This window comes from Typopeltis vanoorti, chromosome 1, assembly GCF_054136105.1.
Source record: "Typopeltis vanoorti isolate ZY-2024b chromosome 1, IOZ_Tvanoo_1.0, whole genome shotgun sequence".
In the NCBI taxonomy this organism is placed as follows: Eukaryota; Metazoa; Arthropoda; class Arachnida; order Uropygi; family Thelyphonidae; genus Typopeltis; species Typopeltis vanoorti.
Window position 1 is genome coordinate 27,266,524 of NC_143549.1, and position 144,179 is coordinate 27,410,702.

The window sequence follows — 144,179 nt, forward strand, 5'->3', positions numbered from 1 at the left end:
CAAAACAGCTTTAAAAAGATCAAAAACAAGCTAATGATATCAGTTTAAAACATAAACGAATGTTAAATATTATCTAAATTTAAATAAAACTACATCAAAGAAAGACCTTTGCAAGTTTGATTCTAGTTGCTGACTGGAGGAACTTTTCCTAAACTTTAATTCGAAAGGACTGAGTTATGCAGTTTCTTGTATGGCAAGAAGATATTTGCTTCCAAATCGGTCTTTAATCCAGCAACATAAAAACTAAATGTGGAACTCACACTGACAGATAATAATAATAGTGCTAGGATTTAGAACGCTGAGTTTATGGCAGTTGTGTGCCATGTCCTTTCTCTCTAAAACATTTTTGCCTATTGATAGTTTGTTTTCGCTAACAGTAAATGTTTGTAGGATAAGACTCACTGGAGTCAGTGGTTAGTCAGGGATAATGAAGCTCCCCTTTTATTATTATTATTATTACGAAATACCTCCAGGGAGTCCAAGGACTCACCAAGGGAGGGTATCTGCTCTACAGCTCTCTCTCTCCACCACTCCACCTACCACAACTACCTTCATCATCTAGACCAATGCCATCTATCGCCGACCACCACCCATAGTATTTTCACAGGCAATCACAACATTCATGTCCACGGTGGGATTCGAACCTGCAGTCTTTTGGCTTTAGAGCAGATATGCTAACCACTCGGCCAACCAGGCCGGCTTAAAGGACGTTAGCAGCTTGAACAATTAACATATTTTAGCCTGATAATTTTATAAGCAGTAATATGTAAATAGCTTTATAACCTGTTATGAAGTGATAAGTATAGGTAAGAAGAACGTTGGTTCTAGAGCCCCCCCCCATGTGCGAATGAATGGTTTCACGCATTTTAGCGCTTCTGTTGCTAATTCTGACAAATACAGAGTTAAAAGAAACAAAATATGTTTGTGGCATTTCCAATTACGAAAGGTTGTAAGCATATTATACTGCTGTGAATGGGATATACAGTACATTTGATCACTGTTCCTAATTGCGCGCGCGCACACGCACGCACGCACGCACGCACGCACACGCACGCACGCACGCACGCACACGCACGCACGCACGCACGCACGCACACACACACACACACAGTGCTTGAGAAAATCGTTTCGAAAATTATAGTTTTTAGTTCGCCTCTGTCTCCAAACTTTAGATAGGGCTGAACGGCCTCGCGTACTCCCTGTAGGAGAATAAAAGGCGTTTGCGGGTTTTATTTATTTTTTATTGAATTCGCAAAATAAAATAAAATCATTCTTGGCAAATTCAATGATTCTCTTCCCTATCAGTCTATTACTCTAGTTTTTGAAGGCACTGGATCTGCCAATATAATTTACCACCCTTAAACAATTTATGAATATGAAACTCCAAGACCATCAAATGCATTACATAGCTAACCTTAACCCTTCTGTGGTTCATTACACTCTATAATTGTGGAATTACTACAACAACAACAACATATATTAATCATGTGTGTGTGTCTTTCCTTCGCCACCTTGTGTGGATTGATGAAACTATTTGACGTTTAAATGAAATACAATACGTATTTTATTCTTAGATTAAAATGTTTAATAAAATAATTTTTCCAAATATATTTTTATTAAGAGATGCTAAATAATAATCTATTATTTTAATTTGCTATAATCTGTTATTTCACCGGTTTTATAATACAACCGGCTGCAGCAGCTAGCGGCTGCCATATTCTAATGCTCATAGGAGTTTCTATAGTAGTAACGTGCTACTAGAATATTCTTTGTTCCTATTATAGTGTCAGTTCTTTTACCGTGTGTATTGTGATCTTTTACCTGTAATGGCGGGCTTACCACGGCGAATAATTAAGGTGAGAGATAAAATAAACTGTGTTACAGTTGCGGAATGAATCTGAGATATAAACATGAACGCCATCCGCTTATCGAATGCGCTATGATTATGGCTTTTGCAATGATTAGTTTTGGAGATTTTATTTCCAAATGAAGTGGGTGCACTGTCCTGGTGTAGGTTAACATTAAGAAATATATATATATATTTTTTCCTTTTGGTTTAATTCCAGTAAATGTCAACGTTTTCGTTATCGGCATTTACCCGTACTTCAATATTTTATTTTATGAAACCTGCGAGAGATTAATCGCATGTAGTAACTTTTTTAAATTGCGATGGATATAATGTCGTTTGAGGGATGTAAAGATTTGAAACAAGTAGTTGTAAAATCAACTTATCGATGTACTATCTGTATCCATTAGGAAAGTTAGCCGGGTGATACCCAATTAACAAAATGGGTGTTGGGACATTATGCAGAGCGAACGAACAAAGTGGCTGCATTTGTGTATTAATATTACAAATTGATGATCAGCAGAGCAAGTGTGGAACAAAGCCATGTAATAAACAATGGAAACCATCAATAAATTTTAAACAAATGAAGGGTCACAAAATTGAAAATTTTGATTAATGCAAAAGTATCTAAATAAAAATGCCATGGGAAGAATATACAACTGCCACCAAAACATTTGCCTTCGTCTTTGATATTCATTCTCAAGTTAGGGATTCTGCCAGAATAATATAGAAGGAATTATAAAAAGGGATGGATGTTGAGAATTGAGAGGCCATCCTTATTGGAAGTTGTATAAAGATGTGAAGAAGGGTATGAGGAGTAGATTTTTTATGCAGAGTGTTGTTAGTGAGTGGAATGCATTGTGAATGCAGGAGGGTAATAACTTCAAAATTCATTATGATAGAAGTGTTGCTGGTTGAGTCATATCATAGGGGTCAATTGTACTTCAAAAGAAGGATGTAGAGATTATAAAAATGACATAAAGGTATTCTGAATGTTTGGAGTGATCACTTTGAAGTTAAGTGGTAATAGATAATTACCACTAATTAATTTATTATATGCTTTTGAAGAAATGTACTACAAAGTAGGCAAAGCCTGTTGAGAATTTTCATCTAATGAAATGTAAGCAAAGAAAAGTTGAGGAAGAGAAACTTTGAAGATATAAGCTAGGTTTACGTCAAATCAGTGGTGTAGCTAGAGCTTTTGCTGCCCGGGGCAGTCCCTGAGTTTGCCGCCCCTCTCAATACACACTAAAAATACTATAAAAAGTCAAAAACGTATACGGAATTAAATTAAAACTGTTTATTTTTGAAGTAAAACTTTAATTTCAACATCTGAAATGTTATTTTTCTTGCTTTTCTGTTAGCAAAATCGTCGATGACATTGGTGAAGTCTATTTCATATAATGTAGGTAATTCTTGATTAATTTTATTTAGAAAAACTCCTCTCACAACTAGCAACACTTCAGCAGTTGTGAGGAAAATTCACAGTAGTATTACAATGTTTGGAAATGAGTTCTCAAGACTGCATTTTAGAATTAACTGCAAAAGTTCTAAAACGTTCAAAGTGCCGCCTGGGGTGGACCACACCCTCCACTCCCCGCTAGCTATTCCTCTGGGTCAAATAGGGATTGTCATGGAGATTTTTTTAGGATGAATAATTGAATAATCATCTGAATATTAGAGATCAAGGAAAGTGGGTTCAAAAATTTCCATGTTTTGTTCTCTAGATTAGGGTTTCCAGACTGTAAAAATAAATGAAAAATACAATGTGTGTATGTATGTGTATAATTAATGATGATAATAAAAAACAGCCTATAACTGCTGCCCATGAAAGGGTGGTAGCCACATAAAAGGGAAAGCATTTAAAGTACCAAGGGAAAAACAGTTCAAAATACTATTATTAAATGGTATAAATGGGACATTATGTAGAGCAATATATAGCTTATGCTTAGTTATAAATTAGCAGATAGAATTGACCAGCTGTCTATTTATTATCAAATTCCTGATATGTACCCTCATGGGAAGGTGTGTGGTGTGTGCGCAAGCTTGCATAGGATATTATGATAGTACTACATGAAAAGTTGCACCATTACTAACTTCTAATTGACAGTTTTCCTCCAAATTAATCTGTTAAGACTCCAAAATTATCATATCTTATATTTCTGTCTTCTAAGGCACTTTTCACTGTAACAATTCACCTAAATCTTGGTTTTCCCTCTGGATTTTTTTTCTTGTCAGTCTGGCTAAGAACTCGTTTTCCTAATCTTTCCTCTCCTGTTCTGTTTAAGTGACTATACCATCCGAGATAAATCTGCTAACACATTCCAGAATGCTAACAACGTCAAGTTGTTTCTTAATATTCTGATTTTTAATATGATATTGCTATTGGTGCCATCTGGTCATTCCTTAATCTTTCTCAGAACTCATCCCAAATCTTGTTTTTATTATGATGATTTATTACAACCATATTTATTACTATTAAGCAGGTTTTTTAAATCTGCTGCTGATCCTAAAAAGAGTTTCTTGCTGTGATGAAATATGATAGTTTTATTCTGTTTAATCCTGTGCAAGATATACAAGGCATGGTCAGCTTGAAATGACTGTCCATAGTTGTGTCAGTGAATATATTGTTTATCTAGGTGCATGTTAGCAGATCTCCCAGTTTGACCATAATATGATAAGTTTCAAGAACAAGGAACCTTGTAAACACCTGGGACAGAGAGAGGAAAAAGTGGAGGACATGTATTACCTCCTAATGTTGCCAACAATCAGACTTGGTGTAATACATAGTATCACTACCATTGCCTCCTAAAAGAAATCACTCTCCATTAGCCAGCTCTGTGTTATATAAACTCTGCAAAGACAAGAACATAATCACTGCTAGAAGTGACCAAAGTAACATTACTTTTGTCCTCAGTTCCAGTGATATATTTCAGGAGGAGATAGGGGGCACTATGTGATGCGTAATATAAGGGATTGCAGGAGGAGGAACAAGGCTTTCTTTTTTACCCGGATTTCGTGGTCGTATGAGGAGTGGTTTCTTTGCATGGAGGGTGATAGAACCGTGGAATGCATTGCCTGATAGAGTGGTGAGAGCAAGAATGGTCAATGAGTTTAAGAAGTTGGTATGATAGACTTTGTGTTTCCTAGGAAGGACCTCCCCGATGAGCCTTTTGACTCCATGGAGGCCTGAATAATAATAATAATAATAATAATCAAAAAGTAAATATGCTACTCAGAGACTGTACTATTTATTAACTGCTAGACTACAATCTCACCAAGTCTCAGAAAATAAAACATTAAAAAGGCTTCCAATAAATGTTATATCTTCACCTCTTGAAGTTTTTTTTTTTTTAGTCTCCTTTCCCTGGATTCATAAACCTAATCATCCTCTCCATGTCATAATAGATACCACTGACTACTCTTCCTTTAAAATAGCCAAACAGTTTGCTAAATCTTTAATCTTAAATAAATACATATAAAAAATTCCATGCATTTCAAATCTTTAATCCAAAATTTAGTTTTCAACCATAATGATATCATAGTGAGCACTTTAATGTCACATTATTTACAGATACCCTTCCTTTCTGATACCTTAGATTTACTGAACCCCCCCCCCCTCCAACATTACTTCTCTGTTTAATTTTGCCGTCCATACTGGATACCTCTCTTGGAAGGACACCTTATTTAAACAGAAGGCAATTCCATGGGCTTCCCTCTTCTCTGGGCAGTTTTATATAAAGTATTAGGAAAAACATGGTTTTGATACTACTATTCTCAGATCTATTTGGGCAAGATATATTGATGTGTTCCCTATTTGGCCACATTGCTCAGACACATTCAACTCATTTCTCCTCTACCTCAACAGCCCAACATGCCAGAATCCAGTTCATTATAGGAAAAAGAAAATAACAGTAGCCTGCCTGTTTTAAATACTCTACACATTTGCTCAGTGGTACTCTTTCTTTTTCAGTTTACAGAAAAAAAAAATACTCGCACAGGTAGCTATATACATAAACTCTCCTTTTCAACAATATGATGTCATCAAAACCTTGCTCAACAGAGCCTCCAATCTTTGTTTTACCCAGGCTTTCCTTACAGCTGAATTTGCCTTTATTTGCCAAACCTTTCTGTTCATTGGTTACAATGCCAAAAAGATCTACAAATTACTTATTTCTCCCATCTCTCTCAACATACAAACTACAGTAATGCCATTGTTATTCCCTATATCCCAGGTACTCCAGAAAAAATATCCATAATTTTAAAGAAATATAATCTCTGCACTGCTTTCAAGCCTCATTTGAAGCTTGCTTCCCTTCTCTGCTGTTCTTAGAATCCTCTCCCCCCTTCTCTCTTCAAGATGTTTACAAGGTTCCTTGTTTTGAAACTTATCATATTATGGGCAAACTGAGAGATTTGCTAACATTCATGTAGATGAACACAATAAATATATCTTCTGCCACAATTATGGTCAGTCAGATCTAGCAGACCATATCTTGGATTTTATTCTATCTGATCCTTGCCTAGAATCAGATAGAATAAAACTATTATGCTTTATCACAGCAAATACATACTTGAAAAACCTGTTTTAGAATCAGCAGCAGATTTAAAAAATAAAAATAAATAAATTAAAAAAAAAATCCCTGTTAAACTTCCAAAGATTTGGAAAACTTGAATTCTTAGGCCTGTCCAACAGTTCAGGCTATCCAACAACTCCCATAGAGGACCCCGAGCTTTAAATGTAATTTCTTCCCTTATTGTGTTTTGTGTACTATTACAATTTTAATATTGTATTCTTGAAGATGTCTCTGTGACAGACAAAATATCTGAATGATTAAATCTGCTGTTTTGCTGTTTAATTGTTTCTCTTTGTGCTGTATTCATTCCATTAAATTTTATTATAAGACTATATATATATATATATATATATATATATATATATATATATATATATATATATATATAATATAAGCTGATTAACGCATTAAATGATGCTCTAAAAGATGAAAATAGTCTTGAAAACCAATATAAACCTATGGTTTGAGAATTGAGTTAGAAATAGATTAGAAATCAATTAAATAGAAATAGTTGATCAAAGAGATAAAAGATGCAAGAGTTCTGAGAAAATTAAGGGGAGCAGTTCACTTTCCCTATGCTTCATTGATTGCTACATTGTTAACACTTGAGAGTGTATGGGTAGAACTAGCTCTTAAATGCTAGTTCTAACCATATCACTTAAAAACAGAAATGGAGAGGAAAGGTGAGCAAAACAAGTGTTTGCTGTCATGAGAAAGCTCCAGAGAAGATCAAATATAAGCTGATTAATGCAGTTAATGATACTCTAAAAGACCAAAAGTAATATTTTACAGTATTGAAATCTAACAATTAATAGATTTTGAAAGAAAATTGTTGATAGGAAGCTAATATTAAGTATGGCATCCTGTACATCTCTTGAGATATATATCAGGAAGAAAAGAACTCGTGATTAATTCATGCATTTTTTGCTTGTCTCATCTTCCCAATCCAGCAAATGCATTTATCCAAATAGTTATTTATTTATTTTATTTTTATTTTGTAAAAACTGCTACCTATTTGAAAGTTAACTTGTTTCCATTCTACATGAACATATTTTATTACCACTATGCATAACAAAACAAATGTGCAAAATGTAATTTATATATATTTAAGTAGTAATATAATTATTACTACTTATTTGTTCACTTATGTATTAAGTGTTTTGAGGGAAGCTGTGGGTAGCACTCCAGATGTGAGAACTGTATTCATTTCATTAGTTTCAATTAGTCATTTCATTCAACAGATTTATGATTTCTATAGGAAATAATTCCAGAGCAAAAGAGAACCCAATATCTTTGAGAAGGCTTTATTATTATTATTATATTTTTTTAATGTAACTTCTGTTTGCAAAAGGTTATAAACCTGTATTACATAGACTAAGGTTTTTTTTTTTTCTTCTTTTTAACATAAACCCTGGTCTAGAGACCAATTATGAAGCTTTTTCCCTAAACACTTCAATTAGTGGGCAGTGCTTTCACACCACATAATGAAATTCATCTATCACCTAAAGACATTCACAAACATCTGTGCCTATGGTAGGATTTCAACTTGCAGCTTGTGCTGGTTGGAGAGTGAAAACATTTTGGCAAGTTCTAAACAGAGACTTGCCAAGAAAGATTGGAGATCCAAGAAGAGAAAAATCAAAAAATAAGATCAAAAGGAAAGGCTCTTTTTTGCAAGAAATAAGATGGGATTGAGTCTTATAAGTATTTAAGTTAGCATGGTTGTGAGAGTTCCACTGAAAAATGGTTTGGAGATCGAAATTTAGAATTGTAGGAGTAGATATTCTAGAAGTTGGGATTTGTAAAGTGCAAAGCTTCTCAAATGAGAAAGAGGATTATAACATAGTCATCAACAAAACTGTTGGATTTGTAGTCATCTTTTTGTTGACTTTTGTTGGATTTGTAGTCATCTGAAAGCTGTTACCATACAGCAGGAAGAGAGTGAAATAATAGTATCCAGCATTAGTTGAAAAGTTTGAAAATAAATGTCCATCCTTTCAAAAAAAACAAACAAACTGCAGTCTAGTTGCATAAGTAAGGAGAAAGAGACCTAAGATGGGAACTTACTTAATAGCCTATGTTAAATTTAGTTTAATCCAAGCGTAAGCAAACAGTTTGCTTCTGAAGTATCTTCAGGACTGAGGCAACTCGTAAAGGTGGACCAGTTCTCATCACTCCTTGTCTTAGTATCTCTCATAATGCAAAAATAAAAAAAAACTTCCAACATCTTTCTCTAAATCCAGAATAATTTAATAATAAGGTGACACACCTTTTTTGGCAACTCGTATAGACAAAGATGACTTCTCCATTGCTTCTACCTTGGTATCACCACCTCTGGGTCTGGCTCCCACTGACAAAACCTCAATAAAGGTCGAAACCAGTCTAGGTAGTGGCCTTTCCCTTAATGCATAGTATTATACATGTCCACAAGGAGATGTGTTTTGCATTATGGGAGATACTAAGACAAGGAGTGATGAGAGCATGGTCCACCTTTACCACGAGTTGCCTCAGTCCTGAAGATACTTCAGGTGCAAACTTTGTTTGCTTACACTTGGATAAAGGATTAAACTAAATTTATTATAGTTTAAAATTACTTAATAGCCATTTGTACCACACTCACTCAGAAGCCTTAGAGATACTTAAAGGGCAACCACTTGAGTTTCTTCAAACTTTTACATGACTTTTATTCAAAGATTGGTACAAGAAAGGAGATTCCTCTGTTGATTGTGAGGTTTCCAGATAGCATAAGAGTTAATTATTTATGGATTTTTTTTTTATTACTTTAATTTTAATTTGAACTATTGCTGGAATCTATTACTTGAAAGAATTCAAGCAAGAGAAATTAGACAATCGTTTGCACATCTATCCAATCTATCCTAATATGCACAGTTCCATAGACCTGATACTAATCTGGTTACTCTCTGCTGTCTCATCAACTTTCCTCCTTAACACAGGTGATCATATCTGAATACAATAGTCCAGGTGTGATCCTGTGGAATCTATATAAAGTGGGAGAACTTCCTTATTCCTGTAGGTGAGTATTTTCTTCAATATTGAGTTTTCCATGCAATGACTTATCACTTTAACAATGTGATCCTTAAATTTCATCTAACCAATGTGTCAGTGTAGGTGAAATATTTTCATAGAGATGTTCAAAGTTTCCAGGCATCTTCTAGGTTACTTGCTCTTGTAACCTTATCTTATTTTGGACACACTGGAAGATCTGCTTTTACTTGTCATGAAGAACATAAGTTATATTAATAACACATGTTCCTCATGACAACAGTCTGGACTTGCTAAGCATGTCCAGAAAAGTCTAATTGCCTAAAAGCCTTATAGAACATTATAAAGAAATGTGAAACATTACTCCAGTGTGTGAACTTAAATCCAATGATCTGCATCTGTACCCCTTCATGGGCAATAGTAATTTTTAAATTTACTGATTTTTCCTAACTTATATTTTTATTTATTATTATTATTTATTTTATTTTTTCAGTTGAAAAATTGACTGTGTTAGTTGTCTTACGTTTACTACTAAAGTGGCGCTTTTTAGAATTTTCTGTTATTGTTTGTGTACTGAGGATGTGTATGAAACTTGGTGAAACATGATTTGTCACTTCCCATGTTGAAACTACATAATCACTCACACAGAACTAAAACAGCTATCTTATTTATATAGCAAATTCTCAGATGCTATTACTAGATCCATATTTGTGCATAATTATAACTTCATCTTCTGCTGAAGATAGTTATCCTTCAGTAACTAAATTCTATTGTGCTTTTTTTCTTTTCCCTTACAATCTATAGCCTTATAATTGAATCATTCATTCATGAGGTTTATCAGTTTGAATAGTTCTTTCCTTTTCAGGTATCTCAGATCTGTAACAGATGTGATAGCTTACACCAAACTGCTTTGAACTCGTTGTCTTTTTATTACTCACACTACCATCATTATTTGTTTGAGATTTCTGTTCTGGTTGGACTTAATTCATCTGCAATCATTAGCAGTATTCCCCTTCTCTTCCTATTTGGTTTGTCCTGCCTGAATACACATTTTTTTTATAATCCTGTAAGAATATTCTCTTCTGTCAACCAGGTAGAAGTATGTAACATCAACTGTTACATTTTTAAGGGCTTCTCTAACAATTAATTTTTTTATTTTTATTATTTTTTTTATCCCATTTGGACAAGACTCTTCTAACTTATTTTTGACTAAAAGCATATGCATAATTGAAGTTTGGAATGGAAGGATGATATTTATTATCATCAGTATAAGAATGTAGCAGGGGGTAGGGATAAGCAACCAGGTGAATTATTTTATTTTTAACAGTAAATCCATTTGAGCACAAAAGAAGTAGCTTTTTCAATGGCCTCCAGAACATTTTGTCACCTTCCTGATATTTATTTTTTATATTCTTACTAAATTCTTTCTATGACTTTTTTTTTTTTAAGCTATTTTTAAACATTGCTTTCATACATTTTTCTCTGTATTCTCTCATTGCATGCCAACTTACTTGCTAGGTACATTTAATATGCTTTCTTCTTTTCCATGACTGCCTCTGTTTTATGTCTGCCACGTCTCTCTGGCTGAATCAATGTTTTCTTCAGTCTTCACTAGTATATTTGAATATATAGCTCATCTCTGAAAGTTGCTCTGCTTTGATTTCAAATTCTCTGTGCTTTTGTGTCCTCAACTAGTGTGAAAATATTGTTGTTGACAATAACAGTGAAGGCTCTTCTTATTTCTTGTCTTCTCTCTATGTGAATTTGTGTGCATCTTTATGTAGGAACATGGTGTTAGTGATGACTAATCCTTGTCCTGAACAGAAATCTAGCAGGTACTCATTCTTAGTTTTGCAATTTTTTCAGATTTTCTCAATATATATGTGATGCTGGTAATCATTTCCTTTTCTGTCCTTTAGATGTCCAACAAGAACCAGCTTTTTTGCTTCCTGTTGCAGAGGAATTTTTGCTCAAGAAGCAAAAATCCCTCTGCAACATATAATAATTGCTCTGTTTCACTAAAAATTCTTCTTTCTTTGTGGGCCCTTCTGTGAGCTCTAAGCACAAATAAGTTTCAGTGTACAATTTCCCATTTTGATGTTTGCTTACATCACACTCATTGAAATTGCTTGCCATTCAAGAAGATTTTCCTTTTGTTTAGTATTGATTACTATATCTACTTCTTTTGTCATTATTGCCTGAATATAACATCTTGTATTTGTTATTTAGAAGAATCTCACCTGCTTTTGTCTTTGTGTCTCAGTAACACCAATTATAACAAAATGATACTTCTGATTCTTCTGTTGTTTCCTCTGTTGATACTTATGTTGAAGATTGATACTTATCTTGAATTCTGGTGATATTGAGTTAGAGTTGTTTCACTAGCTGACTTTTCACTGTTTGGCATGGTTCCCTTGATGAAAACAGATGAGCTTGTTTAACTAAGTGATGCCCTAGACCAGTGTTTCTCAACCTGTGGTCCTCAAGTAGACTTCAATTAAATAAATAAATATATATTTTTTAATTATCCAAACAAAACAAATTAAATAAGTAAAAATTATTGAAATAAAATGGATACATAAAAAAATCAACAAATAGCTGCAGAATGTTTTCATTCCGGGGTGCTTAAGGGTCAAAGCTGTATAACTGAGAGGAGACCTCCACATAGCCTTTAAAGGAATGAGGAGAACCGACCAGGGCTTCTGACCTAATGTCCAATCCTCACCTTCTCGTGGTGCACCCTGTTGGGTATCTGCTTTGATACTGAACGAACGAGGATGGGCTGGCAATTTGGGATTTAGCCGACCAAATTGTATTCTTATTGGTTAAACCAAAATAAAAAATGATGGTACAACATGACAAAATTTCATGCCGGCTGGGGCGTTGCCCGGTTAAACAAGGCCCCCGTTGTTTTCGCCAGGGAACCAGGGCGAACAGCGAAAAGTCAGCTACTGGAACAAATCTGAAAACAAACCCCAACTCAACATCGCCAGAGTTAAAGATCGGTACTATCAATGTAAGAAGCCTGAATGGCAAAGAAATGGAACTAGCTGAGGAATTAGATAAGTACCAGATCGACATAATAGGGGTGACTGAAACAAAAAAGACCAAAACTGGTGAGATCTTTCTGAGCAATAAATACAAAATGTTATATTCAGGCAATGACAATCAAGGAAAAGAAGGAGTAGCCATAGTATTCAACACAAAATACGAGGTTAATCTTCTTGAATGGCAATCAGTCTCAAGTAGAGTAATGTGGGCAAATATGAGAATGGGAACTGGACAATGAGACTTATTTGTGCCTATGGTCCCACAGATGGTTCTACTAAGGTAGAAGTGGAGGAATTTTTTGAGGCTTTAGAAAAAGCAACTGACACAATGAAAAAGGAAAAGTTGGTCCTTGTTGGGGATCTAAATAGTAGAGTAGGAAATGATTGTGAGAGATACAAAAATATTTTGGGAAAATTTGGAGAAAAGAGCAAAGCTAATAATAATGGCAAATATCTGTTGGATTTCTGCTCAGGACATGGACTGGTTATTACTAACACCATGTTCCAACATAAAAATGTGCACAAATTCACATGGAGAGAAGAGGCCAGGAATAAGAAAAGTCTTATTGACTATGTTATTGTTGATAGTGATGTTTTCTCCTTGGTGCAGGACACCAGAGTGTACAGAGGATTTGAAATTGGAAGTGATCACTATTTAGTCTTGAGCAGGATAAAATTGAATTTCATATTGAAAAGAATAACATGTAAGAAAGTTTTAAAGCGAATAAAAGTTGAGCAGCTCTCAGATGTGAACTGTAGACTAAAATATAGAAAGATTATTGAAAAGAAAATGAAAGAGTTTGAGAACAGGAATCAAACCTTGGAGATTCAGTAGCAAACTCTGAAGGAAACATTGATTGATTCTGCCAGAGAGGCATGTGGTGAGGTTGTGTGCAAGGATAAAAAAATCAGAACTCCCTGGTGGACACAGGAAGTTAAAGAGGCAGTGAAGGAAAAGAAGAAAGCATATCAAAAGTTCCTGGCAAATAAGTCAGCTTTTACTCTTACAGAATACAGAGACAAATGTAAGAAAGCTAAACAGTGTGTAAAACTAGCTAAACAAAAGTCATGGGAGGACTTTGGCAAGAATATAGAAAATAAATATCAAGAAGGTGGCAAAATATTCTGGAGGTTGTTGAAGAAGCTTAGGAATGGAGGAAAGAGTGCCGTAAAAGGAATTAGAGATGATAAAGGTGAAATGAAAACAGGAGAAAAAGATATCCTTGAAGTATGGAGTAATTACTTTGAAAAACTGCTAAATGAAACAAGCAGTGATGACAGCACAGTGATAAAAAAACACTGACGAGGCATGCAGTCAGGAATACATATCCATACTTGAAGTAGAAAAAGCCATCAAAGGCTTGAAATGTGGAAAGGCAGCAGGAGTAGATGATATTCGACCAGAAATGCTGAAGTATGGTGGTATAAGAGTCTTACAGTGGCTGCACTGCATAGTTCAGAAAGCCTGGACAGAGGGACGAATTCCCGATGATTGGAGTAGAGCTCTCATAGTACCCATATATAAAAAGGGAAATAAAACTGAATGTGAGAATTACAGAGGTATTTCCCTACTGAGTGTTCCTGGCAAGATCTATGCAAGTATACTTGAGAAACGGTTGAGAAGAATTGTGGAAGAAAAGCTTGGTGAAGAACAAGCTGGATTCAGGCCAAATAGAGGCTGTCAGGATCAGATCTTCACTTTACGACAAATAGTCGAGAAAGCATGGGAATATAACAAAGATCTGTATTTAAGTTTTGTCGATTTGGAAAAGGCATATGACAAGGTGCCAAGAGAGAAGCTATTCAATACGCTGCAGTTATATGGTGTCAATGGGGCATTATATCAAGCAATACTTAGTCTTTATTTGAGTTGTGAGTCAGCAGTTAGAATTGAAGGAAGTACAGGAAGATGGTTTAATGTTAAATCTGGTGTGAGACAAGGATGTACATTATCCCCTCTGTTATTCATTATCTATATGGATCACATTATGAAGGAATGTGGTATTAAACCTGATATCAAAATTGGAGATGTTAATGTCAGCTCTTTGCTTTATGCGGATGATGTTATACTTCTAAATAAATCCGCTACAAGTCTGCAAGATTCTCTGACTAAATTGAATAGCTGTTGTAATACATATGGTATGAAGGTCAGCAATAAAAAGACAAAGACAATGAAAATAGGCAGAATCATTGAAAATGTCAACTGTGTTGTGAATGGAGAACCTGTGGAACAAGTAAAACATTTCAGCTATTTAGGCACAATTTTTACTGAAGATGGTAAACTAAATATAGAAATAGACAACAGAATCAGCAAAGCTGGTATCGTGGGAAGTCAATTGAATAAATTCATATGGAATAAGAAAGAAATTAGTCGGAACACTAAATTAAGCTGTATACAAGACTGTGTCAAACCAATTTTAACTTATGGATCTGAGAGCTGGGTCAGAAGTAAAACACTTGACCAAAGACTAGAGACCGCAGATATGAGAGTCCTGAGAAAGATTAGAGGCGTGAACAGATGGCATCAATGGCAATATCATATTAAAAATGAGGATATTAGGAAAGAACTTGACATTGTCAGCATCCAGGAATGCGTTAGCAGAGCTAATCTCAGATGGTATGGTCACTTAAATAGAATGGGAGAGGAAAGATTAGCAAAACAAGTGTTCTCTGCCAGGTTGGCAGGAAAATGACCCAGAGGAAGACCAAGATATAGATGGATTGATACGGTACAAAGTGCCTTAGACGATAGAAATATAAGATCTGATAATGTTGGAGTCTTGACAAGTAACAGACTGATTTGGAGGAAAATTGTAGATAGGAAGTTAGTAATGATGTAATTTTTTTCATGTAGTACTGTCATATCCTGTACACCCCTTGAGGGTACATGGCAGGAATTTGATGATGATGATGTTTTCATTCCATGAACATTCTGCTGCTATTTGGCTTAGAACTTAGTTCTAAGTGGCTTAAAATTAGGACCTTGAAAAGAAAAGCTAATGAAACAGGTGATGCTAATCCTAATTGTGATACGCATGTTGTAATGGCAAGTAAATCTGATACTATTAAAGCAGAAGAAACAAGCAGTTCAAAGAAAAAATACAGTAGGAAATATAAGTTGATATTTGGAATTCAGGTTTACTTGGTGTGGAAATGAAAGTGTACAGAAACCTCAATATGTTTTGTGTTATGAAGTGTTGTCGAACAAGTGCATGAAACCTGCGAAAGTCCAGCATTTAGAAACTAAACATTGCGGTGTGAAAAATAAGCCAATTTAATTTTTCAGCGACGCTTAGGGACATTAAATCATGGGAAAGTATATAGTTTCGACCATCAGTTCAATTTATACCAAGGTACTGGAAGCATCCTATCTCTTAAGTTTGTGCACAGAGAAAACAGGGAAACCTGTTTTTCATAATTGGATTAATTCATAATTAATCCATAACACCAAAATTGATGTTATGGATTAATTATGTAAAAGACAGACAAAAGATGTGGTAAAAACTATGTTTGGCAACAAGTTACTAAAAGATGTTTATTTGATTCCTCTTTCAAATAACACTGTCGGTCGCAAAATTAATGATATGGCAGGTGACATAGAACTCAGTTAATCGAAAGAGTTGAGAAGAGCCTTTATTATGCGTTACAAATAGACGAGACTGCTGATGTTACAAATGATGTGCAGTTAATATGCTATGCAAGATATGCGCAAGATAACAACATTTATGACAATATTCTGTTTTTTAGAACTTTGTCATCCCAAACAACTAGAGAAGAAATATTTCACACTCTCAATAATTACATAATACACAAAGGGATCTATGGGGGAAAATGTATGGTTTCTGTTCGGAAGGAGCTCGCGTCCTTACAGGCAGGCATAGTGGGGTTGTTTCTAAGGTCAAGGAAGTAGCTCCGAATATGAATTGGGCATTGTTTCATACATAGGGAAGCATTAGCCCCAAAGGAATGCCACTAGAATTTAAAAATGTGCTATACAACACTGTAAAGATAGAATTTTATTAAGTCTCGATTGTTAAATGACAGGTTATTTTCATTGCTATGCGATGAAATGGGCAGTGAATATATACAACTTTTGCTTCATTCTGAAATTCGCTGGCTTTCCAAGAGCAAAATACTAACAAGGGTTATTTCAATTAAGGCACGAAGTTTTATTATTTGTAAATGAAAGTAATTCTAATTTTGCATCACTTCTTGTTGATGAAGCATGGTTATCAACACTATCCTATCTTTCAGATATTTTTTCGAAATTAAATGAACTAAATCTCTTCCTTCAGGGAAATTCTTTAACTCTTCTTGATGCCTACGACAAAATAAAGGCATTCGAGAAAAAACTGGTGTTATGGATTAATTATGTAAAAGACAGACAATTTGCACCTTTTCCAATGTTGGAATGCTTTTTAATGTTAAATGATATTTTTGTTGATTCTGAATTTCTTAAAAGGGTTTGTGACTGCCTCAAAATTCAGAAACAGAATTTAGAAACATATTTTCTCAATAACTTTTATAAGAAATTTCTGTGAATTTGCGATCCATTTCAGGCTTACAATCACATGAACGACCTTTCGTTATCGAAAGCAGAACAGTTAATTGAGCTTCCAAGTGACAGTGAGCTTAAAATCCAATTCCATGATTTTGGTTTGGCTGACTTCTGGATCTTGCCTTCAGTGAGAAGTGAATTTCCCGTATTATCTGAAGAAGCATTGAAAATATTCATGCAGTTTTCTACAACTTATCTTTGTGAGAAAGGATTTTCATCGCTCCTTCAAATAAAAACAATACCGAAATCGTCTTAGGGTATGTGTGTGCCGGTCTTCGACTGAAGTTGAGCCATATATCCAGCAACTCTGCAAGGGCTGAGAAGCTCAATCATCTCATTTAAAGTAGCTAGTAACATAATTATGTCATTATTTATTTGTTTAATAAAAATTAAAACTTTTCAATGATGATACATTTTTAATCGTTTACTTCCAATTTATTTCTGTTTCCATGCATTCAAACATGCTTTTAGATTTATTATGTTATAAATGGAACTTTTTCCCAAATGTTGGTAATCCCCACAGGTTTTTTTAAAAAAAATTACATAACTTAGTGGTCTGTAGACTTGTTTTAGGCATTTTACTGGTCCTTGGTCTTAGAAAGATTGAGAAATGCTGCTCTAGACAGCATAGTGTTTCATTTTTTTGTGCCATCATTATCTTGTGGTTTAAGCCAGCACAGAATAAAATTCAGTCAGCCAAATCCCAAATTGCAGCCCATCCTTTTTTTGGTATCTGGGCAGATACTTGCTAATGGGTTTACTATGAGAAGGTAAGGATTGGACATTAGGTTAGAATCCCTGTTAGTTCTCTGCAGTTCTTTAAAGTATATGTGGATGTCTCCTCCCAGTTATCTTGCTCCTTAAGCAACCCCCCCCCCCCACAAAGAAAATAATAATAGTAATGAAATAGTATTAAAAGATTAACGAAATACTTTAATGCGATATTGTTATAGTGTGTATCTTTTATTTTCTATTCTAACTCAAGAAACCTTAACTAATATTTTAAAGTGATATTTAATGAATGATGAAACATTAGGAATCTATTTCAGGAAACACAAAGACTGATGGCAGAACCTGTACCTGGCATTAGTGCCATTCCAGATGAAAACAATGCTAGGTATTTTCATGTTGTTGTTGCAGGACCAGAAGGGGTAAGGACAGCATTTCTTTGTTTATTCATAATATTGAAATGTACCATAGCTACATATTGCATTGAATTTTTTGGGCTTAAAAGAAAAATCTTTCAAGTTTATTTCTTTTAAAAAAATCAGATATTTTAATTCACTTTTTAATAGTCCCAGCATCCATCCACAAGTTTAAATATTTGTTACCTCTTGTAGTTGAGGAATTTCATTAAATAAGATGCAAACTCCATTTTCAAACTGTCATCTACTTCAAAAATTCATACTACTATCAGAACATTTAACTCATGTATGTATATACTTGTATTAGCTAGAACTTCCCTTGTATTATTATTATACAGGTATCTCCATGGAGTCAGAAGACTTATCATGAGAGATCCATTATTCACACATCAGTTATCAATTACACAAACCTCTCGTACTTCTCCTTAAACTCATTCACTGATGAAGCACCCATAACTACCTCTGGCAACCCATTCCACCCTCCAAGCAAAATATCAAGTCCTAACACCTTTGCTAACTACACTTGTACACAATTTTCACTGATAACCTCTTATTCTCTTCCTTCTTGCCATATACTTTTCAGTATGTTGAAAAGTCTTCAGTGGCATTCTTATAAAAGCTCCTCTGTCATCATCAAATTCCTGATATTATACTCTCAGGTGGTGTACAGAATCTTATGATAGTACTACATGAAAAGTTGCATCATTACAAACTTCCTGTCAACAATTTTACTCCAGATTAGTCTGTTATCTCTCAATATTCTAATATTATCAGATCTTATATTTTTGTCTTCTAAGGCTCTTTTTACAATGATCCACTTAAACAGAATTATTATTATTACGTGACACTTTCATGGAGTCCAAAGATTCATCGAAGGAGAGCACCTACTCTACACTACTCTACTCTGTCTCCACCACTCAATTCCCCAACCACAATGAACCATTGACTACATCAATGCCAGAGGAAAGAGTAGCTAAACAAGTGTTCTTTGCCAGGATGGCAGGAAAAAGACCCAGAGAAAGATCGAGATGCGAGTGAGTTCATTTTTAATATGACGCCGCCATTGATGCCATCTCTTCAGTACACCTAATCTTTCTTAGGACTGTCATATCTGTGGTCTCCAGTCTTTGATCAAGAAGTTTATTTCTAACCCATTTCTCGAATCTGTAAGTTAAAATTGGTTTGAACATTGTCTTGTGTATGTACAGCTAGTTTAGTGTTTTGCCTAATCTCTCTCTTATTCCATATAAATTTATTCAGTTGACTTCCTACTATATCAGATTTGCTAATTCTGTTGTCTATTTCCAAATTTAATTATTTAATTTTCTATCTTCACTAAAAAGTGTGCCTAGATAACTGAAATGTTTCACTTGTTTTATAGGTTCTCCATTCAGGATCCATTTGATGGATCCTGACGGTTTTCATTGTCGTTATCTTTAACGCTGATTTTCATACCAAATTTATTAAGCCAGTTCAATTTGATCATGGAATCTTGCAAACTTGTCCTGAATTTATATAAAACTATAACATCATCTGCATAAAGTAAAGAGCTGAGATTAACATCTCCAATTTTGATATTAGGTTTGATACTGCTCTCCTTCATAATGTGATCCATATAGATGATGAATAACAGTAGAGATAATGTACACCCTTGTCGCACAACTGACTTCACATCAAACCTACTGTACCTCCTTCACTTCTGATGGCTGATTTACAACTCAAATAGAGACTGCGTATTGCTTGATATAATGTCCCATATAACTGGAGCATTTTAACAGCTTTCCTCTTGGCACCTTGTCATATGCCTTTTCCAGATCTACAAAACTTAAACACAGATCCTTGTTATATTCCCATGATTTTTCAATTAGTTGTATTAAAGTTTTTCCCGAAACACTTTCCCAAAGCTGATCCACAACCTCTGTTTGGCCTGAACCCAGCTTGTTCTTCTCCAGAGTTTTTCTTAGCCATTTCTTGCATACATCTTACCTAGAACAATCAGTAAGAAAATTCCTCTCTAATTATCACATTCAGCTTTATTCCCTTTTTTTTATAGATGGGTACTATGAGCACTCTACTCCAATCATCTAGAACTCGATCCTCTGACCAGGCTTTCTGAATTATGCTGCTTCTCAACTATAAAACTTTTATATCTCCATATTTTAGCATTTCTGCTCAAATATCATCTACTCCAGCTGCCTTTCCACATTTCAGGTTTGTGGTTGCTTTTTCTACTTCAAGTACAGATATATATTCTAAACGGTATTCTTGTTGAGTGTTTTCTACCACCATGTTGTCGTTGCTTGTTTCATTTAGCAATCTTTTAAAATAATCACTCCATACATGAAGAATGTCTTTATTCTCAGTTTTCATATCACCTTTATCATCTCTGATTCCTTTAACAGTACTTTTTCTTACATTTCTAAGCTTTTCAATAGCCTCTAGAATATTTTACTACCTTCCAAATATTTATTTTCTATAGTCTTACCAAAGTCTTCCCATAACTTTTTTTTTAGCTAATTTTACATAATTTTATACTTTCTTACATTTTTCTCTGTATTCCCTAAGAGCACAAGCTGGCTTATTTGCCTGGAACTTTCCATATGCTTTCTTCTTTTTCTTGACTGCCTCTTCCTGAGTTCACCATGCTGTTCTAATTTTTCTATCCTTCAGATTATATCACCACATTCCTCTCTAGCTGAATCATTCAAGGTTTTTCTTTTAGTCTTTACCAAGGTTTGGCTCTTGTTTTAAAATGCTCAGTTTTTTCTTGAATAATGTTTGTGTATTTGAGTCTGCTCAAATTGAAGCAGTTCACATCTGATAGCTGTTCATCTTTGATTCTTTCAGAATTTTCTTACACACACACCCTTTTCAATATGAAGTTCAGTTTTATCCTGTTCAACACTAAATGATCACTTTCTATTTCAAATCCTCTGCATACTCCTGTGTCCTGAACCAGTGGGAAAGCATCACTGTCCATAATAACAAGGTCAGTGAGAAAATCCCTTTATAACTTAAACGCTTCTTTTATGTGTTCTCTTTCTTTGCCTATCAGCTAATTTTTTAAGCCTACTGATTATCAATCTATTCCATGGAGATCATTCCATTAACCTGCCACAATCTTTGTTACTCACCTCTAGCTTCTCTCTACAATTCCTTTATTCCCATGGAATCTGGGAGTATGGATCTATGCAGACTAGTTCAGATGTTGCCTTATTAAATCTTTATTTAGGGGAACAATAATCTCTCTATCCCTGCTTGTTTTAGCATGTTCCTCAAAAACCATGTAATCTGATGTGCTGTTTTGGTTTGCTTTGCAATATGTCCCCTAAACATGAACTCCATGGAGTTCAGTTCCATCAATACAGTAAACAACATCTGATCTTTTCCCAAAGTGCATTGCCTGGACACATTAAACTGACAGCCCATTTACCTTTGCCCATACTGCTGGTCTGTCTTCTTGCAGGATTTCTGCATCACCCTCATTTACCTGCTCTTCTCAAATTTCATTCTGAAAAATCTTCATTTTCTTCATAGGATTGAAGACTATCATCAATGGATGCAATTTCTTCATAGTTTCTGATGCGATTCACTTCTATTGGGATGGCATTTCCATTATTGGCCATATCTGGCACATCCATGATTGAATACTTATAAGCACACTGAGCAAAATAGTTTGAATGGCCTTTTTGCTTATTCTTTGGGCATTGCTTGTAAAAGATTAACTTTTGCTCTGACTCTTTAGCAGTTTTTTTTTTGATTTCTGGTGCATTTCTATTTCTCAACTCATAAACCTGTTCTTAAAAAAAATTCAGATGTCATCTAAACTGGTAAATTCTTCATTCTAATCCTTTAAAGTATGGAGACCTAGCTCTTTTTACAAAAACTAACAGCTTTCATTGTCAGTTCCTGACATATTTGAATAGTGTAACACTGTTACATGATCCGTTGCTTTCTTTGATACAAAGAATGTAGCATGTTTATAATACAAGGAACCACCCAGTGTGGCATGATAAATATCCTCTTTCATCAACAATGTAGATGCCATTGGTGCTTATTTTTGAAGCAAGATTACATAATTTTTCAAACACTCCTACAGTAGAGGTTACTGCCTGGCTCAGTTAAACAGCATAGTGTCCTAAATAAATGAAGCAAATTCTTGTTATATTCTCTCTTTTTTTTTTTTTTTTTTTTTTTTTTTGTTCATCTAGGCTTATCTCAATAAAAAGACTCCTGATTAACCAGTGGACCATTTACCCAGAATCTACTGTAGTGATTACTTACTATTTCATAAATGAAACATGAATGTATGTGTATGTACATTATGTATCTGGGAGACCAGTCTGAAAACATCACTATCAAGAATGACATAATGGTAGGATTCTTCTGCTTTCTGTGTATATTCTCTGCGTGTAAATTTATGCATTTTTATATTGGAACGTGGTGTTAGCAGTGCTAAATCTGTCTCAAATAGAAATTTGGCAGGTACTTACCATTATTAGGTTTATCCTTTTCTTCAGTTTTTCCCAAAATAAATGATGAATTTATTTTGAATTATCTGGAATTCATTTCTCACTCTGCTATGTAGCTCTCTAACAAAAACCAGTTTTTTACCTTTGTTAGCTGCCTTTTTAATACTGGAAAGATCCTCTAATTCTTCCTTACTGAAATCTTCAGTGGGATCTATAGGCATGTCTGATTATCCAGTTTCATATTTTTAAATTTCACCACATTATTCTACTTGAAATGGACTCCCATTCAAGAAGTTTATCTCTAAGTTCTGTATTAAATATTGGAAATCATCAGTTTGAAATATCTGTTTGTCATGTCAGTAGTGCATGTTTTCCATTCACATACCCAATCTCAGAATTACAGAGGTTGTTTAAGGAGATATAAAATGAGAAATGAACCAAAGCAAACAGGAAAATAGACTTAGTCATAACTCCAGCTGACATGGTAATGGGAACATATGTATTTTAGTCAATATAAAATAATTTTTTTACCATCATTGACATTTTGGTTTAAGCCAATAAGAATACAATTTGGTCAGCTAAATTCCAAATTGACAACCCATCCTCATTCATTCGGTATCCAGGTAGATACCTAACAGGGTGCACCACGAGAAGGTGAGGGTTGGACATTAGGTCAGAAGCCCTGGTTGATTGAATTTCACATGGAAAAGAAAAACATGTAAGAAAGTTTTAAAGCAAATAAAAGTTGAGCAGCTCTCATGTGAACTGTAGACTAAAATACACAAATATTATTCAAGAAAAAATGAAAGAGTTTGAGAACAGGAACCAAACCTTGGAGATTCAGTGGCAAGCCCTGAAGAAAACACTGATTGATTCAGCCAGAGAAGCATGTGGTGAGGTAGTCTGCAAGGATAGAAAAATTAGAACTCCATGGTGGACATAGGAAGTTAAAGAGGCAGTGAAGGAAAAGAAACAAGCATATCAAAAGTTCCAAATAAGTCAACTTGTGTTCTTAGAGAATATAGAGACAAATGTAAGAAAGCAAAAAATTATGTAAAATTAGCTATAAAAAATTCATACAAGACTTCTGTAAGACCATAGAAAATAAATATTTGGAAGGTAGTAAAATATTCTAGAGGTTGTTGAAGAAGCTTAGAAATGCAGGAAAGAGTGCTGTAAAAGGAGTTCGAGATGATAAAGGTGATGTGAAAACTGGAGAAAAAGATATCCTTGAAGTATGGTTTAATTACTTCAAAAGATTGCTAAATGAAACAAGCAGTGATAGCACAATGGTAAAAAACACTGACCAGGCATGCAGTCAGGAATACATATCTATACATGAAGTAGAAAAAGCCATCAAAGGCCTGAAATGTGGAAAGGCAGCAGGAGTAGATGATATTCGACCAGAAATGCTGATGAATGGTGATATAAAAGTCTTACAGTGGCTGCACTGCACTGCATAGTTCAGAAGGCCTGGACAGAGGGGCAAATTCCACATGATTGGAGTACAGCTCTCATAGTACCCATATATAAAAAGGGAAATGAAACTGAATGTGAGAATTACAGTTTTCTGAGTGTTCCTGAAAAGATATATGCCAAGTGTACTTGAGAAGGACTGGGGAAGAAAAGCTTGGTGAAGAACAAACTGGATTCAGGCCAAATAGAGGCTGTCAGGATCAGATTTTCACTTTACAACAGATAGTTGAGGAATCATGGGAATATAACAAAGATTTGTATTTAAGTTTTGTCGATCTGGAAAAGGCAAATGACAAGGTGCCAAGAGAGAGAAGCTATTCAAAATGCTACAGTTGTATGGTGTCAATGTGGCATTATATCAAGCAATACTTAGCCTTTATTTGAGTTGTAAGTCAGCAATTAGAATTGAAGGAATTACAGAAAGGTGGTTTAATTTTAAATCTGGTGTCAGACAAGGATGTACATTATCTATATGGATCACGTTATGAAGGAAAGTGGAATTAAACCTGATATCAAAATTGGAGATGTTAATGTCAGCTTTTTGCTTTATGCGGATGATGTCATCCTTCTAAATAAATCCGGTACAAGTCTGCAAGATTCCCTGACTAAATTGAATAACTGTTGTAATAGATATGGTATGAAGGTCAGCATTAAAAAGATAAAGACAATGAAAATAGGCAGAAACATTGAAAATGTCAACTGCATTGTGAATGGAAAACCTATAGATCAAGTAGTAAAGCATTTCAGCTACTTAGGCAATTTTTAGTGAAGATGGTAAATTGAATATGGAAATAGACAACCGGATCAACAAAGCTGGTGTGGTAGGAAGTCAACTGAATAAATTTATATGGAATAATAGAGAAATTAGTCAAAACACTAAATTAGATGTATACAAAACAGTGTTGAAACCAATTTTAACTTATGGATCTGAGAGCTGGGTTAGAAATAAAACACTTGACCAAAGACTAGAGACCGCAGATATGAGGGTCCTGAGAAAGATTAGGGGCATGAACGAATGGCATCAATGGCAATATCATATTAAAAAAGGGATATTAGGAAAGAACTTGACATTGTCAGTATCCAGGAATGCATTAGCAGACCTAATCTCAAGTGGTATGGTCACTTAAACAGAAAAAGAGGAAAGATTAGCAAAATTAGTGTTCTCTGATAGGTTGGCAGGAAAACGACCCTGAGGAAGACCAAGATATAAGTGGATTGATACAGTAAAAAGTGCCTTAGAAGACAAAAATATAAGATCTGATAATATTGAAGTCTTGACAGGTAACAGACTGATTTGGAGGAAAATTGTAGATAGGAAGTTAGTAAGGATGTAAATTTTTCATGTAGTACTATCATATCCTGTATACCCCTTGAGGGTATATACCAGGAATTTCATGAAGATGAAATATAATTTGCATATCTAAGTTTCAGACTGTCAGCCAGTCCTCATTTCATTCATCATTCAAGTGAATATCCATTCAATTTCCAATTCAGACCTGTTCAGTTTTCAATCGAAACCTTCCAAAAAAACGGATAGGTTTGAAAATTGGTTTAAAGACAATTAGTCATCTGCAGGTGTTATAGACCAGCATTTCCCAAACTTTTCCTACGACGGAACCCTTCACAAATTCAGTACATCTTGAAATTTTAACAGAACGGCTTGGTTATTTTGTAGTGTATTAATTAATTATTAATAATTATTAACGCATACGATATCAATAATTAATTATGGCATAATCATAAAGAGTATTAGTACATATGGCATGGCATGTTGACAAATATAAAATTACATTTAAATCAGTTATCAATCACTGGACTAATGAAATCTTGTAGCTTATTGTAGTTTCATCAGGCCAACATCATTATATTAATTTGTGCTGATTTTCAATATGCTGCAAGATTTCGTTAGTCCACATATCCCATTCTGATCACCAAAAATTTATAATATAAGTTTTCCTCTGGTAGTTTTCCCCTCCTTTTGTACATCCTGGAGATTGCTTTGGAGGCAGGTGGTGGATGACTCGCTATCTGTTGCATCACAAATATCTTCAATAAGAGATTTCTTAATACCAAAATTAAACAAAGTGCTTTGTCCTTTATTCATATTAAAATTTAAATCTGCAGGCCTATTACTTTTAAAAAATCACAGCACTAAGGTTTCGAAACTTTAACCCTACAATACGAACTTGCGAAGAAAGTATTCAGTATTACTAGATTTGAGAACCAGATACAGATTCCTTGATCTTCAATTTTAGTGGAAAAAATTTTCTTTATACTTCCTTGCTCATTGGTCACTAACATTTGCAACACAGATGTTATTTCTTTCAGTTTTGAGAATAGGATATGCCGCCCATCGTTGTAATTGGCTTGCAGGCAATTTTTATGATCGGTCATAAACAGCGGTATTCTCTTTCCTGATTGATATTCACGAATATTATTCTCCTCAGAATATTTCCACTATAAAATATTTATTCATGGAAAATGCTTAGAAAACTAAAATGACAAATTCCAGGAGAACTTCTTGCAGAATGCTTATTCACCTTCCACGGAACACCAGTGTTCCGCAGAACACAGTTTGGGAAACCCTGTTATAGACTATCAGTATCTCTCTGGCTAAGTAGCCCTGCAAGCCTTAAGAGATTACAAGAAAGTTTAGGAAAGCTTTCTCCTTAATTTTTCATGCTCTTTTTTATTTTATTTATTTAGTAAACATTTATTTTTGTGAAATTTAAAAAAAATTTTTTTTTTGTGATATTTCTTTACTGAAGCAAGCTGAAATTCAATTAGAAACGAGCTATGCATGTTTACACACAAAGAAGCTTGTAGACTTTACTGACTCATGGATGGATAAACAAGAATTTGTAAGGCAGAGAACTGTAATAAGATAATTAACAGCTTCTTTATTTAAAACAGGTTTCATCCTAATTATATAGTATTTCTTCAGGTGTAAGAGTGAAAATGGTAAAAATTAACAAAGATGACAACCACTATGTAGTTATAAAAGAGCCTGATAATTTTAAAAATATTTCTAATTGTGCATTGTTCATTTCATTGTTCAGCATGTTGAATGTGTTTATGCATTCATATACATGTTCCTGGCTAATGATGGCTGGAATGTATTCTGACAAGTTGAAACTTGGGCTTTGGATCTAATGCCATTTCGAAGGATTTCCAAATTCTTTTCATGGTTCAGACATCATATAGCACTTGATATCTCATTGCAGAAACGTTCTGTGGATCAGCTGAAGAGAATACATGTGATGACAAAGCTAAGACCTCAAATCTTTGGTATTCAATATCTCAGATATGTTTTTCATTGTGTTGCTTGATAGAGTTTTCTGTCTATTCATTGTATGATGACCTGCATTTGCATTATAGCCAATAAATACCAGGATATTTTAGTGGTCCATGTAGAGGCTTTACAGATGAGAGAGTAGTGATCTCAGTCTGATAAAGGGAGAGAATTCTGTTTTAATTTTATGCTCTCTCTCTCTCATATACCAAAAAAAAAAAAAATGCTCTCCTTGCATTTTAGTGTCCTTCTGCTGGATTGTAAAACGATCGTTAATTTTAGATTGTGCATGCAGAATGACTTCTTTGGAAAAAACTTTCTCCCAGTCTTTATAAAATTGGTTTTAAATTTATTTCATACAAAATTCATTACTAAAGAGCTTTCATTTCTCTTCCACATTGAAGTGGGAATGCATCATTGTTGTTTTGGAACTTTTTTTTAACTCCACTTGGAAGGTGAAAAAGTTGAAAGTTAATGTTACTTAGTTAAAGTAACTATAAATATAAAACCATGTGATTTCTAGTTATTAGCATTATTTATTTATGCTTATGGCTACATGAAACTGATAAGTGAAAAGTACAATCACAATTTCCAGAAATAAATGATGAAAATCTTAACATATTAAAGTTCATTACATGAAAGGCACAATCTGCTTTAAGTCTTTCCTTTTTTAAAAAAAAATAAAGCAAAAGTAACTTGTCATAATCAAGCCAGGGACAATTATCGTCCTACTGCAACAAGTATGACAAGGCTCTTGCAACACTTTACAACATAAATGTAGCTGTATCTGAGGTTTAAGTAGAGAGCAGTTGTGTCTTGTGTGAGAAAACTTGATCCATTAAGGGAGGCCCATTTCACATTGTATCATCATCTTCTAACATGAGGAGGAGTTCTGCTGATACTATGACGAGGACTATGAGAATGACAACGAGAATAACGTCTTCGTGGTGAGATGGGACCGTGATCTTATGTTTCCTCCATAACCACCGCCACCACCATACCAACTACAGGTCAAGGTCCAGGCTGGAAAGCCAATTCAAGGCCTCATCCGTCACCTTGTGGATGTCCTGTAGGCCACCACCGTGAAATTGGTGCCTTGGGCAGTCGTACACAACATGAGTAATCGTCTGAGCCACGGGAGAACAATCACAATAAGGGTGATCTGACAGCTCCCATTTATGTAGAATGTAGCCACATCTGCCCTGACTAGTTCTGATCCTGTTTATTGATCACCAAATCTTCCTAGGAAGATCAAAACCAGGCTGCAGAGCACAGGGATCTCCTACCAGGAAGCCGTTTGTTGGGAGATTGTTGGACCAGTATTCTCTCCATATGTTAGATATTGATGGCAGCGCAGCTGAAGAGAGTTCGTCCATGGACCAGAGAGGCTTTCTGGATTTGAGGTGAAGACTAGGTGGATTTATGAGAGTTTGATGTAGGGGAAGGAGTGGATTGCTCATTGCTTTATTAAATTCCTTAATCGAGGCTTGTCTTCTCTGTATGTGTGGTGGAGCAATGTTAGATAGAACAGGCAGCCAGGAGAGAGGGGTGCTTCTCACTGTCCCAGTAATTGTGCATATGGTAGAGTTTAGCTGGGTATCTATAATTTTAGTGTGTGTGTGTACTTCTTTCTCCGACGGGCACAATATTCTGCTACAGAGAATGTCAGGGCTAGTGCAGACGACCTTAGGACATCTGCACCACAACCCCAGGTTGTTCCAGCAAGCCTTGAAATAATGTTATTTCTGGTTTTAATTTTATTCGAGAGGTTGATGATGTGCCTTTTATAGGTTAGGCTTCTGTCCAGGCTCACTCCAAGGTATTTTGGGTGAGGCTCATGTTCTACCATTTTTCCACAGATAGAAAGGTTGAGTTGTCGATTCGCCTCTGCATTGTACAGGTGAAATACCGAGGACACTGTTTTCGTTGGATTTGGCTTCAAGTACCACTGCTTGAAGTATTCTTCCAGGTGTTCAGATCTGTATTCAAGGTTGATTCTAGATTGGTAAAGGAGGTGGATTGATGTAAGATCGCTAGGTCATTGGCGTACATATACGCCAATGACCTAGTATGAGGTAGATCATACACGCAGATGTTAAAAAGTATAGGGGATAACACAGAGCCCTCAGGAAGATTGTTGTGCAGGAATCTGGGCCTGCTCTTTTTTCTGCCAATATGGACCTGGATTTTTCTGTTGGAGAGAATAGATTCAAAAACTTGTAAAGTTTTTTACAGTTTATAATATTTCCTAGTTTTAGGAGGAAGCCCCTGATCCAGATAGTGTCATAAGCAGATGTTAGGTCAATGAAAGTGGCTTCAGATTTAAGTTTCTTCTTCAAGCCTGTTTCAATTTCAGTTGTCAGGGCCAGGACCTGGTCACAGCAACTTCTCCCTGGCCTGAAGAAAGCTTGTTCAGTCGGGAGTGCTCTTTTGATGAGTGGTGAAATTCTTTAAAGGAGAATTCTTTCAAAGAGCTTAAAGGTGGTGCAAAGCAAGGAGATAGGTCGTAGGTTTTTCACATCATTTGGATCTTTCCCTGGTTTAGGCACGGCAATTATTTTGGCTTCCCGCCACAGCTTTGGTAATTTACCAGTCATGATGATTTCTGAGAAAAGGGCAGCCAGCCATGTTTGGCCATGTTAACCAAGATGTTTTAGGAACCCAGGAAGTATACCATCCACTCCTGTTGCTTTGCCATTCTTGGTAAGTTTTAAGACTATTTGTACCTCTTTCCGAGATACTGGGTGTATGAGTTCAAGAAGCTCGGGTTCCGTCTTCAGAATTTGGCTGATGGAAGCTTGTATGGCAATTTTCCTGGTAGAGCTGGGATGAATCTTGGAGGTTTTCAATAAATGGTTAGCCATTTGATCAGGAGTTATCTCTGTTGTTTTGTGTGTCGTTGGCTCTGCTCCACCTAATTTTCTCAGAAGTGACCGGCTTCTCCGACCAGATGTGATGAAATTGAGTTCATTGATGGTTGAGATCTATTTTTCCTTTCTGTTTTTATCCAGGATTGATATGAGCTTCTTAGCAATAGTTGGATCTCCAGTTTCCTCATATTTGGCTAGGAGTTTCTCACTTTCTCTACTCCAACAGGGGATATATTGTTTTCTGCAGCCTCTAGGGATAGAGGCTTTTGCTGCAGATTTGAGTAGTTTAACAAATCTAGGATAGCAATTAGGAGTGGGTGGAATTGCTCTAATGGTTTGCTTGATTTGTTTCTGAAATGCAGACCAGTTGAACCTGCGGAGATTCCATCTAACGATTGGTGTTCTGCTGATGACTGGGATTGATGTTCCTATCTCTATTAATGTAGGATGATGTTGACTATTAGGGAATCTGTTAAGGATGGTTCTGGTTGAAGGAAGAGGGTGGTCTTTGGCGTCTTTAGTGACTATGCACTGATCTGGGGTGTAGGTTCTGTTCCATCTGGCTGAGTAAAGAGTGCCATCCTGCTTGGCATCATAATTTAAATACAAGTTATATGTATCCTTCCAGTTAGCTAGATTATTACCATCCCAGTTGTTAGAGGAATAGCCTTACATGGTGTGATGGGAATTGAAGTCACCAACATAGATAACAGGGTGAGGAGGAGGTCGGTCCATCTGATCAGGCCAGGATTGTGTTGGAGGTTTGTAGACATTATAGATGGTGATATTTTGAACTTTAATACCTATGGAGTATTCTGTATCAGGAACACTTTGGGTTATATCCTTGAGGCGAGGCCAGATATAGGTTGCTAGGCCATGCTTGAGGTGGCAGACACAAGAATGAGTCCTGAGATCTTTAGTCTATTGAGTTGCTGTGTCAGGTACATGGGTTTCCTGGAGAGTCAAGATGTCAATTGCTTTATCTTTGGCTATTTTACCAATGATTTCAGCTTTGGATTTAGATATTCCTTCTATGTTTAGGGAACATATCTTGGGGTAGTGTTGATTAGGGGGACTGTAACATATTTTTCGAAGCTTGCCCTCCACTTAAACAAGCAACGCGATCCTTGTTATTCCGGGCGACGATCGAGCCGGCATGGAACTTTTTATGTTTTGTATTCATCATAATTGTAATAATAATTGTAATTTTAATAATTAGCATTATTAAAAGCATGCTATCAAAGTTGTAGCAAAATTGCTAACCTGGTTTTAGGACAACACTGTGACGAATAATAATAGTATGTAAAAAGCAAAATTATTCCTTGTGTAACTACTGTATATACCTCAAACATATAGTAGTTGTGTAACAACAAATTTTCTGTTGGCAACTAGTTCAAAATTGTCTTCATGATTGGCCGGAGAAAAGGATTAGTGCATTATTACATATGAATGCAATGGTGCAAGAACATATATATGGTACTATTATCTGTTCTCATTATGAGAGCTTTCTAAATGTAATCTAATTTCGTTATTTTGAAAGTCAGTAATGGTGTGCTCAGTTGCTGGATTATACTAACATTGTGTTATGTATACAGATATTTCTGTGGATGAATTTATATTAGTTATATTGGTCCTTTTGTTTCTATTTTTTTTTTTTTTTTCTTATAGTGGGGAATCTGAATCAGTAATGATTGACAAACGAGAGAGACTAAAGTAAACAATTCGTAGTCCTATGTATGTGGTGTTACAGCTAGATTGACAATGAAATTTTCATTGAAACATATCGGATAGTGTCTATTGGTTTTATTCCTTAAAAAATTCTGCTTGACTACTTGTAAAAGTACTTTATATTTTTAATATTTGAGAATATGTTTTATGGCCATATAAATAGTAGATATCTGCTTCTTCCATTAAGAAAGTCATTACAATATGCCTTTCCAAAAATGTCACTAAGGAATAATGCAAGTCCTAGTTTCAATGTAAATAGCACTAAATCTAATTAAAATTATCTCCGTGAGTTTTTTTACATTAATTTATTTCATCATACTAAGCAACAGTAAGGGAGAATGCTTTTATTTGTGGTTACATGATGATCAGAATTTATTATAAAAATTATGGAAACAACTACATTGTTAGTTAAACTTTAGTTTAATATAAACCAAAATCTTGATGTTTCGACCTTCACATTAAGGTCATAATCACATTATCTGAATATTGTAAATGTTTTGACCTTCACATTAAGGTCATAATCACATCATCTGAAATATATGCAAATAAATTAAAGATACCAAGAGATTATATTCTTGGTTTAATCCTTTGTCCAAGTGTAAGCAAACACAGTTTGCAATGAAGTAATTTCAGGACTGGGCAACTCATATATAGATGAGTTGCTCAGTCCTGAAATTACTTCAGGTGCAAATTTTGGTGTATATACATATATACAAAGAAAAGCTGCACTACAATCTACATGGTATGCAAAAGTTATATTGATTTGATCGACCGTTAAAACTACTGGCCTCTGACCTCTTGTAAAAAAAAAAAAAAAAAAACCCTACATCAACGATAGTCCTGTTATTATCTATTTGGTTACAAAAAATAAATTAAACTAGAGAGCAACATGTTCACTCATAATTTCTCATATCAGTTACTTGTTTCCATAATTTTTACAATGAAAATGCTTTTAAATGATAACTGACTTAGGTCAGATGAAATTATTTTAATTGTCTATAAACTGATTTTTGAGTGATATTTTGTAAAGCATCTCTTTGGAGATTTATCAAAGTTTTCATCCATATCGATTTATAATACTAATTTTATTGGTGATTTTAACATGTCTGTATATACATACAGACACGTCTGTGTGTGTGTGTGTGTGTATATATATATATATATATATATATATATATTTAAATTACCTAACTATATACATAAATGTGAACTATTTTACTTTACCTTAGTCTCCCTTTGAAGGAGGTGTCTTTAAATTAGAACTCTTTTTGCCAGAAGAATATCCAATGTCTGCTCCAAAAGTTCGTTTCATGACCAAAATATACCATCCTAACATTGATAAATTAGGAAGAATTTGTTTAGATATTTTGAAAGGTAAGATTAAATATATCATATCTTAGTTTTTAAATTCTTTTCATGGTTCTTTGTGCTATGCAAAATAGAAAAATTTTAAAAAAAATTGTAAAAGTTTCTAGATAGTATTTTAAAAATAATACTTTTTCTGTCACTATTTAGTATATAGTTCCTTCTAGAATCTACTGGATCATTCATTTGTGTGAGTTGCAATTCCTGCTTGATCAAAAAATGGCAGACTTCAAACTGGTGTAGGGGTGGGAGAAAAAACTATCAGAGAAACATGCAGAATTTAAAATTTTCTTGATTAAAGAAACAGTGAGGCTGAAACTTTTCGTTGACTTTATATGTTCGTGTGTTACAGCTAAGTGCTGGGTAAAATTCATGATAAAAGTTTAATGGAGTGAGACAGCTAGGAAACAATTAAAAGTAGTGTTTAAAGCTTCCAATATTTCATCTATTACAGAGACATTGTCAGAGAGTACAAAATGAGACTTGTAACACACACAGGCCTCGCAAAACTAAAAACACATAGACAAAGGACTAGTTCTAACTAGGTGGGATGCTACCCTTTATGGACATTGTTCATGTAATTGGGATCTCACAGTACAAGTGTTTCCCATACTTTTGAAGTTTTATGCAACCATATTTATTTAAATTAGGCTGGTTTTTAAGAGCATGAGCAGATTCTAAAAATAGTCTTTCTCTTCTGAATTTACTGTGATGGAGCATGATGGTCTTTTTCCAGTTGATTCTGTGAGCTGTATCCAAAGCATGGTTGGCAAGGCAAGATTTACCATAGTCATGACTGCAAATGTATTTTTTTATGTTCTTCCCATTTGGGTGATTAGCTGATCTTCTTATCTGTCCATAGTAGGCCAACTGGCAGGAACAAGGAACTCTATACACCTGGGACTGAGAGGTGGGGGAGTTTGTCTTTAGTGGAGTGAATAAGGATAGCTAGTTTTAAGTGGGGTTGAAAGTGCCACAAAGATTGTATTTCTTTAAAATTCTGGATATTTTTTCTGATGTACGTAGGGGATGGTGATAGCATTACTGAAATCTTTCTGAAGAGAAGGTCATGGGTTGGGGAGGGGGAATGATTCATTCCTTTTTGATAATGTGGGAACTGTAACCATTAGATAGAAAATTGTGGTGTATGTGACTGAGTTCGTTGTAAGAAAGGTCTCATTGGAACAAAGGTTATAAGTTCTATGGGTTAGTGTTTTTATTACACCATATTGTTGAGAGAGGGGAAGGAGGATGGGAAAGTTAGTGAATGTATCTACTGCTTGAGTGGGTTTCCTATATACTGAAAAGGACAGGTTACCATTAAGTCGGCAGTAGATTATGAAGGTGTCTAGAAAGGCTAGACCATTGATGGCGAACCTATGGCACGCGTGCCAGAGGTGGCACGTCTGAGAATTTTGCTGGCACTTCAATGATTTACATTGATATCCTTTCATACGCTTATAAATTATTCAATTTTTTTTAATTATTACAATACGTACAAGTTAAATTTTGTTTTACACCGGAGAGCAACTATGAAGATGTCTATTACTTATTTTTTCACGGTATTAACAACACCACAAACACTTTTATCCACAAGGATATTTTATTAACGCTAATATTTCGCTGATTTTCAAATCAGCATCATCAGAGCACAACACACATGTAAACGCGACAGTGAGTGAAACAATATAATTGCAGAAAGACAAAAGAGGACTTTAGATCTTTTGTCTTTCTGCAATTATATTGTTTCACTCACTGTCGTGTTTACATGTGTGTTGTGCTCTGATGATGCTGATTTGAAAATCAGCGAAATATTAGCGTTAATAAAACATCCTTGTGGATAAAAGTGTTTGTGGTGTTGTTAATACCGTGAAAAAATAAGTAATGAATAACCAGCAACGCCTAAGCTTATCAGTTAGATTTATGAAGATGTCCATATGATTGGTGCAGTATTAACAAAATGTTGCGTGACCAAAAGACAAAGGCAACCTACAAGAGGAGATGGCCCCAGGCAGAAATTAGAGGATTTATTTCTTATAGCAAGAAATAACCTTTAACAGTCAGGGTATGCACGTGAGTAAATTTAGGAATCGGCCAGAGATATAGAATTTGCTTTCCTTATAGAATGAACATATAAGAAGTGATACAGATATTAGAGCCAACAAAATTTTGTAAGTCTTGTAGTTATTCTAGAGAGGTAAATTCATAAGGGAAGTAAAATATTTAAGGAAGAGCGAATATTTAACAATAAATTATATGGTCTTCTAATGATTCATAAACTAGGTATTTCATTAACACAAGTAGTAGATTGTTTCAGCTGTCCCACATATAAAGTTTCTAAATACCTGTCTATTATTATCTTCATTTACTGGAAAATCTCTTTCTCACATCAATATCTAGATTTTAAAACAAATGTTTGTAATCTACATTTAGAACCTTCAGATATTTTATTTAATCTTGATATGGTATCTCTTTTCACAAACATCCTTTGACAGATACTATTAATTTACTTAAACAATATTTTCCTCATGATATCATCAAATTTTTTGATTTTATAATCCATTCTGGTTATTTCAGTGTACAAAACAAATTATACCAACAGATTGATGGAACAGCCATGGCTATTCCTGTCTCTCCTACCAAGGGTAGGAGAGATAGGAAAAATGGTGTTTTTAGGATACCACCATACTGTTAACCTGGATGGATGGTGGTATGAATGTTTGTGCAAATATCTCTCTGTATTTGTGGGTTTTCTATAAACAGAAAAAGATAGTGCGCCATTAGGAAGCTGTATGATTAGTGTATCCAGGAAGGGCAGACCATCATTACCTTTTGTTCCATTGTAATGTGGATTTTAGGCTGTTGACTGTTTAAATACCCTAAAAATGTATCCAATGTGTCTCGACCATATGGCCAAATAGCAAACACATGATCAGCATAGCGCAACCAAACCACTGGTTTGAGAGTGACTGTATATTTATAACTAGGTTTTCTAAATATTCTTTGTAGAAATTGACTAAAGGGGAAGATATGGGAAGAGCCTATTGCTGTCTCATTTAGTTTATATAACTTCCCTTTCCATGCAAAATAACCTGCATGTATGTAAATTTAAATGAGTACCCTTTCATAGGATCAAATGGAAAAAAAAATGCTGCACAGATGTCATTACAAGTCAGGGAGAGTGCTTTTTGAATCAGAAGCAGCTTTACAACATACTCCAAACCTTCGACAAGTATGGCTGTATCAGTTTACCAAAAATCTGGGAGGCAGTCATTTTAAGATCTAATTAATACTTGTTTTCTCTGTTTATTCAACAATAGATGGTTCCAAATAGGACTTTAGTTCCTTATGTTGACCGTTAAAATTTTTTAAACTAGTCCCACTGTTATACCAAATTATTTTGTGTATGCTGAAAAACTGTTCATGTGCTTTGAAGATGCTGGATATAATCATCATCATCATCAAATTCCTGACATGTATTATCCTCAAGGGGTGTACAGTAGCGCTTCCCAAACTGTTGGCCACGGCCCCCTTGGGTGCCGTAGGTTTTGATGAGGGGGGGCCGTGAAATAATGAAAACAAATTTTAAATGCTTTATGACTAAGTAGATTTTTTTTAATCTTAAAAGAAATGTGTTTAATTTTTATTATTATTTCTTTTTTGTTATTTTTTATATTTTAATGGAAAAAATCACACATTGGTTCACAAATTTTGCTTCCTGCGTATTTCGGTGCTTAATGAATATTAGTAAATATATGCTTATTTATCTACGCTTCATTTCAAAGCCGAAATCTAAGAATTGCAGTTTCAAATATTTCACCTGATATTGGTGTAGCAGTATTGAAACATCCATCACATTAAATTGTTATTAAACTCCTTCTTGTTTTATTACTAAGCATTTTACGTTTCATGTGCTTGTATTGCAAATGTACAATAATAATATTTCTATCTATATAAAAATATGAGATAATGTGACATGTCAAATGTGTATGTAAGATGCCAAAAATGTAATATTTGCATTTGATTTCTGCAATATTCCCTGTGTATGTTTTGTATTGAATATAAATACAATAAATATTATAATAATATGTCTCTATATAACGATTTTTTTTGAGGGGGGTCCGTGAAATATTTTAATTTTTCCAAAGGGGGCCTTGACATCCAGATGTTTGGGAAGCACTGGTGTACAGGATATGATAGTACTACATGAAAAACTTACATCATTACTAACTTCCTATCTACAATTTTCCTCCAAATCAATCTGTTACCTGTCAAGACTCCAACATTATCAGATCTTATATTTCTCTCTTCTAAGGCACTTTTTACTTTATCAATCCACCTATATCTTGGTCTTCCTCTGAGTCTTTTCCCTGCTAACGTGGAAGAGAACACTTGTTTTTGCTAATCTTTCCTTTCCTCACACATTCTTTTTAAATGATCATACCACTTGAGATTACTCTGCTAGCACATTACTGGATGCTAACAATGTCAAGTTCTTTCCTAATATTCTTGTTTTTAATATGATATTGCCAATGCCATCTGTTCACGCCCCTAATCTTTCTGAGGACCCTCATATCTGCAGTCTCTAGTCTTTGATCAAGTGTTTTATTTCTAACCCAGCTCTCAGATCCATAAGTTAAAATTTGTTTGAACATAAGTTTGAACACTGTTTTGTATACATCTAATTTAATGTTTTGACTAATTTCTCTCTTATTCCATATAAATTTATTCAGCTGACTGTAAAAGGAGTTAGAGATGATAAAGGTAACATGAAAATGGGAGAAAAAGATATCCTTGAAGTATGGAGTAATTACTTTGAAAAACTGCTAAATGAAACAAGCAGTGATGATAGCACAGTGGTAAAAAACACTGACCAGGCATGCAGTCAGGAATACATATCCATACTCAAAGTAGAAAAAGCCATCAAAGGCTTGAAATGTGGAAAGGTAGCAGGAGTAGATGATATTCGACCAGAAATGCTGAAATATGGTGGTATAAAAGTCTTACAGTGGCTGCACTGCATAGTTCAGAAAGCCTGGAGAGAGGGACAAATTCCCGATGATTGGAGTGGAGCTCTCATAGTACCCATATATAAAAAGGGAAATAAAACTGAATGTGAGAATTACAGAGGTATTTCCCTACTGAGTGTTCCTGGCAAGATCTATGCAAGTATACTTGAGAAACGGTTGAGAAGAATTGTGGAAGAAAAGCTTGGTGAAGAACAAGCTGGATTCAGACCAAATAGAGGCTCTCAGGATCAGATTTTCACTTTGCGACAAATAGTCGAGAAAGCATGGGAATATAACAAAGATCTGTATTTAAGTTTTGTCAATTTGGAAAAGGCATAATACAAGGTGCCAAGAGAGAAACTATTCAATACGCTACAGTTATATGGTGTCAATGGGGCATTATATCAAGCAATACTTAGTCTTTATTTGAGTTGTAAATCAGTAGTTAGAATTGAAGGAAGTACAGGAAGATGGTTTAATGTTAAATCTGGTGTGAGACAAGGATGTACATTATCCTCTCTGTTATTCATTATCTATATGGATCACATTATGAAGGAAAGTGGTATTGGAGATGTTAATGTCAGCTCTTTGCTTTATGCGGATGATGTTATACTTCTAAATAAATCTGCTACAAGTCTGCAAGATTCTCTGACTAAATGGAATAACTGTTGTAATAGATATGCTATGAAGGTCAGCATTAAAAAGACAAAGACAATGAAAATAGGCAGAATCATTGAAAATGTCAACTGTGTTGTGAATGGAGAACCTGTGCAACCAGTAAAACATTTCAGCTACTTAGGAACGATTTTTAGTGAAGATGGTAAATTAAATATAGAAATAGACAACAGAATCAGCAAAGCTGGTATGGTGGGAAGTCAGTTGAATAAATTCATATGGAATAAGAGAGAAATTAGTCAGAACACTAAATCTTGTATACACCTAAATTAGCTGTATACAAGACAGTGTTCAAACCAGTTTTAACTTATGGATCTGAGAGCTGGGTCAGAAATAAAACACTTGACTAAAGACTAGAGACCATAGATATGAGAGTCCTGAGAAAGATTATATGCGTGAACAGATGGCATCAATGGCAATATCATATTAAAAACGAGGATATTAGGAAAGAACTTGACATTGTCAGCATCCAGGAATACATTAGCAGAGCTAATCTCAGGTGATATGGTCACTTAAACAGAATGAGCGAAGAAAGATTAGCAAAACAAGTGTTCTCTGCCAGGTTGGCAGCAAAACGACCCTGAGGAAGACCAAGATATAGGTGGGCTGATACGGTACAAAGCGCCTTAGACAATAGAAATATAAGATCTGATAATGTTGGAGTCTTGACAAGTAATAGACTGATTTGGAGGAAAATTGTAGATAGGAAGCTAGTAATGATGTAGTGCTATCATATCCTGTACACTTCTTGAAGGTACATGGCAGGAATTTGATGATGATGACGACTTCCTACCACACCAACTTTGTTGATTCTGTTGTCTATTTCCATATTTAATTTTCAGAGATGTATTTTCAGTACCATTAAATAAACTAGCATGTACTGCCAACACATTAGCCTTTTCTACTTGTTTAAGTAATGGAGATTCTTTCACTAAATTTTTCATGAAAGACAAAAACTTTAAAATTGGAAAGAACTTGGAAAACATCAACTGCATTCTAAATGGAGAACCTATAGAATAAGTAAAATATTTAACCAAATAATCCCATTTTTAGGTCTCATATTTATACTAGATAAATTCTTCTTCTTTTGCTCTTTTATAGAAGTTTAAGGAAACAGTCTTGTGAAGTATCTTCACAATCTACTTGTATATAGATTGGCTTTACCTCAGTTGCCTTATTATCCCATAAATTAAATACTTCCTTTTGAACATGTATGTCACAGTGCATTATGGGAAGGGTCGCTACCCAGACTGTTTCAACTTTTTATTGAAGTCTCATCAGTGGGACGCAGACTTTAACATTAATGTTAACTCAATGCAGAAGCCATGTATTTTCCATATGCAAGTAGCAAAATGGCATATCACTCTATTATTAAAATTCTCTTGGTCAGATATAATTATAGAATGTTTTTTGTGTGGTTACTAAATATGTTATTATATTCTCATTTTAATCCTTTACCTGAGCATAAGCAGAGTTTGTGTCTGGAGTATATTCATGTTTCATGAAGTGTATTCATTCACTAAATTAGCTGTATACAAGACAGTATTCAAACCAATTTTAACTTATGGATCTGAGTGAGAAATAAAACACTTGATCAAAAACTAGAGACCCTCAGATATGAATATGAGTGTCCTGAGAAAGATTAGGGACATGAACAGATGGCATCAATAGCAATATATTAAAAACAAGGATATTAGGAAAGAACTTGACATTGTTAGCATCCAGGAATGTGTTAGCAGAGCTAATCTCAGGAGATATGGTCACTTAAACAGAATGGGAGAGGAAAGATTAGCACAACAAGTATTCTCTGTTAGGTTGGCAGGAAAAGACCCAGAGGAAGACCAAGATATAGGTGGATTGATATGGTAAAAAGTGCCTTAGAACATTAACAAATTCGCTGCCATGCTACTTCGGCATAGTCTGTTCCCGTACGGCGAGCAATTTCACTTCTTCAAGGTCAGTACGATAATCTCGTTGCCGGCAGTAAGTGTCATAGGAGTATACTCGTAGCTGGCTTGTGTGGCTGGTTTACCAACTACGATTATACTCGTAGTTGGCAGCGAACGTGTTAAGATCTGATAATGTTGGAGTCTTGACATGTTACAGATTGATTTGGAGGAAAATTGTAGATGAGAAGTTAGTAATGATGTAAATTTTTCATGTAGTACTATCATATCCTCTACACCTCTTGAAGGTGCATGTCAGGAATTTGATGTTTATTCATGTCTAGTCTGCTTAGAGATGGTTGTCCTACTATTCCATAGTAATGTGGCATATGAACAATCCAGGCATATGATGTAGCAGCAACTGAGAAAAATAGTCAAAGAACATATTGGTTATGGTTTTAGAATCAATATAAAAACTTATTCTATGAAAGAAAGTAAAAAGAATTTGTAACACTTCGTCTCCATTCTTTGTCAGCAAGTTTTAATCACAGATAATTCTATTAATTTCCCCAACTAACTTTTGATACCCAGAATGACTGCAATTTAAGTGTAGAACTTGACCTTGAAGTTCTTTTATACAGATTGAACCTTAAATTTAAATATTTGCAATGTTTAAAACAACTGAAATTATATTTCATAGTTCCTCCTCCTCCACAGATAAATGGAGTCCTGCCTTACAAATCAGAACAGTATTACTATCTATCCAAGCTCTTCTCAGTGCTCCTAATCCTGATGATCCTTTAGCTAATGATGTAGCTGAACAGTGGAAAGTAAATGAAGCAGAAGCTATCAAAACAGGTTAGTAAAATTGCGAGTAATGAATTTTGTTAATTGCCTTTAGGGTGGTCTTTCTTTCTCCAACCACCTTTAATTCCTGAATTGGCAACCTATTCAAAATTTTGTTTGAGAGATTAGATGTAACACTTGTTGGTCATTCCCACACTCACTTATGGGTGCTTTCACACAATCATGTACATTCATTCTAATTACTTAAATTTTCCTGAATTTGTGCTTCAGCATGCTTGGTGAAGAAAGCTCTCTCTACACATCTAACCCTAAAACCATTTAATTGCAGTCTGCCAACATTATAGTAATCCTTCTTGTAAACTCAGACCATAGGTCCACAGATCATACATCATTCTTTCTGCATAACTGCATAATGATGATTTGCTATCAATGCTCTTCTCAATTTGCCTCTATTATAGCATGGTAAGAGCACCTTCTCGCTCTTCATTTTTGTTTCATCCAACAACTTCTTCACATCCTTCCTCATTTAATACTTCTCAGATCATTAGTGCCAACCAAGACAATTAATTCTTCCACCTTTTTTTTTTTTTTTTTTTGCATCCTGATAGCATGACTTACATCATTAATTTTTTGTGTCAGAGAAACATAATTTTGTTATACTTTCATTAAATACTCTTCTGATCATAGTGTCTGTATATAATTTTCTCCTTACCTTGTTTTTCTCATTTGTTCACATGATCTCAATTTTTACCTTGGACCACTTGCTTCTTTCTCATCTCAGCCCTACCAATCTCCTGTTGCTTCTGCAACTTTTCAATTTCATGCTTTGTCCTGTGAAGGATAACATGCAATCTTGCTATTTCCTTATTTAGGTCTATTTCATTCCTGCGTATTTCGACCACCACTACACATTCAATAATTCCAACATTAACATTTTGCATTCTACCACTGCTTTTGATTTTTACCTTGGACCACCTGCTTCTTTCTTATCTCAACTCTACTAATCTCTTGCTGTTTCTGTAGCTTTTCGATTTTGTTCTTTAATCTGAGAAGGATAACATGCAGTCATGCTATTTCCTTATTTAGATCTATTTCATTCTCCTGTATTTCAACCAACCACATGTTCAATATTAATTCTGACACTAACATTTTCCGTGGAAACGTTTTGGTATTGAGACCATGTTATGATGTAAATAAAGAATTTAATAAAAATAAGCAATTAAAACCCAACAAGTTTCGTAAGTCATAAGACTTACATCAGGGGTACTGGTACAGAAAAGTTACACAACAGTTAATTTAGATGTTTTGATAACTTCACAACTGTTGCATATAATTGATAAACCAGAATACAAACAGTAAATTTTACTGTATGCATATTGGAACATTGCTAGTTGTTGCCATCAAGTTCTGTGGTATCATGCATATTATATCCTAGGTCTGTGGCAGTTAAATTTTTAATGAAAACAGACCATACTTGATGTAAAATTTATTGCATTATTTAGGGATCCTAGGCATTTGCCTTGCAAATGCCTAGGATCAATTTTTTATAATTTTCTTGTAAAACAGTTATGATCAATATATGACATTTTTTGTTTGTTTTGATTGTTTTGTCTACTAGTTTGTATGTTTACACTGGAAGAAGTCCTGAGCAATTAGGATGAAATGTTGTGTTGGTAATTAAATACAAATAATTAAATGTACGAGAAACCTGTTACATTGGAATAAAATGTTATCTTATCCCAATGTTCTGTTTTATAAACTCTTAGTTACATACTCACTCATGAATTGGAAAAGTTTAAATGCTTATATATACTGTATATATATATATTATAGATATATAAAAACCATTACATAGATGTTACATCACTGAGTAATTTAAGTAATACAGCATTTATATAAAACTTTCATTTTATATGAATGCTAACCATTTATAATATTAGCACTAATAAAATGAGACATGTTTGCATGTTCACACAAATATGATCTAAAAATGCAGCAAGACTGCATTTGTAAACATGCTTCATGTTAAGGAAGGAAGGAACAAGATTTATTTAATACAATGCAATACAATATTATTCTTAGTGTTTCAAATGGTTCAGCATTTATCCAAAATGAAAATTTCAACCCTGTGTTACTTAATTACTCATTACCTGTATTACTTAAATTACTAATTTTTTTTCCTCTTCTGAAATGTGGCAAGATTTTCACTTAGTATCTTTCATCTGATGGTAAAAAAACTGGCCTATATATAAAAAAGTAAACCAATCTAGATTTTTTGTTGATAGAAAATCGAGTATTGAAAGTATATATATATATTTATTTATTTATTTATCCTACATATGAGAGGTATAAGGACCTATAGCATCAGTGCTGTGTGTGAGGTGCAGATAAAGGTTGAGAAAAGAGAAACCTGTTACATTCTCCTTGGAGTGCTGTAAGTTAAAATTATTGAGAAAACACATCATGGAGAAGACTATTCCAGAAGATAAAGGTAGAGGGAATAAATGAGAAAGAGAAGTAGGTATGATGATTCATTAGTCATATTGCAAAGGGACATTGGATAGCTGTTGCTCATTTTAATGGGCCTAACATCAAGTAGAGGAATGATGTTGGGTGCCAGAGAGCACCCAACCGAGAATCGCCCAACTTTGACCTTCTTTGGAAATTTCCTTTTCCCACTCAGTCAAATTCATTTGTTGTCTGTATTGTCTCCCCCTAATGCCGCCAACCACTCTGAGCTCTTTAATTTTCTCTCCTTAAAAATTAATTTTCTCCAGTGCCACTTTCCCAACAGCGAAATCATCATCCTAGGAGATTTTAATGTCCACAACACTAACTGGCTTTCCTCCTCCAGTTGCACAGATCTTGCAGGCAGAAATGCTGAAACATTTGCCATCACCAGCGACCTTATACAACTTATTCACATGCCAACAAGAATACCATATAACTCAAACTGCTCCTCAAACACCCTGAATCCCTTCTTTACCAATAACCCTTCCAACTACACAGTGAATGTAGTGGATCTCCCTAGATAACTCTGACTACAAAAAAGAGGCTGTCCCACAGTGCCATGTGGGACAGCCTCTGCGACTTCTATGCCTCATTCCCATGGTTGGTCCCAACCCAAACATATGCACCCAAACTTATCACCAAAGTAATCCTCACCAACATGGAGACATAAATTCCCTACACTACTCTGAACTGCTGTTCCCTAACTAAACCCTGGTTCTCCAAAAGATTTACAGGGTTTAGTTAGGGAATAACTGGTTCAAAGCAAGAACTCCATCTTCCTTTAAAGCTTATACTCAAACCTAAAATAGATGCAAAAAAAAAAAAAAAAAAACTATCAATGCTTCTAAAACAGAGTTTGAAAGAACAAAAAGGAGGAAACTAGCAGCTAAGACTTTTGGTCTCTTGCAAAAGCAGTTGGTTGTAACTTCTGCCCAACACTATTCCTGTTCATGTCATACCTAGACGGCTCTATTACATCATTACCTACAGAAAACGCTAATCTTATGGTTTCACACTTTGCTTCCAATGCATGCATAACTGACAATGATAAATGTCCCCCCCCAACCATTCCAGATGCCTAACATACAATGCCCTATCCTTTTGCCCGAAAGAGATCAGAAAAATATTGTCTAAATTAGACACAAAGTCTACCGGCCCTGATGTCATTCCTCCAGTTGTCCTGAAAGTGTGTGCACAAAACTGATTCCTATCCTGTATATGCGTTCTTACTTCACTGTTATCTATCTAACAGCCTGGAAATTGGCCCATATTCAACCCATTCCCAAGAAGGGCAACAAATCACTACTATCTAACTATCATCCTATCTCACTCAACTCAGTCCTGTCTAAAGTAATGGAAAAAATCATTAATTGCCAACTCCTTGACTATCTTGAAGGCACTCACCTAATAAATGACCACCAATATGGATTCCATCGTTGCCAATCAACATGTATCATCCATCTCTGGACAAATGCCATGGAGACGTTTGGTGAATCTTAAGTAGTTCTCTTGATATCTCCAAAGCTTTTGACCAGGTTTGGCACAAAGGCTTACTAAGTAAACCACCATTGTTTGGTCTGTCTCAGGACTTCTATAGTTGGACTGCCAGCTTTCTGTCTGGATGCACTCAATATGTGATGGTGGATGGTTCCTTATCCTCTCACCATTCAACTAATGCCGGGGTTCCATGGGGTTCTGTCTTCTCACCAACTGTCTTATGCTATATATCAATGACCTATTTCAGTTGACCGCCAACCATTACACAGTTTTATAGATGACGGCATGTTGCACTCCTCCCTTTCATTTGATAAATCTTCTAAACAACCTATACAACTCAATCTGCAGAACGTTAACCACCACTGCCCTCAATTCAGATCTCTAAGCCATCCTCCAATAGGGTTCAGATAATCTTGTCAATTTCGTTGCTAATAAACCGTTCTGTCTTATTTCTCACAAAAAAAAAAAGAACCATTTTCTCCCAATATTACTTTTAACAACATTTCCATTACTTTAGACAGGATTCTTCTCAGGGGCTCACATTGGTGAGTATGGGCATGGCAAACCCGAGATACCCAAGCTAGACCTGATCTTACTTCATACAATATACACTTGGTATATCATATCTGGAGACTGGTCTTCTAATCTTCTTTCCCTCTACTTTCTCTTGCTTCTTACTCCTTTCCCCCAGTGCTATTAGAGCAATTCAAGGGCGAGGGGGTGACGCTTTCCTCTTGAACTGTAGTTTCCACTATCTACTAAAAAAAAGGCAAGCCTAGTTGTCTTAAGGTGGCAGCCCCACCACTAGGATACCTATCATCATGCTAGTCACTTGACATAGGGAAACACATATTACTTTCAAGTCTCAATGAAATCCAAACTGAACAGAAAACACGTGAAACGACCACAAACTGGAAAAGGTTAAGAAACTTTGGAAAAAAGAAAAACGTGGTGAAATATGCTACTTGGAACATTAGAAGTATAGCACATAAAGAAGAAGAATTAGATAAAATTTTAAATGATGAAAATATAGAAATTGCTGTTCTTACAGAAACAAAAAAAGAAACTTAAAGGAACAAAAGAAACAACTAACTACAATATCATATGTAGTGGAGTGGACAAACAAATACTTACAAAAGCTGGTGTAATAATTTGGATCCATAAATCAATTAAAGCAAAAATAACTCATTATATTCTACTGGAATGAAAGAATATTAGAAGTGAGATTAAAATTAAATAAAAAAAAAATTTAACAGTTGTTGGAGTGTATGCCCTGAAGAAGAAAAAGAAGAAGAAAATGATTACTTTTACAAAGCGTTACAAGGAATATGAAAAATTAAATAAAACAGACCATATAATTATAGCCGGAGATCTTAATGCCAGAATAGGAATGAAAAAAATTAACAATAATATACAAAAATTTCAAGAACCATCAGTAAACAAAAATGAAAAGCGACTCATTGATTATACAATATATAATAATTTAAAAATAATGAATACATTTTACAAACATAAATATACGTGGTGTGCAAGAGGACAAAAATCAATAATAGACTACTTTTATAGCAAATGAAAATAGCAAACCTCTTCCTAGATGTTAAAGTTAGAAGAGGGCTAGCAATTGACACAGATCACTATTTAGTACAGGCAAAATTAAGATTTCCACCAAACTGGCTACAAAAAAATAAACAAACTAGAGAAACAAAAATCTGAACAAATCTGAAAGCACATCCCAACCCAACATTACCAGATTTAAAGATTGGTACTATCAACATAAGAAGCCTAAATGGCAAAGAAATGGAGCTAACTGAGGAATTAGATAAGTACCAGATCGACATAATAGGGGTGACTGAAACAAAAGAGACAAAAACTGGTGAGATCTTTCTGAGCAATAAATACAAAATGTTATATTCAGGCAATAACAATCAAGGAAAAGAAGGAGTAGCCATAGTATTCAACACAAAATACGAGGCTAATCTTCTTGAATGGCAGGCAGTCCCAAGTAGAATGATGTGGGCAAATATCAGAATGGGTAATTGGAGAATGAGACTTATTTGTGCCTATGGCCCCACAGAAGGTTCTACTAAGGTAGAAGTGGAGGAATTTTTTCATGCTTTAGAGAAAGCGACCACCACAATGAAAAAGGAAAAGTTGGTCCTTGTTGGGGATCTAAATAGCAGAGTAGGAAATGATTACCAGACATACAAAAATATTTTGGGAAAATTTGGAGAAAAGAACAAATCTAATAATAATGGCAAATACCTGTTGGATTTCTGATCAGGACATGGACTGGTTATTACAAACACCATGTTCCAACATAAAAATGTGCGCAAATTCACATGGTGAGAAGAGGCAAGGAATAAGAAAAGTCTCATTGACTATGTTATTGTTGATAGTGATGTTTTCTCCCTTGTGCAGGACATCAGAGTGTACAGAGGATTTGAAATTGGAAGCGATCACTATTTAGTTTTGAGCAGGATAAAATTGAATTTCATATCGAAAAGAATGACATGTAAGAGTTTTAAAGCGAATAAAAGTTGAGCAGCTCTCAGATGTGAACTGTAGACTAAAATAAACAAAGATTATTGAAGAAAAAATGAAAGAGTTTGAGAACAGGAACCAAACCTTGGAGATTTGGTCGCAAGCCTTCAAGAATACCCTGATTGATTCAGCCAGAGAGGCATGTGGTGAGGTTGTCTGCAAGGATAGAAAAATCAGAACTCCAGTGGACACATGAAATTAAAGAGGCAGTGAAGAAAAAGAAGAATGCATGTCAAAAGTTCATGGCAAATAAATCAGCTTGTGCTCTTAGAGAATACAGAGACAAATGTAAGAAAGCTAAACAAAAGTCATGGGATGACTTTGGTAAGAACATAGAAAATAAATATCAAGAAGGTGGCAAAATATTCTGGAAGTTGTTGAAGAAGATTAGAAATGGAGGAAAGAGTACTGTAAAAGGAGTTAGAGATGATAAAGGTGACATGAAAATGGAGAAAAAGATATCCTTGAATTATGGAGTAATTACTTCGAAAAATTGCTAAATGAAACAAGCAGTGATAGTACAGTGGTAAATAACACTCAACAGGCATACAGTCAGGAATACATATCCATACTTGAAGGCAGCAGGAGGTGGATGATATTCGACCAGTAATGCCGATGAATGGTGATATAAAAGTCTTACAGTGGCTGCACTGCATAGTTCAGAAGGCCTGGACAGAGGGGCAAATTCCACATGATTGGAGTACAGCTCTCATAGTACCCATATATAAAAAGGGAAATAAAACTGAATGTTAGAATTACAGAGGGATTTCTACTGAGTGTTCCTAGTAATATTTATGCCAGTATACTTGAGAAACAGTTGAGAAGATTGTGGAAGAAAAGCTTGGTGAAGAACAAGCTGGATTCAGTCCAAATAGAGGCTGCCAGGATCAGATCTTCACTTTACGACAAATAGTGGAGAAATCATGGGAATATAACAAAGATCTGTATTTAAGTTTTGTCGATCTGGAAAAGGCATATGACAAGGTGCCAAAAGAGAAGCTATTCAATACGCTACAGTTATGTGGTGTCAATGGGGCATTATATCAAGCAATACTTAGTCTTTATTTGAGTTGTATATCAGTAGTTAGAATTGAAGGAAGTACAGGAAGATGGTTTAATGTTAAATCTGGTTTGAGACAAGGATGTACATTATCCCCTCTGTTATTCATTATCTATATGGATCACATTATGAAGGAAAGTGGTATTAAACATGATATCAAAATTGGAGATGTTAATCTCAGCTCTTTGCTTTATGCGGATGATGTTATACTTCTAAATAAATCCGCTACAAGTCTGCAAGATTCTCTGACTAAATTGAATAACTGTTGTAATAGATATGGTATGAAGGTCACCAATAAAAAGACAAAGACAATGAAAATAGGCAGAATCATTGAAAATGTCAACTGCTGAAATCATTGAAAATGTTGTGAATAAAGAACCTGTCGAACAAGTAAAACGTTTCAGCTACTCAGGCAAGATTTTTATTGAAGACGGTAAATTAAATATGGCAATAGACAACAGAGTCAACAAAGCTGGTATGGTAGGAAGTCAACTGAAGAAATTCATATGGATTAAGAGAGAAATTAGTCGGAACACTAAATTAGCTGTATGCAAGACAGTGTTCAAACCAATTTTAACTTATGGATCTGAGAGCTGGGTCAGAAGTAAAACACTTGACCAAAGGCTAGAGACCTGAGAAAGATTAGAGGCATGAACAGATGCCATCAATGGCAATATCACATTAAAAATGAGGATATTAGGAAAGAACTTGATATTGTGAGCATCCAGAAATGCATTAGCAGAGCTAATCTCAGGTGGTATGGTCACTTAACAGAATGGGTGAGAAACGATTAGCAAAACAAGTGTTCTCTGCCAGGTTGGCAGGAAAACGACCCAGTGGAAGACCAAGATATAGGTGGATTGAAATGGTACAATGTGCCTTAGACGATAGAAATATAAGTTCTGATAATGTTGGAGTCTTGACAAGTAACAGACTGATTTGGAGGAAAATTGTAGCTAGGAAGTTAGTAATGATGTAAAATTTTCATGTAGTACTATTATATCCTGTATACCCCCTTGAGGGATGGCTGGAATTTTTGATGATGATGATGATAATACAGTGGAACAACTATCAAGGTATAGAAATTTCCCAGAATAACAAAATAAATACACTATTATTTGCAGATGATCAGGTAATAACATCAGTTAAGGAAGGCAATTTACAAAGAGCAAAATATAATGTTGTAAGCATTATAGTAGAACAGTTTGGAATGAAAATTTCCATAGATAAACTAAAACAATTGCATTTTGTGGACAAACTCCTGTTAGAAGCAAAATAGTTATTAATAATAAAATAATAGAACAGATAAATACTTTCAATTATCTTGGATGTGAAATATATGAAGGAGAAAAAGACATAAAATTAAAAAGTTCAAAATTTTTACAGATTATAGGCCTGATAAATAGAACACTCAAACCCAAATATAGTACAAAAAGAAACGCGCTTGAAAATATACAATACTTTAGTAGTGCCCACATTATTATATTTCAGTGAAATTTGGGCAATAAACAAAGAATAAAAACAAGTGAAATGAGATTTGAGAAGAACTGCAAAATACACATTATTAGATCAAAAAAGGAACGAAGACATTTAAAAAGAATTAAAACCAAAATCAATAGAAGAAAATCTAAACAATTATAAACAAAAATGGATTGACCATGTAACTGAATGGCCAACACCTGACATCCTAAACAATTACTAAAATATAAGCCAGTTGGAAAGAGAAGGCAAGGTAGACCTCAAAAAAGGATATTGGATGGACAATGAGACCAGAACAGACCAATATGGTCTATACCCGTAATTAGTGTCATGATGATGATAGATAGGACTGAAGTGAGTGAAATAGAGTGATTGTTAGATAGCAGTGATTTGTTGCCCTTCTTGGGAGTGGATTGAATATAGGCCAATTTCCAGGCTGTTGGATAGATAACACTGACATCAAACCTCTTCTGGCATAAACGCATCACAACTATTGCATCCTCAGTTTCTAAAAAAACGAGGATTTCTCTTTCACTCAAGACGTTACTTCACCTTTGAACAGCTGTTAACCTTATACAAATCTGCCCAGCTGTTGAATATTGCCTTTGTATTTTGAGTGGGACTCTTAGGAGCTCCCTCAAAATGCTTGACCCAATACAGAGGAGAGCAATTAGACTTATTAATGACCCATCTCTTACCAACTCACTCCATCTTTCTTTCTCACCCCATCAATAATTCTCCCACTTAGTACCAAACTTGTTGGAACACATGCAGCTGCTGCTCAACATTCCTGTACACTGCTTCTTGAAATCCATAGAACAAGTTTCTTTTCCTCCTCCTTCATCCCTGCTACTGCTGTATTACAGAACAATCTTCCCCTTATGTTTCCTAAGGAATACAATATACAGTGTTTTAAATCAAATGTGAAAAAGTTCCTCCTTTTCCAGTCCACCACCTATATATGGTGCTAATGTACTATAGGTTGATCAACCAACCTCTTGTGTATGGGCTATATACACACACACACACACACACACACACACACACACACACACACACACACACACACACACACACACACACACACACACACACACACACGGTGGAATCTCGGTTGTCGAACTTAATTCGTTTTTCCTGTTTGGAAACCGAATTGTTCGAAAACTGAAACCATTTTCCCATAAGAATTAATGTAAAATGTATTAATCTGTTCCCGAACCCTAGATGATTGTTTATTTAAACCTTTACAACAGTACTTCATGCATAAGATCGTATACAAACATAATGAAAATGCACAAAATCTTACATAAAAGGAATAAACACAATAAATAGATAAAATATAAACGAAAATTTAACTTCACTTTAACTACACATATGGAGGAGAGTTGATGGCGTAAGTGGAAGGAGGTGAGCAAGGGAAGTCCCCTTCCATAAAAACATCGGCTTACTGTCCTGGGTTTTTTCTCTTTCTCTTTTCTGTCTCTTGGCACCACTCGAATTTGCGTGAGACACACTGGGCCTCTGTCTCACTAAAAACCAATGGCATTTGTTTTTGCCTGCGTTTTAAAATGTTTCTGAAGTGAGACATGACACTGTCATTGAAATGGTTAATGATGTGGTTTGCTATAGCCTTGTGAGGGTGATATCTTGAAACAAAACTTTGTACCTCACCCCATTTCACACATATTTCTTTGATCAAAGAACTAGGAACATCCTCAAGCCCTTCCTCTGTGTCTGAAGATATTTCCTCCACCTCCGTCTTTTGCTGCTCCTTCTAAAGGTGTTCCAGTTCTTCTGTGGTGAACTCATTCCTGTGATCCTCCACTAACTTCTCCACATCAGTATTGTCAACTTCCAAGCCCATGCTTTTGCCGAGAGACACAATGTTATAATATTGTGTCTCTGGGCAAATATTATTACAATATTTGCATGTTGCTCTTGTAATAATAATATTACAAAAGCAACATGCTCAGTCTCTGTCTGCTATACAGTCTGGCCACGATTTCCTCCTGGCCGAGTTCATCGTCCTATATGTCACTTGTACCCAGGCTTTGTCAAGGATACTTAAGCAGTGGAGGATGTTGAAATGATTTTTCCAGAATTCTCTGAGTGTTAATTCTGTGTCAGAGGTCACTTCAAAACACCTTTGAAACAGTGCTTTGGTGTATAGTTTCTTAAAGTTCGAAATGACCTGCTGGTCCATGGGCTGAATTAGAGAAGTTGTGTTAGGGGACAGGAACTTCACTGTGATAAAATCAGACTCCTCCATTAACTTGTCCTCCAAGCCTGGAGGGTGAGCAGGAACATTGTCCATCACAAGAAGGCATCTAATTGGCAAATTTTTTTCTTGAAGGTATTTTCTCACACTTGGGGCAAAGACTTCATGGATCCACTCAATAAACAATTGTCTCGTTACCCAAGCCCTACTATTAGCCCTCCACATAACAGGCAATTTACTTTTCATCACATTATTTTTCTTAAGCACCCTCGAATTCTCAGAGTGGTACTTGACCTTGAAGTCCCCACGTTTCCACATAGCAAAAGAGTCAGCCTGTCCTTCATTGGCTTGTGTCCTGGCAATGCTTTTTCCTTCTGAGTGATATAGGTCCTCTTTAGCAATTTTTTCCAAAATAGGCCGGTTTCATCGCAGTTGGACACTTGTTGGGTAAGAAGACCCCCAGCCTTTACATACTAAATTCTTGCACATATTTCTCAGCAGCTTCTTGGTTCAAACTCGCAGCCTCCCCATGCCTAACCACACTATGTATGCCGCTTCTCTTCTTAAATTTCTCAAACCACCCTCTACTAGCTTTGAACACATCAGTATCAGTACTCGTACTAGGGTTTTTCTTTAACTGGTCATCATGTAATCACCTTGCTTTTTCACAAATTATAGCCTCAGAAACAGTATGACCAGCTAACTGTTTCTCGTTTATCCAAATCAGCAACAATTTTTCCACTTCTTCAATCGTCTGCAATCTTTGTTTAGTAACTTTCACTCCTCTTGCAACATCAGCACTCTTGATCACCCTCTTTATTTTTGAGTATTGTACATATCGTTGATTTCGCCATACCGAACTGCATAGCAAGATTCGAGACACAAATATCATTTTCATGTTTGGATATGATTTCTTTTTTCATCTTTATCGTGGTTCTAACAACTTTTCTTTTCACTTTGCTGTTATCGCTATTCTTCTGCGACCCCATGGCGGCTTAATTAATAATAAATTATGAAAAAAAAACTACAAAACACAAAGAAAATCAAGAAAACTCGCTGCAAATTCAAGCAGATGTCTGCACTGAACGAAGGCTGTCGCGTAACTGACGCTTTCCTGCTTTACAGCTCAGCATGTGGAGCACTAGGTCGGAAACCAGGGCGTTTTTTGTTCGGGAAAATGTGTTTGGGAACCGAATTGTTCGAGAACAGAGGTTCAACTGTGTGTGTGTGTGTGTGTGTGTGTGTGTGTGTGTGTGTGTGTGTGTGTGTGTGTGTGTAAAATACCAATTCCAGAAGTATCAGGAACAAGAGGGAGAAGTTTTTGGCATTGGTTGGTGCAATCTCAGAAAAAGTTATAAGCATTAATGAGATGTGCAGATGTAGTTATAGGGATAGAATGTGAAGAGTTTAGTATTTTCAGGGAAGCTAGGATGGAGGAGGGTAATACTGCTGATGATAGATGAATGGCAGCCAAAAAGTTTAAGAGATGGGTGTGAGGATGACTGTTCATTTGAAGCAGTCTGGTGTGAAATCAAGACCAATAAGACAAAATGTATGGTTGGTTACTGCTATAGGCCAGGGGTATCCAGAGATGATCAGAAATATATGCATCAGTAATTTAATACAATGAGTGCAGGTCAAGTGATTTATATTCTGATTCACAGACTATTCATCCCGAGGAAAATTCATTGCTCGAACTATTCATCACTGGAAAAAAGTTTCGCTTTTTTGTTCCTGGATCTCCTAGTGTTCATCTCGCGGTGGTGAAGGGTGGCAGTGCCTCCATACCAGAGGATTCCGATAAAGGCAGCAGTGGAACTCGGCGGTCGTATCTCTGCGGAAGAAATAAGCCCGGCAGTCCATAGAAAGCCAGATTGAAGCACATGGACATTAAGGAGAGGCAGATTCCGGTAGACCATTGACGCGATACAGAACCAAAGGGCAGATAAGTAGACTTGATTTGTATTTCACTGAATGTGAATGAGAGATGTGTGCCACGTTGATAAAGCAGAAAAGGGAACATTAATGATATTGATTAAGACTGTGTTGCTATTGTTTAGAGAAGGTTGCCTTAAATCTTACTGTCTACCACTGTGATAAAGTTCCTTAATATGTTATAAGAAGTTACAAATATGTCTAGAGTGAGGAATTGCTAATTTCTAAAGGGATTGTAAAAGATATAAATGCTATCTTGTGTGGTTTGACAGAACTACTGAGAAATAGAAAGATTTTGATAATCATGCATGATTAAGGTATTGAAGGCAGTACATGAAGATGGTTTAATGTTAAATCTGGTGTGAGACAAGGATGTACATTATCCCCTCTGTTATTCATTATCTATGGATCACATTATGAAGGAAAGTGGTATCAAAATTGGAGATGTTAATGTCAGCTCTTTGCTTTATGCAGATGATGTTATACTCCTAAATAAATCCGCTACAAGTCTGCAAGATTCTCTGACTAAATTGAATAGCTGTTGTAATAGATATGGTATGAAGGTCAGCAATAAGATCTGATAATGTTGGAGTCTTGACAAGTAACAGACTGATTTGGAGGAAAATTGTAGATAGGAAGTTAGTAATGATGTAATTTTTTCATGTAGTACTATCATATCCTGTACACCATGTACCATGTACATGGTGTACAGGAGTACATGACAGGAATTTGATGATGATGAGAATTACAGCATAATCAGTTAAGTATATTTGTAGTATTGTAATATTTTAACTCTATCCTGACTGTCAGGAACTCCCTTAAGATGGGAATTAAGCTAATAGTATTGAATGTACATATTTTTGATATATAATAAACCTTGTTTTTGTATCTAACTAAGACTGTGATTTCTGCAATCCGATGCACCTCTTATAAAAATAATACGAACCTATGCGAGAGACTAGAAAAAAGTAAAGTTTGTCCACGTCTGCAAAGTTGCTAGGTATCACTTAAGTACTGTCTTGAGATCACCTCTTGATTGACAGTATTGTTTAATCTAATAGCACTAAGTGGCGCATCAAAATATAAATTTTCTTGGTGTTTTACTAGAGGTAGATCTCAGACACTCTGATACTCTGCGGTTGCCTCGATCTCGAGGAAATTCCATTGTCCCTCAGAAGTACCACGTAATACTCCTGTGAAACTTTAATGGGGAACTGACCCAAAAAGTAAAGAATAGTTATATGAGTAAAAATTCCACACAACATGTCCAAATTAATGTCTATAAACTTGTGAACATTTACATCAACCAGCAAACATTTCATGAAAAGTGAGCAATAGCGATACCTAGTCTTTATAGATCATAATATTCCTCGGTTTTGTGGCCGGATAATGGATATGCAGTTTTGGTAGTAAATGCACTGTATAAACATTTTTCTTACAGAGGAGTTTGAGCTCCTGAATGAGCCGAACAGTTGTCCAAAATAAGAATTTCAGTAATTTGTCCCTTCTTTATATCATACATTTGCCGAACCAATACCATACCGATCAGTTGCCACGTGAAACACCATAATTGTTTTAATCCATCTATCTTATTTTTATTGATACAGACTTGTGCTTAAGGGTCAAAGCTGTATAACTGAGAGGAGACCTCCACATAGCCTTTAAAGAAGGAATGCGGAGTTGTAAGTCAGCAGTTAGAATTGAAGGAAGTACAGGAAGATGGTTTAATGTTAAATCTAGTGTGAGACAAGGATGTACATTATCCCCTCTGTTATTCATTATCTATATGGATCACATTATGAAGGAATGTGGTATTAAACCTGATATCAAAATTGGAGATGTTAATGTCAGCTCTTTGCTTTATGCGGATGATGTTATACTTCTAAATAAATCCGCTACAAGTCTGCAAGATTCTCTGACTAAATTGAATAGCTGTTGTAATAGATATGGTATGAAGGTCAGCAATAAAAAGATAAAGACAATGAAAATAGGCAGAATCATTGAAAATGTCAACTGTGTTGTGAATGGAGAACCTGTGGAACAAGTAAAACATTTCAGCTACTTAGTCACGATTTTTAGTGAAGATGGTAAATTAAATATAGAAATAGACAACAGAATCAGCAAAGCTGGTATGGTGGGAAGTCAGTTGAATAAATTCATATGGAATAAGAAAGAAATTAGTCAGAACACTAAATTAGCTGTATACAAGACAGTGTTCAAACACTGTCTTAACTTATGGATCTGAGTGCTGGGTCAGAAGTAAAACACTTGACCAAAGACTAGAGACCGCAGATATGAGCGTCCTGAGAAAGATTAGAGGCATGAACAGATGGCATCAATGGCAATATCATATTAAAAATGAGGATATTAGGAAAGAACTTGACATTGTCAGCATCCTGGAATGCGTTAACAGAGCTAATCTCAGGCGGTATGGTCACTTAAATAGAATGGGAGAGGAAAGATTAGCAAAACAAGTGTTCTCTGCCAGGTTGGCAGGAAAACGACCCAGAGGAAGACCAAGATATAGGTGGATTGATATGGTACAAAGTGCCTTAGATGATAGAAATATAAGATCTGATAATGTTGGAGTCTTGACAAGTAACAGACTGATTTGGAGGAAAATTGTAGATAGGAAGTTAGTAATGATGTAATATTTTCATGTAGTACTGTCATATCCTGTACACCCCTTGAAGGTACATGGCAGGAATTTGATGATGATGATGATTGTGCTTACACCAGCACCACTGTGAATTAGATCTTCCTTAGAAACCATGGCTGTAGGTAATATAAATACAATGCCACTGAAGGGATCATCAACAACTACTGCAGATGTAAACAGTTAAGTAGGTATGCAGTGCATACACAATCTGTTTGTCCAGTGAAGTAGTTGATCAGTGGCTGGAATTTCAAGTGCACTCTTGTAATTTTCTCCAGGCTAAAGGAAGTGTTCGATCATCTGTTCGATGATCCACTGATGAGTAATTTACACTAAAGCAGTGATAATAACCTTTTTTATTTTTTAAAAACATAAATATAAATCTGTTATCACCTTTTATTTCCCTATGGGGGAGTAGGCGAGGCTCTTTTAGCCCTATCTAACCTTTTGGAGACTGAGGAAACAGTTCAATCTTCAATCCCCACCGATAGCCAATGAGCAAATGTAAGATTATGCACGGCATCCAGTAAAAAGAGAGAGCTAACACCTCTCTCTTTACTGGATGCCTCTATAGTAATTAAGGATTACTATGGAGGTCACTGAAGAGCACATCATGCTTTGAGTTCAAAAAAGCCAACAATGCTGCTAACACTGTCAAAAAAATAAAATAAAATGTGCAAGAAGTGCATGGTGATATTGTTTTGAATGTATGAAAGTGCCAGCAAGGGGACTTCAGTTTGAAACTCCCCTTGCTCTGGGTACACTGTTTCTCTCGATAACGATATGCCAGAAGCGACTATTGCAAGAATTCGCCATTTGCAAGAACTTGGAGTAGTGTCTGAGCTCAGCAAGTGGATTCCTCATAAACTGATGAACAACAATTGAAGGAATGGGTTCATTCAGGGGAACAGGCTAAACCTCAGCTAAACAAAGACGTTCACCCTCAGAAGGGGTATTGTTAAGTGTTTAGTGGGATATGGCTGGTATTATATACTTTGAACTCTTGCCACAAAACCACACAATCACAGCTGAAGTGAACAACTCAATCAATTGAATGAAAAACTGAAAGAAAAGAATTTTCTCTGTCATTTAGAAGGGTGTTGATTTTCACCATGATAATGCTCACCCTCATATAGCAAGAATCACTTGCACCATGATTGAGGAACTTGACTGGTAAAGCTTCCACATCATCCATTTTCTCCTGATCTTGCACCTTCAGATTACCACTTATTTTCAAAGTTTGCAACATTTCATTAATGAAAAACAATATGATACATTTACGGCATTAAAATTGAGCTATGTGACTTCTTTGCCTCCGAACCTCCGGAATTCTATAGAAATGGCATTATGAAGCTTTCACAACGTTGGAAGAGTGTTATTGATTCAGATGGGGAATATATACTTGATTAAATTAGCAAGTAATTTATCTTTTATATCCTTTTAGAACTTAATGCTTAAAATTACATTGCTTTTGGGATGATCTGATATTAAAGATGAAGGGAGGTAAAATACAGCAGTCTTTCTCATGTGAAATAATACAGGACAGTTTTGCTAGCATTGATATGTTTGTTCTCTCTCTCTTCACTGAAATATGTCAAGGTCGTTGTTTAAGGATTAGGTTACAGGGGGGGTAACATAATAGGGGTTCAGTCACCCCTATTATGTCGATCTGGTACTTGTCTAATTCCTCAGCTAGCTCCATTTCTTTGCCATTCAGGCTTCTTATGTTGATAGTACCGATCTTTAACTCTGGTGATATTGAGTTGGGGTGTGTTTTCAGATTTGTTCCAGTAACTGACTTTTCGCTGTTCGCCCTGGTTCCCTGGCGAAAACAAGGGGGGCCTTGTTTAACCAGGTGACGCCCCTGCCAGCATGAAATTTTGTCATGTTGTACAATCATTTTTTATTTTGGTTTAAGCCAGTAAGAATACAGTTTGGTCGGCTAAATTCCAAATTGCCAGCCCATCCTCATTCATTCAGTATTCAGGTAGATACCAACAGGGTGCACCATGAGAAGGTGAGGATTGGACATTAGGTCAGATGCCCTGGTCAGTTTTTCGAATTCCTTTAAAGGCTATGTGGAGGTCTCTGCCTCCTTCAAATTATCTGCTACATCACTTTCCACAAACCCAACTTTAGCAAAACATTTTTTTTCTGTTTCTGCTTTAATTTTCTTCACTGCCAGCCCGATCCAATTCACAGCATCCAGAACCGATACAGATCTTTCTAATGCAGAACAGCTATCAGCTTTTACATTCGAAATCAAAGATTGCATCAGAAATTGCCTAGTGCGATTTGAATATGTAAATAACAACTGATATCCATGGGGTGTAATACACTTGTTGCATTTTCTGGGAACCATGTGATTTTCACATTTTTTGAAAGTGTTACCTTTAGTTGGCAGGTAGCATTTGTCAAGATAAAGGATGACATTTCTATCTTCCTTCTTCATTTATGCATTAAACATTTATGTTCAACCACTCTTCCATTGTAGCTGCAGTCATCCAAGCTTTTTTATTGTTTCTCCAAATCATTGTTGAATTATTAATTTTCAGGTTCTTGAAACATCTTGGTTTTGCTGCTTTTCCATTTCTCCCACCATATTTCCACACAATAACACTGTAAGGCTTTCTTTGGACATTTTGCCCCTGGTACACTTTTCTCCCTTAACCACAAGTGATTTTGTTAGTAATGCCCCCAAAAAAAACAATCCTGTTTCTTCTGCATTGTAAATGTTTTTTGGTTCATATGGTGAAATCAATTTTAGCAGTTTTGGTTTCCATTCACTCATTACACTTTCATCCACATCTTTAGATTCCCCACAGACTTCGTTCCACACAATATTGTGCCTCTTCTTAAAACTATCCAGCCATCCTGTAGAAGCCTTAAACTGATCATTCCCAAAAGATTTGGCTACTGTGATAGCTTCGTTTTGGACAATTGGACCGGATACGTGAATGTTTTTTGATCTGGCATTCGTGAACCACTCTCATGCTACCTCGTTGATTTCCTCGTTGCCACTTTTGCCTTCCTCTTCATTCGACTGTTTCCTTGCAGCCACTTGTTCATTATTTTATCTTTTTTGTTTAAGTGAGTTGTATACTTGCGTTTTGCCACACTTAAACTGCATCATTATTTCCCATACTGAGAGTTTATCCTTTTCTTTAATTTTAATGACGTTGACTTTTTTGTTTAGCAACAACTCCATATATGATTTAGCCATGATGCAAAAAATGAACTGATCGGTTTGTCGAAATTCGGGTTACTGAAATATTTGAACTTACCGGAAACCGACCAACTTTAATTCTCAAATGAAACAGTAAAAGCAACACAAGTGCCAAAATCTAATAAATATAGGTGTATTTTTAAAACACTTTCTGCTTTATACAAGTAATTTTTAATAAATTCTTCGAATATTGCTTTCCATTTCTGCGTTGGGCAGATTTCATGTTATACAAAATAAATACACTGTAATGCCTATTCTTCTTCTGGCCAGGACTACATAATTTGTTCACATTGAGCAAGTTTCTGTCTTATTCATGTTCTACCTTGGACAAGTTTTACTGTATTAATAATAAAAGGTGCAGTTATTTATTTATTTATTTTTAGTTTCTCTGTAGCACAATTGGATGAATGACAGTACATTGTACCCTTTGGTTGGAAAAGGCCTAAATTTGATTCTCGTCATAGCGAGAGGAATCTTTATATGGGTTTTTCAATTGAAGGTGAGTTAGCTGACCTCATACAGAAGTAGCAGGGTTTTTCCTCTCAGAAACTTGGGTTTATCATCCCACTTACAGGGCAAATTGGCTTTGAGAACACATGTCACAGGCAAAAAATGATGCTGATGGTGATGAGCAATAGATGGCATTGTGTGCAGATGATGATATAGTTAGTTCTGTATAGTTGATAGATTAAATGGTGGAGACAGATTGCCTTCTCTCGTGAGGCCTTGAAGGTGTCGCGGAATAATAATGATAATAATTATGATCATTCAGCCTACTTAGGGGAGAGAGATGAATGGGCAGAAGTTACCTGCTGGCCTTGATGAAGGATAGGAGAGCTCAGCTGTCATTAAGTGGCAAGTTTTCTGCACTTGGCTGTTTTGAAGTCTAATTTGGATTTGTTGAAGTCTTTTTTAAAGCTGGTGTGCTTCATTATAGGCTGAGTCAGCATAAAGCAGGAGTTTTGGTTTTAGGCTACTGATATGCCAGATTTTTTCCTTAGGTTTGCATGTTGGAAAACAAAGGTTTAGGTTGTGGATGGGTGGAGTGAGAAATTAAAGCCTTTATTCCAGTAAGAATTATTTTGGTCATTCCATCTAAATATGTTTAGATCAGAAGAGTGGAAAGAGTAATCACATCATCGGAGGAAGAGTATACATCATTTTGCCACCAAAACGACACATCATGTTTTGGGCCATTTTGGTGCCAAAGTTGATAGTGGGTGATTGTGTACATGAGAGAGAGAGAGAGAGAGAGATAGGGCATTGCTTAAGAAGCAGAATTTTGATGAGTTATGGTCTGATTTTCCAAGGGGACAGCTTGCATTCTGGGCACAAAGGATTACCTAGTATTCTGATGGACAGACATAGGCAGTTTATGGAAGATTATAGCAGCTACCTTGGCATCTATTCCAAATCAAATACTGGAATTGGAGAAGGGAAGCCAGTTATTGTTGAGATTATTTTTTTTAGATGTGCAACCCAAATGCTGTTTGGGTATTTGCAGTGCAGAAAAATAATGAAAAAAGGCGAGAGGGGTTATCAGAATTTGACGCAATAGAGACTGCAAATGAATGCGACAAAGATATTTTGATATTTTCCAAGCAAATTAAAAATAAGGAATTCAAGTTTTAACAATGTCTGAAAGATGTACAGGTTTCTCTTGGAATCATACACAGTGTAGCCTGAAAAGTTGAATTGGATTATCAACTTGAGTTGATCTAAAGATGAAGTTGAAGAAATAGAGGGTTGAATTTAGATGTCTGCAGGCAGTGTACACATCATTTATATTAGAGTTGAGAACTGCAAATATTGGTGAAATACATGTAGAAGTTTTTTCGATTGGGTTTTTGTTTATTTTTCATTTTTGACTTTGTTGCTGTTATTTTTTTAAAAAAAATCTGTAGTGGTATCAGAATTATTTGTGATGGTTTATGTGGAGGAGTTGATTAAAAAATGCTAGGACATGTTGAATGCAAGACCAAATATGTCTTCATAGATAGCACATCACTGGCACATCCATAACATGACCTTAACTGTACCTTACATATGTCTGCTGCTATATTCAGACTCCCTTCAGTCATGACTTAACAGATTAAAAATGGATTATTTGCTAGAAACACTCTGATGGATTACATCAGGTTCAGTTCAATATATCCAGCAGGTTTTCTACTGCTAGATATATACATAGGATCTCTTCACTGCTGTATCCTCAAATGGGAACGATTGAAGTCCTTACATTTTTAGTATGATTTTGTAGGTTATTATTCCCATTCTATGAAGAAATGTTCAGTGGGAGAATGGGGAAAAAACTGGAAACTACTGTGGAGACCAAATATCAACTGTCACTTCTGGCCTCCCATAAACCAGTTGATTGTGATCATTCAGTTGGTAAAAAAATAAAAAATAAAAATTCTGGTTGAAGGAAATGTCAACTAGACTACCACCTCCAACATTTCCTCCAGCCATAGAAAATTAGCCTGTTGCAATCTTTATGGTGAAAGTAGTCACTGGGATTGCCAAAGCTCAGAAACAGACCACACCACAGAAAGTGTGGATTGCTTGACTGGAAGAGGATATATGTTGGATAATGCTAATCCATTAATAGCCAGTTAATTCGATTAATGAAATTGTAGAAGAGAGATCAGTTATTTTAAATTGAAATGAATTTTTCATTGAATTAATATAAATTTTTCATGTTTTGTGTATTTTTGTTGTCTGTGAATCAGCTTATTATTATGAAAATGATTAAAATGTGAAATTTTGAAAGATTTAAATTATATTTTTAAGTTAAGTAAAAATAATTATTAAAGTAACCGAATTATCTTAACTAGTTGTCAATTGCTTTTCAGCTAGAGAATGGACAAGATTGTATGCAATGAATGCCTGAGGACTGCTGTAGATCCTGGTGGCGGGCACAGGATCTGTTAATGTCTATGTTCACTAGATTGTCACAGTGGACTGCTACTGCTACAGACACTCAGGCAGCATTCTGCATCCCAGCTGATGTATATTGTCTCGCTCACCAGATTTCTAGAATTAGAAGATGCCTTCTCTCTCTCTCTCCAGTTCAGTTCCAATAAATCTTTTGGTGTTTAAAACCAGTTTCAGTTCTGTTTCTTGTAAATAAATATGCTTTCCCCCACTTTCTTCAAGTCCTTTCCGTATGCCTTTCAACATGTATGTACAAGTTATTGAGCTGTACAAGTCATTGACAGTCATCGCTGTAAGGACCTGTGATTGAGACCTGGTACTGAAATGTAGTAATGTATGTGAAAACCTGATGTATTATTAATGCCTAAAAATTTCACCCTCCAAACCAGGTCCTTTGTTTTTTCATTATCATGTATATTGCAACAAAACATTAAATAAATTTTATTGTTTAATTTATAATAGTTTCTTCATTGTCACTGATTTCATAAGCTTCATTTTGTTACAGGTTAGAAAACATGCTTAATTAAATCATACTGTCAAGTGAAATTCTAATTCTACTATAAAGATTTATGAAAGCCATTGTAAATTTTTATGGGAGGATATTACAAAATGAAGGGCATTCCAAACTAAGTGCGAGATTGTGATAGCATTTTTCTCTCTTTCTCTCTCTCCATTTCTCAAGTCTTTCAAGGCTGTCTCTCATGTTTCTCACATCACTGACCTGTTTCAAAATGGTTATGCTTGAGATTTCTTCACTTAATAAAATAACCAGAAGTCTTTGCTATAGAGAGGAGGTTCCATAGCCTTCAAATCCAGTTTCTTTGGTAGCAGTGAAAGTAAACACTCTTGTGCAGACTTGCATTGTGTGTTGCAAAAGAAATTGCTGTTCCTTGGTAAACCAGTTTAATTCACTAATTTGAACTTTCTCACAATCTTTAAGTAGTTTTGCATATTTATTAACCCTTTTATCTTGGTGAATGATCTTTTTGCTGTTACAAATGACAGTCAGCATGCACTTTCCAGTAGTTTTCTGTTTATAGCTCCTTAGTAAGGTAAGATGGCAATATTTTATGGACTGAATTTTAATTTCATGGTCATAATGATGGATCCATTATTTTGTAATGAAAGGTCATGCTTTCCCTTTGCTAACATTTGAAGCAAAAAGGTCCAGTATCATGTGTATTTTGCTAGTCAACTGAATATGTCATTCAACTTGCGTATACACACACAAATTTATTGTAACCCTATTCTGTAATAATTTGGTTGATTTGTCTAATTCAGTTCAAAATTTCATATTTCTGACTTAGCAGTTGATTTTCTTTAACTGCTCAGCTTTTTCTACTAAAAATCATTTGACGCTTTTGGCCATGCACTTCATTATTGGTCATCATTAATGTCAACTCTGCTATTGCTGCTTCTTGTTTTTCATACTTCATTATAAAATCCTTGTTATTAGCAGTGAATTTTATTAGCACTTACATTTACTCTGTTTTACACACTCCAGCAAACTTGTGAAAGGTCTCTTCCATTATATATATGAACGATGAGCAGCCCTATTTTTCTACCCACTGCAGGGTGAAGGCCTCTCCTATTATGGGAGGGTTTTGGGTCTATGGTGACCCATGGTGACCCAATCTATATTGGGAGAGTGTATCTATACTTGGGTGAATGAAGGTGGAAGACAATCACAAACATCCATGCCTATGCGGGATTCGAATCTACAGCCTCTTGGCCACTCAGCCAGCTATTATATATATATATATGATAGTGTGAGCAATATTACTTTGGTCATACACCACTGTAAACTAAACTGAACATGGGATAAGACTAGACTTGTTTCAGGCCACTCACACCCCAAGTGCTGTGTGCATGTATGGGCATTGGAACACATCTTGTTGATAGGAATATATGTAGGAATCAGATGATACTTCTTCAAAATACTGCCTATCGGTTCTGAGACGCCTGCAATATAAGAGATTGGAACTCTACGGTCTGTTGAAGAAACCTGAGGTATTGGATCATAGGACTCAATTATCTGCTGGATTTGATTTTATTAGCATTTTTATAGTGGAAAGGTCTTGTTGTAAGATTACTGGAGCACACTTTATGTGCTCTACTAATTAAGGATTTGATAATGTCAACTTTTTGAGATGTATGATGAGCAGACTTTTGATGAATGTATCTGCCAGTGATTGTAGGTTTTCAATAGACACTTGTAGACAAAGTACCAGAAGATGTACGTGTAAGGAGGATATCCAAGAATGGTAAACTACCAGAATTTTCTTTTTCCATGGTGAATTGAATGCATGGGTGAAGGCTATTTATCTGTTGTAGAAATGTGGAGAGTTTTATTCAGCATGTGGCCAAATAGCAAAAACATCATCGACATAATGAAACCAAAGAGAGGGTTGAGGATGAATGGATGAAAACATATTGTCTTCGAAGTGTTTCAAAAAGTAGTTTGCCAAAGGTAGAGACAGAGGGGCTACCCATGCAGTACCTTCAACTTGTTTGTAGATCTTGTTTTTCCAACTGAAATAACCTGAGTGGATAACAAATTCAAAAATCTTTGCAACATCTGAAGGGTAATCCTCATATAGTAATTTGACAGTGTCTAGTGGGATATTGGTAAAAAGAGAAACAATATCAAAACTGACTAATAACTCACTTTTGATTTGAATATCCTTGATTTTTTCAGGAAAATCTCAATTTTTTATGCACGATCTGGAGTGTCCAGTAAGAGCAGTTAAGGAACGTGACAAGACTTGCAATGCGATAAGTAGGAGAATCAATACAATTCACGATGGGTCTTACTGGATAGCCTTCTTTATGTGTTTTTGGGAGGCCATATAAGCGAGGAGTTCTTCCAAAATAAGTACATAGTTTATCCGTGTAATTTGGATCCCAACTGATAGCTTCATCAAGCAACATATTTAATTGTTTAATTTGTGAATTTGTAGGATTATGAGTGATTCCTTAGTAAGTGGAGGTATCTTCTATTTTTTTGAAACACTTCGAAGACGATACATTTTCATCCTCAACTCTCTCTTTGGTTTCATTATGTCGATGATGTTTTTGCTATTTAGCCACATGCTGAAGAAAAACTCTCCACATTTCTACAACAGATAAATAGCCTTCACCCATGTATTCAATTCACCATGGAAAAAGAAAATTCTGGTAGTTTACCATTCTTGGATACCAGTAGTATACTGGCCACTGAACAAGATCAAGATAAGATAAGGAATCATGACGTGTTTGGGTGATAAGATCAGTAATGTCATTGTGTGTGTGTGTGACGTCATGGGTTTGGAATGTTTGGAATTTTTCTGGGGAACGTGTGTGTGATGTCATGTTTGTTTTGTTCATGTATGGTTAAGGGACATTGTTTTGAATTGAAAAGGGAGATATATTAGTGGATAAGGATTTGTGTCGTGATTGGTGGGACACTTCTGACAAGATCAAGATAAGGAATCGTGACGTGAATGTTTGTTGTTTTCAGATGAAAATAAGTGACTTAATTTGTTAGTTGTAAATAAGTGACGTTATTGTTTTGAATGGAAAAGGAAGAGATTATTAGTGGATAAGAATTCGTGTCATGATTGGTGGGATACTATGAACAAAATAGGGGTAGGGTGAATGGGGGGAAGCAACGTCAGTGTCTAGGATGTCTATTATGAGTTGTAGATAAGTAAATGGTTTGCGTATGTCATTATGGGTGATGGATAGTGATGAGATAAATTTTGGAATGTTTGGAATTTCGTTGGGCCCTCCCTTCTGTCAGGGACATCACTGTTGGGTTCGCATACAGCATTGTGGGTGATATTTAGAGGTAACCAATCGTGACATTATGTGTTTGGAAATTTCTGGGGAACATATGTTTCTCTGTGATATCACATGGTATTTTGATTTGCCTATGTAATTGTGGACGATGTTTTTGAGATAAGATATCTTGGAATTTTCCCAGGGTGACATAAACATCTGTCATTGTCGTCAAGTTTTGTGTTGGTTGTCTATAGATGGCAGTACTAATTTTCCAATACAGTTTTGGGTATTTCTTTCCTGTATGAGAATTTTTAGAGTATTGTAGAGTCTAGTGGTAGCAACGTTTAGGCTTTTCTGAATAATTTAATTATATGCTGGTGTCCCTCAAACACAATTTTTTTTTTTCCATAGCTCATACATATTTTATTCTATATTCATATTCTAAAGACAGAGTATAATGGCAGCAACGTTTAGGCTTTTCTGAATAATTTAATTATATATGCTGGTGTCCCTCAAACACACACATTAGACATGAAAAGTCACTAATGTATCAATGTTGTTACTCTAATATGTACCCTATGATTATTATGAAAAAAAAACCTATTCAGTATTAGAATTACGCTTACATACAAGCAGTGATTATTGAAATTACAATTATCTACAATTATCAATTATGTTTAAGTTAAAAAAAATTACATTTCTTTCCAGAATGGGAATATCTTGGTACTATCTAGGTTTTCTGAATATTCCAAATTGTTGATTTTTAACATATATTCACAGAACACAAGTCTGAAAATGAAATGCAGTTGGCTTTTTCATTATAGGTTACTGGGGCTAACATATTCACATCACAAAAACACACAAAACATAGGGGTTGAAAGATATTTCTGTAAATAACCAGAAAGTGTAGTTGACACATCGTTCAGATTACCACCCGTTTGGTTCTGTTCGTTTTCTTGCAGATGACTCATTAATTTCCAGTGATAGTTTTTGGTTCTCTTTTCAGACTATGGAACTATAGTTACTCATTTTGTATACAACTAATCACATCCTGTATTAATGTTCAAAAAGTATAATTCCTCACAGTTTTCCCCCCCCTCGCTTCTCTGATTACCGATGTGGAAGAAAAGTAAACTCAGTGCTTGCCCTTTCTCTTAATCCCATTTATTTCCGGTATTAGTCTGTATTAATCATCCTGTAATATATGAGTTGCGATATTGTTCAAAAAGGTATCATTTTCCCACGTTTGGATGTTTCTCAAACACTTACACATGAATAAGTGAATAGCATTCACATGATTGTGAGGACACATATCCTAAAATTATTAATTCCTGATTAAGGATTTTATACACTTATTGTTTTCAAGTAGATGGCTTGTTTGTTTACATTTTGTGTGGCTAGGAAACGAATTTATTTCAAATGAATATTAGATCTGTAATATATACTTTGTTAATTTCTATGTTACCTTTTGACTGTAATATGAGCAAATTGTATTTACTGAATCTAACATACAGAAATTAAATAAAGTGAAAAAGACAGTATTTTTTTTCTTCTTATTCTTCTGATTTAACATTTGCGCTGATGTTCACAGTGTATGATTTCCCACTGGTGCTTACATATAATTCATGTGATTTTTCTCCATGTGACATTTCAAAACAAGTTGAACTATGGTTTTTTTATAGTTCAATTATGTAAAACTCATTTCCATTAGTCCCAATTGACTTGTCCTCTCAGCCTGACGTTTATTTCATAGTAGGGATATTTATATATATATTTTAACACAATTATTATATTAGATATTCTTTCCACTACAAATAAATGATTATTTATTCTTATTTCAAATGAAAAATCTCATAACTTAGCTCAGAAAGAAAGAAAAAAAGTTTACCTTCAAATAAATATTACAGCAAACAAGAAATTCATCAGCTTTTTTCAAAGTTTTGAAATTCATGCAAATATTGTTTTCATCATTTGGTATCATTTAAATGAAGAACAGGTCTGGCTGTTAAGTTCGTTAATGTTTTTTTTATTTCCTCTTCCAATGATGAGTATTATTTGATATATGCATGTTGATTCACTTGATTTTATCTATGCAATACGACACCTTTTTTCTACAGCAATCTTTTTAAGAGTTTTAGTAACGAGTTGGTTTAAAATATCTTATGTCTCTCTGTAAAATAACCAAATTCTAACAGTATTGTGACTTTTCAGGTGAAATCTTCCCCACTAAAATTCTGGCTATTAATTTAATACCCAATTCCTTTTGCTTCCAAGAGTTGACAGTTTCTTGAAATATTTGAGGGCTTGCATGAACAAATATGATTTAATTCACTGAGTGGATTTTCAAAAAAAAAAGTGGTTAGTTTGCGGCATGAAATTTCACAAGGAAAAAAATGTTACGGTCTTAAATTTGTATAACATCAACACCCAATTTGTTCATTTAAATTTACACATTTTTATTTGAGTGAAATATTATTTACAAATTGTATTTACTGAATCTAACAGAAAATAAAGTGAAAAATACAATTCTTTTTTTCCTTAATCTTATTGTTAATGCACTGTTGTTCAAAGGTTCTTCCCATGCTTGTGGAATTGCCATCAGGTGGTTTTTGAGAATGTGACTATCATCTGAAAGTTAATTTTCATTTGATCATTGGGAATTTATTACTGTAGTAATAAATTCCCAATGATCTAATTTAAGATCGTTGGAAAGATCGAAAGTAAGAGATTATCTTACTTTGAGACATCATAGGACAAATCTTATCTCTGTGGCTCAAAGGGTATTCTATATTATTTGTCCCTATTATGTTAAGTATTTTATCCTCAAAAAGTGTTTTTGATGTTAGACCATGTGACTAATTCTCTCATGCATATGTCCGAAATTGTTGGGATGGGAAAAAAAATAGCATTAGGTGGTGGAAGTGAAAAGGTAGTCAAGAGGGTGACAGGTCTTCCCTGCAATGCTCCCCCACCCCTTAACGACATCTTCCCCATATTCTCCCCCCTCTCCAGAAGATATTTGCTCAGGCTAGTGGAGATGAGTGAGCTCATCATTTGCAGATATCTTTTATCGATGTCACCTCCAACTGATACTGATAACTTTGGAGGGAAAAAAAACCAACTGATACTGATAAATGCAGAGCGAAAAAAATGCTTCCCTGTAATGCTCCCCACCTCATACTCTAACTCCTCATCCCTCTCTCTTCCAGAAAATGTCTGCTCAGCCTAGTGGAGATGAGCAAGCTCCTCATTTGCAGATATCTTTTAGTGATGTCACCTCCAACTGATACTGATAACTTTGGAGGAGATTAAAAAAACACGTTTTTTTATTTCCCCTATGATGTCTCAAAGTAAGATAATCTCACATCAACATTCCAAATGAAACATGTCTGTGAATCATCTGCACGAAAGTCATTTTGGAAGGAACGGTCAGGGTTAAGGGTCAGGTAAAAAGTACTATAAGGAAAAACAAACGAATCAAGTGTCTTTGTAGTTATGGCAATTCGTTCATCCAGTGCAGCTATCGTATTGTGTTGTGGTGTTTTGTGTCCAGGAAAGTAAAGTAAAATAAATGGGCGAGCGAAAAAAGTCATTGAAAAAATTTTTTCAGGAAAATAACACGAAACAAAACTCTTTGCATAGCTCTAAAAGTATGGAAACCAATTATTATTTTAGAAGACACATTGTGATGTATTTATCCAGGACCACTTGGGAAAAGTTACACAGGAAGTGTTCTGATATCCTCAGCTACTTGCAAAGAAGAGTTGACTACAAAATGGACCTTGGTGAGTTATATTCTGGAATTCCAAGATGGGGAACTAATACTTGATGATACAGGAGCTGATGGAAGTAAAGTTTTGTCTATTGTGAAGAAGCCGAGTTTTTCACCAAAAATGTATGACATTGATAATCATTTACTATTTTTGGAAACTGAATTACCAGCTTTTCGTATCATGGGGAAAATTATCGCTAATCATTTAAATTCATCAGTGGTAAAATTAGACTCAAGATTTTTTCCAATTTGATAAAGATTCTTTATTTTGGGACATTTACGAACATTTTACGAAAACTATATTTGGTGACAAAAGAATATGCAGAATGTTTAGGTAGGCATGGTGTCATTTCCAGACTGACACAATGTATGGAGCTGTGCTTACCATGGTATCTGTTTTAAAAACTTGTGTGACCAGCTATTTTGATGTAATATAACCAAGAAACAGTGAGTAACAAAAATTTTATTCATTGAACTCTTTGGAAAATATTAAGAGTAAACTAAATATTGTGAAATATTTTTAGGTAATTACATGTTCGAATTTTTCTCTGTGAATATACTTGTAAATAGTATTTAAGCAAAATAAAATATGTATTTGTAAACTTAAATGAACAAAGATGTGTGCTTTTGTTGTTTTTTCCACAGTGAATTTTTTACTCAGTTATTCTGATTAGAAATTGATATTTAAATCCACAACTGGATTGATATATTTAACATGAATAATTAAACAGAATTGCATTATACCTTAATGCAATTCTGTTTAATTATTGTAAAAATAATCACTACTGTGAAATTAATGCAAGTTAAAAAAAGTGTTGAAAACATATCCATGTAATTGATTATTTTAGAATTTTGTCTAATGCTACCTATTGACATTGAGTTATCTGAAAACAATTCATTCACAATCGAAAATCTGAACTGTTAGAATTTGGTTGTTTTACAGAGAGACAGCAGATTAACCCAAAAAATGTGACTTAAACTCTTAAAGTTTGGTATAGAAAAAAAATGTTTGTACTCTCCAGATTTGACGAATACAAATTTTACCTTTCCCCACCCAAAGTAAGATAAAAACACCAACAATATATCCAACAGCATGCGAAAACATATTGAGTCATCTGTGCAAAAGATTCATTTTTGAAGGAATGGTCAGGCTAGGGCATAGTAAGGGTAAACAGTACTATAAGAAAAAACCACGGCATCGAGTGACTTTGGACTTGAGGTAATCATTAATCCACTGCAGCTGCTGTATTGTGTTGCAGTGTTTTGTGTTCAGTAATGTAAAAATAATGGGTGAGCCACAAAATTCTTTGAAAGTTTCTTTATGAAAAGTTCTAATTGTTAAAAATTTTGTAACAGAAAGTTAACATAAAATATAAGATCAGAGTAATAATCAGTGAAATAATTATAACTATTTGTGGTGCCAAATGAAGTAATGTAAGAAGAAGAATGAAGGAAAATGAATATGCGAAATCTACAGTGTGTGAAAAATATGAATTTTCGGTTATCATTGGTATAATTGATGTATAATTTCTTTTGAATAAGACTTCAAATTTATTTCCTAAAGAAATTTGTATTTCTGATAGAATTATTGTAAGATATGCATTGACCTTGTGGTTGGAAAGAATTACCTGAAAGAGTTAAAAAAAAAAAAAAAAAAAAAAAAAAAAACAGAATTCTTGGTTAATAAAATATAACCATCAGCTGAAGTGGGAAATTAGTTCACTATCTCTGGGCAAACTAAGAAATTGGACATTAATGAGGTTAATAGGGAGGCCTGTTCTTGATTTAAATGAAATTGAATGTCCAAAACGTGAAAACATAACGTCTACTTTTAAATGCTTTTGGAAACATATTCTGTGCTTTTAATAATTCTCAGAAGTATATGTATTGGTTTCAAAAAAATAAAGATGCAGCCTTTAATTTTACTACAGTAATAAATTCCCAACGATCACCAACTGAAAATTAACATTCAGATGAGAGTAACATTGTCAAAAACCACATGATGGCAATTCCACAAGCATGGGAAGAACCTTTGAACAACAGTGTAAATTTAACAATAAGAAGTTTAAGGAACAAAAAAATAGATTGTATTTTTCACTTTATTTATTTTCTGTATGTTAGATTCAGTAAATACAATTTGTAAATAATATTTCACTCAAATAAAAATGTGTAAATTTAAATGAACAAATTGGGTGTTGTTGATGTGTTATACAAATTTAAGTAAGACCATAACATTTTTTTCCTTGTGAAATTTCATGCCGCAAACTAACCACTTTTTTTTTTGAAAATCCACTCAGTGAATTAAAAGTCTTATTTGTTCATGTAAGCCCTTAAATATTTCAAGAAACTGTCAACTCTTGGAAGCAAAAGGAATCGGGTATTAAATTAATAGCCAGAATTTTAGTGGGGAAGATTTCACCTGAAAAGTCACAATACTGTTAGAATTTGCTTATTTTACATAGAGACATTAGATATTTTAAACCAACTCGTTACTAAAACTCTTAAAAAGATTGCTATAGAAAAATGGTGTCGTATTGTGCAGATAAAATCAACGAAATCAGCATGCATATATCAAATAATACTCATCGTTGGAAGAGAAAATAAAAAAAAAACATTAACGAACTTAAATAGCCAGACCTGTTCATTTAAATGATACCAAATGATGAAAACAATATTTGCACGAATTTCAAAACTTTGAAAAAACTGATGAATTTCTTGTTTGCTGTTATCATAAATATTTATTTGATGGTAAACTTTTTTTTTCTTTCTTTCTGAGCTAAGTTATGAGATTTTTCATTTGAAATAAGAATAAATAATCATTTGTGTTGGAAAGAATATCTAATATAATAATTGTGTTAAAATATATATATATATAAATATCCTACTCTGAAATAAATGTCAGGCTGAGAGGACAACAGTCAATTGGGACTAATGGAAATGAATTTTACATAGTTGAACTATGTAAAAACCATAGTTCAACTTGTTTTGAAATGTCACATGGAGAAAAATCACATGAATTATATGTAAGCACCAGTGGGAAATCATACACTGTGAACATCAGCGCAAATGTTAAATCAGAAGAATAAGAAGAAAAAAAATACTGTCTTTTTCACTTTATTTAATTTCTGTATGTTAGATTCAGTAAATACAATTTGCTCATATTACAGTCAAAAGGTAACATAGAAATTAACAAAGTATATATTACAGAGCTAATATTCATTTGAAATAAATTCGTTTCCTAGCTACACAAAATGTAAACAAACAAGCCATCTACTTGAAAACAATAAGTGTATAAAATCCTTAATCAGGAATTAATAATTTTAGGATATGTGTCCTCACAATCATGTGAATGCTTGTTCATGTGTAAGTGTTTGAGAAACGTCCAAACGTGGGAAAATGATACCTTTTTGAACAATGTCGCAACTCATATATTACAGGATGTGATTAATAGAAACAGACTAATACCAGAAATAAATGAGATTAAGAGAAAGGCAAGCACTGAGTTTACTTTTCTTCTACGATATCGGTAATCAGAGAAGCAAGGGGGGAAAAACTGTGAGGAATTATACTTTTTGAACATCATCTAATACAGGATGTGATTAGTTGTATACAAAATGAGTAAACTATAGTTCCATAATCTGAAAATAGAACTGAAAACTATGACCGGAAATTAATGAGTCATCTCCAAGAAAAGGTGTCTGGAACGTATCTCTCCCGAATAAGGGGAAACAACTGTATTAATATGCAATATTAATACAATAGGCCCCCACGTGTGCGGGGTTTGGTGCCATCATCTTCTGCGGATAGTAGCAAACCCTATATATACTGTGTTTTTTCCTATAGATAAATACCTGACAAAGTTTAATTTATATATTACGCACAGTAAGAGATTAACAACGATAACTAATAATAAAACAGAACAATTATAGCAACATACTCTAATAAAGTTTTTTGAATGTGAATGGAATCCTAGCAACCTCAGATGTGTGTAGCTTTCTCCACCTTTGCAACGAGTTGCTCTGGTGTTGGATAATCTCTGCAATCAGCCGAACTGTGTTACTAAAAGAAAAGCCATACGGCTTCATTTCGCCGATGTAAAATTACATAAGGAAAGTGGATATTAGATCCAACATTATTTCAAAGCCGAATATTTGTAGAGGCTATGAAAGTTATGAAAGGACCGGGGTTGATCGCGAATAAGTGAAACCGCGGATACGGGGGTCCTACTGTACTTAGGAAATTGATCTTAGCACGTTTAGAGGAAAGTCAACAAAATAGGCTATGGCCACTTTTTAATACACTCCAGTTCAATTTCATGAAGGATTTGCTATCAGATGTTGGTGTAGTACAGTGATATAAACGGCCTGATCACAAAAATGGGCGCAGTATTTGAATGCAGCCGTTGTTTAATCTGAAACATTTGAGGATGAGAAAGTCGAATGTGACAAAATTTTTGGTTCAGAAAAAGAAACTAACATCGATTTTGAATCTAACATAAAAAGAAAAACAATAATATATTTGATGAATTAAATAAAGAATGAAGAATTCATATAGTTTAAATGTTATTCAGTTGGAATCCTTAATGTGAAAATTGGTATTCACCTCTTTTGGCACAAAAATTTCTCTTCGTGGATTAGGCCTACCAGGGATACCACGTAAAAAAAAAAACGCGTCTAATGCTCTACCTCCGAGTTGGTGTGGAAAAGAGTACACCTGCTCCCTTTCTGGCTATTTATTCTAGTTAATCGGAACACTGTTCCGATTTTTGAACACTGTGGTTAATCGGAATTTATTTTATTCTGATTAACCACAGTGTTCAACATTAAGAAGGGACATGTTACTCATCAGGTATTATCTATAGTTACATGCGTAATTGTAATTTTATGTTTGATTTAGGTACTTTATATCCACGTTGGCCCCAATCAGTACTTTCCATCTCCTACAATTTCTAAATTAAAAAAAGAAGAGGTAGCAACTTGAAAAGGCGTGGGAATCTTTGTAAGCTGAAAAATGTGTTCGGTACAAAGGAATTCTAAATATCAACAGAATTACTCATGTGATTGCTGTTGACATTTTTACGGCATTTGGTCTCATCAGCAAAATAACCATTTTTTGTTTTGCATTCTTCCTTTTGTAATTAAGTCTCCAGTTTCCTCTCTGGTAGTCTTGTGAGAAAATTTCTTCAATTCAAATTTTCTTGCAGTGCGAGTTCCATCAGTCTTACTTCTTACTTTCTTCTACCTGCTGAAGAGGATATAAAAAATTGCAGATAACAACACACTCCTTAATTGCCGAACTTTCTATTGTTCTTCAGTGCAGAGAAGAAAATCTTGAAATTTTTATACCCCCAAACCCATTCCTGTTATTTCATGCAAAAAAGATCATCACTAATATTTTTTCCTTAATCATAGATAATACTCAAGCCCCCAGGTATTGAGTTTCGAATCAATATTTAAAAAAAAAAGTCCTGTAACGTAGTGGAAAAATTTTTTTTCTTATTTCTACACTTAAGTAAATTAAATTTGGTCTCTTGATATATCTATCTATATTTATCGATCTATATATATTTTCCCTTTTTTTATCTGCTTTTGGCTCTTTTTGTCATTTGGATTTACGTGGATTTAATAAGTCAAGCATCAGGGCTATATATTTAAAAATAAATGTAGGTATAAGTTTCATTGTTTTTCATGACTTCGCTATTTCTACCGCAGTTGGGTTGTTATCAGAATTTGAAGATCGATAAAAAGAAAAATTGAATTAAGGTCTAAAGCAACTGTGGAAACAGTTTTGTCCTTGTATTGATTTTTGTAATTAGTAAGGCATTCTAACAAGAATACGCATATGAAGGGGAAGCGAGAGAATATTCCGCTCATCATTTGAATTAAAGTATCACACAGAAGGTGAATTTAGCTGATTTTTTTTTTTAATCTAAGAAACGAAATTTATAATTGCAGTCCTTATTTGCATATTAATGACCTGTTATATATAATATTGAAGACATTTAAATCATAAATTTGTCATGTCTGGATTTTTTTGTTTTTTTTTCCTGTGAAGTGACAGAACGAGTATTTTAAGAGGTTCAAAAACAAAATTATTTTCACAGAAGAGTGAAAGTGCACATGCAAGTTTCTTGGTTTAGTAAGAAGTCTAGTTCTCGCAAGCATTCTCTGAGGTTATACTCAGTTCATCGCATGTTATTCAATGAATGCATTTCCTGCTGCTTGTGACAGAAATACGCGAAGTAAGTACTTTTAAAACAAGAGTATTCTACATCCACATCGTTTAGATGCTCTATGATAGAAAGACCAGAAGTGCTGCAGTGTACTACTGCTTGATCGAAGGTCATTGACAAGTTTCTTTTGACTTCTCAGAAAATTTCGATAATTCGTGTTATATCTTAACGTGACTTTGAGCCAGAAGGTCAATCTCGGTGAATATCCACGTGCCTCTTGCAATTATTGGCTGTTTATTTGAACGTTGCTTCAGAAATCTTATATGAACTTCTCATATAAGATATACTGTGATAACAAATAAATTAATGGATATATTAAGAACATCTGCAAAAAGTTTCCAAGAATTTGAGAAGATAGGAATTTTTCTGATGGTACAACTCTGAATGTTCACCCTCGGTTCAATCAAGATACTCCCCTACAACATACTACGAATTACTTCTCCGTTATCGTTAGAGTCTACAGTCCTCCGAAACGGAGCACGATGATCGTGCTTCAATCCAAGCACTGTGCCCGGGCAATGTTACACTACAGGTGCTGTTGAAAAGGGTTGTTCGTCAGTACGTGCAGTACAAAATATATAGGGTAATTGCCGGTTTATTATCAAAGGATTATATGTCAGCTCACAGTGGTCTTAGAGTTAATCTGTTGGCGAAGAGTATGGAATTAATCTTCGTTGTCAAAGAAACTGGAAGGCGAAGTAGATGAACTTCACATAACCTGTTTTTGAAATTTGATATTTTCAGTGAGAACTGTTTTAAAGTTTTCACCCTTTTCTGATTTCATTTGTGCATTCCCCTTATTTGATGACATTACACTACAGCACAAATAGAGATGGCAATAAATTTTTCTTTTCGGACAGTGGAAATGATATTTCTGTCGTCCTTAAAATTTTCTTCTAGTTTGGAATTTAATGAAAATCTCTAGTCTCTAAAATGTGAAGAATCTACGCAAAGAAATCAAGTCATCAAGCAAAATAGGTGATTGGTGCTCCATATTTCAATTTCAGGTACTGAAAATCAAAAATATTTACTACAATAAATACTAAACAAATTATACTCTGTAATATAAATCTGTTTAATATTAGAAAATTAATATTTGCTAATCTTTTCAAGTATTCTTATTCTTAATTATTTTTGAAATATCCTTTAAATCATATTTTTTACATTTTACCTTAAATTTCTTTCCCATGATATGGAGAATATCCTCCCTATGGAGGTAGTGAGGAAATTAAAAGTTTAGTCTTATTACCAACTTGGAATTTTAATTAATTTTTTTAATCTATGCGATACTTTATCTTTGGTTTGTTGGACAGAAAAGTAGGCTTCCTTCCAAGAGGGAAAAGCTATCAGTTCGGCTCAGGAACACAGCATGGTGGTATTGAGCTCACATTATCACGTAAATCTACAAATCGCTGCTCAGATGAACCACCTACTACTGCATGATGAACTCCACCTGCTCTACTCACGCAACAGTAAAGTGTATTACAGGTTTAACAAATATTTGAATTACAAATTATATAAAATGCTTATAATGTTTTGAGTAAATCGAAGCTCGTACAGCACGTAGGACGCCATATCGATATCTGAATACTAAACCTTTATAAGTTTAGGTGGTCTACAAAATGCTCAAGCATTTATGACATACTTGTTGTTCGTCCACCCATAAACATATATAACAAACTCCGCAATGGCGCAATTAATTTTTATGAAGATTTCATATTTTGATGAAATCAAATTTAGCCGGGACCTCTCGTGTGTGAGTGCCATAGAAAAATGTTACACGTAGAGACAAATTTGCTATGTGAAGTATTAAAGCCAATAAAGGCCATTAATTTAAATACAGTACTACAATAATAATCGATGACCTCACTACAAGAATACTGTAATCAAATGCGCTTTCTTTGTCACTTATATTCGATTGTATTAGACAAGTTTATTAAAATATTTTAGTCGATTAAATTGCGAGAGGATGAAGAAATACCATTGCTTTTGTTGTCTTAAATGAACATTTTTATTGGGCTGCAATGCGATGATTATTTTCTGTCATTCAGATGAAATCCTGTTAATAATAATCGACTGAAATCGAATGATGAGCGCAATAAATTAATAACAAATATCTTAATGTTAAGTTATTTAATGAAATTAAATCAACAGGTTTATAATGACAAGGTGCAGCCATTAGAAATTATTCAAGACTGGTTTAAACTCGAAGAGTAGCTGACTATGTTTAATTAGGACAGCTCAATTCTGTTTACACGGTTACACCTATTTCGAAATTTCACCATTCACGCTTGCAGCAGGCTATACAAAATGTAGCAAGTTATCCTCCACCTCAACGCAAGTGGCCTTGCAACTCTGCAACAGATTTAAACTGTGACATCATTGTAATTAATCTTCAGCAGTTTGTCTTCCGAAGAGTGCAGTTCTGCATCCTGCAAAACAAAGAAACTTACCAAGGAACAAAAACGCAATTTAGGGATGTAATACAGTGCTCCAGTAGTCTGACAGCCTCTGACTCCGCTACAGAGGAACCTTCACAGATGCCATGGTTCAACACTTATTTTGATCAAATTTGGAATAATATACTTGCTCTTCATCATCATCAGTGGCTCTTACGCACTTAAATGCCCAGGACATTCCAAATAGTCTTGAATTTCATAATCATAATTCTAGAATGAGGTGGTAAGTCCTATGCCTGTGAGTGTTCTTGGTATGAGAATTGCTGTTCATTCTGTGTTCTCCTGGGAGGTTTGTCTGATTGCGGGATAAAAAACCGGAGTTTCCAGGCGAAAAAGTCTGCTGCTTCCGTATATCAGCTAACTCACCTTCAATTGAAAAACGCTGATAAATGCTCTACGCGTTCTCGACGGGATTCGAACCAAAGTGATTCCAACCAAAGGATTTCGTCTATACTAAATGAGTTATGGAGGCTCTTATATTTGTTTCTTATTTAGTTACTTTCCTGTAAATAAATTTCAGTGCAATCGTATAAAAAGATGTGTGGACCGTAATCCGATTTTAGATGATTAAGATAATTAGTAATTATTACCTTCGTTTTATCCATTCTTTCGCATCGAATAATCCGCATTGGCAGATAGATGTTACTGGAATTTCGGATTTTTACTAAATTTCACGAAGTACCGTATTTTCCAGTGTATAAGACGCAATTTTTTACCTTAAAAATTCATCTTAAAAATCTTATATAATGAAGGTAAAGATTGTTTCCTCTTTTCAAAGTCATACGCACTCCCTTTTATATTCCAAGATCTTTGTAGGCGGTTAATGGCGCAATCAAATTGATGCGTGACCACGTGACTTCTAGCGCGTCATTGGCTAAGAACTTGGTGTGGTCAGAAGGAGATTTTGTATAATTTGCGTAAAGAAAAGCGCGCGGAACGCGGAAAAATTGCGAAGAAGTGGCCAGAACTAGAGACCGAAGTTTTAAAATGGGTGTAAGAAAATAGGCAAAATGGCATTGCCATTTCAACAAAAATGATTCGTACACATGCAGTCAAAGTAGCCTGTGAGTGTAACATTGAAGATTTTAAAGGTAGTGCGTTTCGTAGGTTTCTGAAAGGTGAGTTTACTATTAAAAATTACCTATTATTTTATCCATTCTTTTTAAAAATCATACTTTAAAGTTTAGGTTTTTTTCCAGAAAATTGTATTAAATTTCTTGGGTGCGTCTTATACACCGGAAAATACGGTAAGTTTAATTTTAATTTAAACAATATTATTTTTAGTGGAAGACTAAAATCATTTGTTTGGGATTGGTAGGAATTTTGGTAATTTAAAACAAAAGTTTAGAATTAAAAAGGAAAATACTACTTTCATTATTACTTCATACTTTCTAGGTTTAAACTAATTATTTTATAACATTAGATTAAACATTAGATAAATATTCTTTGAGAAAAAAAGTACCTTTTAGTGTGGCATGAACTAACAAGTCCTAATCAGTAACTTTATCGTAATAATGAATGCGAAGATAAAAACACCTTTTTCTTGTTTTTATTTTGGACTATAAAGATTCACCCGTGAGATTGTAGAACGCGATGAATATTTCTGCGGTTTCATCGTCATCCAGAAGATCGCATTACATCTTTTTATGGCTCTTGTTCCTTGCGTTATCCCGCTTGGTGTACGGTTCTGTTTACATGATGCGACCCCAATCGGCCTGACGTTGGGGGAAATGTATTTATGTCTGTAGATGTGTGTGTGTTCACCGGGTTGGCTTACCTCTTCTGAGGGACGAAAAAGCCCAGTTTTCCAGTGAAAAAAAAAAACCGCTATAAAACCTCCGGTAAAAACTATTTCGTTGAAAGAGACCAGATAAAGGTTCCCCACGTGATGGACGGGAATCGAACCCAGGTCTTTCTCTTTCCAACCAAAGGGCTTCGTCCAAGGAGATTCGACATCTTTTTAGGGTCTATTTTCTCCAGTTGGCTTTTTTTAAATTTTTTTTTTATGTCACGTGTAATTTTCTATTGTTTTATCTAATTCGGTCAGTAATGCGGTTGGATTAAAGCCAAATTAAAATGACTCGAACATTTTAGTGAAGTGAATATTTTTGAACATTTAGTGAACATTTTACTTTGCTAACTACAATGTAATCTGTTTAGAAAGAACGAAGTTATAATATGTATATGGACAGATAAATCGAATTGAAAAGGCGCAAACTAATATTTCAAAATGCATCTAAGTTTATTAATGAACGTATCTGCAATCTGGAATCCTGCTGATAATTCTTAAGAATTCAGTTTTCCAGATTAAGTTTCGAAATTGACAAGTGTGTGACTTTCATATTAATATGCCATAAAAAACTTTCTTTTATTAGCAATTAATGTAATTACTTCTATTTTAGTTTCTGAAGACTTCATTTACATTTTAGGAATATCCATACTCGGGTAAGCTATTAATGCTTCACAATATATTATAAGCAAAAATCTTTGCCTGACTATATTAATCCCTTAGATCAGGAGTGTCAAACTCAATTGGAATGCTGGCCATTTGTTATAAAAGTGTATCTCAAGTGGGCTGCAAAAAAGTTTCGACTAAAAAAACCTGCCCTAATTAGGATCGAAGGGAAGTGAAAAAATTAGTATAAATAAATTGGAAAATTACTAACGAAAATTGTATTTATTCTAAGTCATTACAAGACATAAAATAATAGTATAATGATTATGACAACTCAAAAAAAAATATAAAGAATATTTTCATTATATTAATAGCATTTAATCCAAATTAAACCGAAATTAAAGTTTAGAATATCTGTGAATGCTGACAAAAGTACTGCCATTCTTTTCACAAGACGGAAGGCAACACAATACGGAGAAGTCAAACTTTTCAACACAACTATTCCATGGAAATCTAGCACTAAATATTTAGGTATTCAACTAGACAGCCGCCTCAACTTTAACTCTCACATCTCTCGTGCCTGCAACAAAGTAAACTCAGCATTTGCTCAACTCTACCCCCCTACTCAACCGTTGAAGCAAAGTCAGCCCAGAAAACAAATTAAGAATATACAAGGCAATCATCAGACCCATACTGACCTATGGTTCACCAGCGTGGAGCCACACCTCTCCTAGCAACATCAAAAAATTACAAATAATCCAAACTAAATGCCTCCGAATGATCTTCGATGCCCCGTGGTTTGTAAGGAACACCATCCTCCATCAAGACGGAAACCTGCCAGACATAACTACATTTCTCCTCCAGATAGCAACTAAGTACTTTACTCAAGCATCACTCCATCCCAACCTACTCATTCGTGAGTCATCAGATTACGATGAAAAAGACAGATGGAAACATAAACGCCCAAAGGCCGCCCTGATCACTGATTGAAATCTTTCAACACAGCCCTAAATAGGGTGAGCCAAGTGCTCAAAACTTTCTTCCTTTAAACCGAGAATCACTCATAGCGATGAAGGGATCAGAGTCCACGGAACTGATATCCATCAAAGCAACATCAGTTAACAGTTAACACGATTCATTCGGATGGAATCGGAGGAGATTGATTCGGGGAATCAGAGTGCCATAACAGCGAGTCACTCAAGTAACTAATTAAAGTTTACTAGTCGAGGAGCGAGTTAGCTAGTAAGTTATAGTTAGCTAGTAAGTTGTAGAACAACAAATAAAGCAACGGAATATAGCAAGGTGACAACTGGATGACCAGCTATACTTTAGTTGGCATTTAAATTCAGGACCGACTTTTCAGGGACACACGGAAACCTGAAGCTTAGCACGGAGTAACTAAGAGAATAAGTAGAGGCAGCAAGGTTGAATTTAAACGATAGCTGTGTTAAGAGATATAGTGCCTAAAAGATTAATTAAATGCCGGAAGTATAGGCAGTTTTGCGTCAAAACTTCAAGTTAAAGAATTACTGAGTGTTATCTTAGTTCAAGAGTTATTAGTAGAATACTAAATTGGTCAAGTGATGTCAAAGATAGTACAAGCCTTTTGATCTAAGCAAGAACGTTTAACTATGTAAATTGCGACCATTAATTTATTCAATTATTACTAAGAAGATTTGTTTTAATGAGTGTTGTTAATTGTTTTAAGTGTATACAGTTATAAGAAATGTTCGTATATAAGTAGATGAACAAGGAAGATTACCGGTAAGAATCATCCAACCATTGATATTCCTATGCGGAGATATGTGTGTGTGTTTCTTCCTAAAATATCCCTACATTAACAGTAACATTTTTCGGAGATTAACTGGAGTGTGGATTTAAGAGTGTAAACTTCTGAAGAAGTGTTGCCGCCCTTTTGTAGTATTTGTAACTTATGTAACTATGAGATATTTGCGTAATTGGTTACTAAGGAACTTTAGGACTTTAAACTTCATCAAATAGTTAATTGAATTTTGTGAAAGCTGTATTTCAGACAACAGATTAACCATTGCCTGAAATTATATGACTGTATTATCAGATGAGCTCAAATGTTTATAATACCTTATTCAGTGATTTAAACTAAAGTGTATAATTTCTAATCTTCCTAAATTAAATGTTTGTTTTACTGATCTAAAGTTGTATTTTGCCTGAATCTCTTTTACTGCACTGTTCATAGAATATTCGAACCAAAGCGGGAGAAATAAATAAGTTAAATAAACTCGACCTGTATATATAATAATAACATATTAAGGGGAAATAGTTGAGAGTTGGTTTTACTTCAATTCTTGGACTAATTTAGATATAGAGTGGCACAGTCAATAAAAACAAATTTACTCTATTAATTAAGAGGGAGATGTTAAATCCCGTTTTATTATATAGCCGGGTACGAAACTCGGGTCGAAATCCATCGACATCCAAAATTTGGATGTCGATGGATTTCGACCCGAGTTTCGTACACGGCTATATAATAAAACGGGATTTAACATCTCCCTCTTAATTAATAAATTCGCCGGTAAAATAGCCTTTCGGCTTATTATCTTTGTAAATTTTCTCTATATTTGGATTAGAAATCAACTAGCAACTTATTTTTTGTTTAAGAACATCTTAGTGACAAACATGTCGAATCCAAAGTATGGGTTAAGACGAAATAGGATCCAACCATATGCTGACCGGCTTTTAAGGCTTGACGATCAACAAATTGAGCTGCAGGTTTTAAAAGTGGACTTAGAAAGGAAAAGGCACTTCTGAAAATGCTACTTAATCCGTACCCAGGCTGTATTGGGGGCCCTGTAAACATTTGTGCCCCACCTGCCTGCAGTGTGTAATATCTGAGATAATCAGTCATCCTTCACTTGTCGGAAGTGTAATTTAACTATTGTCTTGCCGCCACGGAAGTGGAACAACTCGCCGCTGTCAGAACGAATTTCGATTAATTGACTGAAATGTTTGTTTTCGTAACGGATAATAATCAGGTTGAACAAAAACGAAGGAACACGTGGTGCTGCACTGAACAACTCCTAGCAATGGTGCACATGTATCACCAACTATCTCTTCTTGGATTAAATCAGAATAAACAAAATATGCGACTACACCCCTCTTTATATCAACTGGATATTTCCCTGTGATTGTACCTTTCAGTTTAACACCAATCTGGTTAAAACCCAGTAGAAGGCCCAAACCCGAGGAAACAACAGGTTGTAATATTTTGGGGCTATTAGAGAAATGGTGTTGTTTGGGTTCTTTTTTCCAGTAATCACAGAACTCACATCAAACACAGCTTGAAGAAGTTCAGAAGGTGAATTGTACACTTTGTAAAATCCTTCTTTAGACTTTTCGAAAACTTTATTTCCTGTGATGTTGTTGTCAATAGTGTTGACTGCTCTTCCTCCAACTCCACGTATCATATGAAACTCATCGTAACCGGAATCGATGTTATTAAAATCTCCTGGAAGATGAATTTTGGCAAGAGGCAACTTCCCATTTACCTTTAAGTCTGATCTGTGTGGTAATTCCATTTGAAATTTCGTTTGCGTGTTAGTAGGAAACATTATCATACTGGCGTTACTGGGAAGGGTTAAGTAAAACATCGCTACGTACCCAAGAATTATACGATGAGAGATAACCGAGCCACTTAATAAAATACTGACGCTTTTCTTTCTGTTTGCGGTGTTTAAGTACTTGTTCGATTAGATACACGTCTTCCGGAAGTTCATTGGTTATATCAGCCTTTTGCAGTTGAGGTTCATAGAATGTTCCTTCCACTATCTCTCCGTCCCGACCGCGAACTCTATCTACTACAGGATTTCTATTAATAACCTGAGCAATAGTGAACAATTCTCGTGTCCAGTTACCCCCAAACCCTTTTTTAAATTTGTTGGTATCATCACTTAAAACCACGCTATCACCTATTTGAAATTTTGGTTTGGTAGTCTCCTCTTGGGTTCCGTACAAATTTCCAATTTCTGATTTCTTCTTCAGGGTTCGAAATCGGAAAAAACAATCAATGCATACAAGAAATACACTAATGGGTTCTAATGGGTTTATAATTAAAAGAAACACGTATTAATAATACGTGATTATTAATAATCATAACTATTTTATAATTATAATTATTAATCATAATTAATAATCATAATTGTTTTAATAATTATGATTATTAATTATAACAATCATAATTAACAATCATAATAATTTTAATTATTATAATCATAATAATTTTAATTATTATAATCATAATAATTTTAATTATTATAATCATAATAATTTTAATTATTATGATTATTAATTAAATGTTAATAATTATAATTCTTTTATGATTTTTAATAATCATAATTCTTTTAATTATGATCTCACCACAGGTTTCGTTATATAAAATAAAAAAAAATAATAGGTTTATAATTCACATAAGTAGGCTGTGTTGCTACCAAATTTTCACGGTTTCATGTGCCAAATTTGTATGTTTCTGTAAAGCTTTGATACTTCCAAAACTAACTACTGTATTAAGATTATAGTAATCTGCTAACTTTTCCATCACTAACAATAAGTTTTTTCTTGCAGGTGAAAATCAAGAACTATCACAAAGGTGGCAGATGTTTGTTATGATAGCAGTACTATTTATACTTATGTATTTTGAACTGTCTATTCTCATATGGGAAGCAGTATCAAAATCACCCAATTGCACATGTCTCATCAAAGAAATGTCACGACAAGAAAATGATATCCGTAAATTCCTATTGCTGCATATTACATTGCAAATAATATCTGTGAAATAAAATGTGTAAACTTAAATGAACAAGCGGTTTCGTTGATGTGTTATGCATATTTAAGTAAGATATTACAATGAATTCACGCACAATTTATTTATTTAATGAACTTTAAGATCTTAAATTTAGTCACAAAAAAGATATTCGGATGAATTATGAATAACATATGAATTAAAATTAGAATAAACAATAAAATATGTATTAGCTATGGGAAAAAAAAAAGAAAAAAGAAAACAAGTGTGTGTTTGAGGAACACCAACATATAATTAATTTATTCAGAAAAGCCAAACGCTGCTGCCACTAGACTCTACTATACTCTAAGAATTCCCACCCTTTCACAGGAAAGAAATACCCAAAAATGTATTGGAAAATTAGTACAGCCATCTATAGACAACCAAAGACAATACTTGATGCCAATGACGGATGTGTGTCACCCTGGGAAAATTCCAAGATATCTTATCTCAAAAACATTCCCTACAATTCCATAGGCAAACCAAAACACCATGTGATATTACAGAGAGACATATATTCCCCAGAAATTTGCAAACATATAACGTCACGATTCCTTATATCTAAATATTACTCACAATGCTATACACGAACCAAACACAACGCGTGATGTCCCTTACAGAAAGCCCCCCCCCCCCCAGCGAAATTCCAAACATTCCAAACTCTGTAATAACACACATCCACGTCACGATTCCTTATCTTATCTTGATCTTGATCTGGTTAAAAGTGTCCCACCAATTACGACACGAATCCTTATCCACTAATCATATCTTCCTTTTCATTCAAAACAATAACGTCACTTATTTACAACTAACAAATTACGTCACTTATCTTCATCTGATAACAACACACATACACGTCACGTTTAGAGTGATCATAGGGTCTTGACTTGGGAGGTGGCTAAAGGTGTGGAATTTACAATTAAGACAGGGTACATGTGGAATTATCGGGCTGGTAAGTATGACAAGCTTAGGAGATTAATTCGTTGAGTGCCATGGCATGTACAACTGAAAGGATTAGAAGTTGATAGTGCATGGGAGCCGGTTAAGAAGTGTTTGCATGAAGCAATGACTGACTGTATACCTAGAGTCCGAATAATAAATCAAGTAGGGGTTAAATGGGTGAATGACACCATTAAGCTTGAGCTGCAAAAAACGAAACAACTATGGAGGGAATTTAAGGAGAAAGGTGACCGGCAGGTACATGAACGGTATAAAGCCCAGGCCAGAAGGGTAACGAGTGTGGTAAGAAAATCAAAAAAGGATTACGAAAGAACATTGGCCATGCAGGCTAAAGAGAATCCTAAACAGTTTTTTCGATATGTTGCAAGTAAAAGAAAAAAAATGTAGATGGCAGAATGATTTTAAAGAATGCCGATGGTAGGGAGGTAACTGAATCAGTTGATATAGTTGAGTTACTGAGTGAGCACTTTGAAAGTATATATCATCCAGGTGGTGACATTGCAGAAACGAATGAACCAATAGATTATACGGGAATTGTGGTGAATGAAGTGGAGGTGAGTAGTCTATTGCAAAACCTCAATGTCAGTACATCTGTGGGATTGGATGGCATACTAGCTCGTGTCGTACGTGAAGCGGCTAAAGTACCCTTGACCATTTTGTTTAATTTGAGTCTCGGGTTTGGGTTAGTCCTGAGGGGGTGGAAACAGGGTAAAATAGTTCCACTGCATAAAGGAGGTTCCAAGACTGCTGTTGTAAATTACCGACCGATTAGTATCAGGAATCGTTGTCAAGGTCTTGGAGAAATTAGTCAAGAGAAGAATATAGGATTGGATAGATGAAAATGGGATACTGTATGGGGGACAACATGGTTTTGTGAAGGGTAGATCATACCTCAGTAACTTGCTCACGTTTTATAACACAGTGACGGCTGAACTGGATAAGGGTAATGGGTTTAGAGTGATTCTACTGGACCTTGCCAAGGCCTTTGACAGGATACCACATGGAACTCTAATCAGTAAACTGGAGCATATGGGGATGGATATAGGATTGGTGAGATGGATAGGAGGGTGGTTGATAGAGAGATACCAGAGTGTAATTTATTCAGGAGTGGAGTCCAAAAGACGGCTTGTGACTAGTGGGGTGCCACAGGGTTCTGTTCTTGGACCTCTACTTTTCAATTTGTTCATTAACGATATAGCAAAGGATCTGAGAGGAAGTGTTCAGTTGTTAGCTGATGATGCAAAGTTGGGTAGAGCAATTGTGAGTGCACAGGATGTCAAATTTTGCAGAATGATTTGGATAGTTTGGAGGACTGGGCAAGGAAAAATGGATGTCAATTTAATGTGGCAAAATGTAAGGTTATGCATTTTGGGGTGAAAAGATTAGCAGCAGTATATCACATTGGTGGAACCGTACTCCAGGAGATTGATGAGGCCAGGGATTTGGGAGTGTTGGTGGATAGTGAGTTGAAGTTTAGGGGGAACATTGCAAAAGTGGCTAAATCAGCTCATCAAATCACTTGGTTGCTGAAAAATACTTTAACAAGCAGATACAAACAAGTTATTGTTCCTCTATATTGAGCTTTGATAAGACCCCATCTAGACTACTGTGCCCAGATATGGGCGCCATGGTTTCTTCTTGATGGGGAGGAAATGGAGAGGATCCAGAGACGAGTGACCAAGATGATAGCAGGTCTGTGGAATGAACCTTATGAGAACAGGTTGAAGATTTGTGGGTTGCAAAAATTGGTTGATAGGCGGAAAAGGGGTGATATGATTGAGACATTCAAATTACTGAAGGGTTTCTATAAGATTAATCCTGAAGATTTTTTTGAGAATAGGACTGGTGGTGGGAGGACTAAGGGCCATACATGGAAGATGGGCAAAAATGTGTTTAGCAGAGGTGTTAGAGCTAGGTTTTATAATTGGAGAGTGGTGAATGAGTGGAATAAGCTGCCAGAGTCTGTTGTGGGTGCTACGACAGTGAATGAGTTCAACGCGAGGTATGATAGATACTGTGTGAATGTTGAATAGTTGCTCTTGACAGGACGTTAGGGCCTCTCTCTATGAGTCTGTCGACTCCATGGAGTTGCCCGAGATAATAATAATAATAATGATGATCATGATTCCCTATCTTATCTTGATCTGGTTAAAAGTGTCCCACCAAGCACGACACGAATCCTTTTCTACTAATTAGTATCTTCCTTTTCCATTCAAAACAATAACATCACTTATTTACAACTAAAAAATGACGTCACTTATTTACAATTAACAAATGACATCACTTATCTTCATCTGATAACAACAAACATTCACATCATGATCACTAATAAGGATTGTTTTAATTTAATTTAAGGATAATTAACAAATGACATCACTTATCTTCATCTGATAACAACAAACATTCACATCATGATCACTAATAAGGATTGTTATCCTTATCTTATATTGATCTTGATCTGGTTAAAAGTATCCCACCAATCACGACACGATTCCTTATCTCAACCATCACCTATAATTCTATACGCAAACCAAAACACAAGAACTGAAGCCATTGACACATATACCCGCAGGGAAATTCCAAACTTTCCAAACCCATGACGTCACACAATGACGTCATCAGATGAACAACCAATCACGTAACGATTCCTTATCTTATCCTGATCTTGATATTAGTGACTACCCTAATACAGCTGTCATACTAACTCATTGATCTTTGAACCTTTGAAACACAATAAACACCAACATAAATCTAACATAAATTTAGTAAATACAATTTACAAATAAAGCATTACAATTGTTTTAATTGTATTCATCTTAAAACATTCGTCTAAAAACAACATTCATCTTGAAACATTCATCTAAAAACAACATTCATCTAAAAACATTCATCTAAAAACAACATTCATCTTGAAACATTCATCTTACAATAATATAAATCAACAAAGCACCAGCATCAGTTACGCAGAGCACTATCTTCCATTCAGATCCCTGAAGAAATTATGGACTTGATCAGAGCAAGAAACAAAGTCAGAAAGAGATACCACAACAAGAGCACCACAGGACAAAACAATTTAAATAGAAAAGTCAGAGAAGCTCTTCAAAAACACATTTCTACTGGAACAGAATCTTACAATACAACCTGTTTTTAAGGATAAAGATGACTGCAGCATAGCAGTGAATGTATTCGAACATGACCCAATAAACATGTAAGCACACAATTGTTTACGAACTAATTGAATTACTACTGATGACAGGTGTTGCAACCTCACCTGTGTACAGTTAATATTAGAAAGCACTTATTATTTCGTCGCTTTTCATCTTTTGAAATAAGCCAGTCGAAATGTCTTTATTAGGGGACTAAAATGAGCAAAAAATAACAGGGAACTCAATATCCAAAGTTATGTACCCAAACTGCATCTCACTAACGTAACAGAATGGGATGAAAAAAAACATCATGCAGGTCAATTTATTATATATTATTCCTTTTGTCTGACATTCTGCTTGCCACGCGTTTCTATTTCATTGAAATCTGATTGCTTGTGTACTGTGAAGCAAAAGAAACATTTTATATTTCTCAGAACAAAGTAAGAATACTGATAAGTGTGAGATCATCATTCCGATTGAGCATCCTACAACATTCACTAAAAGATTTTGCCAATTTTTCTTGCGTAGCTGCATCACACGTTGCCGAACTGCAGGTCACTTCACTTCATGCGTACTTCCTGATTCTTCATAATCGCTTACCTCTTTTCCCAGAGTATGAAATTGAACAATTCATCCTAACATCATCGATGTTCATACGTAGAACGTGGGACCTTCAGGTTTAAACTCCGCTTTCATTATATATATATATATATATATATATATATATACTGTATATATATATATATATATATATATATATATATATATATATATATATATATATATATATATTATATATATATATATATATATATATATATATATATATATATTATATATATATATATATATATATATATATATATATACTTTTGAGAAATTATTTGAAATCTCTGATTCAAATATTTCATATAAATTTCTCGTGTGGTTTGGTTAGACCGAATACTTGAGGAAGAAAAATATTTCGTCGTTTTGTTTCAATGGATTCTAGCAATCATAAAAATCAAAAGAAGCATCGTTTCCTTTAATAATGACACTTCTTTCAACAACAACAAAAAAAAAGAAAAAAAACAGCCACCTGAATGTAAGGTACGTGCCACTTCAAATAAAACCGAAAAAGAAAACGTTTTTTGTATACATGCGTCCTAAATTACAACAGTAGATCTTAAGACTGGTTTTCATTAATTTTCCTGTGAATCAGATTAAAGTTTGCAAGCATTTCTTCCTCCAAAGCAAGCTGTGACGCTTATTAATAGATAGCAGGGCAGCTATAACTTTAAGAGAGAGAGAAAAAAAAGAAGACAATATCATAAACTCAAGATATTATACAAGCGAGTTCAAACAAGGATTTTAGGAACATCAATACACTCGTAGCAACCTTCTGTTGCTATGAGTGTATTGCGCATACCCAGAACGAAAATGGAGATTATTAAGTTTAACTTCGAGTTTGATGCCAGAAAGAATTAACAAAGGAAAAAAAAACGCACCTGATCGCATCAACATAGAGCATTGACTCAAATTGGACAAAGGAGGTGATCATGGGTGGTATCACACTTGTTCAATAAAACAAACAAAAAATATATAAAAAGGTGGCTCAGAAAGAACAGCATTGGACGTCAGAGTAATTCAGAAAAAGTCACATGTGGTGATTAATCCCGATCACTATTATTCGATGCGGACGAAAGAAAAAAAATATGACGACAACATGTAGACAGTATTGAAGTACGAGTGGTTACAACAGGGGATTGCGCTAAATGAGGAATGGCAGTGCACGACACTCCTTTTGTACCTTATATTAATACAGCAATGGCCCACCTGTGCTGCCTGAAGTGGTTTACAAAATTTCATGTTTAGTTTTTTAGAGCAAGATTTCAGTGGACCAGAGACCATGCAAGAATTACTCCATTATTTTCTGAAGCAAGTTTTTGAAAGATGTTCTAAGTCATTTTGGCAAAATATCAAATCAAATTTAGATGCAGTTTAACCACAACGGAATGCCCAAGTGATTGCACAACCTCTATCAACCAATATCAAGTTAGTATCATCAAGGAGAAAATTTAATGGGGGAAAACTTGTTCCATAGCATAAGTGCAAATTACATAAAAGAAAGATGAGAAGATAATGGAATAAGTTTGAGACTATTTGACTATTAGATGATCGTGTTCTTATGTGATTGTCCAGGAAAACATCAACAGAAAGGGCATCAGGCAGAAACCGAACGTGGAAGAAAGTGATCATAGCAAGTGAACGAGGCACTTGGGTGGGTTGGAAACGCATCAGACATGGGAAAATATTGTAGAATAGCGAAGATTTTGGATTTATAGTACTATACAAGCGAGCGGTACCCTTCAGCAATAAAGGACCGTTTTTTTTTTTTTCTTTACCGAAGTCGAATGACTTTACATGCAAAATCAAATGGCATCCATAGACTCGAAGTGTGTGCAAATCCAAAAAGAAAAAAATATGATCTTGGGTTTTTGTAACGTCGTGTTTTACTGGTTCGGCGACTTTCTTCTCCAACTGCAATCGCGGATTTTAAAGAGCAAAAGAAAATGCATCAAATTTCGCTACAAACTCAAAACCACCACTAAAAATCTATACATTGCTTAAAGAAACAGTCGGAAGTCGCCAAATTCACCGCTACTAAAAAGTGCGTCAATTTTTTTTTTTTTTCAAAGAGTTATTTTTTCCAAGGAGTTGTCTACGAAGAATTTTTTCTCCCGGTCAAATTGTCAACAGCAAGTTTTACTGCGAAGTTTTTAAAGGATTACGAGAGAATTCGACGCAAACGTCCAGACAAGTGCAAGAACAATCACTGGGTTTTCCATCTTTACTCGTGGAACGTTGTGGCACGACAGATTCTTGCTTCTAAAAACAAGACAGTCATTCCCCGTTTCACCTGACCTTCCTCCCCCTGGTAATTTTCCTGTTCCTAAGAGGTCATTCCTGCTGAAAGGCTTCGTTTTGATCCGATTGCACAGAAGTAAGAAGAACCGAAAGAGATTCAGGGAATCATGGAAAGAACGTTGGGTCGCTGTATACACACTTAAGGGGGGGGGGTACATTGAAGGAGACGGCAGAAAAAAAAGAAGTAATTAGTTTTGTATTCATGTTAATGAAAACTTTGGACTAGACCAGTTCTCTCTCTCTCTCTCTCTCTCTTTCTCTCATGATATTGATAATTCAGCTGAAATCCTGCACTAACTGATTACGGCCTCCAAGCAGCGAAGGTATGGCTGCGACAGAGCAGAAGTAACACATCAAAGTAACGTCTTTTCTCTTTTGGAAAAGGTTTCGGCTAAATATTGGAATGTATAGGGTAGACGGCAAAGTATTTAATCTTTTAAAGACAATATAGATTGAGATAAATAGATAATTCTGAAGCCTGAGCACAACTGTGGAAGTTCATTCAAATCTAAAGATTTGATCTCAATGAATTTGCATATCCAAGCTAGAAGAACTCTCCTCACTATTTGAGGAAATAAAGAAGACGCACAGTAAGATGTTCGTTTATAGTGAAAAATCATTTAATTTACACGAATTGGAGGAAAAGAAACATTCTAAGTTCGTCCTTAATGTTGATGTTATGACGGCAATCATCCGGATGCGTTGAAAAGAGAACAAAAGGCGAGAACGGAATGCGAAATTTCAAGTGGAATGAAGACACTCCTTCAGTCTAAGAAGAATTCCGTGAGGGCTGGTGTATGATTTAGAAGAGGGGTAATCAGAATTTAACGGAAGAAAAGAAATCACGAAGCATCTCATTTGATAATGTTGTTCAGAGATATTAGATGAAGGAAATGGGTAGAAAAATAAAACTGATTCGGTTACAGTCCGATTCATCCGGAATGCGGCAGACATTTATTGTAGATTTAAAGTTTTGGTTAGGAAAAATTCCAGAGTTCTGAGAGGAAAGTCGAGATTATCTGATATATTGAGTAGTCCACGTAACCACAAGAATGTTCTAATAAATCACTGCTAACAGCAAGAACCTCCCCTCACCTCAATGTACCTTCCCATTTTATCGGTGGAAATGAAGAATCAGAATTCAGATGAAAATAAAAAAAAGGTGTAAATCAACGAGTTTGGGAACCCCTGATCTATATCTATATCCACTGTTACATTCGATACGACCTGAGTTGATTATAATATAATCAATAAACTTCGTTAAGTAATTTCGAGGCTGCAAACAAACCGCTAGCGGTCTACTTTTCTTTTCGGGCACCAGGAAGGGAGCGTAAGAATGCAAAAACTTTATGAAACAAGAAAAGCATTTCTGCCTAATGTTGACTTCGCTGTCTTAATGATAATTGGTAGAAGTGATAAAAGGTTTACTCTTTTCCACACCACCTCTGAGGTAGAGTATTAGGCGCGCTTTTTTTTAACGTGGTATCCCCAGTAGGCCTAAACCATGAACTGATACATTTAAAATTTTATTGATGGGCCAAGGACTGATCCCTGATCTCCTGTAGAAGGCTTCAACAAAGTTCACTATCATCATAGTGTAACCATTCACCTAATTTTACTCAACTGTTTTACTCAATTGTTATGAAATGTGAGCAAATTACTCAAACATGACCTTCCCTTAGTAGACCCATGCCGTTCATTGCAGAGCATAGAATATCTGACAACCCGCTTCTGAACGTGATTTCTTAACAACTCTTTCAAACTCTTCACCACCATCCCAGAGATAATGATATATCGATTGTTAGACTCGTCCATTTTTGCAAGACCCTTCTGCAATGGAATTATCATGCAATTTTTCATTGCACAACCCTTATATAGTGGGATTATCATATATTCTTTGAGAATCTCCCTATGTGCTCAGACACAAATTATACAGCCAGGCAAAAAAAAAAAAAAAAGCCAGTTTAGATGAACGTTCTTTTAGTATCCGTGCTCACATCCCTTCCACTGGTATTGCCGAATTTATATTCCATTTTTTCTCTTATTATTATTATTATTATTATTATTTGAGACCTCCAGGGAGTAAAGGATGCATTGAGGGAGGATAAAAATCACCCACACCAGCTATCATACCTTCCCTTAAATTCGTTCACACTAGATGCACTCACTACCTCTAAACTATTCCACTCACTCACTGCTCTCTGTGAGGAAAACCTAGCTCTTACCCCTTTCTTGACTGTGAACAAGATTAACTTCCATGGATGCCCCCGTGTTCTCTCCCCACCTTCCATATAACGAAAAATTTCATCAGCTGATATTCTATGACCCACATTCAAACGTTTATAGACCTCTATCATATCACCCCTCTTTCTCCTGTTAACCAAAGTCCGCAATCTACATAATCGCATTCTATACTCATAATCTAAATTCCATAATACTGATATAATCTTTTTAACTCTTCTTTGCACCCTTTCCATAGCTTATTTATCCCCTTGGAACGGAAGACCAAATCTGCGCACAATAATCCAGATGTGGTCTTATCTAAGCCTTCTAAAGAGGCAAAATTACTTCCTTATCTTTACATATCAAGGTACGCTTCAATATCTAAATTATTCTCTGAGTTGTATTTGCAACGTTTGCTATATAACCTTTGAACTTCAAATTCCTATCACCAACACGCAAAGATCCTTTGCCTGCTCGGTTACTTGTAGTATTTTGCTATGTAACCTTTGAACTTCAAATTCCTATCACCAACACGCAAAGATCCTTTGCCTGCTCAGTTACTTCTAGTATTTTGCTATGTAACCTTTGAACTTCAAATTCCTATCCACCAACAAGCAAATATCCTTTGCCTTCTCGGTTACTTGTAGTATTTTGCTATGTAACCTTTGAACTTCAAATTCCTATCCACCAACACGCAAATATCCTTTGCCTGCTCGGTTACTTGTAGTATTTTGATATGTAACCTTTGAACTTCAAATTCCTATCCACCAACACGCAAAGATCCTTTGCCTGCTCAGTTACTTGTAGTATTTTGCTATGTAACCTTTGAACTTCAAATTCCTATCCACCAACACGCAAAGATCCTTTGCCTGCTCGGTTACTTGTAGTATAACCCAGCTAATATAATATGCCGGTAGAAATCTTAACGTGCATAACGTGCAAAGTGCATAACGTTATACTTACTACCATTAAACTGATAGCCATCTTCGTTTTCCCAAATTTCCAGTCTATTGAAATCATTTTGTAACTGAATATCAGTAGCATTCCTGATTGCCCTGCCTATTTTCATATCATCCGCAAACAATTGCACATCTGATGTTTGATCCTGCCTGGTGTCATAAATGTATAGATTAGATTAACAATAATTGCCCAAAGAATGAACCCTGAGGTACACCACTGGTTACCTTAAATCTGGCAGATTCACACAGTGTATACCACTGATAAAAAGCCAAACGGCTTTTTTTTCTGACGAAGTTAATTAAATTAAGGGGATAAAAATCCCTTATTATTTTAAAGCCAGTATGCGAAACTCTGAGATCGAAAACTACGATCTAAGAGTTTCATACCGGAGACCTATCGGCAAATCCAAGCGTAAGTGAACACCTGGTAGTACAACACCAAGGCAACTCGAAGCAAAGGTGGAGCAAGATCCCTCACTATCTTTGATATTTTCTCACAATGTAAAACACAGCTCCTAGAAGATGTAATACTGTCATTACATTATGAGGAGAGGTCACAACCCAGACCGGTTTCAACCTTTTTTGAGGTCTCATCAGTAAGTAGGTAGACCTGGATGATATCAGAGTTTAAGTGAAAAGAACTTACATATCTTCACTATACGAACGCCAGTTACAATATATGTGCCCATATATTATAACTAAAATAAAAAGCCAAACGACTATTTTTTCTGGCGAAGTTAACTGAATTAAGGGGATAAATATCCCTTATTATTTTATAGCCAGTATGCAAAAATCTTCGGCACGAAACTCTTAGATTGTAGTTTTCGATCTCAGAGTTTCGCATACTGACTGCAAAATAATAAGGGATTTTTATCCCCTTAATTTAGTGTATACCACTTTTTGATATTTCTCTGTCAACCATTCTCTGATCCAAGTGAAGAGATTATATTCAAATCCCATATTCTCCAGTTCATGCAACAGCCTTTCGTGTGGTATCCTATCAAATAGGATACCACACGAAAGTTCTTACCAAATTCTCTAAAATCTTCACTACCACACCAGAGACACCCATAGGTCAGTAGTTAGACACATCAGGTTTTGCTCCACCCTTGTTCAATGGAACTATCATACATTCCATCCATTAACTTCCTGTGGTATTATTCCTGAACTGAAACCAAAGTTATACAAACATGTGAAAGGCGTTGCCAATTCGGCTGAAAATTCCTTTAGCAAACGAGCTGATATTCCATCTGTCCCTATAGACATATTCTTATCCAGGTTATGCAACAGCTCTTCAACCTCGTTTTCATGCACCTTTAACTCTTCATCCAACATGGTGCACATTGCTATTGTGCACCATGTTACATACACCTGGTAGATAGATCTTAGCAAAGCGAGCACTCGTTAATTGAACAATCTCGTTAGCTTCCGACATTCCAGTATCATCTGAATTCAATAAAGTTATTCTTCTTCATTCATTCATTCTTTCTTTTGCTTGCAGCATAACGAGAAAATTCTTTTCTTTAACTTGTATGGCCAATTTCTTTTCATACTCCGATTTAGTTTGCCACACAATACTCGTTACTTTTCCCGCATGAGCTATATATATTTCATAACTGCTCTCACTCTTATTCTCACGATATTCTTTCCACATCATCTTCTTGCGAGTCCGCGCGGTTAGCCTAGTGGTTACGCGCTTCGCAACCATATGCATGGGGAAGGAGTGTCCTAGGTTCGATTCCCGTCAAAGACGTGAGGAGCTTAAGGATTTTCCTCAGCCATAGCCAAATTAGCTGGTCTTGGGCGTGGACAGCAGGGTTTTTCCCGCCAGTTTATCTGGTGTTTTTCATCCCACATGCAGGCAAACCGGTCTTAGGACACACGAATTACAGTCAGAAATACTGACCCAGCCATAGGTCTGATTCGTCAGCTTATGCCGGTTCCGGAACCCGGATGAAATTTGGGGGACTATATGGTACCGTGAACTCCCGTAAAAAGGTGGAAAGCAGTATCATTACACGGAATTTATTTATTTATATTCATGCGGATTTCTTTCTAAATAAAGTTGCACATTCATTTCACTCCCAACCTATTTCTTCGAACAGTTAGGGATATATTCAAATACCATGTAAGCATTTTTTCAAAGATTCCCATGCATTCTGATATTTTCCCCATTCACTAACTGATACCATGGGACCAAAGATAGTATTCTCCTAAGATGATCATAACTTCCAGCTGTATAGTTCAACATTAACCTCTTTTAATCGCAGTATGAATACAATTAGATACTTTCTAAGAAAGTACAGCATGATCACCGTCACAGCCATATTCGTGACAGAGATCCCTTTTAACTGTATGAGCAAATCAAATACTCTTTGATCTCGAGTTCCTTATTTCACATGTTCTTTGAGAAAGTTATCTCAAACCAATTCAATAAATTCCTCTTTTTTCTTATCATGAAATTTCTCATCTATCCAATCAATGTTTGGAAAATTAAAGTCACCCATAATGATCAATCGTTTAGTACCCATAAGGCTTAACTGGCGATGCATTTCTTCGACCTCTGCAACTGAGCCGCCAGGTCTGTAGAAAAACTCCACCATATATTTCATTCTGTTAACCTTCACTTCATATCAGATGGACTCAAACTCACCGCACCGCTGCATGGGACATTCTTACAATCATGGTTTTCTTGAGTTTTCAAACTAACTGGACTTACGTCATCTGATATCATTAGTAGCACTTCTCCTTCTCTGCTATCTTCTGTCATTCCTAAAAATACTGTAGTATATCCATTACACTCGATCCCACTTACCATATCTGATTCTGATAGCCAGGTTTCAGGTTTCACTAATTCCAACAATCTTAGGCCACATCCTATTCAAATAAAGCAACGAACTCAACCCCTTTGTCTCTAATGCTCCTGGCATTTGTGAATAGACATAATAAATTACCACCGAGCCAATTCTTATAGTTAGATATGCAATCCATTTAATAAATTTAGTTTAATCCTTTATCCAAGTGTAAGCAAACAAGCTCTAATCACTCCTGTCTCAGTATCTCCCATAATGCAAAGCACATCTCCTTGCGGACATGTATACCGCTATGCATTAAGGAAAGGGCTCCTATTGCTTCTACCTTAGTATCTCCACGTTTGGGTCTGCCTCCCACTGACGAGACCTCAATAAAGGTTGAAACCAGTCTGGGTAGTGGCCCTTCCCTTAATGCATAGCAGTATACATGTTTGCAAGGAGGTGTGCTTTGCATTATGGGAGATACTGAGACAAGGAGCGATGAGAGCTTGGTCCACCTTTGCTCGGAGTTGCCTGGTGTTGCTACCTTACCTCAGTCCTGAAGATATTTTAAGCGCAAACTTTGTTTGCTTACACTTGGATAAAGGATTAAACTAAATTTATTATAGTCTAACCAAATGAAAAATAAACTTACAACATGACACCTATTTGTTGAACAATGAGCTTTATTTTTTGCCCAGTAATCTCTTCCTTAATAAGACTGCACATCTTTCAATCTCGCCATGTTCATTCATCTACATCTAGGGACACTTAACAATATTGCTTCAGTGATGTGTTTTTAAAAAATACTTCCCATGCACAGCCGTTATCCCTTCTCATGTAGCAACTGATACCATAAGAATGAACCTGGTGTTTATCTCAGCTGACCATAATTTCTTGAGTTAATTATGTTACCTTTTTTATAATTGGAATAACTATGCATTTAGCTGCTTCCCAAGTTAGAACAGCATGACTATTATCAGGTTTGAGATCGAGTTCTTTTGGTCACACATGTCTTAAAGAAGTTGTCACGCAATAAAGTACTTCTTTATTGAGCTGTTGTTGGGCTTACTTCTTTCAACGATATGTCAACGCTACCCAGTCAATATTCGGAAATAAAGGGACTGAAGTGAAATACGAAGTACATTTAATGTGTAAAATAGCAATTCAAATTATAATGGGATAAAATTCTTACATTTTTAACATTACCGAATATCATTAAACAAATTATTCCTTTTCATACTAATGGATACATTTCTATACTATGGTAAAATATCAGCATAATTATAATAATTATCATTTTTATAAGACGTTATACTAACAGAAATTCTGCTGTAGTTTTGTAAAAGGCTTACGAACTATGAGATTTTTATTTAGTATACTTATTATAGATGATCTTGAAGACTGAAATTTTTGAGCACTGAAAGATTTCTCTCATTTATCATCAGCAAAACAGAAACTGGGAATAGTATTGGAGGTCAATGAGAAAATCAGAAGAATGGAGGTGAAAACACAAAATCCCGATGAACACCTACTTGAAGAGGAATGTGAAAAGCGAACGCCTTCCGCCATTTCAGGAAGCGAACAGCCTGAGAATTAAAAACTGATTTTTCCTTATTTATTCAATAGAGACTTCCTAAGAATTATTTCCTAAGTATTAATATTCATCATCATCATCATACGTATCAAGAATTTAGGCCTAGTATGACCTGTTCCAGCCTTAGAAGTCATCGTTGAATCGTTTAAGAAGACGTCCTGGTTTTCTTTTTCCTAATGGCTTGTACTTTAAGGCTTGTTTTGGTAATCTTTCTGTTTTCATTCTTTGAACGTGTTCCATCCATCTATGTTTATATTTTTTAATTTTTTCGATTACTGGTTCTTGGTTTAATTCTTTCATAATATCTTCGTTTCTTTTGTGATCAAATAGGATGTACTTTGCAGTTTTTCTCATAAACTTCATTTCTGCTGTTGTTAATTTTTGTTTGTCTTTTTGTTTTATTGTCCAGATTTCGCTTCCATACATTAAGACCGGTAGGGCTAATGTATTGTATACTTTTAGCCTGGTTTGTTTTTGAACTAGGTTTGGTTTAAATATAGAGTTAATTAAACCTGTTATTTTTAAATATTTTGCAATTTTTACGTTTATATCTTTTTCATATGTGATCGTACATCCTAGGTAGTTAAATGAATTCACCTGTTCTAAGATCTTGTTATCCAATACTATTTTAGTTCTTGCTGTATCTTGTCCTTTAAAGGCCATAGTTTTTGATTTTTCTGTTGATATTATCATACCATAATCTTTGGATATCTCATTTAGATTTAAAATAGCTTTCTGTAAGTTATCTTCAGAATTTGTAATTATTATTTGGTCGTCTGCAAAGAGGAGAGTGTTTAAGTTAACTGTAGGTGAAAGTTTAATGGAGAACATAACCATACTTGTAAGCTGACAGAAAAAAATAAGTATTAATATTACATATTAATAATTACGAAATAATTTTCCGACTATTCGAATTATTCCTCGCCATTTTCCAAATCGTGCGATATGTTTCAACTAATCATTTCCCACAAAAAGGCATAAATACCTGATTTAGAGATGAAATAAATATGACATTTCAAATTATTATTATTATTATTATTATTATTATTATTATTATTATTATTATTATTATTATTATTTCGGGCGACTCCAGGAGTCCTTAGACTCATCGAGGGAGGCCCTAAACATCATGTCCACCCAACTATGCGATTACATTCTCACAGTATCTATCATACCTTGTCTTGAACTCGTTCACTGTCATAGCACCCACAACAGACTCTGGCAGCTTATTCCACTCATTTACCACTCTAAAAGTAAAGAACCCAGCTCTAACACCCCTGCTAACCACACTCTTGCCCAGCTTCCATAGGTGTCCCCTAGTTCTCCCACCACCAGTCTTGATCTCAAAAATATCCTCTGAATTAATCCTATAGAATCCCTTTAGCAATTTGAATGTCTCAATCATATCTTCCCTCCTCCGCCTATCAACTAGTTTCTGCAACCCACAAATCTTCAACCTGTTCTCATATGGTTCATTCCATAGACCTGTTATCATCTTAGTCACTCGCCTCTGGATCCTCTCCACCTCCTCCCCATCAAGAAGGAACCGAGGTGACCAAATCTGGGCACAGTAGTCGAGATGAGGTCTTATCAAGGCTCGGTACAGAGGTACAATAACTTGCTTGTCTCTGCTCGTCAAGGTATTTTTCGACAACCAAGTGAGTTGATGAGCTGATTTAGCTACTTTTGCAGTGTGCCCCCTAAACTTCATCTCCCTATCCACCAACACTCCCAAGTCCCTGGCCTCATCAATCTTTTTCTTTATCAATTATTTCTCATCAATCCTCATCAATTATTTCTTAAAATTATTATAAAAAGTCTTAAAAAATTATTTATGTTATTATCCCTCAAAATATTTTGCAAATTTCTTTTAAAGTATTGTATGAAACAAAAAATTTATAACATACCACTTTTATTGTTACATATTTTTACTTAAAAGAGCACTGGAATGAGTATTGAGTATCGACCGTGAGATGCGGTGATTGATTCATTCAATCCAATACCCTTGGAGGGTAAGGGATGGCAATTCTGTAGCCAATGAAGTTCTAACTGAGGCTCAGCTATTGCTGTTACCCTCCTGCCATGATCAAAGCCTTAATTGCTCAATAACACCTTATCCCTACACTGTCCTCTACAGATGACGGGGAAGATGAAAAGCATTCTTGCTTCGCCCCTTTAAGCCAGTCCTTATAAGGACTATAAGGATTGAGTATTTGCTGGATATATGGATATATGTATATCCAGACAAATCTCAAGGCCACCTGAGCTAGTCTCAAGTTATGTTCAACTGCAAAAATATACATACATTATATTTACCTTTTTTTTACGCTTTTCAGGGGACTAATGGAAAAAAGTGTAAATAGCAGGAAATGTAAAAAAAAAAACATTGAAAAAAGGCTAAAAGATGACATACTGAGTATAAGATGACATTTATGAGTCTACAGACTAGATTAAAAAATTTAATCGCTGAAAATAAATGAATTTACAATTACTTACATTTATCTATTTAAAAAAATCTTTAATTGTTGGTTGTTTTTGCTTCTTTTTTTTTTTTTTGACAGCGCCAGATTGCTTTGCATGGAGTTCAATGCTTAACCTGTTTTTTACTATCGTGTTCAAAGTGGACACGAAGAGTCCAAAATCTTTTGCTAAATGCACACGTGTTCCGGCATGCCAATCTACACGTCGCAGAATTGCCAACAAGGCTAAATTACGTAGCAGAAATTCTGCAATATCAATTCGTACTGTCATTGAAAAATCACGGTATCGCTCATCACTACATTGCTGCTGCAAGCGTGCAAGTCACCGTGATGGCGGAAACCAAACTACAGCCGAAAGCAACGCCATCTGGGAACAGAAATGCACAGATTTCCGCAGAAATTGATTCGAAAATCAGTATTGCCATCCGAGAAAAAAAACGCAAATCACGGGAAATGATGTCCACATCACGTTGTTAATGGCGGGAAAACAATATATCGTAAGAATAAGTCTTAAGACGGGACCAACGGAAAATGACGTAAATGGCAAGAAAACGTAAATGCGGGAACGTAAACACGGGGTTTTACTGTATATATATATATATATATATATATATATATATATATATATATATATGCACACACACACACACACACACACACACACACACACACACACACACACACACATCACACATATATATAGTCATTGGATCAGCAGAACTAGTTCTATTTCTTTAGTTCTCGAAATTTCTGTAACGTGTTAACTTCAGTGTGAACGGAAATTCAAGAAACATCACCTGCTAACTGAAACTGACTTCCTCTATTTGAGGAAGTCAGTTTCAGGTAGTAGGAGATGTACTTTAGATAATTATAGTAAAAACATATTTATGCACATAAAAGTAATAAGACGGGATTCTTAGGAACAGTACTGAAATTTCCGTTGAACAAAGAAATTGAAATTATATTTATCTTATACTTCCCAGAATTCCAGAAATGTTTTATTCGGAATTTTGACACAGGCACTTTAAATTGAACATTTTGACCCCCTCCCTCCCTCTTTAAGATGGCAACCTCTTTCAGGAATGCGAAGTGACATCCATCTGCAAGGAATCACGTGCATAAAACGCAGATAAACGATCGATGAAACACACTCTCAAGCACGCAAAAACGCACAGTCATTCAAAGTGGATAATAAAAAAAGGAATAATAAGAGACAATATTAAAAAGAGAAAAAAGGCATAAATAAAAATCGATACAAGGGAAATCGTGCGATAAGTCTTTCAAAACTAACAGCAGATCAATATGTGAATATTTATCACCAGTCGCATAAGATGAAGTTTTCTGAAATTCCCACAAATTCCACTGAATTTGCGGATAGCAACATCATTTGCAACGCAAAGTCCGATGACATTTTTTTATTGATGTTTGTTTTTGATTTTTGTTATTTACAGGTTAACCTTGGTAGAAAATCTTAGATAAAGACATGTCAGTTAATCAATAATATGTTATTGTATTTATTCCTTTAACGGTTGGTTAATAAAAAAAAAATTGAAATATGAAAAATTTAAATCAAGAGAAACTATTTCTTTTTTAATTTAATTTATATAAATTGAGGATTATAGAGTTATTTGAATAAAATCTTAATGTATTTATACAATTAATGAAACTATAATATTATTTAAGGTAATATTAATAGTATTGTTAAAATTCTGTTGAGATATTTAATACACCATTATAATAACATAGAAGAACTATAAGTAGTTATAAGTAGAAAGAATTGGGGTAAGAAAAAAATGAGATGCGGTGATTGATTCATTCAATCCAATACCCTTGGAGGGTAATGGATGGCAATGCTGTAGCTAATGAAGTTCTAACTGAGGTTTGGCTATTGCTGTTACCCTCCTGCCATGATCAGAGCTTTAATAGCTCAATAACACCTTATCCCTACACTGTCCTCTACATTTAACGGGGAAGATGAAAAGCATTCTTGCTTCGCCCCTTTAAGCCAGTCCTTATAAGGACTATAAGGAATTGGGGTAAGGGTGAGATGCGCCCCTTTAAGCCAGTCCTTATAAGGACTATAAGGAATTGGGGTAAGGGTGAGATGCGGTGATTAATACCTTAATGGATGGCAATGCTGTAGTCAATGAAGCTCTAAATGAGGCTCGACTATTGCAGCTACCCTCCTGACATGATCAGAGCTTTAATAGCTCAATAACACCTGTCCCTACACTGTACTCTACAGATAACGGGGAAGATGAAAAGCATTCTTGCTTCGCCCCTTTAAGCCAATCCTTATAAGGAATATAAAAAGAAAATTGACGGTAGTGGTTGCAAATAGAATTGAGTCGAGGATGAATTGTGATGATTGTGTGGAGTGACCGGCAAGTGATATTTGTTGTAAATGTGTCCTGAACACCACGCCATTATATATCAGTGCTCCTACCCAAAAAATTCAGAGTCTTGCATAAGTGCCGGCAAGGGTTCAACTGCACGGTAAGCGTTTTTTTCTTCTTTCTTCTTCTTTTTTCCCTTCAATTTTAGATACTTCACATTGATAGTCATGGAAAAACAGCTAAATCAGACAATATTCGAGGAGGTATATAGAGAATTTATAAGACTAAGTGAACTACTTAGCATCAATCCGGGAAAAGTGAAACTTTACGACACGTTTTCCCCGGTAACAGACGTTGTCACAGAAGATCAGTTAGAATCGGTGCCTTCTACTCCTTCAGACTTTGTAGAAGTGCGCGCACGCAAAAAGAGAAGAACCGCACAAAGACAACGAAATGGAACAGGATGCTCAGGCTTCGGACGCCACTATTTCTCCCAAAGAAAAGGTGCCTCCGATCATCCTTAGAGAAGAGCAGAAATGGGCAGCTTTAAGATCCACAATGTCCAATCTACATATTGGCTTCATTAAGGCCAAAAACATGGATGAAGGCATAAAGATACAGCCAGCAACAGTGACAGACTATAGAAGGTTGACCAAATAACTGGAAGATAGAGGCATCCAGTATCATACCTTTGCGCTCTACTCGGAAAAAAACTTAAAAGTGGTCCTTCGTGGTGTCTGTGAAGACATTGACACAGCAGAAATAGCTGCTGACCTTAATTCTCAGGATCTACCTCCAGTCGAGGTCAGTAGAATGTACAAAGCAGACAAGACTCCCATGCCATTAGTCCTAGTAGAGATTCATAAAATTTACAAAAATATCTACAACTTAAAAACAGTCTGTGGTCTCATCGTCACACCAGAACCACTCCGGAAAAAATCATCTTCTGGGCAGTGCCACAGGTGCCAGAAGTTTGCCATTCCCAGAATCTATGTAGAGCGGAATATAGATGTTTGAAATGTGGGGACAGCCAACCAACCAGTAGCTGCACAAAGCCGATGACCACCTCGGCTAAATGTGCCAACTGCAGTGGCCCTCATCCTGCGAACTACAAAGAATGTACTCAGCACCCAAAGGACAGACGGATGGAGGCAGTCAATCAGCCCTCCTCCTACAGTATAAGAACACCAGTGGCCTATGTATCAAAACCGGAGACCTCCAATAATAGAGACACCCAAAAGCAAACAAGAAGTTATGCTGATGTGACCCGTACAAATAGACCAATACCAGAACAAAATCAACCAATAGCATCTAAAAATCTAACAGCTGTTATTAAGGCCTCACTAGCAATCATGCTACAAGATTTCAGCCTGTCAAACCCTACAGCAACCTCCACTAAAATATTTCTTCGTGAAACGCAGGTCATCCTCACAGCTGTCATAAATGAATAGTAACGAACGCATTCTAGCATCTCTTCAGATCGTTGCTTGGAATGCAAAACAAAATTGCCTGAAAAACAAAATTCTGGAACTCTGAAATTTCATATATAGATATCAACTAGATGTTATATTAATCAGTGAAACTCATTTAAGATCCTCAGACAATCCTAAAATAAGGGGTTATCGCCTATACAGAAATGATAGATTACTCTACAGAGGCGGCGCCACTGCCATCGTCATTAAAAATTACATTAAGCACCACTTTGTGAGCAACCCTTCAACCATGAGATCAACACCATGAGAACACAGGCGTGGAAGTAGTCACCATCTCCGCTGACATTGAAAATTTACTCAGCTTACAAACCCCCCAAAAATCTCTACTACACTCTGACCTAAATGCCATCTTATTCATCAGAGAGCCCACCATTATAGCCGGGGATCTGAACTCCAAGCACCCTGCGTGGAATTGCACAACCACCAACAAGAATGGTTGCATCCTTTCCAATTACTTAGGATCAAGCAATGCTGTTGTGGTAGGCCCTACCGAACCAACTCATCTCAGTACGTTTGGCACTGCTGACATCCTGGATATAGCTATCCTGCAGGATATCAAACTTCAATACAGCATTATATCTATGGATGAACTATCATCCGATCACAACCCAATTCTACTACAACTGGGAAAACAAGAATACCCGTCTCCTCGTTCTCACTCCTACATTGCATGGGAAAGACTGTCAGCAGCACTCAAGGATTATATTGAACCTGTTCCTCACATACGCACAAAAGAAGAAGTAGAAACTGCAGTTACAAATCTCACAAAACAAATTAATTCTGCTATAACGGTAGCTACCTCCTACAAATCTGCCCGCAAGCCAGATTGTTTGCCTGAAGACATCATGAACTTGATCAGAGACAAAAACAGCGCTAGGAAAAGATTCCATAACACGTGTGCACCACAAGATAAAACAGCCCTAAACATATTAAATGGGGCAGTAAGAGATGAACTCAAAGCTCATAAAGACAAAATATTGGAAGAAAAGTTAGCATCCATTTCACATACTGATCACTCCATCTGGGGACTACTGAAAAATATCAGAAACAAAGACAGATCCCTTCTCCAAATATTCTCTGACCAGGGCCTTGCTCACACAGATACAGACAAAGCAGAAGTTATAGCATACAATTTGGAGGAGCAATGCAGGCCTTCGCATGAAAACCTTGACTTTGACCACATATATAAGATTCACAGCAAGGTCAGACACTCACTCAAATTTCCTGACACCAGCACTGGCCATATTACACCAACATCACCTGCTGAGATATATGACATTAATAAAAAAAATTAAATACAAAAAAGCTCCTGGGCCAGACGGCATTACTAATCGGGTGATCAAACTTCTGCTCCGAAAAGCAGTAGTGCACCTGACCATAATTATAAATGCAATCCTAAGTCTTCACTATTTTCCTTCCACCTGGAAACTGGCGGATGTAATTCCTATACATAAACCAAGCAAGGATCCTCACCTGCCTCAAAATTATCGTCCAATCAGTCTCATCTCCAACCTAGACAAGATTGCGGAGAAGGTCATCCTCGCACGTCTTCAAGCCTCAATAAATGAACTAGACATCCTTCCTAAAGAGCAGTTCGGCTTTCGGCAATACCACAGTACTACTCACCAAATCCACAGAATTCTGGAATACATTACTACCAGCTACAACTACAACTGGCGTCAATACACGGGAGCTGTTTTCCTTGACCTATCCAAAGCATTTGACAAAATATGGCACTTTGGATTGCTACATAAATTTATCTCAGCTGGTATCTCAATGAAATTGACACATTTAGTTAGTTCATATCTGCAAAACAGGACCATGCAAGTCAAGTTTAACGGCACTACCTCATCTCAGCGACCCATCTTGGCTGGAGTGCCACAGGGATCACTACTGGCTCCATTGCTATTCTTTGTATACATGTCTGATATCTCGCACAACCCAATGACATCCATCATGACCCTGTATGCAAATGACACAGCATTATTAGTCAGATTTCTTCGACCACATTTCGTTACTAGAAAACTTCAAGAAAAACTTCTAAAATTAGAACGATGGTTCTCCAAATGGAGACTGCAAGTAAATCCCCTAAAAAGTTCAGCTATTCTATTCACAAAAAAGGTGTCGATATCTCCTGTAGGAGACATCTTATTATTCAACACCAAAATTCCATGGCAGACGGAAACAAATTACTTAGGTGTCGTCCTCGACAAAAATTAACTTTTAACCAACACATCAAGGCTACATGTACAAAGGCATCTAAATCCATCGCTCAGATATACCCACTAATAATCAGAAGCAGCAAGCTAAACATCCGAATCAAACTGTTTTTATACCAGCTGACGATTCGTCCTATAGTTACTTATGCTTCTCCAGCCTGGAGCCACACCTCCACTACAAATATTATCAAATTGCAACGTGTTCCGAACAAATGCTTGAGAATGATCCTAAGCACCCCATGGTTCGTTAGAAATCATCAACTTCACCGAGATACAAATATTCCTTATATCTTCTCCTTCCTACAAACTTTAGCTGCAAAGTTCTTCCTGAAGACGTCCACCCATCCCAATGATCTAGTTGAGCAAGCTGTAGCCTATGAGCCTACGGATACATTCAAACACAAAAGACCAAAAGCCATTTTAACTTCCTGATGTATAATCTCCATTCCCATTCTGGGCGAGCAAACTGCTCATAATATTTTCCCTTACTGTGACCGTAACAGACAACGGGGAATGCGAAAAGCTTTTCACTTCACCCCTTAAGTTATAAATGTCAATTGTCAATTGTCAAAAAGAAAATTGGGGGATTAATACCCTTGGAGGGTAATGGATGGCAGTGCTGTAGCCAATGAAGTTCTAACTGAGGCTCGGCCATTGCCGTTACCCTCTTGCCATGATTAGAGCTTTAATAGCTCAATAACACCTTATCCTTACACTGTTCTCTACAGATAACGGGGAATATGAAAAGCATTCTTGCTTCGCCCCTTTAAGCCAGTCCTTATAAGGACTGCAAGTATAAAAAGAAAATTGAATTGTTTGGGATAACTCTCGTGTGGCGGCCGGGCTAAGAATAGCGCCAATGCTACCCATGCATGTCGTACAGTTTCGCTCTCTCAGCTTTCTTCCGAAATTTTGCTCCCGGTGAAGGGGAGGGGGGGGGTTTCCCAGAGAGAGAGCATTTTGAGTCTCTGGGGAAGGTGGCCCGTGAGGAGTCTTGTCGGTGGATGCTTCTCCCTGGAATATTAGCGGATCTGCTCAGTGGTGGGGGAGTCCGTCACTGGGTGGAACCAACGCTGAGTTGGATGGTCTTTCGGCTACTCGTAAGGAGTGATCCGGGGATCGTCTTAATTTTTAGAGGTGACTTTATTTATTAATCCCACTGTAGCCCATGCACGTCATACGAGGCGACTAAAATGGGTACCCAGGGAGAGTAATGGATGGAAATGCTGCAGCCAATGAAATTTTAACTGAGGCTCGGCTATTGCTGTTATCCTCATTCCATGATCAGAGCTTATAGCCTTATAATACCCCATCCATACATTTTCTTCTACAGATAACGGGGAGTATGAAAAGCTTCTTGCTTCACCCATCTTGCAAAGAAAAAAAAATGCTTGAGATAAATTTTCGTTCATATAACATCACATATTTGAAAAGTATATTTCATGACGTATTAGATAACACATTTCTAAACATAATAAGACAGCGTTTGTTTTTTCTCAAAACCGATCGAAGAAATGTTATTTTTGATAGTAGTTAACAAATCACAGTAATTTTTGAATAGTATTTGTACTATATATATACAATTATTTCATCGCATTAAATAACGAATAAAATAATACTTCTAACCAAAATACATTATGTAGAATATGTTCATTTAATTATAATTTTCAAAAATAACAAATTGCTTTATTCGGTTTTCATAACAGTGCTTGAGCGTCCCTTTGAAATCCTTTCATTTTAAACGAGATTAAGCAAAATCGAAATTATTCTAATCCCAATTCTCTAATTCAGCAATTTTAAGTGTATTAATCCACTTCCATCGTGATAATGCTGCAACACGGAATCAATAAATATATTTGGAACATTCGATATCTCGTAAAGTAATCGGGACTTCGCGCCTGCTGTTATGTGGACCTATTTTGTTCCTGTAGCAAGAGGAGATGAGCCTAGAATGCGGACAGGAGTTACAAAGCACTATGCTGTCCGCATTTCATGTATTCCTTCGTCCACCCAAAGAGAGAATTTAAGAATTTTAAATAAAATGAGTAAAATTCTACCTTTCCAGTGATAATCTATTATTCCTCAAATAACCTTAACCATCATTGAGAAATCAATGATTAATTTTCGCGCAATTATCAGAATTTGTTTTCGAATGGCTTAATTCGCTAATCTTGAATTGGAAACGCAAGACTGGAAACACCTGAGAAACGTTCCTTACCTCATAGATGGGATTCAAACCAGTGTGTTTTCAAACGAAGAACCCTTCTCTACTAACTAAAGGACTCTCTCACTCTCATTCTCCTTCCTAACATACTGGCGTGACATCGACACTCATCAAAAATGGAAACTTCCATTCTGGCTTGGTTAAACCAAAATCCTCTTGAACCCACGGTACCCTCCTGCAATCCAATCCTTGACGTCTCATAGATGGATTCGAACTGTGATTAAATAAGAAGTGTGCTTCAAATCCTACAGTTGGTAAGATTTGAAGCGTTTGCTTCTAATACGCGGAATTTTTTTTTAACTGGACTTCAACAAAAATGTCACAGCGAATGAAGTAACAATTACAAAGATATGAACAATGAAAGAAGATCCTGCGATTACAACAATTCTTTTTGTCGTTTGAGTTGTTTAACATTCAACAGTACGTCAATATACTTTGTGTAATAGACGTATCCTAGAATCAGAGACTATGCGAACCATTATTTGATATTAAGTTAGTTTCTACTGAAAACGAGATTTTTTCTTCTTTCGTTTCGATCCATCTTTGAATTATTTACTTATTTTCACCGAAAAAATAATCATTAGATTGCAGATAATGAGATAGAAAGAGATAGAATTAATTCTTGGATAAAGTGTTAGGATGTAAAGATGTCGCCCTCTTTTTCAATATTTTTTAAATGATCGGGGAATAATAATAACAAAAAACAGACATTAGACATTCTTCATGTATTTCTGTCAGGTGTGTACAAAGACCAGTTTGTCCTTTCTGCGGAAGAAAACAAAATCCTGCCAAACCACTATTCATGAGTAGCTAATTCATAGTTGTTGAAAACACTCTAGAAAATTCTTATTTTTATATTTTTCTACTGGAATTGGATCATTCTTCATTTGGAATATCATGCATTACTAATGTATCTCGCACTGCCTTTATACTCGCGAAAGCACATCAGTATCCCATACGTTTAGAATTTGTATTAAAGAAACTACAATAAGGGACCTACTGCCATCCCCGTATGAAGCATTCCTTAAATTACGAACAAACATTCTTATTTCTGAACTTGATCTGGGGATCTGATATGTACGTGGGATTAATGCAGGACTTGTTTAGAGGCGCTTAACTGAGCACTCTTCAATAGCTGAGCGTGTTAAAGCACTTGGATGAAGACACATGCGGAACATTACTATTAGGAAATGTTTTTCCACTGTCTAAGATTTCTAAAACCTTAGTGTTAAGTCAGCATATAAAAGGTGTGATAATATTCGGAAAACATTTTGGTACACAAAACTAATTCCCCATTTGCCTACTAAAGTTTTCAATATTTTATTTTATTAAAACAAAATAAGAATAGTTGGGCGAGGGGGTTTGGGGGAGGGGGGGTATAATAGTAATAATACGACTCAATTTGACCCGTTTAGCTGTTTGACTAGAAGGTTGTTGCTGGAAGTCGTATGAATTTTCACTCTTAAAAGGCAAAAAACCTATTTGAAATAATTAAAAGAAATATAATTGAAAATGGAGGCTGATTATGTTAAATATCTTAATACAAAATCCGACACATTTTGCATAAGAATAATGTTAACATCTCAGTGCGCTCTCTAAAATTCTGCAAGATAATCATAGAATATTCATAAACCATATTTTTATTTTGAACACAAAGAGTCCTTTAATCAACACTTTTGAATAATAATGTTGTGATATATTCATCTAATTTTACATAGATAGAGTTCATAAATCAGCACTTATCTTAAAATAGTGATATTGTCTTATATATTCACCTAATTTTCGTATAGAGCTTCCGTAGCTCTGTCGGTATAGACTATAGTTGGTTTACAACGTTTTTAATGTTCCTTTCAATTTGCATTTACTAGTTTTTATGTCTTTCTGTAAACGCTTTGAAAAAGCCAGACAATTTGCTGGCGAAACTGGTAGACTATAATGTAACTTTGTTTGTAAATTGGTCAGTATTAAATAAGTATGTATTTTCACTAGTTCAATTCTTAGATTAGTAATGACTCAAAGTGAGTTTTGGAAAAATGAATTTTTCTGGTTGAAGAGTTTTTGGGTTAGCTTTTATGTGTTTGCGTTTATTATGTGTCTTGAAGATCATGCAGTTTTGAATCAGTGCTCTTACTAAAACAGTTCAGAGTTCTGTCCTACAGAAGTGCCGGTAAGGCTATAACTGCACGGTAAGCGTTTTTCTTTTCTTTTTTTTTAAGGTCCACTTTGACAGATATGGAACAGCAGCCAAACGAGACAACGTTTGAAGAAGTATATCGGGAATTTATCAGACTGGGTGAACTACTCAACAAAAATTGGCCAGGAAGGTGGAACTTTATGATACATTTCCCGCGGCAAGTGTCACAGACGTTGACGCCGAGAATATGGAAGATCAGTCAGAATCGGCAAACCCCACTACTTCTGATTTTCAAGAAGTCAGCGTACGTAAAAAGCGGATGAACCACTCAAAGACAACATAATGGAACAACACGATCTAGTTTCGGACTCCACTGCTTCCCAAAGAAAAGGTGCCTCCGATTATATTACGAGAGAAGCAGAGATGGGCAGCTTTAAGACCACCTACACATTGGCTATGTAAAGGCCAAAAATGTGGAGGAAGGAATAAAGATATATCCTACAACGATGATAGACTACAGGCGACTAACAAAAGAAATGGACAATAGAGGTATACAGTACCATACCTTTTCGCTCAGCTCGGAGAAAAATTTAAAAGTGGTCCTCTGTGGCGTCTGTGAAGACATTGATACAGAAGACATAGTTACTGATCTTAATTTACAGGATCTACCTCCAGTTAAGGTTAGAATGTACAGATCCAACAAATCTCCCATGCTGTTAGTCCTCGTAGAGATCCATAACATATATAAAAATATCTACAACTTTGAAAACAATCTGCGGGCTCATTTTCACACCGTCCGAAACAGGGCATCTGCTGGGCAGTGCCATAGGTAACAAAAGTTTGGTCATGCCCAGAAATTATGTAAAGCTGAATTTAAATGTTTGAAATTCTGGGACAGCCACCCAACCAATATCTGCACAAAGCCGAAAATAACCCCGGCTAAATGTGCCAACTGCGGTGGCCCCCATCCTGCAAACTACAAGGAATGCATTTGGCACCCAAAAAATAGACGGATGGAATTAGCTAAACAGTCCTCTTGCTCTAGTACAAGAACACTAGAGGCCCCTGCACTACAGCCAGAGGCTCAGCGTCCACAGTCAGAGACCTTCAAAGATTGAGTGAACCAAAAGCAAACAAGAAGTTATGCTGACGTGGCCCGTACAAACAAATCAGTACCTACAAACCTAACAGATGTTATTACAGCCTCTCTAGCCGACATGATACAAGATTACAGCTTGTCAAACCCTTCAGCAATCCTCACAGCGCTAATTGATGAGTAGAAACAAACTTATTCCAGCCTCTTTGCAAATTATTGCATGGAATGCAAATGGACTAACAAACAAAATTCTGGAGTTTCAAGACTTCACTAACAGATATCAACCAGATGTTATATTAATCAGTGAATCACATCTAAGACCCCCAGATAACCCTAAAATAAGGGATTACCACCTATACAGAAATGACAGATTGGTCTACAGAGGTGGCGGCAGTGTAATTTTCATTAAAAATTACATCAAGCACAATTCTGTGAACAAACCTCCAACCACTAATCTTGAGATCACGGTCTTGGAGGTGTTCGCCAGCTCGGCTGACAGACTGAAAATCTACTTTGCTTACAACCCACCCAAAAGTCTATTACACTCTGACCTAAATGCCATCTTATGCGTCAGAGAACCAACCATTATAGCCGGGGATATGAACACCAAGCACCCTGCATGCAATTGCATATTTACCAACAAGAGCGGTTGCATTCTTTCAAATTTCATAGGATCACACAATGCTGTTGTGGCAGGCCCCACCGAACCAACTCATCTTAGTACGTTTGAAACTGCCGACATCCTGGATATAGCTATCCTGCAGGATATTAATCTGGAATACAGCCTAAGATCATTAAATGAGTTGTCATCTGATCACAACCCAATACTACTTCAGTTGGGAAGACAAGACTACTTGTATTCTCCCCTTCATTCTTATATATCGTGGGAAAGATTGTCGGAAGTACTCAGGGATAGTATTGGCCCTGTTCCTCACGTACGTACAAAAGAAGACAGAATCTGCAGTTACAAGCCTCTCCCAACTAATTAACTCCGCTATAACAGTAACCACCTTCTACAAATCTGTCCACAAGCCTGGTGGTTTGCCTGAAGATATTATGAACTTGATTAGGGAAAAAGCAGATCCAGGAAAACATTTCGTAACACTCGTGCGCCACAAGATAAAACAAATCTAAACAGACTTATTGCGCTGTGAGAGATGCACTCAAGTCTCACAGAGACCATCTATGAGAAGAAAAGTTAGCCTCTATCTCACCTACTGATCACACTGTCTGGGGATTGCTAAGAAATATCAAAAACAAAGGTAAATCTCTTCTCCCAATACTCTCTGACCAGGGCCTTGTACACACACTGATGCGGACAAGGTGGAGGCCATGGCAAGAAATTTGGAAGAGCAGTGAAAACCTGCATATGGAAATCTAGACTTCAAACACATATAAAAAATTCACAGACAAGTCAGACACTCACTCAAACTTCCTGATACCAGTACTGACCACATTTCACCCACATCGCCTGGTGAAATATATAATATTATTAAAAATTTAAAGAACAAAAAACTCCTGGACCAGACGACATTACAAACAGGGTGATCAAGCTGTTGCCTCAAAAAGCTGTAGTGCACCTGACCATTATAATAAATGCAATCTTAAGATTTCACTATTTTCCTTCCACCTGGAAACTGGCTGATGTAATCCCTAACAATAAGCCAGGCAAGGACCCACACCTAACGCAAAATTATCGTCCAATCAGTATTATCTCCAACCTGGGTAAGGTTGCGGAGAAGATCATCTTCTCACGATTCCAAACCCCAGTAAATGACCTAAACATCCTCCTTAAAGAACAGTTCAGTTTCCGGCAACACCATAGTACTACCCAGCAAATCCACATAATTGTGAAATACATCACCACCAGCTATAACTGGCGCCAGTGCACAGGAACTGTTTTCCTAGACCTATCCAAAGCATTTGACAAAATCTGGCATTTCGGACTCCTACACAAACTTATCTCAGCCGGTATCTCACTGAAAATGGTTCATCTAATCCGGTCATATCTCCATAATATATCAATACAATTCAAAATCAGTGGTTCTACCTCATCCCAGCGCCATATCTTCGCTGGAGTGCCGCAGGGATCCCTACTAGCTCCATTGCTGTTTTCAACATACATGTCGGATCCCGCACAATTCGATGTCTTCCATCATGGTCCTGTATGCGGACGATACAGCAATACTAACCAGATCTCTCCGACCACATTTCATTACCAGAACGCTTCAAGAAAACCTTCTAAAGCTGGAGGGTTGGTTCTCCAAATGGAGATTTTAAGTCAACCCCCCTCCCCCCCCAAAAGCTCAGCCATTCTTTTCTCGAAAAGGCCCATATCTCCTGCAGGAGATGTATTACTATTCAATACTAAAATTTCCTGGCAGACAGAAACAAAATACCTGGGTGTAATTCTCGACAAAAAGCTAACTTACAACCAACACATCGAATCTACATGCGCAAAGGCATCAAAATCATCGCTGAGATCTATCCGCTAATTAATAGAAACAGCAAGCTAAGTAACAGAATCAAATTGCAGCTATACCAGATGAGGATTCGTCCTATCATCACATAGGCCTCTCCAGCCTGGAGCCACACCTCTAATACTAACATTATCAAAATACAACGAGTACAGAACAAGTGCTTGAGAATGATTCTGAACGCCCCATGGTATGTTAGAAACAATCAACTTCATAGAGATACAAATATTCCCTATATTTTCTTTTTCCTGCAATCATTAGCATCTAAGTTCTTCCTAAAGACGTCTATACACCCCCAACGATTTAGTTCAGCAAGCTGCAGCATACAAGGCAATGGTCATATTCAAATATAAAAGACCAAAAGTCATTTTAACTTCCTGTAGCGATGCATAACCTCCATGCCCAATCAGGACTAGCAGACTGCTCATAAATTTTACCCTTACTGTAACCGTAACAGATAGCGGGGAATATGAAAAGCATCTCGCTTCACCCCTAAAGACATAAATGTCAATTGTCAGTTGTCAATTGACTCGAAGTGTATGTTTCATTAATTATATAAGATTATCGAAGTGGTGTAGCAAGAGGAAATACTAGCGAAATAAAATTCACAAATATATATTTGTGAATTATTATAAAAGTCCAGCACATTTAATGTTTCATTGCGAGTTTCCTTTCAACAAATTTATTCGAAACTGCTCGATTATTCGAAAATTTATCTGAGTTGATCGTTGCCTGTTACATGTGTGAACTTAGACATCGCTAACTGAATGAACCCACCAACGTTTTGGTTTGCCGCTGATTCTGAAAGACATGAGTTTGAATAGCGTCGTAAGTTCGATTCTGATCTCGAGGAACTTTTGTAATCCTCTTTCAAGCGGTTTCCAACTGAGTCGATCTCGCGCACTGGAGATTTTTCGTTCCGAAAGTTCAAGAAAATTGTCCGTAGAACCCATTTCGAACCCAGTAAACATAGTGTTAGGATTAGGTACCACGAGATGGCGAAACTTGTCAGTCGGCTCTCTTCACGCGACCATATAATTAGTGATAGTCCTGGGCCAGCTATCTCTGTTTGAATACCGGTGGAGATTGAACTTCCCCTTCAGTCTTCACAATTTTGATAGGGATAAAACAGCCTTGCCTACGCCTGTACGGGAATAAAAGGCGTCAGCTGATTTATTTATTTATTTATTTTTTTAATGTCTGGAACTTAATCAAGAGATGAATGCTAAATGAAACAGCTAAATTTCCTAAAAATAAAAGTTGAAAATAGGTCAAGTTGCATATGCATTTGGAATCATGCCTCTATATTTAATATAGAGGCATGATTTAGTATACAGGCACGAACTGTATTTGATATAAAATTTTTAATATTGAACATTTTCTGAAAACTGAATAAATTGTTTAAGAAAACACGTCTGCAGGCAAAATAGAATAGCTAATAATTAAGCCACATCAAACAGTGATTAGCGTAGTACCATTTAGAATGTAAAGAACACCATGACATATTTATAATTCAATATATTTGAATATAAAATTTCAAATTTGAAAATTTCAATATAAAATATTTCAATAATGTCCATGATTAGCGAATCAGAAAAAGAAATGAAGAAAGTCTGTTCAACAACCGAAAATCTATCACAAATATATTAAAATGACAATGTCAGAAAAAATATAGAAATAACTTTAAAAAATAAATTAAAATAAAATAAAATAAATAAACAAACAAACAAATAAATTAATCAAATAAAGAAATTAAAGTGAGAGTTCAACTTTCGTAATTAAGAATCCAACAGAGAAATCATTGTTCTCTTAATTATAAAGAAACAATTAAGACAATTAAGTCAAAACAAAGTCGTCTCGTTTTCCCAAAGTCGTCTCTCCATCTTTAAAAAAACAGGAAGGAATTCTATCGCATATTATGACATAACAATTGCGTAACAATTGCCTTTCCACAAAATTGCTGCTTTCCCCGTATATAAACACTCGACATGTCGGGCAAATTTCACACGACATTAGAAACACATCGTTACCGTTTAGAAAACATACCCCTTATATTAGACATATAGGTATATTTAAAAAAAAGGTAAGGCAAAAGCAATGGCAACAACTTTAGTAATCTTGTCGAGGTCTGTTGGTCCCGAATGTGTGTGTCGGTCTGAACATCTATTAAGGGATAGTTCAGGCAGAATGACTTTCATGGAGTACAAACTCTTTCCGGTCACTATATAGGGGAAACGTTAGATATCTTCCATGATAATATGGATAATATCACGAGTAGGTTCTTCGGATTGTTTGTTTATTAATTGCTGGGTCTGATACAACGTTTTGCAGGCATGATCAGTAAAAGGAAAGTTCAAAGGAACGAAGCATTTTTCTTTTGTATTTTGCAGGCAGCTCCTATTCGCCTTTGTTCTCGTTCATTTAGTTATTGTTCAACAGAATCATTCTGGTTGCAAGGAGTTCGACATCTTTATCGAAGGATATTTTAGCGAAAAGTGACCTGCGTTCGTGGTATTCAAGATGTGTGATTTCCATAACTGTTCTCTTTCATTATGTTATCCTTCAGTCTGAAAGTACGACTTGGAGTAGATAATATATTTCATGAGGAGAATGCTGGAATAAAAATATCTCAATTTTTTTTTTTTTTTTTTTTTTGCGAGCGTGGGGTCTTGATGGGTTATTCTTTTATTCCGAGCAATAGATTCTTTTCTGGCATGAGTAGTTGAAGGAACGTTCGAAAGAACAAAGTCTTTTCTTTTGTATATTGTTGGAGAAGTTCAATTCGTGGTGGTTCTCGTCATTTTGTTACGATTCAAATGAATGATTTTCCTTGGAGTTGAAAATCTGTTTGGAAGGATATTGCAACCCAAAAGGAACTACTTTTATGATATTCCAAAGGTTGATATTCATGACTTTCTCGTTCATTGCATTATGGTTCAGTCTGAATTTCTCATTGAGAGTTGGGAATGTTCCGAAGGATATTGTTTTGCAGGATGAACTCTTTTTGTGATATTCCAGAGGTGTTATATTCATGACTGTTCTCGTTCATTGTGTTATGGTTCAGTCTGAATTACCACTGGGAGTTTGGAATCTGTTTCGAAGGTTATTGGATTACAGAGCGAATTGTTTTTATGATATTCCAGATGCGTTATATTCATGACTGTTCTCGTTCATTGCGTTATGGTTCAGTCTGAATTTCTCATTGAGAGTTGGGAATGTTCCGAAGGATATTGTTTTGCAGGATGAACTCTTTTTGTGATATTCCAGAGGTGTTATATTCATGATTGTTCTCGTTCATTGTGTTATGGTTCAGTCTGAATTACCACTGGGAGTTTGGAATCTGTTTCGAAGGTTATTGGATTACAGAGCGAATTGTTTTTATGATATTTCAGATGCGTTATATTCATGACTGTTCTCGTTCATTGCGTTATGGTTCAGTCTGAATTTCTCATTGAGAGTTGGGAATGTTCCGAAGGATATTGTTTTGCAGGATGAACTCTGTTTGTGATATTCCATAGGTGTGATATTCATGACTGTTCTCGTTCATTGTGTTATGGTTCAGTCTGAATTACCACTGGGAGTTTGGAATCTGATTCGAAGGTTATTGGATTGCAGAGCGAATTGTTTTTTGATATTCCAGATGTGTTATATTCATGACTGTTCTCGTTCATTGTGTTATGGTTCAGTCTGAATTTCTCATTGAGAGTTGGGAATGTTTCGAAGGATATTGTTTCGCAGAACGAACTGTTACTATGATATCCCAGAGGTGTGATATTCATGACTGTTCTCGTTCATTGCATTATTGTTCAGTGTGAATTACCACTGGGAGTTGAGAATCTGTTTCAAAGGTTACTGGATTGCAGAACGAACTGTTTTTATGAATTCCAGAGGTGCTATATTCATGACTGTTCTCGTTCATTGCGTTATGATTCAGTTTGAATTTCGTAAGTGGATTAACCTGTCTCTGTTAAGTAGAATGGTCGAAAGAAAATATCTCTAGGTTCTTGATAGGTTATTCGTTTATTACGAGCAATAGATACCTTTTACCCTTGATTATTCGATAGAACTTTCAAAGGAACAAAGTATTTTATTTTGAATATTGTAGAGGTTCCTCTTCGTCGTTGTTGTTCTCATTATGTTATAGTTCAACCGATGGCTGTTCCTTGGTGTTCCGAATCTGTTTTGTTGTCGAAGTATATTTGAGACGAAAAAGGAACTGTTTTTATTATATTCAAGAGGAGTGCTGTTCCTGTATATTCTCTCTCCTTATCTCATGGTTCAGTCTCATGAGCTTTTTTGAAGTAAATACTGCCTTATCATTAGAATATTAGTAAGGAAAATTTCCCGATTTGAAATGGGAGCGAGTATATATTTTTTATGCGTTTTTGGTTTATCAAATCTTGGCTCAAATGCATTGCTATTGTAGCAAGCATGATAAATTGAAAGAAAATTCGAACCAATACTAGGTTTTCTTTCTATTATGGAAGTGTTTCTTCTTCGTGGTTCTCTTTCGTTATGTTTTGATTCAACCGAAAGTCTTTATTTGCAGTCAGGAATCTGATTTCGTTGGCGATGGATATTCGAACAAAAATCGAGCAAATTTAATTATATCAAAGAGCTCTGTTGTTACTGAATATTCTCGATCGTGATGATTTAGTTCCGTCTATACGTCAATCTTTGACGAAATACTCTGAGTATTCATTGAAGTTTCGAACGAAATTAATCTCTGATATAATATGCGAAGGCAAATTCTTAATGAGATATTCGTGTATCATTCTGTGTCTCTGGAAATATGCTGTTTTGTCAAGGTCAGTCGAAGAATGGTAGAATGAACAAACGACTTTCTCATAAAATGGATGTTCTTGTACGTGGTTTTTTTTTTTTTTCATTATTTACTACAAAAATTGTACAGGTTGCACAGAATTCTCACAGATTTTACGTTACAATTTTTAGTGAATGTTTGGTTTCGCTTAATATTACATCGTAGTACAAAACAATACAAAAAAATACAAATAATTTAACCAAATCTCTATTGCATATTTTGAAAGAGGAAACCGATGAAATTAATTTTATTAAAATGTTATTCTGGCTAAAGTAGGTCACTCTTGCAATCTGTTTTATTCTTATTTATAATTGAAGTTAACCGGCCATTCGAAATGAGATTATAAAATCATAAATATGATACGATTTTGAATTCTGAGTATAATTTTTTTAATAGTGATATCGGTGAGTTTCAGTGGCGGATGGGTAGGGTTTACTATATTGAAGCAACACCAGCTGGATAAAAGAATACTTGTCGAATCTAACGGTTCTCAAATTGAAGCTAATAAGAAATGTTTCATAGGATTTTTCTTAGAATAAATGGAAGAAAAGGTTGTGTTTTTATGGTATTGTTTTGTAGTATTTTGTAAGAACTAATAGTGTTATGAATCACTTCTAGAGGATTTCAGGAAGATTTTATTTTGTTGATTTCCGACACGCTGGATGAGAGCTTGGAGATGAGTTGTCTTTTAGACAACTCTTGGAGTACCACAGTTCCCCAATACATTTCTTTTAAGTTTAAAATATTCCTAGAAAATAGGTATTTCATAAGATTTATCTTCTTGTGGTTGTTGATGAAATGAAGCAGTTTATATATTTCAGGTGCCATGGATGAGAAAACAGACGTACGGATATTACTTCAAACACCGAGGAAATTAATTTCTGACCTGTTGTACAGGTGGATGGAATGGGTTCCTTACTATATAGGCTCTACGAAGGTTAGTATATAGTAGAGCCTTATATATAGGCTCTACTATGTATGCTGAGAGAAAGAATATCCTCGAATATTTTGTTACATATATTTTAATAAAATCATAAAATTTTTCATTGGAATATTTAGAATTTCGATACTTTGACTTGATGTTACCTTATGACAATAAAAATACTAGTTTTTTTCTACATTCTTTACATTTCTCCTAGAGATAGTTAGATACCATCCTAACATTACCCAACTATAAGGATGACCTCTTGATGTCAGTGTGCGCTTGAAGTTTCTCATCGATGACTAAAGTAAATTAAGTAACCAAAGAGAACTCAGTCAACCCAGCCCTATTCTTTCGGTTTGTCATCAATCTTGTTAGAAATGTACTTTACCAGGTATTTTCTATAATTATTCCTTGATTATTATTAGCATCCATTTTGTGTGTGTGTGTGTGTGTGTGTGTGCGTGTGCGTGTGTGTGTGCGTGTGTGTGTTGTCGTCCTCTCAATATCCTATGCTCGTTGAGCATCAATATGAGAACAAGCATGTAACTCCATTTGAACCAGTTGTGCTCTAATGTCTAAAAAATAAATGTCATCTTTGTCACTTAAGCCACCAAGAGACATAATTCTTCATCACTGACCACCAATGTGGTTACTAGCACTGCTGTATAGTACCACAGTGCTAGTAACTAGTGACCTTCTCAGATTAAGAACTAGATTGTCGGTATCCTCTAAGAGTGTTGTTTGCTGTATGTTATGGTACACAGATTCTCTATTGAGATTTGCTCTCGATTACAGAAGTACTCTATAACATTGCGTACGTTTTACAATATATTTCGACTGTACATATTCTCGTAGATAATATTCATTCTTTTGCAGATTAATAGCCTTTAAATTCCTTCAAAAGTTGACAACAACTGCAGTGCTTAATTAAATTAAGCTTCATAATTTTCCATAATCTTATCTTAATCACTGATCTGGCAATTTCCAGTGATGTTCAGAGGAGTGCTTTGCGCGTTTCATAACAGCGAAAGACCTTGTTTTTCTTCTGAGAAGAAAATTCTGACTTTTTGTGTCTCTTTTTTTTTTGAGATTCAATTCTCGTTATCAAGTCGAACAGATTATTTTTCATTTGTTCTGTTTTTTGATTTGCTCTGATTTTTGACTCTCTTCTCTTTACTGTTTCACACCTTTCTGCACTTGCACAAAATATTGTATTCGAGTAATGCAAGTAATTATGAATTTAAAATATAAACTAAACCTTTCTCAAGATGTAGAATGTTATAACCATGATCCGATTCATTAAATTCCTATAGAAATATGCTCTTGTGAAAAACATCAGATGGCAGTCTGTCGTTAAGAAATTAGTTCATAAACCATAACATCCATCAATCGGATGTTAGGGTTTTATGAACTAATTTCTTCTTGTGCGTTTCATCTAATTGCCAGAATAATAAACACATAATAAGGGCAGGTTTTATTGCCATGCGAATGATTAAAACCTAATTCTTCATAAACCTGAACTATTTGCTTGGGATGCTATAAGTTATACGCAAAATATTTTAATGATATTGGATTGAAATCCGCATATATGCCAAACGAGTAGTGTAAATATAGTCAGAAAATCGATCCCAAATATCCTGCGCATATCATCAAACACTCAAAAGAAATATCTCTTCAAGAAAGTCAAAACTGTAATAAAGTTAGACGAACTCAGAAGTTGAGTGAAAGTCGATGGAATTTATGATCGCTGAAGATTATCCCTAGAATTTATTTCAGTGAAGTGGAGTTGAATCACATTGAGTGTGATAACTAAACAAATATGCCTTTAAGTCTGATTTAATGTTATCATCATCATCATCATCATCAAATTCCTGCCATGTACCCTCAAGGGGTGTACAGGATATGACAGTACTACATGAAAAAATTACATCATTACTAACTTCCTATCTACAATTTTCCTCCAAATCAGTCTGTTACTTGTCAAGACTCCAACATTATCAGATCTTATATTTCTATCGTCTAAGGCACTTTGTACCGTATCAATCCACCTATATCTTGGTCTTCCTCTGGGTCGTTTTCCTGCCAACCTGGCAGAGAACACTTGTTTTGCAAATCTTTCTTCTCCCATTCTATTTAAGTGACCATACCATCTGAGATTAGCTCTGCTAACGCATTCCTGGATGCTGACAATGTCAAGTTCTTTCCTAATATCCTCGTTTTTAATATGATATTGCCATTGATGCCATCTGTTCACGCCTCTAATCTTTCTCAGGACTCTCATATCTGCGGTCTCTAGTCTTTGGTCAAGTGTTTTACTTCTGACCCAGCTCTCAGATCCATAAGTTAAAATTGGTTTGAACACAGTCTTGTATACAGCTAATTTAGTGTTCCGACTAATTTCTTTCTTATTCCATATGAACTTATTCAATTGACTTCCAACGATACCAGCTTTGCTGATTCTGTTGTCTATTTCTATATTTAGTTTACCATCTTCAGTAAAAATTGTGCCTAAGTAGCTGAAATGTTTTACTTGTTCCACAGGTTCTCCATTCACAACACAGTTGACATTTTCAATGATTCTGCCTATTTTCATTGTCTTTGTCTTTTTATTGCTAACCTTCATACCATATCCATTACAACAGCTATTCAATTTAGTCAGAGAATCTTGCAGACTTGCAGCGGATTTATTTAGAAGTATAACATCATCTGCATAAAGCAAAGAGCTGACATTAACATCTCCAATTTTGATATCAGGTTTAATACCACATTCCTTCATAATGTGATCCATATAGATAATGAATAACAGAGGGGATAATGTACATCCTTGTCTCACACCAGATTAAACATTAAACCATCATCCTGTACTTCCTTCAATTCTAACTGCTGACTCACAACTCAAATAAAGACTAAGTATTGCTTGATATAATGCCCCATTGACACCATATAACTGCAGCGTATTGAATAGCTTCTCTCTTGGCACCTTGTCATATGCCTTTTCCAAATCGACAAAACTTAAATACAGATCTTTGTTATATTCCCATGCTTTCTCGACTATTTGTCGTAAAGTGAAGATCTGATCCTGACAGCCTCTATTTGGCCTGAATCCAGCTTGTTCTTCACCAAGCTTTTCTTCCACAATTCTTCTCAACCGTTTCTCAAGTATACTTGCATAGATCTTGCCAGGAACACTCAGTAGGGAAATACCTCTGTAATTCTCACATTCAGTTTTATTTCCCTTTTTATATATGGGTACTATGAGAGCTCTACTCCAATCATCGGGAATTCGTCCCTCTGTCCAGGCTTTCTGAACTATGCAATGCAGCCACTGTAAGACTCTTATACCACCATACTTCAGCATTTCTGGTCGAATATCATCTACTCCTGCTGCCTTTCCACATTTTAAGCCTTTGATGGCTTTTTCTACTTCAAGTATGGATACGTATTCCTGACTGCATGCCTGGTCAGTGTTTTTTATCACTGTGCTGTCATCGCTGCTTGTTTCATTTAGCAGTTTTTCAAAGTAATTACTCCATACTTCAAGGATATCTTTTTCTCCTGTTTTCATTTCACCTTTATCATCTCTAATTCCTTTTACAGCACTCTTTCCTCCATTCCTAAGCTTCTTCAACAACCTCCAGACTATTTTGCCACCTTCTTGATATTTATTTTCTATATTCTTGCCAAAGTTCTCCCATGACTTTTGTTTAGCTAGTTTTACACGCTGTTTAGCTTTCTTACATTTGTCTCTGTATTCTGTAAGAGTAAAAGCTGACTTATTTGCCAGGAACTTTTGATATGCTTTCTTCTTTTCCTTCACTGCCTCTTTAACTTCCTGTGTCCACCAGGGAGTTCTGATTTTTTTATCCTTGCACACAACCTCATCACATGCCTCTCTGGCAGAATCAATCAATGTTTCCTTCAGAGTTTGCCACTGAATCTCCAAGGTTTGATTCCTGTTCTCAAACTCTTTCATTTTCTTTTCAATAATATTTCTGTATTTTAGTCTACAGTTCACATCTGAGAGCTGCTCAACTTTTATTCGCTTTAAAACTTTCTTACATGTTATTATTTTCAATATGAAATTCAATTTTATCCTGCTCAAGACTAAATAGTGATCACTTCCAATTTCAAATCCTCTGTACACTCTGGTGTCCTGCACCAGGGAGAAAACATCACTATCAACAATAACATAGTCAATGAGACTTTTCTTATTCCTAGCTTCTTCTCTCCATGTGAATTTGTGCACATTTTTATGTTGGAACATGGTGTTAGTAATAACCAGTCCATGTCCTGAGCAGAAATCCAACAGATATTTGCCATTATTATTAGCTTTGCTCTTTTCTCCAAATTTTCCCAAAATATTTTTGTATGTCTCACAATCATTTCCTAATCTACTATTTAGAGCCCCAACAAGGACCAACTTTTCCTTTTTCATTGTGTCAGTTGCTTTTTCTAAAGCCTCAAAAAATTCCTCCATTTCTACCTTAGTAGAACCTTCTGTGGGACCATAGGCACAAATAAGTCTCATTGTCCAGTTCCCCATTCTCATATTTGTCCACATTACTCTACTTGAGACTGACTGCCATTCAAGAAGATTAGCCTCGTATTTTGTGTTGAATACTATGGCTACTCCTTCTTTTCATTGATTGTCATTGCCTGAATATAACATTTTGTATTTATTGCTCAGAAAGATCTCACCAGTTTTCATCTTTTTTGTTTCAGTCACCCCTATTATGACGATCTGGTACTTATCTAATTCCTCAGCTAGCTCCATTTCTTTGCCATTCAGGCTTCTTACGTTGATAGTACCGATCTTTAACTCTGGTGATGTTGGGTTGGGGTTTGTTTTCAGATTTGTTCGAGTAGCTGACTTTTCGCTGTTCGCCCTGGTTCCCTGGCGAAAACAACGGGGGGGGCCTTGTTTAACCGGGCGACGCCCGAGCCGGCATGAAATTTTGTCATGTTGTACCATCATTTTTTATTTTGGTTTAACCAATAAGAATACAATTTGGTCGGCTAAATCCGAAATTGCCAGCCCATCCTCTTTCGTTCAGTATCAAAGTAGATACCCAACAGGGTGCACCACGAGAAGGTGAGGATTGGACATTAGGTCAGAAGCCCTGGTCGGTTCTCCGCATTCCTTTAAAGGCTATGTGGAGGTCTCCTCTCAGTTATACAGCTTTGACCCCTAAGCACCCCTTTGATTTAACATTTGATTTAATGTTTTATTTTTTAAATCTAAATGAACAGTTTTTAATTATATTCTGTTTGAAAACCATCTGGAAATCTCATTACCATAGTGGGACGTTATTTTTCTATGTAATAATTGTAATTTATGTTTTCTACTTGATGGGAGCGAGTCAGTGTAACTCAGTGGAGATGTCATGTGCATTCCACTGCACTAGATCACCCGAAGAGAGAGCGCTGTAAGTTCGATTCTAATCGTTAGCTAAAGGAACTCTTACTAATCGTTTTTCAACCGGTTTCCAACTGAGGTGATCTCGCGCACTGGAGATTTTTCGTACCGAAAGTTCAAGAAAATTGTCCGTAGATTACAGACCATTTTTGAAAGCCAGAAAACATACTGTTAGGATTAGGTACCACGATATTGCGGATCTTGTTAATCGACTCCCTTCACTGGACCATATATAATTAGTGATAGTCTTGGGAAGGCTATCTCTGTTTGGTTACCGGTGGAGATTGAACCTCCCCATCAGTTTCCAAAATTTAGAGAGCGGTAAAAGAGCCTCGCCTACTCTCTATATATGGGAATAAAAGGCGTCAGCTGATTTATTTTTTTTAATGTCTGGAAATTAATCAAGAGATGAATGCTAAATGAAACAGCAAAATTTCCTAAAAATAAAAGTTGAAAATAGGTCATGTTGAATATGCATTTGGAATCATGCTTCCATATTTAATATAGAGGCAGGATTTAGTACAGAGGCATGAACTATACTTAATATAAAATTTTTAATAATGAACTTTTTTCCGAAAACTGAACAAATTGTTTAAAAAACACGCCTGGATGCAAAACAATAGCTAATAATTAAGCCACATCAAACATTGATTAGCGTAGTATCATTTGGAATGTAAAAAACAACATCGCCCTAGTTAAATATAATATATTTATATTAACAGAGATAAAGAAACCGTTTCTCAATCATTTCGAAGAAAATATTTCAAAAATTTCCATGATTAGCGAATCAGGAAAAGAAATAAAATAAAATAAATAAACAAACAAATTATTTAATTAAATAAAAAAAAATAAATGTTAAAGTTCAACTTTTGTAATTAAGAACGCAACAGAAAAAATCATTGTTGTCTTAATTACTAAAGAAACAATTAAGACAATTAAGTCAAAACAAAGACATCCCGTTTTCTTCCCCATCTTTTAAAAAACGGGCAGGAATCCTATTATATATTATGATGTCACAAAAGCGTGACAATTGCGTTTCCACGAAAGTGCTGCTTTCCACGTATATAAACAGCGGACATGTCGGTCAAATTTCACACAACATTAGACACACATCGTTAGCCTTTAGAAAACACATCCCTTATATTATACATAAAGGTATAAGAAACAAAAGATAAGAATTTAAGGTTGTCCACAGCAATGAACACAGCTTTAGTAACATTGTCGAGGTCTGTAGGTCCTGATTATCTGGTTTGTGTATCGGTCTGAGCATCTTTTAAGGAAGAGTTCAGCCAGAATGGCTTTCATGGGGTACAAACAACCCTTTTGGGTCACTATATAGGGGAAACGTAAGATATCTCCCATCATAATATACATAATATTCACGAGTAGGTTTTTCGGGAAGTTTGTTTATGAATTGCTGGTTATTGTACGACTTTTTGTTGTCAGGATTAGTTGAAAGAAATTGTATTAGCAGGTTGTTACCATTCGCAGTTGTTCTCGTTCATTACGTTATGGTTAAACAGAATCATCCTGGTTGTAAGGAGTCTGACGTCTTTATCAAAGGATATTTTAAACGAAGATTGACCTGATTTCATGGTATTCAAAAGGTGTGAGGTTCCTGACTGTTCTCGTTCATTGTGTTATGGTTCAGTCTGAATTTGGTGCTGGGAATTGAGAATCCGTTTCGAAAGATAATGGAACGCAGAAAGATTTATTTTTATGATAATCCAAAGGTGTGATATTCATGACTGTTCTCGTTCATTACGTTATGGTTCAGTCTCAATTGCTCACTTTGTGTTGAGAATCTGTTTCGAAGGATATTGGAACGCAGAAAGATTTATTTTTATGATATTCCAAAGGTGTGATGTTCATGACTGTTCTCGTTCATTGCGTTATGGTTCAGTCTGAATTGCGCACATTGAGTTGTGAATCTGTTTCGAAGGATATTGTAAAACAGAATGATTTATTTTTATGATATTCCAAAGGTGTGATATTCATGACTGTTCTCGTTCATTACGTTATGGTTCAGTCTCAATTGCTCACTTTGTGTTGAGAATCTGTTTCGAAGGATATTGGAACGCAGAAAGATTTATTTTTATGATATTCCAAAGGTGTGATGTTCATGACTGTTCTCGTTCATTGCGTTATGGTTCAGTCTGAATTGCGCACATTGAGTTGTGAATCTGTTTCGAAGGATATTGTAAAACAGAATGATTTATTTTTATGATATTCCAAAGGTGTGATATTCATGACTGTTCTCGTTCATTACGTTATGGTTCAGTCTCAATTGCTCACTTTGTGTTGAGAATCTGTTTCGAAGGATATTGGAACGCAGAAAGATTTATTTTTATGATATTCCGAAGGTGTGATGTTCATGACTGTTCTCGTTCATTGCGTTATGGTTCAGTCTGAATTGCGCACATTGAGTTGTGAATCTGTTTCGAAGGATATTGTAAAACAGAATGATTTATTTTTATGATATTCCAAAGGTGTGATATTCATGACTGTTCTCGTTCATTACGTTATGGTTCAGTCTCAATTGCTCACTTTGTGTTGAGAATCTGTTTCGAAGGATATTGGAACGCAGAAAGATTTATTTTTATGATATTCCAAAGGTGTGATGTTCATGACTGTTCTCGTTCATTGCGTTATGGTTCAGTCTGAATTGCGCACTTTGAGTTGTGAATCTGTTTCGAAGGATATTGGAACGCAGAATGATTTATTTTTATGATATTCCAAAGGTGTGATATTGATGACTGTTCTCGTTCATTACGTTATGGTTGAGTCAGAATTTCGCACTTGGAGTTGAGAATCTGTTTCGAAGGATAATGGAACGCCGAAAGAGTTATTTTTATGGTATTCAAAGGTGTGAGGTTCGTGACTGTTCTCGTTCATTGTGTTATGGTTCAGTCTGAATTTGGCACTTGGAATTGAGATCTGTTTCGAAGTATAATGGAAAGCAGAAGGATTTATTTTTATGATATTCAAATGGTGTGAGGTTCTTGACTGTTCTCGTTCATTGTGTTTTGGTTCGGTCTGAATTTGGTACTTGGAATTGATTGAGAATCTGTTTCGAAGCATAATGGAACGCAAAAAGATTTATTTTTATAATATTCCAGAGGTGTGATATTCGTGACTGTTCACGTTCATTGTGTTATGGTTCAGTGTGAATTTCGTACTTGGAGTTGCGAATCTGTTTCGAAGGATATTGGAATGCAGAAAGACCTGTTTTTATGCTATTCTAAAGGTGTGATATTCGTGAATGTTCTCGTTCATTATGTTCATTATGTTCTAGTGCAAATTTGAGTCTGAAATTCGCAAGTGGAGTTAGGAATCTGTTTCGAAGTATATTCGGACGCAGAATGACGTGTTTTCATTTTATTCCAGAGGGGTTATATTCAGGAATTTTCTCGTTCCTTGTGTAGTGGTTTATTCTGAATTTCGCAAATGGGATAGATAATCTCTCTCTCTGAGGAATAGAATGATCGAAAGAAAAAATATCCAAAAATATATGCGAGGGTACATATTTTTTTGGTTATTCGTTTCTTACGATCAATTGATACTTTTTTGGTTAGTCTCATGATTAATTGAAAGAACCTTCGAACGAACAAGGAATTTTTTTAATATATTGTTGGAGATTTTCCTCTTCCTGGTTGTTCTAATTATGTTATGGTTCATCCGAAAGCTTTTTCTTGTAGTTGCGAATTTGTTTCGTTTGCGAGGAATATATGAAAGGAAAAAGGAACTGTTTTATTATATTCAAGAGGAATGCTGTTCGTGACGTTTCTCGCTTCTTATGTTATGGTTCAGTCTCATTAGCTTTTTTGAAGTAAATACAGTTTTATCATTAGAATTGTAGAAAAATGTTTTTTTCCCGAAATGACATTGGGGCGCGTATATTCTTATTGGTTTTTCGTTTATTAAATCTTAGCTCAGATGCATTGCTCTTCTGGAATGATAAATTGAAAGAAAGTTCGAATCGATACACGATTTTCTTTTGTATTATCGAAGTAGTTCCTTTTGCTTTTGTGCATTATGTTTTGGCTCAACCTAATGCCTTTCTTTGCAGTGAGGAATCCGATTTCGTTGGCGAAGGATATGCGAATTAAAATCGATCATGTTTCTTTATATTCAAGAGTTCTGTTGTTACTGACTGTCGATCATGATGATGTAGTTCACTCTATACGTCAATCTTTGGCGAAATGCTCTGAGTATTCATTGAATTTTCGAACGAAGAAATTAATATGCCTTCGCATATTAATCTCTGATATAATATACGAAGGCAAATTCTTAATGAGATATTCGTTTATCATTCTGTATCTCTGGAAATATGCAGTTTTGTCAAGGTCAGTTCGAAGAATGTTCGAAAAAACAGTCACTTTCTCATAAAGTGGCTGATTTTGTACTAGTTCATTATTTACTAACAAAATTGTACACAAATGCACAGAATTCTAACAGATTTTAGATAGAATTTGGTAGTCCATATTCCTGCGATATGGGTTCGCTTAAAGGTACATAATACTACAAAACAGTACAAAAATACAAACTGTCAGTGCATTTTTTCAAAGAGAAAAACCAATGAAATTAAATATTAAAATGTTATTCTGACTAACGTATATCACTCTCGTAGTCTGTTATATTCTTATTTACAATTGATTTTAAAAGACCCATTCGAACTGAGATAAAACTATAAATATGATACGATTTTGAATTTTGAGCGTAATATTTTAATAATGACATCGGTGATTTTTAGTGGCGGGTGGATAGGGTTCACTATACTAATGCAACACCACTGAATAAAAGAATACTTGTCGAAGAATAACAGAACCGCAGTTAATCTTTCCCAAACTGAAGTCATTAAGAAATATTTCACAGGGATTTTCTTTGAATAAATCCAATGAAATTTTGTATTGATTTGTAGTATTTTGTAACACTAATAGAGTGATGTGAATAATTTGCAGAGGGTTCTAGGAAGATTTTATTTTATTGATTTAACGACATGCTGGGTGAGAGCTTGGAGTTGAGTTGTCCTGAAGAGGAGTTGGAGTACCTCAATTCTCCAATAAATTTTTTGAAGTTCAAAATATTCATAGGAAATATGTATTTAATAAGATTTATCTACTTGTGGTTATTGATGAAATGAAGAAATTTAAACATTTCAGGTGTCATGGATGAGAAATCAGACGTACGGATATTACTTGAAATACCGAAAAAAATAATTTCTGACCTGTAGAGGTGGGTGGAATGAGTTACATACTACATACGCTGTACGAAGGGCTGTCAGAAAAAGAGTATCCTCGAATATTTTGTTACATACGAGGGTGGTTTGAAACGTTCTCGGCCTAACAATGAAGAAACGAATTTATAATTTCAAAATTATTTGAAAATTTTGTTGAAAATTTTTGTTTTCAACATAATCTTCCTTAAGACTAATACATTTATTCCAGCGATGCTCTAGAGCCATTATCCCGTTCCCGTAGTGGTTCTCAGCGAGATAGTGGTTCTCTGCGAGATACCCCCCTCTCCAGCTGCAATCACCTCTTGATTTAATTTACATTTGCGACTACTTTTAGGAGATGATGTGTGTAGGATAAGAAAATTTAAAAATTAAAGAACGAGGCGTAAAATCAAGTGAGTTTTAGTAATCAAAACTGAAAAGAATAAGTGCAAATTTGCAGAAAACTAAGTTTGTGGCAAAGTAAAGTCGATTAAAATTGAAAATTATTTTTATGCACATCTCATATACGGAAGCGTATAATCGAAGTTTTTCTCTGTATATTAATACGATGTTTTTTTTAATCTATCGTGTACGGGATCTCCCTGTCATAAATTTTACGGCGCAAACATTGAATTGTACATTCGAAATATTTTTATTTTTTAAAAATTATGGTTGAATTGATGTCTGGATACATATTACGGAATTAACAAATTCCATAATATGTATCCAGGCTGTTGCATGCCGCGGTATTTGTTACAATCTGGAATTGAGGACATCTCGGCAATTGCCAATTACCATCTTATGGTCATTTGCGGTTTCCTCTCCGGTCGTTCACTGCGTGTAAAGTTTTTTTTATATTTTTTTTACCTGTTCAATATTTCCTGGTACTGATGTAAGCGAAGTATTCTTCAGGGCACTGTAACAGCCTCATATACATAAATGACATTCTCTCACTGATCCTTAAAGCCTATCCGTAGTTTTGCTCCCATCCATTCCTTGTTTTTGTACAACGAACTTTGCAGCGTTCAAAACATCTGAACTATTAGTTCTTCAAAAGAGGGGGAAAAAGAAACCCCCCATTCCCCCAAAAATATTAACTCCTCTCTTAATCCTTCCCCTCAATTTGCTATAGATTCTAGTGTGGAGAGTGATACAAAAACATATTTAATTGTTCGTTAAGAATGATTGTTCTCATTCTAACTAACATGTAGAATTTATTTTTTAAAGGACGACAAAGACCTTGGCTCGACAAAGGACGAACCAAGGTCATTCTTTAATTAAAAATAAAATTAAAAATTATTTTAGACTTTTTTCCCAAGAAATTTCGCCTTCGAAATCATTCACATCCACACTTCTTGCTTCGGATCCATTGAAGCTGTTACGCTTGAAGTCTACATTCTGTTACTGTATAGAATCTCGCTGTCGGAAAGATTGGATGCCATAGTGTAAGGCAGCGTTTCCCAGATTTTTCCTACGACGGAACACTTCACAAATCCTGAAAATTTCACGGAACGCCTTGATTATTTTGTAATGTATTAATAATTAATTATTAATACATTGCAATATTAATAATTAATTATGGCATAATCATAAATAGTATTAGTACACTAATGTATACGGTCTGACATGTTGACAAATATAAAATTACATTTAAATCGGTTATCAGTCACTGGACTAATGAAATCTTGTAGCATATTGTAGTTTCCTCAGGCCAACATCATTAAATTAATTTGCGCTGATTTTCATTGACATATCCCATTCTGATCACCAAACATTTATAATATTATTATAAGTACTTACGAGTGAATGCAGACTTTTTCTCCTGTGTGCTGGTAGTTTTCTCCTCCTTTTGTACATCCTGGAGATCGCTTCGTAGGCTTGAGGTGGATCTCAAGCCTACGAAGCGATCTCCAAAGCACTATCTGTTGCGCCACAAACACCTTCAATAAGAGATTTCTTAACACCAAAATTAAACAAAGTCCTTTATCTCTTATTCCTGTTAAAATTTAAATCTGTAGGCCTATTACTTTTAAAAAATCACGGCACTACGGTTTCGAAACAAGCACTTTCATCCTACAATACTAACTTGCGAAGAAGGTATTCAGTATTACTAGATTTGAGAACCTGATACAGACCATCTTGATCTTCAATTTCAGCGGAAAAAATTTCTTTATACTTCCTTGCTGATTGGTCACTAAAATTTGCAACACAAATATTATTTCGTTCAGTTTTGAGAACAAAGGATACGCCGCCCATTTTTGTAATCGGCTTCAGGCAATTTTTATGAGCGGTCGTAAACAGCGATATTCCCTTTCCCGAATTACTTCCATGTTTAAAAATACACTGCTTGGTCACTGACATCAGGAACAAACAGCCATGGTGCCCACTTTGATAAGATGCAAGACCTTCTTTCGCTGCGATGACTGCAGCACTCATACGGGCCGTACTTTCCATAAGCGTACAATAGCAATTGATGTGAATTTTGGACCATTCTTCCTGTAGGCATGGAATAAGGTCCTGGATTATTGTGGGGAAGACCTACGTTGACCTAACCTACGCTCTATTTCATCCCACAGATTCAATAGGATTGATATCAGGCTCTGTGGAGGCCAATCAGTTGTAGTTACGTTGATGTTCTCCAAACCACGCGGTTGCAGCAGCACCATTATGACACTGTGCATTGTCTTGCTGAGAGAGACAATGGTCAATTCCGCAAAAAAGCCAGGAAAGTAGAAGTATGGCATTTACATTTATATATATATATATATGTAAAAGAAATGTTCAAAAGTAAAGATAAGGATGTCATTTTGAGAGTTTAACACGTTCATTGCCAATCACGCGATATCGCGCGATGCGAGCTCTCACCAAACGGCCGATCACGAGTTATCGTGTGGACGTCGTTAACTAAATAAAAAAATAAAAAAAAGTTGGCCACCACACGAAATTCCAATTTTCAGCTTGGCAATGAAAGTGTGAAAAGACCGTGATATGACCACACTTGGACTACTGTGAGCAGGTCTGGTCTCCTGGTTTCTGCTGTGATTCTGATATATTGGAGATAGTACAAAAGAAACTGTTAAAACTAACATCAGGATTTTGGAATTCTGATTATGAAAACAGATTGAGACTTTGTATGATGCAGGCACTAGCAAACAGGAAAAAGAGGGGTGATATGACTGAGACATAGGAACCTCTGAAAGGCTCATACAGGGTTACAGTTAATTGAATTTTTCATTTTATGGAGTGTGGGGAAAGAACAAGAGGCAACCTGGAAGCTGGAAATGAAGGTCCCTAAGAAGGGGATGAAGGCTAGAATTCTTTCCCATAGCGTGCTGCGTGATTGGAATGGATTTCCTTTAGTTGTTATGAGTGTAAGCAGTGTGAATGAATTCAAGGATAAGTATGGAGCTGGTGTGTGTGTGTGTGTGTGTGTGTGTGTGTGTGTAGTATCTGGCCTCCCTCGATGAGCCCGTGAATCCCAATTGGAGAGAACTCCAATCTATCCTCCAGCGTGTGGTAAATTTAATGGAAGAAAATCTTCCCACAATCCTTTGCAATTCATTCATATCATTCTATTCGTATTGAAATAATATTCATTTTTTTATTATTGTTATATCTATTATTCTTCGACAAGTAATCATTTATCGAAAGAGCTGTTGCATTAATATAGTAAACCCTTCCCAACCGCCACTGAAATTCACCGATATCATTAATGAAAAATTACACTCAGAATTCAAAATCATATCATATTTGTAGTTTTTTTAATTTCAATTCGAATGGACCGTTTACTATCAATTGTAAATAAGAATATAAGAGACTGAGAGAGTGACATACTTTATTTAAAATAATATTTCGTTAAAGTTAAGACGAAACAATACAATAGTATGATCGATTAAAAATTGTACCGTACAATCTGTTTGTACAATTTGGTTAGTAAAAAACGAACAAGAACAACCAGAAGAGGAACAATCCCCATAATTTGACACATAACCCTTTGTTCTTTCCAAAATTATTTCGACATACCTTGATAAAATTGCATCCTGAGCCAGAATATTATAAACACCCACTCAATGAAGAATCTTCGCTTACGTATTATTTAAGGAGAGATTCTTCGTTAGAAAAGTCACAGAATAATCACAGTATTTACTCAAAGAACGACGTTCAGACTGCACCATAAACATAATGAAGTAGAACGGTCACTAACAGAGGACCTCTTGAATATCATTAAAGAATCTCTCTCTTCGTTCCAATATTTTCCTGATTCAAGGAAACATTCGTGTGTTTTTTGCTTCCATAATACAAAACAAAATTTTTTGTTGGCTCGAACTTTATTTTAAATGATCATGCCAGTAAATTACCGTATCTGATCCAGCACTTAATATACGAGCAATCAATTGAGAACCAATGAACTCGAATATCCTTTTGGAGATATTTTCCTTCTAGCATTGTACTCATCAGAGAGGATTATCTACTCCAAGTGCCACGTTCACACCGAACCATAACATAATGAACGAGAACAGTCATGAACATCAAACCTCTTGGATATCTTAAAAGCAGGTCAATGTTCTTTACAAAATATCCTTCGATAAACTATTCCTTAGAACCAGGACAGTACGGTTGAACCATAATTCAATGAATGAGAACAACCGCGACCGAAACTGACCGGAAAGGGTTTTTTACACCGAGAACGCCGATCTCGTTGAACTATCCCTGAATCGATGCTCCGACAGACACGCATTCAGGACCAACAGACGTCCACAATATTATTAAAGATGAAGTCTCTGCTTTTGAACAGCCTTAAGCTTTAGAAGAGAGACCCCTTTACTTATACACAAATGTATATACATCTCCAGCTAAAGGTAAGAGTCTAATGTTGTGTGAAATTAGGACATACCGGCTGTTTATACAAGGAGAAAGCAGTACTTTGGGGAAAGGCAACTGTCACACTATTGTTACATCATAATATTCGATATAATTCATTCCATTGCTTTACAATATGGTGATGAAACGAGACGCCCTTGTTTTTACTTAATTGTCTTTATTGTTTCTTTAGTAATTAAGATAATAATGATAATGTTGCGGTCTTAAATTCAAACTTTGAATTTTGACGTTAATTTCTATGTTTCATTTTATTATATATATATATTTTTTCATATATATATATATATATATATATATATATATAATATTCATCAAAGCTTGAGTTACTTCCTCAGTCTTAAGAAAACGGTAGGGCTCGACTAATTCGAGCCTTAGAGTTGTGGAAATACTTTCTGTAAATGAATGCTGTGCCGAACAAAGCGGCCTTTTGCAGCTGCCCAATTTTTAATCCGTCTAACTCGAGTGCTTCAAGATATTCTTTCAATGTTTTACGGATGGCGCCTAAAGTACCTATTATTATAGGAACAACTTTCGTTTTCTTTTGCCAAATTCGTTCATTTTCGATTTGCAAATCGCGATACTTTGTAATTTTTTTATTTTCTTTGTCGTCAATCCAACTATCTCTTGGTACTGATATTTCGATAAACTGAGCTCCCTTGTTTTCACTTTTTTCAACCACTGTAATATCGGCTGTATTACATTCCAAGCTTTTGTCAGTCGGATTTTGTAATCCCAGAGTATTTTAGCTTTTTCATTCTCAACCACTTTCTGGTGAACTTTATGCTTCCAATAGTCTTTAGATGCTTTAAACCATACTTTTTACATAAATGCCAGTGGATTATATTAGCTACGTTATCGTGTCTTTTCGGTACTCAGTTTATGCCATTTTGCTGCATCCGCTTATAATGTGGTCTACCGTTTCTTCCTTTTCTATGCACAATCTACATTTACTGTCTTCTTGAATTTTTTATATTTTTGCCTTCATAACGTTGGTTTTAATGGCCTGTTCTTGTGCTACAAAAATTACCGATTCTGTTTCTTTCTTTGTTGCTCCATTTCTCAACCACTGCCACAACCATTGCTGCCAGCGCTGTCCTCTATGCTGTGAAGGTATTTTCCATGCAATGCCTCATTTTTCCATCTTTCAGTTCTCGCTTTACTTGGGTGGTTTTGTATTCCAATCTTGTCTCCATGGGTTTAAATGAACCCTCTTTCCTTACTCAATTAGAAAATTTTCCGTTGTTTGCTGCAGATAATCACTCGAATTTCGTTTTTCTTCTTCAATAACTTGCTTCACTTGTAATAATCCTCTACCTCCTTTTTTGCGTGATAGATAGAGCCTATCAATGTCACTGCGAGGATTTGCTTTTATCCAATTTCCATCATTAAGCATTGACTTAAAGTGTTTTCTTGATCGTCTCATGTATTCTGCTCTAGTTCTTTCTTTGATCTTATTGTGTAGTATTTGTGATGCTTCTAAAATTCCCAAATATTTGTAGGTGTCTTCGAATTTTATTGCCTTGATTATTTCACCATTGAGCTGCTCGATTTCGTTCATATCTTCAAACTTTTCTCTTGTTATTTTGCACATTTGTCTAAGCCGAAATTCATTGATATATATCTTGACTCAATATGTGCACAATGTTAAACAATGATCCAAGTTCATTCCATGATTTTGCGTACAACTTCAGCTCGTCCATGTATAAAAGGTGAGATATCTTTGCACTCTTTTGCGCAGTTTGATAACTATGAGCAGTTTTATTTAAAATTCTAAAGGGGATCAATGACAATATAAACAATACAGGAGATAATGATTCTCCTTGAAAGATATCCCTTTTTATGTTTACCTCCCCAATTTCTTCTCTATTCAGACCCAACGTTGCTTTCCAGTTTTTCATGCTGGATTGCAAAACGTTTTGAACGTTTTCGCTAATACCGAATAGTTCTGTGTATTTTAAAATCCAATTATGAGGCACCGAATCAAACACTTTTTTATAATCTATCCAAGCCATATGAAGGTTGGTTTTTTTACGTTTGCAATTTTTCAGAATCATTTTATCAATCAGCAATTGGTCTTTTGTGCCTCTTGAATTTTTGCTGTTACCTTTTTATTCAATTGGGAAAAGAGAATTTGCTTTAAGATAGCTGTATATTTCATCAGCTAGTATGAATGTGAGTAACTTAAAAGTTGTTGGCAGGCAGGTTATTGGTCGGAATTTTTCTGGGTTTGGACCTTTTTCTTTATCCTTTATGATCAAAAACGTTTTCCCTGCTGTGAGACACTTTTCTTTGCTTTTTCCTTCTAAACCATCCCGAAATTGGTTAGCAAGTCTTTCGTGTAAGCGTGTTAGATATTTCAACAAGTAGCCATGTAATTCATCCTTGACGGGTATTGGCCAATTTTTTATTTTTTTTTAGCTTACTTTTGAACCATTTCAGTTGTTATTTTCAATTAGTCCGTTTTTCGTTCTTGAGATTGGTTCGTAATTTGTTCAATCCACTTTGCTTGTTATTATGCGTCTTAGGGTTGTCCCATAGGTTTTTCCAAAACTAAGTGTATTTTCTTTGTCTCTGATATTTATATTTATATTTTCTTTAAGGTTATCATTCCTGCAGCAATCAATTTGCTTGTAAAACTGGTGCTGATTTGCGCGAAACATCGAATTTTGCTTGTACTGTTCAATGCGTGCAATGTATCTTCTTATTTTAGCTGCAACTGCAACTATTTTTTGCTTCACTTCCTCTAATACTTCATCAATAGGTCGTGTTCCAGTATTATATCTCTTTTGAGGTTATTTCGGTTATTTTTATAAGTCTTATGTTTCTTCTTTCTCACCTGAAGAAGTCGGAGCACCGATGAAACTAGTCGTGATTTATTAAAGGTTTTTGTTATATTTTATCGGGTTCTAGTCAGTATTAGTTCTAGTCATATATATATATATATGTGTGTGTGTGTGTGTGTGTGTGTGTGTGTAGAAAATATTTTACCTTGGGTATAATAAATGTTAAAGATTAAAGATACCAAGCTATTTATAAATGTAATTGCAATTATCTTTTGAGTTGTATATACGTTGTATATTTCAGTTATCCGTTTGAAAACGGATAACTGAAACTGCGGATAAAGAAAACCGCGGATAAGTTGGGTCTACAGTAAGCTGTGCGCATACCGAATGCTATATTCTGGTCATAAAAATCATCCATAATACCAAATTGTCTTATTGTTCGACTGCGAAGAGACAAACACAAGAACGTAGCACAATGTGACTGCTGCAGTGTGCATGCTGGGATCGCAGAGTCTCTCTCTCTTTGGTTTGAAAGGGGGCAGATGAATACTCAGTAGGAGCCAAGAATGTTAATTAGTAGTTTAAGATGAAGCTAATCAAATAGTCGCAAAAGGCACAAATATAACAGGAAAACCTTATCTAGAACACATGCAAATGAGAATCATAATTCGCTGGACTTATAGATTTATATACCTAATTCCAAAACAATAGCAACAAGAATTTCCGAAATAGTGATTGCTATCATTCCGCACATAAGATATCCTAAAGTCTTGAGTCGTCACTTAGATTATCAATGTTGTACTAATGAAAATTCTGGACTGAAGCCATTCAGAGTCATCAAAAGATGAATGCTAATGACATAGCCAGGGTATTCTCCAAAAAATGAAAGTTGAAATTACGTCAAGATGCAAATGCATCTGGAATCATGCTTGTATAGAATATTTAATTTTTAACATTTTCCTTAAACTAAACACACTGTTTAAGAAAAAACGCCAGCAGGCAAATTAATGAAGAAAGAATTAAAGGAAATCCATCAGTGCCTATCTATGTATGTAAATAATATGATCTCACTAGTAAAATGTGCATATTTGTCGTAATAAAGATGAACAATATTTTACAGAATTTCTTCTAAGAAAATATTTCAATAATTTCCATGATTAGCGTAGAACGAAAGGAAGCGAAGTAGATTTCGATCAACAACCGAAAATCTATCACAAATTTTTCTGCCCGACAATGTCAGAAAAAATATAGAAATAACTTACTTAGTTATATGAACTAACTACTTAAGTTAATTAAATAAAATTAGCAATAAACGTAAAAATCAAATTTTGTAATTAAGAACGCAACAGAGAAATCATTGTTGTCTTATTACTAAAGAAACAATTAAGACAATTAATAAAAACAAATTAGTCTCATTTTCATTTCCATCTTATTAAAAACAGGACGAAATTATATTGCATATTATGATGTCACAGTAGTGTGGCAATTGGCTTTCACCAAAAGTTTCGCTTTCGCCCTTATATAAACAGCCGGCATCACCATCAAATTTCACACAACATTAGACACACATCGTTACCTCTGGAAGATAAACCCCTTAATTTATACATAAATGAATATCCATCTCCAGCTAAAGGTAAGAATTGAAGACTGTTGAAAAGCAATGGCTATATCTCGGATAATATTTTGTAAATTTGTTGGTCCTGATTGTGTGTCGGTCTGAGCATCTCTTATGGGACAGTTCAACGAGATCGGCAGTCTCGGAGTAAAAATACCTTCCGGTCAGTTTCGGCAGCGGTTGTTCTCGTTCAGTTATGGTTCAACGGTATCGTTCTAGTTGTAAGGAAT

General features: G+C 35.4%; 1 protein-coding gene across 1 annotated transcript; it reads left to right on the top strand.

Moving 5' to 3' along the window:
* The first annotated feature begins 1,585 nt into the window (after nucleotides 1–1,585).
* On the top strand, nucleotides 1,586–64,272 carry LOC150109854 (ubiquitin-conjugating enzyme E2 N). The gene is made up of 5 exons (XM_090415378.1): nucleotides 1,586–1,856; nucleotides 18,084–18,185; nucleotides 33,247–33,391; nucleotides 41,670–41,810; nucleotides 63,732–64,272. Exons 1-5 carry the CDS (start codon nucleotides 1,827–1,829, stop codon nucleotides 63,767–63,769), a joined length of 456 nt encoding a protein of 151 aa, XP_090271504.1. The 5' UTR covers nucleotides 1,586–1,826; the 3' UTR covers nucleotides 63,770–64,272.
* Nucleotides 64,273–144,179: the final 79,907 nt, after the last annotated feature.

Coding starts and splice junctions, on each gene's coding strand:
- LOC150109854 (XM_090415378.1), top strand. CDS start 1,827: ATGGCGGGCTTACCACGGCGAATAATTAAG. Junction 18,186..33,246: donor TTGTTGCAGGACCAGAAGGG/GTAAGGACAGCA, acceptor ACTTTACCTTAG/TCTCCCTTTGAAGGAGGTGT. Junction 41,811..63,731: donor AGCAGAAGCTATCAAAACAG/GTTAGTAAAATT, acceptor ATTGCTTTTCAG/CTAGAGAATGGACAAGATTG.